General features: G+C 42.3%; 1 protein-coding gene across 1 annotated transcript; it reads right to left on the reverse strand.

The window, feature by feature from the left end:
• Positions 1–851: 851 nt before the first annotated feature.
• On the reverse strand, positions 852–119,145 carry LOC142495752 (kazal-type serine protease inhibitor domain-containing protein 1-like). Its single transcript, XM_075601660.1, has 4 exons — positions 118,697–119,145; positions 58,707–58,867; positions 27,477–27,624; positions 852–1,558 (listed from the first exon to the last, which is right to left on the reverse strand). Exons 1-4 carry the CDS (start codon positions 119,007–119,009, stop codon positions 1,431–1,433), a joined length of 750 nt encoding a protein of 249 aa, XP_075457775.1. The 5' UTR covers positions 119,010–119,145; the 3' UTR covers positions 852–1,430.
• Between the last annotated feature and the right edge of the window lie 25,034 nt (positions 119,146–144,179).

A 144,179-nucleotide genomic window follows, 5' to 3' on the forward strand; every position in this document is an offset into this window, starting at 1 on the left:
AGCGCTCTAACTATAGGCCGTCCAAACGTGTATGAGTAATGTGGTGCAGTTTGAAGAGTAGGGTTGCCGGGATGACCTTTTTCGTTGGAGCACCAGGAAACCGGAAGTGACGTAGAACGCCGGCTGGATCGGCGGTGGATGTCGCGGAGACCGGAGAAGTTTGCTGAATACCACAAACTGGTCTGTCCTTATGTTTTTACACTATCTTGTGTAAATGTAATCCTGATTTTGCACATAAAGCTGAGCTTTTACAAAAGAAGGCTTCTGAATCTTTCCCCATAATTGCGGAGGTGAAGACTGCAGGAAACCTTTACGTGCCTGATTGCAGGCACTGAAATGTAAGCGCATATCTCACCACTTATCTGTGCATGCTGTATGCTGTGAACTTGCTTCACTATTGTGTTTTTTCTTTCTCTTCTCTTATACTCCCTTTCAATGAGGTGCGCTGATCATCTTGAAAATCCAGAATTTTAATTTGTAAAATCCTTAGATCAAGGTCCTCCCTACTTACGGAACCACTATATGTTAATGTTATAATCTTTTTTAATTGGTAATGTCTTCAAATCTAATTTTACTGTGTTGTGGAATGGGTTGGTGTGTTAGAAATAAATTATAATTATAAAAAGAACTATTATTTGAAGACACCACACTAACATTTTAATACCACATTGTTATTTGAGCATCCATTTTGTGAGAATGAATGGATCATATTGGTTCGTTGAAAAGATGGGTAAGCAGAACAGTGGCTATCAGTTCCTCAAAAATATTGCTTCATAAGGACCACAAATCTGCTTATATATAATAGAAGAAACATGCTACAGTTATCTTAACTCTTATTTAATTAGTGCTCAGTTAAAAAGCTCTTTTTACACTTCTGCAAATGTTTGAACCCGACTATGACTACAGTATGTTTATTTATTTTTCATACAGTTGCCATAGAAAAATGGAGTGAATAAAATGGATAAACACCTTATAAATGTAGAGAATACTAATGCATATATTTATACTGTAAAAAGTTAATGTTAAATATTTGTTCTTTTACTATGTGTAAAGCTCTTACAAAGTATATGAGTATGAAGAACTATTTAGGGTTGGAGAATCACAATGTGTTCTGTAAGCAAAGTCCAGTGAAGTTTAGTTACAGATGTAGCCAACCTTACAATACGCGTGGCCGCGGAGGGAATGCCATGGTGCTGGCGGAAGGGGCTGATGCAATGGCTATTCTTTTCAATGTGACCGCCTGCAGCGTTCATCCTTCTGAACCACAATCGCGCCATAGTGAACTGTATGGTTGGCTAAATCTGTGCCAGTAGTCTTATGTAGCATAGCTGAGTAAATGACATTATTAGATATTGCAATATAACAATTGTGATACACTGATTAAGATTAAAAAAAAAAGCATGCTACACAAAATCAAAATTAAACTTGATTTAGTTTTCTGAATCCCCAGATTCAAACTCTTCTCGCTCTTCCTGTTTTGGCTCATAGTAATTTTCATAATCTGTGCTGTAGCTGGTGATTTTACTACTAGTAATAAATGGCAACGTGGATGGTGAACCTGAAAAACAAAAATACTCAGGTAAATAAAGAGTAGACAATGACAACATATTCTATAGTTTAACAATTGTGCTTTTTAAGTCCTGACAACTGAGTTTAAAAGCTACCAAACCAAAATAAAATAATGATATCACTTGTATATTATTGGGCATAGATGGGGTTAACCCCGTCACTGCCAAGGGGCTTGCAAAGGCCAGTGAATAGATTAAAGACACATTCATACTACACGTTATACAGTTATTGAATATAATATGTACCTGTCTGTTTAATATATGAGTTAGTCATTCAAAAACGTATGTATTTTTTGTTATCATATTTTTAGAATGTTGCCTCCCAGCTGGCTATGTATCATGCTTTTTAGAAGTTTGAGCTTGTAAGTCCTTATTGAGCCTGCTACAATTCCTCAAAATGTTAGGCTGAGGAATGGCACATCTAATGTCAAAATAGATGTACACATTGACACTGAGCAACACATGTTGAAAAAGCATTAGCAGCTATTAAAGGTTATTGCACATTTGTAGATCTCCTCCTTAGTTTCAGTTTAACAGTTTGTAATATAGTCTTTCCTTCTCTTTGCTACAAACACCCATAGATTATTATTTATTATTTTATTCGATTTTCCGCATTTTCCTGGTCTACTTGAGCAAAGTTTGTGTGCGACCAATACAAAATGTTTTTCTCTATTGGGAAACAGCATTTTTCATAATATGCATCCTTAACACCACTCCTATTTTGAGCAAATTCAGTGCAAACACTGATACATTATCATCAAAATAGTTATATTACAAGATAATTACATGTGTCAAGTCAAAAGTGAGAAGCATTTAAGAATGAACCCTTTTGCTGCTTGGAGTCTGATGACACTCAAGCGATACCGGACTTCCGGAAGAGCGACCATGCGGTCGTTTGGACTAGCAATCGTGGTCGTGGGCACAAACGTAAATGACACAAACAGAAATGAAGCCCCCTCCACTTCCATTCGATCATGGTTACTGCTCTGGGGGAGCGGTGAATGTGATCTTACGCTAGAAAAAAAAGCAAAAATCACATGGTATACTGTGCCGGCCCTTCACCTGTGTTTAAATATATAGATACAATATGGAGGGGTTCATCATATAGATGTTTAGTGGAACTGCTTGGTGGTATTTTGATGAGGAGTTTGGCCAGGGGGTGACACTGCAGAAACATATCCTTTGGGATGGGAAGAATATGGACCTATGTTTGTCCTTGATGATACCACAGTGCCCATCTCCCTTTCAGGCGGATGCCTAGTCATGTTTAAAAAAGGCATCTGCTGATCTTAAAATGAAACTCAGAGCTGGTGGAGGAATGGGTGCAAGCATTCTGCTTGTTGCCAGTACATAGAGAGAGCTTTCACCTCTTATGCTGCAAAACTGGATGGGGATATATTTTTCGACGTACAGTATGTCTCGCCATGGGATGTTCCAGATGTTGCTAATATTTTGAAGCATTTGGATTTGCATGTGCAAAAGCATTCTAATATGGTTTCTTGTTTGTGTGTCGTGACATTGGATGGGTGTTGGTGACTTTTTCAGAATAGTGTGTTACTGTAGGAGTTTGAGGTGGCTTTTGCAGCAGAGAAGACTGAGGGTGTCATTGAGAGAAATTGAGAGAATTGAGAGAAACACTGTTGCGATGTTGTATCATCTTCCTCCCAAGAATCTGGTGGAGGTTAAGGAGATGGTGGGGAGGCTTAAGGGGCTAAGGAAGGTGACACAGTCTGTCAATCTTTGCTGATTCACTTGTTTATTGTGACTAAAATTATGAACAGGGGCTGGGCCTTTGGTCAGTGCTAGGTAGGTGTGCTGAAAGGTGTGAAAGCTGATGAAAGACTTAGACATATTTTCCTGGACAAATATAGTGGGTGAACTATATGGCAGCAATTGCCATTGGAAAACAGTAATATACAGTATAGTTTTTTACTGACAGGGTGGGTACTGTGGGCCTTGACACTTATTTTGCGGGACAGTGGTGTGTTCACCCCAGGTTAGAATGTTAAGTGGAAAAAGGACTGGGGAAAAAAACTGATTTATTTTTAGTTGTTGATCCCCTTGGTGATCTCAGTGCAGCGATGGGTCGTGAAGTTGGACGACAAGGAGTTACACAGACAACATGAGGGTGGTGTCTGGAGTAAACAGCTTATCAGCTAGTCCGCTATTTGTATAAATATTGCTCATGGTGTGTGTGTTGGCATGCCTAAAGCGAAACATATGGTTCAAGGTGCGTCATGTTCCAGAGTTGCAGACTGCTAATGCTGATGTCTCATTTTAATTCCGCATTGCTTCGGTACCTAGCACAGAGTCTGATTTGTGATCACTCAGGATGGAAGAGTGATCTAACTGTTTCAGAATTTAATGGCTCTAGGTATGTGGTGGGTCTGTTTATGAGCGTGAGAGGAATGGTTGTCCATAGCTCTGATTTTGGGGACTGTTATAAGTACAAAACTTGTTTGGCGGACTTGGTATCCTTAATTCTACAAAACAAGGAGAAGGGACTGTCAGGTGTTTCAATGGAACATAAATTAGTGGCCATATATTTTTTACTTGCAGCTTTCGGGATGCAATAAGGCATTTTTCTATCCGGTTGAATGCTTTTAGGCTGTAAAGAATTATGTTTTCTAAGTGTATCCAACCTTTAGGGCTCTAATGGATGAACTCCCTTAAAACCAATTACAAAATCCACCCAAGTGGGAGTAACATGGGCTGGAGTATAAGAGGGGGTTCCACCTTGGTGTGGTTAGGAATAACCAGGAGGGCAAGCTAGGAGGCCTTAACCTGAAGACCTAGAACCCCCATAAGCGTTAGCCAGGTTGCTGTTTCACCAAGATTTTTCCCTGCATGCATGGCCAGGACAGTAAAGGGTAGGTCTGTCATACAGGGAAAAGACCCCACCACTTCAGCTTCTGACAAATATCCCAGTTCATCTGCATCAAAGGTCAATATTCTGTTATCCCTATGAAGACTGTGCCTTTGTCAGTGGGAACCCAGGAAGTCCGCTGTCAAGTAAAGCTGCTGTTTGCTGGTAATGTACAATGGTCTGATAAAGCCCCTTGTGTAACGCATAGCTTACCACAAATGAAGCGCGACCACAGGGCTGAGGTAGGGATTGGTATAGAACGCCGACCACAACTGTGAGGGCGCATCTAGAGTGTAGGATAGTCTTGCATGCCGGGTCAGAGTTATAGAGGACAGCATAAACGTGGTACTTGCTGGGTCTAGGAGCGGAGAGTAGTTGGGGTACGTAGCCGAGGTCAGGATTGGAGAGAGTAGAGTCGTCGTTGTAAGGATCCGCGCTGCGGGTAGACCTGCTTCCAGCACCTCCTAACTTTCTCTCCGTGCCGCCCAGGCTCCCCGGCGGTGTGCCTCACTCCTCGCGGTCCCCCCCACAGCTGCTCCCGCACTTCCAGGTCACGCGCGGCAATCTTACGGGCGCGCGCGGACCCAGGCTTCCATTTACTGCCGCCGTGCACCCGACTCCGCCTCCTCAGGTGCTGAGCACGCATCACGCGCTTCCCTGCCCCTGCTCCATCAGGTCCGCCCCCCAGGCCCTTCTCCCCTATCTGATCCTTCCCCAGGCTGCTCCTTCGCTCCTCCCCTTGCTCTGATAGGGGAGAAGTGCCTGGGAAGCTGGGGCCTATCAGGTCCTCCCTCGGGCCGCTCCTCCGTTCCTCCCCTTCCTCTGATAGGTCCCAGCCCCCTATTTAGTCTCCCCTCACCATTACCTCCTTGCTCTGCATAGTTTCTGTACCTTGGTGCTGTCTGCTGTTGCCTGGCCCCTTTTGTCTTTTAGTTCCTGTTCCTGTCCCTGGATATTCTGCTGACCTCCCTGGATCTTGACCTTTGGCATTGGACTTCTATTACGCTGCTCTCTGGTACCCCTTGGATTTGGCTTTGGACATTACTACCCTGCAGACTTCTATATCCCCTGGACATGGCTTACGGACACTCAACTACGCTGCTCTCTCCACTCCACGACCCAGGCTTACGGACACTCTACTACGCTGCTCTCACCATCCCACGACCATTGGCTTACGGACTTTACCTTTCTATGCTGGAGTTGTCAAGTATGGTAACCTTTCTATTTTTTGTTACCTGGACCACCTACGCTACTTCCACACTCCGGCCGTGCCCCCGTTTACTGCTAGGTGTGTGGTATTACTCCTTTCCACCTCAGTCCCGGGGTCTCGTCTGGCTTGTGGGCAGGCCGAGCGTTACAGTCGTATAGCCAAAGCCAGAGGCAGCGCAGGAGAGAGCAGGATCATCGTATTCCAAAGCCAGGGTCAGTGCAGTATCTCAAAGTCCAAAGTCCAAGGCAGGGTCAGGCAGCAAGGGTAAGAGCCAGAAAAGGCAGGGTACTGGATCCAGTGAGATGCAGCGTCACAAAATAGAGGTTATGCTCGGCAATGAAGAAGAGCTCAGACAGGGTATAAATAGGACCTCCCTCCAATGGGAGGCAATCAGGAAGTGGAGGTGCCATCACTGATAGGCTGCTGGATCATGCAGGTGCGTCTTATTGTGCAGCCGAATAGGAGTGGGGGTGGGAACTCTAGAGAGCGCATGTGCCCCGCGCGTAAACCGCACATCAGCAAATAGTAGGACACAGGGGTCCAACAATCAATGCTCAGCTGTGGAAAATCAATGTAGAGGTGATAAAGTCTTAAATGGTAAGACAATTCTTGGAAGAACCGCTTTAAATCCAGTCTCTTGAGCATATAAATTCAAGTGTGTCAATTATTGTCTCCTAAAATGTGGGGGACCTGTGGTATGAAGTGCGGGTCAGCTATAAATGCCTGACCCAATAATATGTATCACAGTAATGAACGTCTCCCTGGAGAATGACACAGATATGATATGAACACCCAATCCATAGCTGAAGGAGTGGGGTACTCACAATTGTGGAGTGGTTGGTCCGTCCGCGTGCATCACGTGTACTATGAATAGCAGGAGAATTTCCACAATGGAAAGAAGCGGAGCACAGCAACGAAGTAACGGGGGCTAGACACCGGTAAGTAAGAGGTAAAAAATCCTTTAATCCATTGTAGACATCATGGTATGGGATGTCTACAATGGATTAAAGGATTCTTAACCTCTTACTTACCGGTGTCTAGCCCCCGTTACTTCGTTGCTGTGCTCCGCTTCTTTCCATTGTGGAAATTCTCCTGCTAAACCGCACATCACGCTGGCGACCCACTCGCGCACCACTCCTGCATGCCACGGCACCCGTTTCAGTGCGGGGGCGGAGACCGGAGACGGGACCTGAGGCGAGAAGGGAAGGGCGTGTGTGACCGCTGTGCCACGTACCTCCGTCGTCAGAGCGGGGCATAGTCAGGGGGTGGACACCACAGGACGCCGGGGAGAGTGTGCACCGCGCATGCGTCGTATGTCATTGCCGCTTGGAGGAGAACGTACCCTGGACACGGGAACCGCAGATACAGATGGAGCCTGCGCACTGCCCGCGCACCACACCTGCGAACCACCGCTGAGTGATTCTAGATCCTGACGGACAGGTGAGGGATGGCGAATCCTCACAGTATCCCCCCCCCCCTAGGAGCGAGCTCTGGACCGAATCCCTTCCAGTGAATCAGATAGTGAATCAGAAAAATGGAAAATGTGGAATCCAGGATGGACTGAATCTCGTACTCGGGCTGGCCCTGTACCATAACAGAGGTGGTGGGTAGAACAGGAACTGAGTGTGTGTTCTGGATCACTGGTTTGAGTAACGAAACATGAAAGACCGACGGAATTCTCATGGACGGAGGCAAGGACAACCGATAAGTGACCGGATTCATTTTTTCAGAAATAGTGAATGGACGAGGAATCTAAGTGTGAACTTCATCGATGGGATCTTCAGCCTAATGTTTTTGGAGGATAACAAGACTTTGTCGCCAGGCCTGAATTTAGGAGCTGGTGTGCGATGGCGATCAGCCTGATGTTTTTGCTTCTCGACAGCTGACTTAATATTCCTTTGGATCCTTTTCCAAAGCGTTTGAAGTTCCTTGATCCTATCATCAGCAGCAGGGACCCCAGAGGTAGCAACTACAAGAGGAAGAGTAACGGGATGGAACCCGTAATTAATGAAAAAAGGGGATCCTGTGGTAGATTCGCTACGTACATTATAATGTGCAAATTCCACCCAAGGAAGAATCTCCGACTAATCATCCTGGGAATCAGACATAAGCACTGAAGGAATTGCTCTAAAGATTGGTTGGTCCACTCCGTCTGCCCATTAGTTTGCGGGTGGTACCCAGAAGAAAAATGAAGGGATTGGCCCAACTGAAGACAAAAAGAGCGCCAAAAATTAGATACGAACTGCGATCATCTGTCAGATACGATCACTGCAGGAACTCCGTGAAGGCGGAAGATCTCCTTGATGAATATCTCTTCAAGTTTGGGAGAACTAGGCATACCTTTGAGCGGTACAAAATGTGATTGCTTGGAGAACAGATCTACTACTACAAGAATAGTGTTCATACCCTTAGATACTGGTAGATCCACCACAAAATCCATGGATAAGTGTGTCCATGGCCGAAAAGGAACAGGCAATGGCTGAAGTAAGCCAGCAGGGAGGTTTCTGGAAGTCTTAGTCCTGGCACAAGTTGGGCACGCGAGTACAAAGTCCTTAACATCCTTCTGCATCCCAGGCCACCAAAAGGTCCGGGAGATGAGATCCAATGTTCTTTTTGCCCTGGGATGACCTGCTGACTTAGAAGAATGTCAATATTTATTTCAGGCAAACAGGTCACTCTAGGACCTGTTTGTGCAATGGAAGGGGAGGTAAACAGGTGACCCTTAGGAACCGTGAGATTGTCAGGAATATGATTTTGTTGAAGAACGATATCCTTTACAGCTTCAAAGTTAGTGGAAGAAAGAATACATTTAGATGGACGAATAGATTTGAGTTGGTCCTCCAAATTATCCTCGAGCGAGAACTGACGAGACAGAGCCTCTGCCTTGACGTTTTTGTCCCTGGAAGATAGGAGATAATAAAGTTGAACCTTGAAAAGAAGAGTGACCATCTGGCTTGGCGAGCTCCCAGGCAATGTGCTCCCTCGATGTACAACACATTCTTGTGATCCATAAGAATTGTTATAGGCACTTCAGTTCCCTCTAGAAGGTGTCTCCATTCTTCGAAGGCAAGTTTCATGGCCAGGAGTTCTCGATTACCAATATCATAGTTACGTTCAGCAGAAGAAAAGTTTTTGGAGAAAAAAGCACAGTGATGCAACCTGGCCTGATGATTCTTCTTCTGGGAAAGAACAGCGCCTACTCCGACATCAGATGCTTCCACCTCGAGGATAAAGGGGAGCTTAGGATCAGGATGAACCAGAACCGGGGCGGATACGAACGCTTTTTTTAAAAAGATCAAAAGACTTGACTGCAGCAGAAGACCAAGATGAGGGATCAGCACCTTTTTTAGTAAGAGCCGTCAGAGGAGCTACTCGAGAAGAAAAATTCTGAATAAATCTGCGATAATAAATGGAAAAACCCAGGAAGCGTTGGACAGCCTTGAGAGTAGTGGGTTGAGGCCAGTCCAAGACTGCTGGCAGGATCCATCGTGAGATGTATTCGCAATCCAGGGGGAGTGTAGATGGACGTTCACAGAGGTACACAATTGGAGGCTTTTATAAGGTGAAATTATAATAAGGCTTTATTGTGCCTTTTCCTTTTCATCAGGAAATCATCCAACCACAGGGGGGGGAAACAAAGCTTAATTCACTTGGGAGTATTTCTAGTGAAATCCCATGCAATTCACAACTCCTAGTTAAGCAGGTCTCCCAGCCCCAAACACATAGCATGACATAAGCAGATATAAGAAGTCTCTTTAGAATGAAAGTCTTATCTGTTAGCTGCTGTAGAGTAAGCTTCTCTGCTCTCCTGGAACTGCACCCGTGCGTGCACAGAAAATCAGCCTCCAGGTTTAGAAGTCTTATTTGGTGTCTTGCAATCAGCTCTGCTGTTTCTTCTTGACAGAGCTCAAGACAGGTCAGCTCCAGAGACGGGGTTCTCCAAAGTTCAGCCCACAAGTGAGCTATGGAGTCACTTCCTGTCTCAACAGAAAGGCTTTTGTAAGCAATCTAAATCAGGCAGGTGGTGTTTAATTAATTGACTACCAGCAGTTTAACCACCACACTGCTAGATTAAAGGCACATTACTTGAACAGGGATTACTCCCCTGTTACAGGGAGCATATAAGGGAAATAAAACAAAACAGTCTAAGTGCAGACAGTATAATAAAGTGAATAAGATCTGTAGAATTCTTGGCTCCTATGTGCAGTCTAATCACAGGATTTCAGTAATAAACGGGCAACAAAGAGCAGTTTTGGATAACAGGAAGAACTTCAGGCTCAGGAGTGTGTTTTTCTCCAATCACAGCAAGATGAAGATGCATGTAAAAAGAAATATATCCCTAGTGCAGACCAATAGTAAAACGTCATTTTATAATGGTACTAAAAAATGCACACTTACAATAAAAAACGTTAAAAAACGCATATATCACCATAATGTGATGAAGGAGAATCGATGTGTGTCTGGCTCACCCCCCACCCCCGCTTCCATTCAGCGATCGAGTTGTAGGACGCCTCTGCGGTCAGCTCCCTGCTTCCTGATTTATAAAATCTGTGGAACCTCTACTCTTACTCTTGTGTGTGGGAAGTAAGACATTTTCCAAAATGGAATAAAGTGCTCTGTACTTGTGTTATGATAAAAACATTGATTTATTTGGTGTAAAATTAAAAATTGATCTTAAAAACAAATGGAACAAGTATTTATGATGTCACCACACCAGATATATTAGACGACGAGCAGCAATGTATACGGTCACAGTGAGGAAGCCCTGCTGGTTCGGTAGTCGTTGTCTGACATAATGCCGACAGAAAGTTTGCATTCACTCATCACTTTGTCAAGGCTTCAGGATGTCCTCTAGTGAGGTGACATCATAAATACTTGCTCCATTTATTTTTAAGATAGATTTTTACCTTTATACCGAATAAATCCGTGTTTTTATGATAACACGAGTTCCCCAGCGCTTTTGCTTGCGATGAAACCAGGCTGGATGCACCGGACAAGATCTACTTACAGAGGGGGACTACTGACTCTGTACAAGATTTCTGCAATGAATTGAGACCTAGAAGAAACTACCGTTATGTTATCCCTGTTTAAGTAAAATTGCCTCTAAATACTCTGAGTAATTCAGCAGGGAGCTGGTTAATTGCAGCCAGTCATTTAACCAGTCTCCATCTGGCTAATCAGAGCTGTAAAAAAGCCTCCTGTTGGAAACTTCAAAGAGAGACTCCTTAGCACAAAACTAGCCTGACATGAGGAGAAGATGATGTCTTGAGCAAAAAGGCTGTGCTGTCAACAAGACACACTAAGAACAGACTTATCTTCCTGGGAGCGGCTGGACTGCAACGCCTGCATCTGGAGGAACCGCAGATGTCGCACCAGCACAGCCAGATAAGACTTTCTTATATATTGCTCCCGGATATATATTATATGTTTTTGGACTGGGAACTGGTCTATCTAGCCAGTCAAAGATAGTTAGGGCGTGTATTGTCTACTTAGTCTCCAAAGTGGAGTAGGTGTTTGTTTATTTTGTTTTTGTATGCTGTATAGAGTTTAACGGAACATGCTCAATACTGACATGTTTTAATTTCACCCAAATTGGTCTCTATTAGGGTTCCTCTGCACACACCACTTACAGTTGGGTTTTGTGTATTTTAACCTTTTGAGTGCTGGAGGGACCGTAGCACAGAGTACAACGGCTCCCCTGCCACTCACGATCATGTGCCCGGTTCATCACTGTTGGAAAGGAAGTCCTCCTTCCGTTCCTGATCAGAATAATTTGGTAGCTACTAAATCATGGGGCCCCTGGAGTGCAAGACCCCATGACCCCGTAGCTATTAGTGATGGGAAACTGGTCCAAATGCCCTTACAGGATTTTCCCGGGCTTTCATTCAAAATCCAAGCCATGCGTGAAAATCAGATTTTTGGATTGTATCAATTTTAATCCATGCAGATTATTTAAAAACCCTGTCGACGCATTAATCCACTGCTAAAAATAAAAACCAGGAGGTATAAAATTCCACTCCCACTTCTTGACTACACATCAATTTTGGTGAGGAAAATCGGGGAGAGGGGAGAGAACTGTTGCCTAAAAAAATAAATATATATATATTTTAAATATTATTTTCTTTTTGCTTTTTAATTTGCTACATATTTTGATTTTTTAAAAAAAATTATTATAATGAGTGGTGTCTGGCAGGGCAGCATGGTATCTGCCAATGCCCCTTCTGTGAGACTGGGAAGGTCAACTTTGTCAATCTCATTTTGCAGTGCAGGTGGAAGAGCCTCAGCAGTACATTTTCATGCTGGTACCAGGCGCCGGAGTAGCTATAATACTTTGGATGCTCCAACCCCGGTTGTGAGTGTGTCTAAGGACCCGGCTGCTGCTGTGGCTCCTCAGCCTGTGTCAGAAAAATTACTGTAGGTTGTCTTGCTCAGTAGACCTGTTTTAGAGAAAGCAGGTAGTAGCAAGGCTTTGGGGGATTTTGCCAGTTAGTTTTATGATCAGGTATCATCATTGTTAGAGATGAACTTATCATTTTATCATCAATCATAGACATAGTTAATAGTTACGACTCGTAATTTATTACATTTTAATCATGTTTTTTTTTTTTAAGTTTTTGTTAACGGTCTTTAATAATTGAAATGAATAAGCAATATGCCTAACGGTATATTATTTAATTAATCAATCATAGATATATTTGATAACAGTAAGCACTTCTACTAGTAGTAGTTACTATTTACTAGTACTACCTAGTTATTTATTTATTACAACAAACACATGGTAGTGGTACCATTAGTTGTTGATGAATAATTATGTTAACAACCGAAGAATAAAAAAAACAAAAGAAAAAAAACACAAGTGCAACAATTGTTAAATTTAAAATCATAAACAAAAACAAGATTTGAAGATTTTACCATTAATTACTAAAAAGAATTGTATCAACTGGCTGACTGCTATAAAATAATGACCACACATTCTCCTACTTCTTTTGTGGGGGGCAGCCATATATTTTATTAGAAGGTAATAGAACAATGTTCTGGTAAATAGTGCTCTAATCACTGTGGTAACTAGTCTATTAAAGACAAAATGATATGCATAATCTTGATTGAAGAGCTTCATTAAACAGGAAAATGCAGATAAAGTGAGTGCTGGGGTACACAGGTATGCGCTGAATGATGAGACACATATATATCATGTCCTGGAAAGTGGTATAGATGAAGATTTAATGGCTCCACTAAATCACTACCAATTGGGACTGTATCTCAAGCGCTAACATCCACCATGTGTATACATCCCAGTAACCAATGCAAAATGTAACTCACATGCGTAATCCTGGTTTTCTTCTGTGGACGTGCATCCCCTGGAATCAATAGAGAGTAATCCTCCGAAAAGATAGGTGAAGTGGAGCACAGCCGCGCTAATAAGGGGTATTGCAGGATAACAGCCAATAGAATAAAAAACTTCTTTATTAATACAACATGGTGCAGACAGGAAAAGCTCTTGCGTGTTTCACGCCACGATTGGCGCTTCGTCAGATAGTTTTTTATTCTACTGGCTGTTATCCTGCAATACCCCTTATTAGCACGGCTGTGCATCGCTTCACCTACCTTTTCGGAGGATTACTCTCTATATATTGTATTAGCTTATTGAAATCATAATATGCTACAGTCTGATATCAGACTTAATGATAAGGTTTAGGAAGGATGGACTAAGGATTACTTTGGACTTTGAAGCTACTTTTATTGGTCTCTCTCTGTGACTCTGGGCATTGGGCATAGGAACGGAAGGATCATCATCAGTCTCTGCCTGTCAGTATACAGATGAAATCCCTATAGTGAATGACAGAATAAATACTGTTGCTGTTGATGAAAGTGGCCCTGACTGAACCCCTGATAGAAACCCACTCTGCATCACCAACAATTAGGGAATAGACTCCAAATCCAATGTAATGTTATTATGTTGTAGTATGACATCAGAATCATCAATCATAAAGGATTACACTGGATTTTGATTATCTTAATCTCTCTCTGTCTCTATCTGACCATGTCTGCTCAAATCAGATGGATCTACTCCTGTCTGTGAAAGTGATGCAAAGTGTCTGTGAAAAACTCAACAAGTGACAACTAATTGCGAAGTTTGACAACCTAGATGTCACATCATTAGCTGTTCAAACAGTGAAGGCCACCAAATAGGGGGGACAGCCATTTGTGTTTTGGGGGACCAGCCCCCTGCTGCCGGCCCATTAATTCCCTGCAGCAGGAAACACAGAGGGGAATCCCTGCATCTGAATGACAGGCTGGAGTGGGGAGAGAGAGAGAGGCTGAGTGGGGAGATAGACAGACTGGAGTGAAGAGAGAGGAGAGAGAGATGGGCTGGAGTAAGGGGGAGAGCAGAGCGAGTGACAGGCTGGAGTGGGGAGAGAGCAGAAGAGACAGGTAGGAGTGGGGAGAGAGCAGGAAGAGAGACAGGCTGGAGCACGGATTGAGCAGAGAGGGACAGGCTGGTGTGGGGAGAGAGCAGAGAAAGACAGACTGGATTGGGGAGAGAGCAGAGAGAGAGAGAGAGGCTGGAGTGGGGAGAGAGCAGACAGAGAGACAGGCTGGAGTGGGGAAAGAGCAGAGAGAGATAGGCTGTAGTGGGGAGAGAGCAGAAAGAGACATGCTGGAGTGGGGAGAGAGACAGGCTGGAGTGGGGAGAGAGCGGAGAGAGAGAGTGTTACGCTGGAGTAGCCCGCAGACCAGACCTGTCCCTAGAATTGAGGTGGCAGGTATGAATACACACAGCGACAGAGCGAGGGACATGTCCGGGTTGTGGTATTAGATGGTGCCAGGCCAGATGAGGTGTATTGCGTGAATACTTGCCGGTACCGTTTTCCCAGAAGAATGGTCGTTGCCGTTGCCGAGATCAGGGGTAGGAGACGTATGGAAGGATCGAGATGAGTGCCTTGGTCGAAGGGAGCCAGAAGGTAAGTAAACAGGAACAATCCGAAGTCGAGAGCCAAAGGGGTAGTCTGCCAAGCCGTGTCAAAACCGAGAGAATCAAAGAACAAGCACTGTGAAACACCCATACAAAAACTATGACGAGCGAGGAAGCACAGAACAAAGAGGGTATATAAAGCTGGAACAGCCAACCAGAAGAGGGGGCGTGCCCGGAGGAGCCCAGGGAGATTCAGTGCATTGGATGCTGTTCTTAGAGCTCAGGTGACACTCAGCAAGAGCCAGATTGTAATCGTGTGGTGTTTGGGGGCGGAGCCTGAGTGGGGATAAGTTCAAGGGCTTTTGTGTGTGCACTGTAAGTCCGACGTGCGCATGAGAGGAAGCAACGTGGGGTGCGCACGTGCGCACGGGGCGGCGATTCCGCGCCAACGGCTGCGGCGCAGAGCGTGGGGTGAAGTACCTCGTGGAGCGTCCCACCATGCCGAGGGGTAAGTGCCGAAGCTGAAGGGGGCTTGCGTGGTTGTAGTGGAAGGGTCTGAGCAGTGTAAGGAGAGAGCCGTGAGCTCCGCCTGAGGTGCTGTGTGCTCACATTCCTAACAGTACCCCCCTCTTCAGGATTGGCCTCAGGACGATCCAAAAATGGCTTGTCCGGAAATTTCCTCCTAAAAGTCTTCAGGAGTCTGGGCGCATGGATGTCTTTGAGCGGAACCCAAGACCTCTCCTCGGGTCCAAAACCCCTCCAGTGGACCAAAAACTGAAGCTGCCCCCTGGAGATGCGGGAATCCAGTAAGGCTTGTACCTCGTATTCCTCGTTATTGAGTACCGTGACTGGATCTGGCTTGCTCGTCTGTTTTGAAAAGAAACGATTGGCAATGTGGGGTTTTAATAGCGAGGCATGAAAAACGTCTGGGATCCTCATGGAGGGTGGTAGTTTAAGGCGAAACGCCACTGGGTTAATCTGCTCCACGACGGGAAAGGGTCCCAAAAACCTAGGAGCCAGTTTAGGGGAAGGGACTCTAGAGCGGATGTTTCTTGACGAGAGCCATACTAAATCCCCTGGCTTGTAGTTGGGTGCCGGCCGACGGTGGCGATTGGCCTGAAGTCTAGCAGTATCGGCAGCCTTGTGGAGAGACTTTTGTACCTTGGACCAAATGTCTTGGAGAGTGGAAATCCGTTCGTCTACCGCCTTTACCCCAGAAGCAAGATTGGAAATAGGTAGGCAGGGAGGATGAAACCCATAATTGACAAAAAATGGAGATTCTCGGGTGTATTCACTTCGGGCCGAATTGACCGCGTACTCTGCCCACGGGAGGAGTTGGGACCAATCGTCCTGGGAATCGGAGATGAAACATCTGAGGTATTTCTCCAGTGACTGGTTAGTTCTCTCTGTCTGTCCATTGGACTGGGGGTGGTATGCAGAGGAGAAGGAAGAGACAATTCCCAGTGTTTTAGTGAAGGTCCTCCAGAACTTGGAGACGAACTGGGATCCTCTGTCAGAGACAATGGAAGACGGAATGCCATGGATCCTAAAGATATGCTCGGAGAAAATGTCTACTAGGGCGGGAGAGGAGGGCAGTCCCTTGAGGGGGATGAAGTGGGCCATCTTCGAAAACCTGTCTACGACAACTAAAATGGTGTTGAAGCCCCTAGACCTAGGGAGGTCGACTATGAAATCCATGGAGATCTGAGACCATGGACGAGCAGGCACTGGCAATTGGAGTAGAAGTCCCTGAGGTCTCTGTGGAAGTGTCTTGTTCTGGGCGCATACAGGACAAGCGCGAGTGTATTCCGCAATGTCTTTAGACATACTGGGCCACCAAATGTTCCGACGAATTAAGTCTAACGTCCTTCTGAAGCCCGGGTGACCTGCGGGTTTAGAAGATTGTCCCCAATCTAGGACCTCTGGAATGAATCTGGGCGAGGCGAAGAGCCTGTTAGAGGGAATCGACGTGTTTGAAGGGATCTGTTGCTGGTCCCTTTTGATCTTGTCTAGCGATTTGAAGGTGGAAGTAGCCAAAATTCTTTCGGGAGGTAGGATAGGTTCCAAAGTTGCCTCAGGCCTGTCTTACGAGGAGTATTGTCTGTACAACGCATCTGCCTTCATGTTCTTCGTTCCCGGGATATAGGATAGGTGATAGTTGAAGCGAGAGAAGAAGAGTGCCCAGTGAGCTTGTCGAGGACCGAGGCGACGTGCTCCTTCGATATAAAGTAAATTTTTGTGGTCCGTTAAGATAGAAAATGGCTCCCTTGACCCTTCCAACAGATGTCTCCACTCTTGTAGGGCCCTTTGAACGGCCAATAACTCTCTGTTGCCGACGTCGTAATTCCTCTCGGCGGAGGAGAATTTCTTAGAGAAATACGCACAAGGGTGAAGTTTATCCTGGGGCGAGTACCTCTGTGATAGTACAGCCCCTGCACCGCAGTCCGATGCGTCAACTTCTATTACAAAGGGAAGATCCGTGTTGGGGTGGCGCAGGATCGGTGCCATGACGAATGCCTCTTTAAGGGCCTGTAAGGCGGAGATAGCTTCGGCGGACCAGGCAGAAGGGTCAGCCCCTTTCCTAGTCAACGCCGTGATGGGGGCCACTAGAGTGGAGAAATTGCGAATGAACTTCTGATAGTAGTTCGCAAATCCTAAAAAGCGCTGGATAGCCTTGAAAGTTTCTGGTCTGGGCCATTCCGTAACTGCCTAGAGTTTACCTGGATCCATCAAAAAGCCTTCGTCTGAAATAGTGTAGCCCAGAAATTGGGTAGAGCGTTGATGGAAGGTACACTTCTCTAGTTTGGCGTACAGGTGATATTTAAGTAGACGTGAGAGGACGTACGAGGTGTGACGAATGTGATCCTGGAGATTTCTAGAGAAGATCAAAATGTCATCTAAATAGACAATAACAAAGATGTTGAGCACCTCACGAAATACGTCATTAATAAAGTCCTGAAAGACAGCCGAGGCGTTACATAAACCAAAACGCATGACGAGGTACTCATAATGCCCACAGCGGGTGTTGAAGGCCGTCTTCCACTCGTCGCCCTGCCTGATGCGGACCAAGTTGTAAGCCCCACAGAGATCCAATTTGGAAAATATCTTAGCCCCACGCAGTTTATCGAAGAGTTCCGTGATCAAGGGGAGTGGATAGCGGTTATTGATGGTGATACCGTTCAAGGCCCGGTAATCAATACATGGCCTCAGAGTACAATCCTTTTTCTTCACGAAAAAGAACCCTGCTCCTGCCGGGGAACTGGAGGGCCGTATGAATCCTTTCTCAAGATTCTCCTTTATGTAGTCTTCCATGGCTTGAGACTCAGGTATCGACAATGGGTAAGTCTTGGACTTGGGCAAGGTGTATCCTGGGACCAAATCGATGGGGCAATCGTAAGACCGATGAGGAGGCAATTGTTCTGAGCGGACCTTGTTAGAGACCTTGCGGAAAGGGTGGTACACAGGGGGAAGAATGGAGTCCTGAGTCATTGTGTTAGGCAAGAGTTTGGGAGACTTCCCTGACCTCGGTTTCCAGGTGATAGGGGTAGGTGAGACCCAGTCAATTGGAGGGTTGTTCTTCTGCAACCAAGGTAGGCCGAGGGTTACCGGCGTACCTGGGGCCTGGATGGCGTCAAGGACCAGGGTCTCGCTGTGGGAGTAGGTAGATAGGAGGAGAGGTACGGTCTGTAGCGAGATAAAGGCTGGAGACAGCGAACGTCCGTCAATCCCAACAAAGTCAATAGGTTGGGCCTTCTTCACCAAAGGTATCCGATTCTGTTTGGCGAAATCGAGGTCTACAAAGTTTCCTCCAGCACCGGAGTCGATAAAGGCAGCAGTAGATGTGCGAAACTCAGCGCCTGCAAGAGAAATAGGAATTGTAAGTTTCTTAGGCAGTGCCTCCTTGGGGAGGGACAAGACGAGATAACACCCAGTGAGATCCCCTTCATACTCACTGAGTGTTCCCATTTCCCGGACGCAAAGGGCATGCACGGACCAGATGTTCAGGGGATCCACATTAGAAACAGAGTCCGCCGGCGTAGCGGTGTTGTCGTAGTGGATTCCGGATCTGTTGCACCCCTAATTGCATTGGCTTGGGAGGCTCCAGTGCCAGCTACTGCGAAGGAGGCAGTCTAGGAACCAGAGGAGAGTTGGGGAAGGGTGCTTGGAAGGTTAGTGGCCGGGCATGCTGACGCTCCGAGCGTCGTACCTGGATGCGTTGATCAATGCGTACAGCCAAGTCGATGAGCGCCTCCAATTGGTCTGGCCTGGGTTGCCGAGCAAGCTCACCCTTGATGGACTCCGAGAGACCTTGCCAGAAGACAGAGACGAGCGGCTCTTGTCCCCAGTTCGTCTCGGCGGCGAGCATGCAAAATTCCACCGCATACTGTGTCACCGATCTTCGCCCCTGAGTTATCTGGAGGAGGGAAACAGACGCCATCTACCGGCGTGCAGGGGAATAAAAGACTTGTCGGAACTCACCCTTGAAGGCTAGGTAGTCTTGTGTCAAGTCCAGGCGCAACTCCCAGACTGGCGAGGCCCATGCCAGCGCGCTGCCCGTCAGTAGGTTGTACACGTAGGCTACCTTCTTCCGGCTGGTGTCGTACTGAAGGGGTGCCATTTCAAATTGAACCTCGCACTGGTTAAGGAAACCTCTGCACTCCTGCGGGTTGCCGGCGTACGGCTTGGGAGGCGGTATCTTCACGTCCTGACTGCTGGGTCTGACTGGTTCTGCAGCCTGTGGAGGAGAAAGAGGAACAGGTGCTTACGGTAAAAGAGCCAAAAGTTTGGCCATTTGACGTGTTAGGGCCACCATCTGATCGGCCATGGCCTGGTTTTGCTGTATCAGCGTAGAGATTGCTTGCTTCAGTTCGGCCTGGTCTGCGTCTTGTGGGCTCGTCATAATGTTACGCCGAAGTAGCCTGCAGACCAGACCTGTCCCTAGAACTGAGGTGGCAGGTATGAATACACACACCGACAGAGCAAGGGACGTGTCCGGGTTGTGGTATTAGATGGTGCCAGGCCAGATGGGTGTATTGCGTGAATACTTGCCGGTACCGTTTTCCCAGAAGAATGGTCGTTGCCGTTGCCAAGATCAGGGGTAGGAGACGTATGGAAGGATCGAGAAAAGTGCCGTGGTCGAAGGGAGCCAGAAGGTACGTAAACAGGAACAATCCGAAGTCGAGAGCTAAAGGGGGTAGTCTGCCAAGCCGCGTCAAAACCGAGAGAATCAAAGAACAAGCACTGTGAAACACCCATACACAAACTATGACGAGCGAGGAAGCACAGAACAGAGAGGGTATATAAAGCTGGAACAGCCAACCAGGAGATGGGGCGTGCCCGGAGGAGCCCAGAGAGCTTCAGTGCATTGGATGCTGTTCTTAGAGCTCAGGTGACACTCAGCAAGAGCCAGATTGTAATCGTGCGGTGTTTGGGGGCGGAGCCTGAGTGGGGATAAGTTCAAGGGCTTTTGTGTGTGCACTGTAAGTCCGACGTGCGCATGAGAGGAAGCAACGTGGGGTGCGCACGTGCGCACGGGGCGGCAATTTCACGCCGATAGCTGCGGCGCAGAGCATGGAGGAAGTACCTCATGGAGCGTCCCACCATGCCGAGGGGTAAGTGCTGAAGCTGAAGGGGGCTTGCGTGGTTGTAGTGGAAGGGTCTGAGCAGTGTAAGGAGAGAGCCGTGAGCTCCGCCTGAGGTGCTGTGTGCTCACATTCCTAACAGAGAGAGAGGCTGGCTGGGGTGAGGGGGGAGAGGAAAGAGAGAAGGATGGGGAGGGGAGAGAGAGGAGAACAACATGCTGAGGAGGAGAGAGGGAGACCTAAGGAGGGACTTGAGAGGAGGGGAAAAGATGGAATGACGAACAGATGTGTAAGAGAAAGACACTAGGGGTTAAAATGAGAGACATGAGGGGGCAAAGTAGACTGAATGTGATTATGTCATAACATTTGCAGAGCCCCCATTCTTCAAGTCTGTCCTCGGCCCCAAAAATTCTGTTGGCAGCCCTGCAAACAGTTGATTGTTTTATGAAGGTTTAAGCATTGTTAATGGAATCCCATAATTTTGTAAGAGAACCCCGCACACAAGGAATATAAGAAACTGATAATAAATTGTCAATTGCACTGTAAGTGGAATATACAGTGCACTAAATAATGGACTTAGAGCTACATGATGGACATTAAAAGAAAAATAATACAATGGGGGTCCACCCCACGTATGATTCTCTCTGGAAGAGAGGTAAACTGACTAAACTATCCCAGTGCACTATTGTGGCCGTATGTATACTCTTCCCAGATACGGGAGTTCACTATTGACAGTAAAAGTGCCACAATGTTTATTTGTGACATCCCCTAGTTCTAAACACTACTTCCTGGTCTTACATAGCCATCTTGGCTAATGAAAGGAACAGGAACATCACAGGTGGCCACTGGGCAAAAGTTGTGGTGGGACAGACCTCTGAAATTTGAGTCGCAAGTAACTATGAGTACGCAGGGAATGGGAGGACCCAGTCATGGGGAGGGTATTGGAAGCAACTATGCTATACCTGTTTATGTTCTGGTCTTTCTCTCTGGTGGAGAAGAGCTAACTAAGCACATGTCTTCTCTTAGTCCCATGCCAGACTCGGCGGCATGATTGGATTCCTGGGCTTGTAGTCCTTATTAATAGACTTTGAAGGGGTTCATTCAACGCAAAAATGGAGTGTGTTAAGAGTGCAAAGTCACTGGTTGACAATATAAGCTGCATGATAAGATGAGTGATGACAGACCGGTGCTGCTGGTAGTGGTGTTGGCATTGTGGACACACCCAACAAGCCACTGCAGACACTGGAGAGGACACAATTCAGCTGATGCAATGGCAGTACTATTTATGCCACCATTGAAATTGGCAAGTCTGTCACTCAGCTCACCATTCAAATCAATACTCATCTTATCACTGATTGCAGTAGCAGAAGCTTTACTTGTCTCAGTCTTCATCAGGGGAAGTGATAGATATCTCTAAGTAGACGTGAGTATAATGAGACAGAGCCAGGCAAGAGAGTCATGTGACTGAGGTGACCACCATGAGCATCAACAGAGGTTCTCCTCATAAGACAAATTCCTAAGAGCTTGATTTCTGATCCGACCCAGTCAGTCAGGGTCAAGTTTATGTTGGCAGACCCTGGCTCTGTTACCCATGTATTTCGGTGAACGTATTGTACCTGGTTTTTGGTTTTATGTTATAAGGATAACTTCCTTCTGTTTCTGTTTCTCTATTACTTATTAATTAACAGATCTGATTTTGTAGTAACCTCTCTATCACATAATGTAATTTTAATAACATGTCAGTAGCTGTTTGGGCCTTTTCATCCAAACTATGCATGCATAAAGTTTTATGTCTTTGGAACATGTTGCTGCTGCAGACGCGGCAGTTTTTTTTACATACAACATGGATGTTATTGGTGGCTGGTTGACTGTCCATTGCGAGGTTCCAATTTGCAATTCTGACAGGATTTTTAGGGATGGGTGTAGCACTGCCTGCCTGGCACAGCACAGATGGCACTTTAGGCTCTGACTTGTTTGTGCCACCACTACTATTAGATGTTCCACATACCATATGACTAATATGATGGCATATTTGCTAATTTTGGCAATAAGATAATACTATTGATGATAGTGGGGTGGTGCTGCTGATAGAATCACCCTCGCAGTGGTACAAAGCCATTTCTGAGGTGCAGTCTGAATCGTCGCTGCTGCAGAATGGAGGTCTCTTCACTAGCACTTTAAGTTCTTTCCCAAATTCCCATCATATTCCCAACCAGCACACAGAGGTTCATAATGGACTAAACGTAAATATCATTTAAATAACTGCAGGGTAGCCAAGGAGATAACCCTGCATTGTTTTGGTCTTCTAATGAGGGTCCAGTATTGTCAGTTAAATATTCTGAAAGCCTGTATAACCTGTAAATAAATATTACCCCATTATGTTTGGGGATCAGTGGGCAGTTCTCAGATCACTTTCACATAGTTTGTGACTTTAAGTTTAATTTAGATTTTAATTAATTACATTTAGAACATTTGATTGAAATGTAATTACATTTTTATTGATCAAATAGGCTTCCAGCTAGCATCTCAGGACTGACATTAGATCTGTGTTATTTCCCTCTCCCATGACCATGTTGCAGAATGGCGGTTACTAGCAGTTCTTTCAGGTGTTTCCACCAAAAATTCAAGAGGAGTCTTATCCCTGGTGTAGCTGTAGCCCCCTCCGGGCACTTGTGATGCTAGGGCTTACTGGACTCAGGAATAGGGATTCTTATTTACTCAGATCTTTTATTACACGTGAGAGAGTAATTGGCCCACTTAATATAAATTAAATAAGGAGGACAGCAGAAGTCACTCAGGACGAGTAGTCAGCACAGGCCAAGTAGAGATTTAAAGTAAAAAAGATAAAACAGCCACAATATTTGAGATAGAAAAGAATAGAAAATTAGGGAAATTATTGTTTTTGTTATCTATTATTAATGAATTAATTTTTGGGGCACTTTTTCAGCTAGCTGAGTGTCATTCAGAGGGTGAGAAGGGAAAAGTCTTGATGGATTACAGTGCAGTGAAAAGGAGTTTTGCGACTAGGACTGGTTAAGACTCCAGAATGGAGTAGACCAATATATAGGAGACAATTAAAAGTTAGAAGAAGAACAATATATTTCACCACTTCAATCAGGGTGTGGAACCCTCGGTGGTAACATGGAACCCTAAAACCACCCCGGAAGTAAACCGTACTTGGGGTCTGCACTAGCTAATGTCCACTCAGCGGTGTTCACTCCAGCAGAGAGCTACTTTGTGTCCTAAAAACTCAGTGCAAACCATAACAGTAATAAATAATTACACCTGCTCCTAAAAATCCGGTTCTTATCCAGGTATATATTTTATACTTACTATAAACGAAACACTGTTTATACACTGATGGACTACTAGTCAGTGATACCAGTTATGATCCGGCATAGCCCAAACGAGGTACTGTACTATATATACACCAGCGGATTACTAAAGTAGCGGCACTGAATGTTGGCCCGGCCAGAGATTGGGTCCAACATCCGCCTCCGGGCTTGAGGCCTTTATTACCTGCTTGGCCCCACATCTCCACATCTGCAGCCCGACCTACACTGGAAGCCCCCACACACCCAGCGGCGGATTTGAAGTTCCGCCGACCCATGGCATTCCCTGTGGCGGCTGCCTCTTTTCTGATGCCCTCCTCCTTCTGAATCGCAGCGTCAGGATGTCACCAATGTGACATCACGGCATTGCGTGTCATGAAATGCCGTGTGATGTCACGTTTGTGACGTCCATGGCGTCATTTGATGCTGCGATTCGGGAGAAGGAGGCGGCTGCCACAAGCAAGAGTCTTCTCATCAGGTCCCATAAGTCTAAGAGCGTGGTATCTGTATATGGGGGAGGACATTTTTGCTGCCACCAAATTTAGCAGCCCTAGGCCCGGGCCTATCAGGCCTAATAGGAAATCAGCCACTGCACTCACTAGTAAGCACCGGAAGATGTATGTCTGTACTGGTCACGTCTCAAACTTAAAAGGTAAGTCCATCATTGCTCCCACCTCTGATCGTCCTGGCAAGTAAACACCCACAGCCCGTCAGTTGAGGATCAACTGTGGTTAGGGAATGCACCTGCTCCATGTCCTCTGCATTGAGCTCCATGTATCACCATAGTACGGGTGAAGGGGGAGGGCTGGCTCACTGTCACATAAGTGAAAGAGGGCTGGATCACCGTCACATAGGTGAAAAGTATTTGGCTCACCTGAACTGCCACAGCTGAGCACAGAATCAAGCTCGTCTTCTAAGTGGATTCAATAGTTTGCAAATAAAGATAAAAATAGCTCAAATGGCGATAAAGGGCTAAGTATAGAAAAAGATTGAAATATAGAGAAACAGCAAATCTATTTCCAACGCGTTTCCTATCAACAGATATTTCATTAGGGAGTGATTATTTTTCAGAATGTGTGCTATTTAAAACCAAAAGATAATTAATTCTGGGTATTACCAAATATAAAGAATTTGAATAGATAGCACCTTATTGGTGCATTAACTATACTTAATTAAACATCAGCTGAGTTTACGAAGGGGAGGACTTGACAGTCAAAACATTTTCAAAACAGGAGAGTTACTGGATTTTTCAATTAAATACCATGATCCCCTCAGGATTAAATGAGGACTTGGATATTATTTCTTTATTCTTCGGGACTCTATTAAATAGTGACTGACATTGGTATGTCCCTTCTCTTTGCGCTTTTTGTAAGTTTGTTGTGAGTTTACTCCACCAGTATGACTAGTACTGGTATTTTAACTGTTTGGCATTTTTGGGGTTTACTATTATAAATTTGTTAGTATAGGTTCTATTATGTTTAGATGATTAATCAATACTGTCTTGTTCTCTCCTCTTCCATTATTTCTTTATTATTCTAGGCTCAAAGAATCATTTAATACAGTTAGGATTTTATAGTTATTGCATAATTCTGCTATATGATGTCTTTTTTGGAGAGTAGGATTAAGTCAAGTCCTCCCCCTAGTAAACTCAGATGATGTTTAATTAAGTATAGTTAATGCACCAATAAGGTGCTATCTATTCTAATTATTTACATTTGGTAACACCCAGAATCAATTATCTTTTGGTTTTAAATAGCACACATTCTGAAACATAATTATTCCCTGATGAAGTATCTGTTGATACGAAACGTATTGGAAATAGATTGTGTGCTGTTTCTCTATATTTCACTCTTTTTCTATACTTAGCTCTTTATCTCCATTTGAGCTATTTTTATCTTTATTTGCAAACTATTGAATCCACTTAGAAGACGAGGTTGATTCTGTGCTCAGCTGTGGTGTAGTTCAGGTGATCCAACCACCTTTCACTTATGTGACGTTGAGCCAGCCCTCTTTCACCTATGTGACGGTGAGCCAGCCCTGCCGTTCACCCATACTACAGTGATACGTGGAGCTCAATGCAAAGGACCGGGAGCGGGTGCATTCCCCAGCCGGAGTTGATCCTCAACTGACGTGCTGTGGGTGTTTGCTTGCCGGGATGATTGTAGGTGGGAGCAATGATTGACTTACCTTTCTTCTAAGTTTGAGACGTGACCGTCTATAACATCGGACTGGGAGCAGGTGCCTTCCCTAACGGCGTTATGCTTTATCAGGGTGCTGATCATCACCATTCTGCTTTACAACCTGGCGAATTTCTTCTTGAAAACTAAGATCAGTTTGTGACGTTGAAGTGAAATCTGGTAACACTTTATCAATTTCAATGCAATATATATACAACAGCAGGCACTTCAAAGGCTCCAAGGTAACAGGTGCTTGTTCAAAAAATCAACAGTGAATCAGGTGTCCCACCAAGGAGACAAAAAACGGCACTCAAGATATAATGCAAAAAGTGTATTGAAAACAAAAAGCAGGCACAAATAAATCCAACGTTTCGGTCCTGTATAGGACCTTCCTCAGCACGCCCTTGAGGAAGGTCCTATACAGGACCGAAACGTTGGATTTATTTGTGCCTGCTTTTTGTTTTCAATACACTTTTTGCATTATATCTTGAGTGCTGTTTTTTGTCTCCTTGGTGGGACACCTGATTCACTATATATATATATATATATATATATATATATATATATATATATATATATATATATATATTACTAAAGTTTATTATGTGAACTATTACATTGGTATCTTTCTTTTCACTATTTTCCTATTTATGTTTTGAGTCATCAATTCTTAATAGCTGCATTTAATTCCCATCAAGAGCCTAAGTTTGACTGAATTGTTTATTATAAAACTACACTCTAATTAGAGGTACCACTATTAATTCTGAGCGCACCACTATTCACTTTTTTTTATTGTGTGTATGTATTGGAAAAGGGGGTTATTGTGTGTATTGTGGAGGTTTTTGTTTGTGTGTGTCTGTGTATTCGGGAAAGGGGTTATTGCGTGTGTATGTTTTTGTGCATTGGGGAGGGTTTTTCTTTGAGTGTGTTTATTGGGGAGGTGGGTTGTGTGTTTGTGTATTGGGGAGGGGGGTTATGGTGTGTTTATTGGGAGAGGTGGGTTAATGAGTGTCATCAGGAGGGTTAGTGAGTGTGAAGAGGGGAGGGGGCTTAGTGAATGTGAGGAGGGGGTAATTGGGTATATATTAGGGGAGGGGAAGTTATTGAGTATGTATTGGGAAAGGGGGCTATTAAGTGTGAGGAGGTGGTTATTGAGTGTGAGGAAGGGAGGGGAGTAATACATGAAGGTAGGGAGAGGATGAGAAGGGAGACTGTGAGAAGGCGGAGAGAAATAAAGGGGCAAAATAAATAGTGGGGGTATGTAAAAGGGGAGTGTGAGAAGGGGATGAGAATGAGGTGACGTGGGATATGGGGAGTATTAGAGAAAGAGGGGGGTTTGTAAGGCCGCTGACATGGGTGGGCCCCATGGAAACTAGTCCTGTGCCACGGGAAATATGTTGGCGGCCCTGATTGGGGTCTTTCTGATTTTCAGCCAATTTACCTCCTTGCGGCTGTTATCTTACCACTTCTATATATATACCCTTCCACTAGTGTACCTTCCTTTACCTATTACAGATGTATGTAAGATTTACTACCATTGTGGGGGCAAGGAGGTGCAGCGTGACACATGCGTGAACACTTTGTTCACAAAGGTTGAGCGGGCACCAAACCTTATATTGCCTTCTCCACACAACTCACAAGCAACAGATTGCTTGCTAGATCGTGCAGGCTGCTGCCATCACTAGTTTCTCCAATGCTTTTTGGAACCAAAAAGATGATATATATTAATGTTAACACAATTTCTGTTCACTATAATACATGAAGTTGTGAACTTACAACATGCAATACAACCCCAAGTTTGTATGTTCTGTTACTAAAAACACTTACCATGATCAACAACGTTTAATTTTGCAGATGCATATGTCATACCATGCTTGTTTTTTGTGTGGCATATGTAGATACCTTCATCAGATTTTCGGATTCCTTGAATTTGCAGCCAACCTGTCACACCATTCTTTTGGGGTCCACCTCTTCTCTGATAACAAAATAAACATTGTTGTTGGCATGTTCAATATTAAACCGTGTTGAGGATAAATCTCTAACATTATAACTCAATGTTTTAAAAATCAAATAAATTTTCAGACACTGAAAACACAAGTACATTCTGTTTCACTCACTTAGGTAATATAATTAATATAAAGACTGATTGGGAATATTATATTGTTCCCTAATTTCCTGTAATTTCAATGTTTGTTTTTGTACTACACAGTGTATAATAGTAAATGGTTCTACGGTACTATATTTAAGTAATAATCCCTGAAGAACAGGGCATTACTGGCCAATAATGCCCTGGCTGGAAGAGTTGAAGGGCCGAGGGGAAGCCAAGGGACTTTAACCCAGCCAGGGCATTATTGACCAGTAATTACCTGTTCTTCGGGGATTATTACTATTATTGATTAAATGTAGGCTTATTTTTATTTATTTTTACATTTTTCCTAAAACGGACACTTTTGTAGTCATATTGATTTTTATCAGCATGATCATCTACATTCTTTTGCTTTTACTGCACGGGTTTATTAAAAGGAAATTGTACAGAGCCCCCCTCTATATGCACACACACTCTGCAGCCCCCCACTATACACAGAAACACACAGACTCTGCAACCCCCTCGATATACACAAACACACTCTGCAGCCCGCCCCCCCCTACACTCATAAAACACACTACAGTACCGACACACTTTATTCTCGCTCGGCTAGTCCCGCGAATTCGGGTATACTCGGGTGTATTCAGGTTTCTGATCGTTTTCTGCCGGAGTGCATTGCGTTATTTTCCCAGCAGGGATTTAAGCATTTTATTCCGGCTGGCTGAAATACTGCAATGCCGTGTAAATATACATGGGGGCGCTTGCGAGCTGTTCTCTTTGAAGCCGTCCCCTATAATGAATTGTAATGCAGTATATATACTGTATATATATATATATATACTGTATAACAACAACCCCTATAAGCCCTAACATACAGTACTGTACACATACAGTACTGTATATGCACATACATAAATGATACTACTGTATGGGCGGCGGGGGCGAGATGTGTTTGCAGCAGAGAGAGATCCGCTGCTCTCTCTCTGCGCAAACATCCGCACATTAAAAATTATTTGAAATACATTTTTATTGATAGTGTAGATGTGCAGGGGGTCTACGGAGTTGAACCGCGTTGGTTTCAGGTCTGGGGACCCCCTGCTCTCCGAGATACAGCCCCCTTTAGGGGGTGCAGGTATCCCTCTGCTTGGTTTAAAGGGCCCGACCACGTGATCGCGGCCTGTAAACCAAGCAGAGCAGAGGGATACCGGCACCCCCTAAAGGGGCCTGTATCTCGGGGAGCAGGGGGTCCCCAGACCTGAAACCAGTGCGGTTCTGCTCTGGAGACCCTCTGCACATGTACAGTATCAATAAAACACATACAGTATACAGTATAAATAAACACTCGTTCTTTACCTTAGCGGCTATGCGCTATGGTAAAAAAGCAGCATTTCTGTATTTTAATAATATTGTACAGTGAGCAGGGGGTTCCCTGAGCCAGAAATTAATGCTCAGGGACCCCCCCTGCTCCTGCTCAATATTATTAAAAATACAGAAATGCTGCTTCATTACCATAGCGGATAGCCGCTAAGGCAATGAAGGGGTTAACCCACCGTGCCCGCTTTATTGTGTGTAGTGGGGATGGGTGAGGGGGGTATTTGGCCCTCGGTGTGAGTTTAGGACTTGCGGGGGGGGGGGGGGTTGCGGGTGCACTTAACCCTTTCACGACCGTAGCAGTTAATACCGCTACGGTCATGAAGGGGTTAAGCCCTCCCGCTACCCCCCCGCAAGCCCTAAACAAGCACCGTTGGGGCTAATACCCCATTCACCCACCCCGCTACCCACAATAAAAAAAATACACACACACAGCAGCCGCCAAAAAATAAATAAATAACTCTAAATAAATAAATAAATAAATAAATGACAATAAATACATTTGAAATACATTTTTATTGATAGTGTACATGTGCAGGGGGTCTCCGGAGCTGAACCGCGTTGGTTTCAGGTCTGGGGACCCCCTGCTCCCCGAGATACAGCCCCCTTTAGGGGGTGCCGGTATCCCTCTGCTTGGTTTAAAGGGCCCGACCACGTGATCGCGGCCTGTAAACCAAGCAGAGCAGAGGGATACCTGCACCCCCTAAAGGGGCCTGTATCTCGGGGAGCAGGGGGTCCCCAGACCTGAAACCAGTGCGGTTCTGCTCTGGAGACCCTCTGCACATCTACACTATCAATAAAAATGTATTTTAAATGTATTTATTTATATTCATTTATTTATTTAGATTTATTTATTAATTGTGCTGCTGCTGCAAGTCCTAAACTCACACCAAGGGCCAAACACCCCCCTCACCCGCAATAAAAAAAATTCACGCACAGCAGCCCCACAATTAATAAATAAATCTAAATAAATAAATAAATACATGTAGAGAAATAAATATATACTGTATATATATACTGGATATATATACAGTATATATATAATAACAATCCCTATACATATACAGTATATACTGTGTATATATATACTGTATACATATATATATATATATATATATATATATATATATATATATATATATATATATATATATATACAGTATACAGTATATATACACACAGATGATGAACCAATATACAAATACATATAGAATGGTTATCAAAATCATACAGTCCTACAAATAACGCTTCTCTATACAGACAATAATAATAATCCATTTAATAATCCTAACTGATTTTACAATATAAAACATAACATTCCAATCACACAGTACATTGCATTTACATTGTATAAATGATGCATAAAATCTATGCACCATATACATTCTGCAAATGAATGTTAACAATATAATTGCAAGCTACTCTACCAGTAAATACAAACACTTCCAAACAAGTCAACTATTTTAACCAATCAAGTAAACAAAAATCAATATATACTGTAAGTACCAACCAGAAAACACAATTTAAAACCAAAGCTAACCCTTACAATACCAAGGATTACATCTATCTAATTGTAAAAAACCTTATACTTTATACACAGCATTGCAATAAACAAAATACATGATGAACAATACAGTACATTCCCTGTATCTCCCTGCCTTCAGTGTAATCTGTTTAAAGCCCCCTCCCCCTAATATTTCTGTTAAACAGATTACACTGAAGGCAGAGAGATGTAAAGGCCTAAAGCCCCCTCCCCCCTAATGTTTCTGTAAAACAGATTACACTGAAGGGAGAGAGATGTAAAGGCCTAAAGCCCCCTCCCCCCTAATGTTTCTGTTAAACAGATTACACTGAAGGGAGAGAGATTTTACAGAAACACACATTAGGGGGGAGGGGGCTTTAAACAGATTACACTGAAGGCAGAGAGATGTTTCTGTTACCAGTAAATCTCCCTCCCTGCTGTCAGTGCAGTGTATGTAAATGTGGGGAGGGGGGGGGGGGAACCAATGTGCATACTGTGAGGTCTAACCACCCTCTCCCCCTACCCACATACCATTACCCCAACCCCATCCTGGCCATGGCCCCTCCGCTTCTGCAAAACAGACACACAAAATTAAAACATTCAAAGTAATGTCCCCTAACCCCTTAATCACCATAGCGGTTATTAACCGCTACAGTCATGAAGGGGTTAACCCACCCTCACCCACCACTCGGGATGCCTACATACCCTCCCACACTAACCGCCCCCGTGAGGCCTAACCACCCAGTCAGTACCCACAAGGGAGGCCTACCCACATACCGTTGGGGAAAAACCCCACCCCCAGTAACCACAATAAAAACAGTACAATGACCCACAATAAACAGCATTATATTTATTAAATACATTACCCACCCCCTGTGCCCCCCCATAAATACAAGATTTATCCTTTTACATACAGGGTTCATAACGCAGTCCCACGCTAGTCCCCGGTGGGCTGGCAGGGCACCTGGACAGACCTACAGTTTACCAGCAGCCCTTTTTACACAGATTCTGGAGGCCTGCTGGTGGATCCTGCCAGCACCATGGCACCCAGGTGGTCTCCTTGGGTCACCGTGGGCCACAATTGGGTCTCCACGGTAGGCCCAAGGATGTCTGGGAGCCCCGGGTCAAACCCACAGGTGTCTGCGGGGCCTCGGGTGGTTCCCTCGGGGGTCTGGGGAACTCACGGGTGCTCACTATGGGTCCACGGTGCCCCCACAGAAGTGGGAGCACACATCATCATCCCCGCACCTACGGGTCAGCGGTGCCCCCACAGAAGTGGGACCACACATCGTCATCCCCGCAGACTACGGGTCCGCGGTGTCCCTACAGAAGTGGGACCACACATCATCATCCCCGCATGTGTCACCCGTGGAACCACCAGCCTGATACCCTTGGGATACCCGAGGATACCCACAGGTGGTCTCCAGAGGCCCCACGCAAAACCACGGAATCAAACCCTGAATGTAAAAAAAATAAACCTGGCCTATACATTCAATACATACACCCTCCCCCCCAACACCTACAGTACAATAATGTGCAAAATAACTATTATCCAGATATGGATAATAGATTAATTGCCCATTATTAAAAATATTAACTAGCATATACAAATAAATAAAGTACTACTAACCTCATCAATACGAAGTGTCCGTTGCCAGCAAAATCCTTGTTTTGTCCACAACATACATAGCAAATACAAAGCCAATACATTGCAATTACATTCAGATATCAATTAACCCCTTAAACACCTTATCAGATAATAACCGCAAATGTGATTAAGGGGTTAAGCCACACAGGCCCGATACCCACCCTTCACCCATGAATTTGTACTGTGGCTTCATCATGCAACTATATATATATATATATACTGTATATATATATACAGAGAGACAGAGAGAAAGAGAGAGAGATATATACAGTATATATATATATATATATATATATATATATATATATATATATATATATATATATATATATACACGTTATATACACACCCATGATAAACCAATATACAGTACAAATAAATGTAGAAGGGTTATCAAAAGCATACTGCCCTACAACCAAGTAAACAAAAATCAAAAGCCAATACATTGCAATTACATTCAGATATCAATTAACCCCTTAAACACCTTATCAGATAATAACCGCAAAGGTGATTAAGGGGTTAAGCCACACAGGCCCGATACCCACCCTCCCCCATGAATTTGTACTGTGGCTTCATCATGCAACTATATATATATATATACTGTATATATATACAGAGAGACAGAGAGAAAGAGAGAGAGATATATACAGTATATATATATATATATATATATATATATATATATATATATATATATATATATATATATATATATATATATATATATATATACATACACACACGTTATATACACACCCATGATAAACTAATATACAGTACAAATAAATGTAGAAGGGTTATCAAAAGCACTGTCCTACAACCAAACACTTCTCCATACATACACACTAAATTAAAATCAATTTCCTTTAATATTCATAACTGATCTCTCAATCTAAATCATCACTAAACCTCTGAAAAGCCATTAAACAACTTACATTCCAATATAAATGATGCCTAAATATCTATGCACCATATACATTCTGCAAGTAAACAAAACTCAATTAGCAATCATTATTTACATCCCTAAACAAATCACACTAGATCCCGAACAATAAAACCATTAACAAATTCACGTCTAGAGCAGAACAATTAAGCCTTTGAAAAAATATAAGTACCGACAAAAATACAACCTTTACAAATCAAGCCTATCCCTGACCTTCCTCAAACACACAATACAATACCAAGGAATAAATCTATCTAATTTTAAAATACTTTAAACTCACAATAAAGCATACTGTAGCAGCATACACAAAATAATTTAAAACACATCTAATCCAGCTTTTAAAACAACATCATTTCTTACCCTGTACTGTACTGTATGTATATATCTCTCTAGACATATATACATACATACATACATACAGTGGCAAGAAATGATATACCACAAAAAAAAAAAAATACACATATTTGTTAAAAAACCTTTTGAAAAAATTAACAAGTTAAATAAAATACATTTCTTTACTGTAGTTCACTTACCATTACTTGCCCCCACCGACTCCCGTTGCACAGCTTACTCACGAACCAATCCACGATCAGGAACCCATAAAATAATAAACCAGAAAATAATAAACATTAAACTAAAAATCCAAACCAATCCACGGGTCTTCTATCTGTAATCCATCTTCATCTGTGTTCTTCTTTCTTCTATCTCCTTCCAGCGGGGCGGGGCGGGGTCTTCTCCCCGTCTGCGGCCACGCCCTGGTCTTCTTTCTTTCCCGGAGTTCCTTCCTCCGCGGCGTCTGGCTTCAAAATGAGACGACATAGGCTTTTAAAGGCCTATGATGTCACATTTTGCGTCATGGTTCCCACGGTCCTGATTGGACCGTGAAAACCATGTGTTTTGGCCGACAAAAAAAAAATGATGACGTCACTTAAAGGGAATGAAAGCACAGCCAATCAGAATGGCTTTGCTTCAATTGCCTTTAAGATGACATCATGAAAAGGCACATGGCCGCCCTCACATGGTATGGTAGCCAATCAGAGCGTGGGAACTCCATCCCTACTCTGATTGGCTACCATACCATGTGAGGGCGGCCATGTGCCTTTTCATGACGTCATCTTAAAGGCAATTGAAGCAAAGCCATTCTGATTGGCTGTGCTTTCATTCCCTTTAAGTGACGTCATCATTTTTTTTTGTCGGCCAAAACACATGGTTTTCACGGTCCAATCAGGACAGTAGGAACCATGACGCAAAATGTGACGTCATAGGCCTTTAAAAGCCTATGTCGTCTCATTTTGAAGCCAGGAGAAGACCCCGCCCCGCCCCGCTGGAAGGAGATAGAAGAAAGAAGAACACAGATGAAGATGGATTACAGATAGAAGACCCGTGGATTGGTTTGGATTTTTAGTTTAATGTTTATTATTTTCTGGTTTATTATTTTATGGGTTCCTGATCGTGGATTGGTTCGTGAGTAAGCTGCGCAACGGGAGTCGGTGGGGGCAAGTAATGGTAAGTGAACTACAGTAAAGAAATGTATTTTATTTAACTTGTTAATTTTTTCAAAAGGTTTTTTAACAAATATGTGTATTTTTTTTTTTTTGTGGTATATCATTTCTTGCCACTGTATGTATGTATGTATATATGTCTAGAGAGATATATACATACAGTACAGTACAGGGTAAGAAATTATGTTGTTTTAAAAGCTGGATTAGATGTGTTTTAAATTATTTTGTGTATGCTGCTACAGTATGCTTTATTGTGAGTTTAAAGTATTTTAAAATTAGATAGATGTATTCCTTGGTATTGTATTGTGTGTTTGAGGAAGGTCAGGGATAGGCATGGTTTGTAAAGGTTGTATTTTTGTCGGTACTTATATTTTTTCAAAGGCTTAATTGTTCTGCTCTAGGCGTGAATTTGTTAATGGTTTTATTGTTCGGGATCTAGTGTGAATTGTTTAGGGATGTAAATAATGATTGCTAATTGAGTTTTGTTTACTTGCAGAATGTATACAGTATGGTGCATAGATATTTAGGCATCATTTATATTGGAATGTAAGTTGTTTAATGGCTTTTCAGAGGTTTAGTGATGATTTAGATTGAGAGATCAGTTATGAATATTAAAGGAAATTGATTTTAATTTAGTGTGTATGTATGGAGAAGTGTTTGGTTGTAGGACAGTGCTTTTGATAACCCTTCTACATTTATTTGTACTGTATATTGGTTTATCATGGGTGTGTATATAATGTGTGTGTATATATATATATATATATATATATATGTATATATCTCTCTCTCTTTCTCTCTGTCTCTCTGTATATATATACAATATATATATATATAGTTGCATGATGAAGCCACAGTACAAATTCATGGGTGAGGGTGGGTATCGGGCCTGTGTGGCTTAACTCCTTAATCACCTTTGCGGTTATTATCTGATAAGGTGTTTAAGGGGTTAATTGATATCTGAGTGTAATTGCAATGTATTGGCTTTTGATTTTTGTTTACTTGGTTGTAGGGCAGTATGCTTTTGATAACCCTTCTACATTTATTTGTACTGTATATTGGTTTATCATGGATGTGTATATAACGTGTGTGTATATATATATATATATATATATATACTGTATATATCTCTCTCTCTTTCTCTCTGTCTCTCTGTATATATATATACAGTATATATATATATATATAGTTGCATGATGAAGCCACAGTACAAATTCATGCGTGAGGGTGGGTATCGGGCCTGTGTGGCTTAACCCCTTAATCACCTTTGCGGTTATTATCTGATAAGGTGTTTAAGGGGTTAATTGATATCTGAGTGTAATTGCAATGTATTGGCTTTTGATTTTTTGTTTACTTGGTTGTAGGGCAGTATGCTTTTGATAACCCTTCTACATTTATTTGTACTGTATATTGGTTTATCATGGGTGTGTATATAACGTGTGTATATATATATATATATATATATATATATATATATATATATATATATATATATATATATATATATATATACTGTATATATCTCTCTCTCTTTCTCTCTGTCTCTCTGTATATATATACAGTATATATATATATATAGTTGCATGATGAAGCCACAGTAAAAATTCATGGGTGAAGGGTGGGTATCGGGCCTGTGTGGCTTAACCCCTTAATCACCTTTGCGGTTATTATCTGATAAGGTGTTTAAGGGGTTAATTGATATCTGAATGTAATTGCAATGTATTGGCTTTGTATTTGCTATGTATGTTGTGGACAAGACAAGGATTTTGCTGGCAACGGACACTTCGTATTGATGAGGTCAGTAGTACTTTATTTATTTGTATATGCTAGTTAATGTTTTTAATAATGGGCAATTAATCTATTATCCATATCTGGATAATAGTTATTTTGCACATTATTGTACTGTAGGTGTTGGGGGGGAGGGTGTATGTATTGAATGTATAGGCCAGGTTTATTTTTTTTACATTCAGGGTTTGATTCCGTGGTTTTGCGTGGGGCCTCTGGAGACCACCTGTGGGTATCCTCGGGTATCCCAAGGGTATCAGGCTGGTGGTTCCACGGGTGACACATGCGGGGATGATGATGTGTGGTCCCACTTCTGTAGGGGGCACCGCGGACCCGTAGTCTGCGGGGATGACGATGTGTGGTCCCACTTCTGTGGGGGCACCGCGGACCCGTAGTGAGCACCCGTGAGTTCCCCAGACCCCCGAGGGAACCACCCGAGGCCCCGCAGACACCTGTGGGTTTGACCCGGGGCTCCCAGACATCCTTGGGCCTACCGTGGAGACCCAATTGTGGCCCACGGTGACCCAAGGAGACCACCTGGGTGCCATGGTGCTGGCAGGATCCACCAGCAGGCCTCCAGAACCTGTGTAAAAAGGGCTGCTGGTAAACTGTAGGTCTGTCCAGGTGCCCTGCCAGCCCACCGGGGACTAGCGTGGGACTGCGTTATGAACCCTGTATGTAAAAGGATAAATCTTGTATTTATGGGGGGGCACAGGGGGTGGGTAATGTATTTAATAAATATAATGCTGTTTATTGTGGGTCATTGTACTGTTTTTATTGTGGGTACTGGGGGTGGGGTGTTTCCCCAACGGTATGTGGGTAGGCCTCCCTTGTGGGTACTGACTGGGTGGTTAGGCCTCACGGGGGTGGGTTAGTGTGGGAGGGTATGTAGGCATCCCGAGTGGTGGGTGAGGGTGGGTTAACCCCTTCATGACTGTAGCGGTTAATAACCGCTATGGTGATTAAGGGGTTAGGGGACATTACTTTGTATGTTTTAATTTTTGTGTCTGTTTTGCAGAAGCGGAGGGGCCATGGCCAGGATGGGGGGGGGGGTAACGGTATGTGGGTAGGGGGTGAGGGTGGTTAGACCTCACAGTATGCACATTGGGTCCCCCTCCCCCTCCCCACATTTACATACACTGCACTGACAGCAGGGAGGGAGATTTACTGGTAACAGAAACATCTCTCTGCCTTCAGTGTAATCTGTTTAAAGCCCCCTCCCCCCTAATGTGTGTTTCTGTAAAATCTCTCTCCCTTCAGTGTAATCTGTTTAACAGAAACATTAGGGGGGAGGGGGCTTTAGGCCTTTACATCTCTCTCCCTTCAGTGTAATCTGTTTAACAGAAACATTAGGGGGGAGGGGGCTTTAGGCCTTTAGGCCTTTACATCTTTCTCCCTTCAGTGTAATCTGTTTAACAGAAACATTAGGGGGGAGGGGGCTTTAGGCCTTTAGGCCTTTACATCTCTCTGCCTTCAGTGTAATCTGTTTAACAGAAATATTAGGGGGGAGGGGGCTTTAAACAGATTACACTGAAGGCAGGGAGATACAGGGAATGTACTGTATTGTTCATCATGTATTTTGTTTATTGCAATGCTGTGTATAAAGTATAAGGTTTTTTACAATTAGATAGGTGTAATCCTTGGTATTGTAAGGGTTACAGTAGCTTTGGTTTTAAATTGTGTGTTTCTGGTTGGTACTTACAGTATATATTGATTTTTGTTTACTTGATTGGTTAAAATAGTTGACTTGTTTGGAAGTGTTTGTATTTACTGGTAGAGTAGCTTGCAATTATATTGTTAACATTCATTTGCAGAATGTATATGGTGCATAGATTTTATGCATCATTTATACAATGTAAATGCAATGTACTGTGTGATTGGAATGTTATGTTTTATATTGTAAAATCAGTTAGGATTATTAAATGGATTATTATTATTGTCTGTATAGAAAAGCGTTATTTGTAGGACAGTATGATTTTGATAACCATTCTACATGTATTTGTATATTGGTTCATCATCTGTGTGTATATATACTGTATATATCTATATATATATATATATATATATATATATATATATATATATATATATATATAGATATATATATATATATATATATATATATATATAGATATATATATATATATATCTATATATATATATATATATATATATATATATGTGCACAGTATATATATACACAGTATATACTGTATATGTATAGGGATTGTTATTATATATATACAGTACTGTATATATATCCAGTATATATGTACAGTATATATTTATTTCTCTTCATGTATTTATTTATTTAGATTTATTTATTAATTGTGGGGCTGCTGTGCGTGAATTTTTTTTATTGGGGGTGAGGGGGGTGTTTGGCCCTTGGTGTGAGTTTAGGACTTGCAGCAGCAGCACAATTAATAAATAAATCTAAATAAATAAATAAATAAATGAATATAAATAAATACATTTAAAATACATTTTTATTGATAGTGTAGATGTGCAGAGGGTCTCCAGAGCAGAACCGCACTGGTTTCAGGTCTGGGGACCCCCTGGTCCCCGAGATACAGGCCCCTTTAGGGGGTGCCGGTATCCCTCTGCTCTGCTTGGTTTACAGGCCGCGATCACGTGGTCGGGCCCTTTAAACCAAGCAGAGGGATACCGGCACCCCCTAAAGGGGGCTGTATCTCGGGGAGCAGGGGGTCCCCAGACCTGAAACCAACGCGGTTCAGCTCCGGAGACCCCCTGCACATGTACACTATCAATAAAAATGTATTTCAAATGTATTTATTGTCATTTATTTATTTATTTATTTAGAGTTATTTATTTATTTTTTGGCGGCTGCTGTGTGTGTGTATTTTTTTTATTGTGGGTAGCGGGGGTGGGTGAATGGGGTATTAGCCAAAACGGTGCTTGTTTAGGGCTTGCGGGGGGGTAGCGGGAGTGCTTAACCCCTTCATGACCGTAGCGGTATTAACTGCTACGGTCGTGAAGGAGTTAAGTGCACCCGCAACCCCCCCGCAAGTCCTAAACTCACACCAAGGGCCAAATACCCCCCTCACCCATCCCCACTACACACAATAAAGCGGGCACGGTGGGTTAACCCCTTCATTGCCTTAGCGGCTATCCGCTATGGTAATGAAGCAGCATTTCTGTATTTTTAATAATATTGAGCAGGAGCAGGGGGGGTCCCTGAGCATTAATTTCTGGCTCAGGGAACCCCCTGCTCCCTGTACAATATTATTAAAATACAGAAATGCTGCTTCTTTTCCATAGCGCATAGCCGCTAAGGTAAAGAACAAGTGTTTATTTATACTGTATACTGTATGTGTTTTATTGATACTGTACATGTGCAGAGGGTCTCCAGAGCAGAACCGCACTGGTTTCAGGTCTGGGGACCCCCTGGTCCCCGAGATACAGGCCCCTTTAGGGGGTGCCGGTATCCCTCTGCTCTGCTTGGTTTACAGGCCGCGATCACGTGGTCGGGCCCTTTAAACCAAGCAGAGGGATACCGGCACCCCCTAAAGGGGGCTGTATCTCGGAGAGCAGGGGGTCCCCAGACCTGAAACCAATGCGGTTCAGCTCCGGAGACCCCCTGCACATGTACACTATCAATAAAAATGTATTTCAAATGTATTTATTGTCATTTATTTATTTATTTATTTATTTATTTAGAGTTATTTATTCATTTTTTGGCGGCTGCTGTGTGTGTGTATTTTTTTTATTGTGGGTAGCGGGGGTGGGTGAATGGGGTATTAGCCCCAACGGTGCTTGTTTAGGGCTTGCGGGGGGGTAGCGGGAGGGCTTAACCCCTTCATGACCGTAGCGGTATTAACTGCTACGGTCGTGAAGGGGTTAAGTGCACCCGCAACCCCCACCGCAAGTCCTAAACTCACACCAAGGGCCAAATACCCCCCTCACCCATCCCCACTACACACAATAAAGCGGGCATGGTGGGTTAACACCTTCATTGCCTTAGCGGCTATCCGCTATGGTAATGAAGCAGCATTTCTGTATTTTTAATAATATTGAGCAGGAGCAGGGGGGGTCCCTGAGCATTAATTTCTGGCTCAGGGAACCCCCTGCTCACTGTACAATATTATTAAAATACAGAAATGATGCTTCTTTACCATAGCGCATAGCCGCTAAGGTAAAGAACGAGTGTTTATTTATACTGTATACTGTATGTGTTTTATTGATAGTGTACATGTGCAGAGGGTCTCCAGAGCAGAACCGCACTGGTTTCAGGTCTGGGGACCCCCTGCTCCCCGAGATACAGGCCCCTTTAGGGGGTGCCGGTATCCCTCTGCTCTGCTTGGTTTACAGGCCGCGATCACGTGGTCGGGCCCTTTAAACCAAGCAGAGGGATACCGGCACCCCCTAAAGGGGGCTGTATCTCGGGGAGCAGGGGGTCCCCAGACCTGAAACCAACGCGGTTCAGCTCCGGAGACCCCCTGCACATCTACACTATCAATAAAAATGTATTTAAAATAATTTTTAATGTGCCGATGTTTGCGCAGAGAGAGAGCAGCGGATCTCTCTCTGCTGCAAACACATCTCGCCCCCGCCGCCCATACAGTAGTATCATTTATGTATGTGCATATACAGTACTGTACAGTATGTGTACAGTACTGTATGTTAGGGCTTATAGGGGTAGTTGTTATACAGTATATACAGTACTGTATATATATATACTGCATTACAATTCATGAATTTATGCCATCTGGTGGACACGCGAAGCATTGCAGCCTATTAAATCCTGATCATTATCATTTATCAGATCAGGCCCCCGTCAGCCAGGCATGAACCGTGGCTGGGAAGGCAAACGCAACAGGGCTTGTCAGAGGTGAGGAGCTGCGCATTGCAGGTATCTGCCAGGTACAAACTGGGCATTTGCTCGAATAAAGTGTGTCGATGCTGTATGCTGCCGTCCTCCACCCTCTACAGTTACAAAACACACACTGAAGTCACACACACAAAACACACAGCAGCCCCATGTAAACCCACAAACTACAGACACACACATATCACAATACACTCTGCAGCCCTCCTCCACCCTCTATAGGGTTGGCAGGTGTCCGTTATTGAACCGGACAGACCGGTAATTAGCCCCTCTGTCCGGTAACAAATGAGAGGTAATACCGGACATGTATATGTCCGGTATTCTCCCTCTCTGAAAGGGCAGCGCAAGTGCTAAGAGTGGCCGGGTGCAGGGTCCCTGCTCCTACCTCTGATTCAGAAGCATAAGCGGCAGCATGAGTCTCCTGCAGGCAGCAACGTCTTGTAACCAGGACAACAGGCAGCATCATCTCACCCCCCCTTCCTAAGCCAAGGAGAAGACTGACCAATGGGAGGGTTCCACGTCATTAAGGAGTATGCACAGCTTCCCCCTGGGAAATGTAGTTTCCTTACACCTTTACATGTGGGAGAGGACAGAAGAGCTCCACTGTGTCCCTGTCTAACAGGAGGTCCACAGGTAAGATAACAGCAGAGGATGAGGGAGGAAGAGGAGGAAGAAGAAGAGAGGTGGTGAGGAGGAAGAAGAGGGTGAGGAGGAGGAGGGGGATGGTGGTAAGGAAGGAGGGGGTGGTGAGAAGTTAGAAGGGTGTGGTGATGGTGGGGAGGTCGAAGAAGGAGGGTGGTGGTGGTGAAGAAGGAGGAGGGTGGTGGTGGCGAGGAAGGAGGAGGGTGGTGGTGGTGTGAGAGGAGGATAAGGAGGGGTGAGAGGAGGATGAGGGGGGGTGAGAGGAGGATGAGGGGGTTGAGAGGAGGATGAGTAGGGGGTGAGAGAGAGGGTGAGGAGGGGGTGAGGATGAGGGGGGTGAGTGATTGAGGGGGGTGATAGGATGAGGATTAGGGGGAGTGAGGATGAGGGGGGTTGTAACAATCTTGGAAGTAGTAGGAGAGAAGCATTAAGATCTGTATAGCTCGCCATGTATATCTGCAGGTATGTTATTTATAAATTATCTGACCGTTATGTCATTTTTGTTCCTAAATTCCACGTATGCACCAATTTGCACTATTCATATTCTTTTTCGTAAAAAATGCTATGAGGGCGTTGAATCCCCAAACCGCACCCAGATTTTTTTACGAAATAGAATAGGAAATAGTGCAAATTAGTTCGTACGTGGAGTGAAATTTAGAAACAATTACGTAATGGTCTAGGAATTTATAAATAATACCGACCGACTTTTCGAGCGCGCTACATTTTTCACAACATTAATTAATTTAAACAGTAAAATAGAAAGAAAGAAATTCTAACAATATCTGAAATAACCATAAAACACATTAGCTAACGTCATCTTAAAGGCAAATTAAGCACAGCCATTCTGATTGGCTGGCATCATTCCCTTTAAGATGACATCACTAAATCCAAGATGGCCGGTGTCACAAGGTATTTTAGCCAATCAGAGTGTTCCCACGATCTGATTGGCTGAAATACCATGTGACGCCGGCTTCGTGACGTCATCTTAAAGGCAAATGAAGCACAGCCATTCTGATTGGCTGGCATCATTCCCTTTAAGTGACGTCATGTCAAAAAAATATTTTTTAAGTCGGAACATGGTTTTAACAGCCAATCAGGTGGCTGTTAACCATTTGGAGGCTAAATGTGACGTCACAAGCCCTATTTAAGGCCGTGGCGCCTCATTTGAGCCCAAGAAGACGACAAGACAACATCGGTTGGGATCTACCATGGGGCTTTTTGGATTACACCAAGAAGATAGAAGATTAAGAAGATCAAGAAATGGTGACAGATGAAGATAGAAGAAGGTGATTAAAGAAAGAAAAAAGAAGATTTGGGGTACCTGATCCGGATCTTCATGGCGGATGGCATCGGATGCTGTTGGAGGCCTTCAAGGTACGTGAGCTTCCTGTTTCCCCGGGAGTCGAAGGGCCACCGCTTCTAATGGTAAGTAATATATTGAATGTTTGTAAATGTCTCTTTTTACGGGTTTATTCATTGGATGTGTTTTTTGATTTTTTGGGGGAGGCACATTGACTGATAATATATTAATCTGTACCACTTTAGGGTACAGATTAATACATTATTATGACAATATTTGGGGGGCATTTCTGACTTGGTATTGCTGTTGCTTTTTTCCATTTCAGTTTATTATGTGGATGTGATTGTTTGTTTTTTCATGCTTAATGCTAATAAAAGGTTTGCGATTGGTGTTCGTTTGTAGTTAATGTTCTATTATGTTAGCTAATGCGTTTTATGGTTATTTCAGATATTGTTAGAATTTCTTTCTATTTTACTGTTTAAATTATTTAATGTTGTAGCAATTCATTGTTTTGATTGGTTAGTGTTACTATTCATTTTGAGTTGGTTTAGGAATTAATTGTTTTGATTGGTTAATGGTTTAATTAATTCATTGTTGATGTTGTTATTGCTTGTATTGATTGGATTAGCTGGCTACTGTATTTATTTAGTGAAGTGTGTTTTTTTGGAGTTTAGTTATGTTTTATTATTGTGTGTCTTGTGTATTAATGTATTGTAATTAGGGTGCCCATTGAGTGCTATAGAGGCTTATTATGCCCATATTATTATTATATGGGTATGATGTACCACTATACTACTCAATGGGTACAGTGTGGGTATAGTCAGTCAGGGGTGGGTGCTTAGGCCTCCTGGGTTTGTATCGGGTGAGGGTGGGTTAACCCCTTAATGACTTTAGCGGTTAGTAACCACTAAGGTGATTAAGGGGTTAGGGGCCATTAGAATGTCTTTATTATGTACTGTATACTGTATATGCTTTCTTGCTACGGAGGACAGAGGGACCAGCTGTTGTGGTAAGTATAACTGTATTTATTTACTTTATTTTTGTATGCTAATGCAGTGTTTAATAATGGGAAAATAATCTATTATCCATATCTGGATAATATTTATTTTGCCCATTACTGTACTGTATGGGTTTGGGCGGAGGGGGGGGGGTGTGTATTGATATTTATTACAATATTTATTAATATACATTTATTTCATAGTGTAGATGTGCAGGGGGCCTCCGGAGCTGAACCGCATTGGTTTTATGTCCGGGGACCCCCTGCTTCCCGAGATACAGGCACCTTTATGGGGTGATGGTATTCCTCTGCATTGAAATGTCCCACGTCACGTGATCGGGACATTTCCTTGCATAGGAGATACCGGCACCACATAAAAGTGCCTGTATCTTGGGAAGCAGGGGGTCCCTGGACCTGAAACCAATGCGGTTCAGATCCGGAGACCCCCTGCACATATACATTATGAAAGAAATGTATATTTAAAAAAATAATTTTCGGGTGACATTTCAGCTTGGAGAGGCGGCTCTCTGAGAGCCGCGCTCTCTGCAGCAGAAATGAATCGCCGGTTTAGGCCTTTTCAGAGGCTCGATGCTCTCGCTGGCAGCAACTCGCCCGTTTTGGGAATTTTTCTATCACAGGAAATCGAGCCTTTCTGAATACCCTGATAGCAACACCCAAAAAAACGGCATTTTAAATGCCCTGGCGATAATTTTTATCAACCCTCTCTGAATGAGGCCCTTAGTGTCAGGTCTGTACTCCAATATGGTTACCAAAATTATCTTAGAGGGCTTGCAATTTTATTTCAACATAGTTACTAGTAGGTTACTAGGACAAATAGTGACTGTTGCAGGGTACTGCACCGACACACTTTATTCGAGCAAATACCCGGTATGTACCTGGCAGATACCTGGAATGCGCCACTCCTCACCTCTGACAAGCCCCGTTGCATTTGCCTTCCAAGCCTGGGTTCATGCCTGGCTGATGGGCGGCTGATCTGTTAAATGATAATGATTAGGATTTAATAGGCTGCAATGCTTTGCGTGTCTACCAGATGGCATAAATTCATGAATTGTAATGCAGTATATATATATATACTGTGCAGTATTGCAGCCAGCGGGAATAAAATGCTTCAATCCCTGCTTGGAAAATAACTCAATGCACTCGGGCAGAAAACAGTCACAAACCTCAATACACCCGGGTATACCCGAATTCGTGGGACTAGCCAAGCTCGAATAAAGTATGCCGCCAGTGTACATGCAACCACACACGCGGGTTCTCTTGATAAGGCTTATTTATTGAGCCTTAAAAACACACAGCACACAAAAACAAAATAGCTTCTCTTCAGCATACAAAACAAAATAGCTTCTCTTCAGCATACAAAAACAGAATAGCTTCTCTTCAGCAGACGAAAACAAAATAGCTTCTCTTTAGCATAGAAAAAAAGGCAGCTTCTCTTCAGCATGCAGGACACAGACAGTTTATCCCACATGTATTTTGAAAACAGACCTTATAGCAGTAATCTCTTCAGTATTTCTGTCCTGTCTCCTGACCAGCTAGCTTGCATGTGTGTACAGCCTGGGGGTTTTAAAACACCTTGATTATGCAGCTGGGGTCAGACTAATTAAGCAGCCCTTCTCAACTAAAACTTAACCTCGTCACTGCTGCACTGCAAGCCTAAACATAGATTTGCCAGGTATATGGCTGGTGACGTTCATTCACCCTGTCACAGTGACACATATAAGGGAGCACTAAATATACTCTAATGTGTTGAAAGACTCAATCGTGACGTGTCAAATTGTGTAGCATTGATGACGGCAAAATCAAGCCGTGCAAGTGATGAATATGAGTTGTCGAGACTAAAGCACTACAAACAGTATATGAAGACATGCGAATAGATATAGAGAAGGAGACCGTATGATGGGTATATGGATGTGGACTCTCCTGTTCCCAGGTTACTAGGACAACCTTAAGGCAATCGTAGGACATTGTAGATAATAACATACAATCTCAGACTTTGATGAAGCATTATGGTAGCAGGGGGCATGCTGATGCCCATTGGTAAGGAAAACAATTTAAAAGTGAACACAATAGCAAAATATCAAACTAGAGAAACATGTGCTAAACATTTGGTGAAAAGTGGCTGTTAAGACATTTAACGCAAAAGCTTCCACTTAACAAAATTGCTTCTCAATATATGTAGAAAAGGTTAGGTCAAGAATATATAAATGTTTATTTTATTTTATATCAACTGTTGTCAATTGATACATAGGGAGTCATGCAGTAAGTGGCGAAAAGTCACTTTTCGCCCGTTTTGCACCAAAAATGCCTACTACGATTCAGTAAGCCCTGAGAAGTTGTCGAAAAGCGAAAAAAGCGCTGTGTTTTTCGGCGCATTTATTTTATCGGCAGAGGCGCGGCGAAAGGCACTTTTTGCTGCTACTAGCCAGGTTTTCAAACCCGCTCAATTCTAGTAGCCCCAAGCAGCGTTTCACCACTACTCGCCGCTCTAGAATGGAGATTTTCACGCAAACCCGTCATAGCAACCAAAGTTGGCAAATTGGTAGGGGAGAAGCATCGGCAAGGGCGACACTTAGAAAAAATCAGGCCTTTTTCCTGCCTGGGATTGATGCCGGGGGTCTCCGGAGCTGATACCCATTAATACCAGCACCGGACAACCCCGGCATGCATCCGAGGCAGGAAAAATGCATTTACAGCTCACTTAATTACTTTAGCTGCTAAACGCTAAGGCAATGAAGGGGTTAACCACCCGTGCCAGGTTTATTGTGGGAAGCGGGGTTGGGTGATGTATATATATGTATATATATATGTATATATATATATATATGATTAACCAATATACAAAGAAATGTTTAAGGATTAACAAAAAAGGAGAGAGGTTCAGGGCACTACGGATTTCAAGAAAATTTATTAGATAAGCACAACGTTTCAACCAACAAGCGTGGTATTTCTCAAGTGAAGATAGAAAATAAGTCACATAATGTCCACTATTTATAGCCCCCTACCCAGGTGAAATTACTTAAAATCTTCCGGTTTCTCCCACAGGTGTCTCTCAGTCTATAGCGCATGCACGCGCATATCCGGATCCTCGTCGCTTCCGAGCAATGTCGTCATTTTGTCCACCCTGTCTTCCGATTGGTCCTGTCATCCCTCTGTGTTTCTGCAGTAGGAGATCTCAGTACCTCATCCAAGCGCATGCGCGAGCGCACGTCAGGGTCCCTCTTCCTTCATAGTGACGTCATCCCGTAATAGCGTAGTCTCCGGTTAACCCATCTGTCCCACGATGTTCTATCATTCAATCTTCATGCCTGTTGTCAAGGGGATCCATATACCAAGTGTATCCATACAGTATACACAATGTGCAGTAGAGTCCCAATAAAGTCCTTCTTATAATTTATTTTTGAGGGTAGTGGGCAGTGAAGATGTCGTGGTACATAAGGGAGGAGAGAAAGAGCCAAAATGAGAGCCCGGTATTAAAAACACTAAGTGATACTAATACAATCCCCCAGTGTGAGGGAAGTGCAGGTGAGGGGAACAGAGACAAAAATAATTAGTTAATTTGAGAGACATAAATGAGGAGAAGTCAGCAGCAACAGCAGCGTCACAAAAACATAAATGGTAGGGAGCACGAAACTTCCACACATCCTATACCTACTATGATTAAATCAGAAATCTGCATACTGATCTCATCTAATATTAAGGAAGCTGTTTAGGGAGATATAGTCATTAAGACGCCTAGGATGTACAGTGTCAAGCGTAAAAGTCCAAAATGCTTCCCTTTGTAATAGGGCAGTATCTTTCTCTGAACCTGAAAAGGTCTTTTGCACCCGATCAATCCCCATCAATTTCAGTGATGACACTATATGGTGAAATTCTGTGCAGTGTCTGATAAGAGCAGTCTCCTCTTTCTTGGCGTTAATTTTTCTACGGTGTTCGATAAAACGTGTTTTCAACATTCTATTAGTTTTACCAACGTACACCAGTCCACAGGGGCATTTTATAGTATAAATTACATTGGTAGTGGTACATGTGATTCTCTGGTTGATCTTATATTTTTGCCCACTTCTGGGGTGACGAAACTCATCCCCAGTGTTAAGACTATTGCATATTGTACACCCATTGCATTTATAACATCCTGGTTTCGACTGAAGAAAATGTGATGTCTTATAATGTTTGTCATCATCAGCAGAGATCAGCATATCTTTGATATTACGACCCCTTTGGTATGTAAACCTTGGTTTCTCTTTACAAACTGTATGTAGTAATTCATCCTGTTGCATCAACCCCCAATGCCTATTGATACTGTCTTTTATGTATCTGCTGACTGTAGTGAATTTACTCACTATATTGATTCTTTCATCACCAACCCTGTGCGGATTGGTCGTAGGCTCTTTTTGAAAGGCCCTTTCTATGTTAGATTTTTTATATCCACGTTGAAGGAATCTAGTCTTAATTTCATCCAGTGTTTCATTCAACTTTTCAGGTCTATCAACCACCCGTGTTGCCCTTATCTTTTGGGAATAGGGCAGCATATTCTTTAGGGACACTGGATGAAAGCTAGAACCCCACAGAGTAGAGTTCCTATCTGTGGATTTCCTGTACAGGTCAGTGTGTAGTGCCTGTCCATCAAAGGATATAAGGACATCCAAAAAGGATATTTGCTTATCGCTCCACTTTTTGGTAAAACGCACAGGAGTGGGAATTTGTTCCAAATAGTTAAAGAAATCAATAAGTTCATCATCGGTACCTTCCCAAATGATGAACAAATCGTTGATGTACCGACAATAGAAGAGTATCTTTTGGTCATAAATAGTATTATAAATATACCTATTCTCGAAATCAGCCATATATAGATTGGCATATGAGGGTGCCACATTGCTCCCCATAGCTGTTCCATTAATTTGCAAGTAATAATTGTTTTCATACTTGAAATAATTTTTGTGAAGCACAAAGTGCAGTAACAAAATGATAAAATCAATAGGGGGTTGTGTGGTATGTTATCGTTCAAGGAAGTCCCTGACTACCTCAATACCCTCCGTGTGAGGGATAATGGTATATAAGCTGGTGACATCCATGGTCACCAGTAAGATTTTTTTGTCCTGCAAAGATAGGGCTCTTATCTTGTCAAGGAAGTCAAATGTGTCTTTGATATAAGCTCGACCCTCCATAATAATGGGTTGCTAAAACTGGTCAACATAGACAGCTAAGGGCTGGTATATGGAATTCATGGCTGATATGATCGGCCTACCGGGTGGGTTATGGAGACTCTTATGTATTTTTGGTAATAAATACAGTACCGGACGCCGTGGATTACTCATTGTCAAGAAGTCCAGTTCTGACTCAGAGATCCATGAGTTCCCCAAACCTAATGATAATATATTGGTAATCTCTTGCTGATATATCTTAGTGGGGTCACGCTGGAGAATAGTATAACACCCAGCGTCTCCCAGCTGTCTTAAGGCTTCAGTTCTATATTGTTCATAATTCTGCAGAACCAAGGCTCCCCCTTTATCCGCCTTTATAATTATTATCTTGGGGTTAACCTTCAGCATTTTTAAACAGCTTTCCTCTCTCTTCGTGAGATTGTGATGTGTCTTATCGTGTGTTTTAAAAAAATTAATTAACATCATTTTTCACCATGTTCATAAATACCTGGACAGAGGGATTTTTAATTGGTGGTGTGAACTTAGAGTTCAACTTACATATCACCCTAGTCGTGTCAGGTACCTGGATATCAGTTTGTGGTAGCTGCTGCTGCTGTTGATTCCGCAGACCATCCGCTCTGTTGAGAAAAAAGGATTTAAGGTTAAGCTTCCTTTCCAATTTGAACAGCTCAACCTCTACCTCAAACCTCTTATGGATGGTAGTGGGAACAAAAGATGGGCCTTTAGAGAGAACATGTAATTCCAATTCTGAAATAGAATAATCAGACAGATTAATTACTATCATGCGCTTGGATGAGGTACTGAGATCTCCTACTGCAGAAACACAGAGGGACAGGACCAATCGAAAGCGATGAGGATCCGGATATGCGCGCGTATGCACTATGGACTGAGAGACGCCTGTGGGAGAAACCAGAAGATTTTAAGTAATTTCACCTGGGTTGGGGGCTATAAATAGTGGACATTATGTGACTTATTTTCTATCTTCACTTGAGAAAGACCACGCTTGTTGGTTGAAACGTTGTGCTTATCTAATACATTTTGAAGATGTGTAATTGTAAATGTAAGTGTAAATGTAATTTTTTTTTAGATAGATGTAATTTTTGGTGCTGCTTGCAGTACTTAATTTCAGGGTGTGGCTTGCTTTTTAATAGTGTTATATTTTGACTGATGGTTACTTTTTTTTATGAATGGTTTGGCTTAACGATTTGAATAGTTAATTGTGTAATTGATTTGGATTGGATTGTAATAGATTGTAATAGATTGTAATAGATTTGGGATTTGATTAATTGATGGTAATTTATTTCTGTTTGATGGAATTGTATCTGGTTTACAATAGTTTATTTTATTTTTAACATTGATTGGCATAGTGTAAATGATGCACAGATTATTTGCATCATTTATACACTGTACAATTCAATGTTTTGATTGCCATTTGTTAGATATTGATGGTGAGATGAGAATTATTTTCTTTTGAAAGGTTCTTTTGTTTTAATGTGGCTATATAATATTTAAAGTTTGATATGCAATGTGATGTATTGATTTGGATCGTTGGTATTTTTTTGGTGCATGTTTTTGTTAATCCTTAAACATTTCTTTGTATATTGGTTAATCATGTCTATATACAGTGGCAACACACTTTATCCTTACCTGGCTGGAGCCGCAAGCCGGGAGGTGTCCCGGCTTGCTCGTTTATTTTCCTCGGCGTGCCGCGCGTCATCGATGCGTGGTCACGCTTCATCGGGGGTGTGCGCGCATGGCGCGCGTGCCCAGGGCTCCCCGAGGGAGCCCTGGTGTCCCACGATGTGGGGGATTGCGGTGGGGGGCTCCGGGGGACCTGGCGGACCCGGAGAGGGGAGGGGGAAGCCCTGATCGGAGGGCCGATCCTCCGAGGCTCCGGCGCGCGCCCGGGACACCTCGGCGCGCGCCCGGTTTCTGTTGCCGATACCGGGCAAAGGTAAGAATAAACTCAGCCGCAACAGTATATATATATATATATATATATATATATATATAGGCTTCATCATGCCTATATATATATATATATATATATATATATATATATATATATATATATATATATAGGCATGATGAAGCCACTGTACAAATGAATGGGTGAAGGATGGGTATCGGGGTAGGGTAGCTTAACCCCTTATTAACTTTGCGGTTATTAACCGATAAGGTGATTAAGGGGTTAACTGATATCAGAATGTATTTGCTCTTGGTGGCGAAGGGGCTTCATATTGATGAGGTAAGTAGAACTATATTTCTTTTATTATCCTAGTTAATGTATTTAATAATGGACAAAAAAGCTATTATCCATATCTGGATAATAGTTATTTTGTTAAAACCAGAGACAGAACATAAAACACAGACAAAGCTCAGTTTTTAGCACATCCAGTGAGACTCATACACGGACCGTGTATGAGTCTCACTGGATGTGCTAAAAACTGAGCTTTGTCTGTGTTTTATGTTCTGTCTCTGGTTTTAAGTATATATTGCCATGTAGCACTCCTCTGTGACACTCATATGCTTATATATATGTTGTGGTCATTTTGGGGGTTCAATAGGAGCTTGTTAGGTGTCCAGTATGTTTAATAGTTATTTTGCACATTACTGTATGTGGTTGGGGGTGGGGGGGGGGGTGGTATTTCTTTCTTTAATTGTATAGGACAGGTTTATTTTTTTTACATACAGGGTTTGTTCCTTAGGTCTGCCGGGACCTCTGGAGACCACCTGAGGACTCCCCGGATGCCCACGGGTACCAGGCTGCGGACTCACGGGGGACACCTGTGGGGAAGAACCAGGTCCCCATATCTGTGGGGGCCCCGCAGACCTGTATGGACCACCCGAGGACCTTCAGACACCTGTGGGGCTGACCCGGGCCCCCCAAGACACCCGTGGGCCCACCCGTAGAGACCCCATTTTGGGCCCATGTTGACCTGCAGAGACCACCTGAAGGACCACGGCACCTGGTGGGGACCACCCGTAGGCCTCCAGACCCTGTGTGCACCCCTTCTCTGGGCCACTGTGGGGCCTGCAGACACCTGTCAGGACCACCGGGGACTCCCGTGGGCCTGGGGTATTAACCCTGTATGTAAAAGAATAAACCATGTATTTATGGGGGAGGGGGGCACAGGGGTTGGGTTATGTATTTTGGCTTTTTTTTAGCAGCATCAGAGGGGGGCATGGACGGTGATGAAAATGAGGATGGCCTTCATCGTGGCAGCCGGACATGGGTGCGTGCAATATGTATTTATTGTATTTATTGTGCTTTATGTATTTTAAATGGGCAAGTGCACTATTATCCATATGTGGATAATAGTAATTTTGCCCATTACTATAAAGTATGTATTAGGGGGGATGTATTTATTTAAAAGTATTTATGTGTTGGTAAATTATTTTTTTGGGGGAACAGAATTGGTACTGCAGGCCCACGGGGACACCTGCGTGGAACACCCGAGGGCCACCGCTGGCCTATATTATCATTTCTGTGCATCCCAAAAATTTAATATATGTATTGTATGTTAGGAGGTATAGCGGTTGTTGGGGGCACAGGGGGTGTGTGTTGTTTATTGCAATGTTTATTGGGGGCAATTGTCCCCAATAAACATGCTATTATGCCTTAACCCCTTCATTGCCTTAGCGGGTAGCCGCTACGGTAATGAAGCGACTTTAATGTATTCTTAATAATATTGTGCGGGAGTGCCTGGTGTTTTACATATGTATGCAAACACTTTTTCAAATACATATCTTTAGTTATATGACATTCTCCTCCGGATCCGCCAGGTCTATGTTATAAGTATACTTCCCTGATGGTTCATTGCCGTGTCCAGATTGCATGGATTTTTTTTGCCTTTTTGTTTTTTTGTTTAATAAAGTTTTCCTATTCAATGTAATGTTATTTGAGCCGATCTCATTGCCCTATACGAGTGACGCTTCGCTGATGTCACTCACTTCTGGGTCGCGCAGCGATGACGTGACTACGGGACTATTTTGGCGCAAAATTCTCTTGTTAAAGGTATGCTTGTAACCCTACACCGTGAGAAAGTCCTACGGAATTAAACGCATTGGTGCGTTTTCCTACTCTGTTGCTTTGCTGATCTAATAATTCTAAATCTATTTTTTCATTTGGAGTTGCCCATATTTATTCCTTACATCTTGGATGTTGTGGCTGTGCTCCTCCACTCTTCTACAGGCTCTTGCCTTATAATAACACTTTTATATGTTAAAGTGAAATGGAAGACAAACTGGTCACCTGTGTTTCAGTTGCAATTAAATCAGTATATCAAATAATAATAAAGCAAATGTAATTACTGTTATATATGCCTATAACATATATTATCTCTTACTGAGCATTTATTTATTTATAAAATATTTTTCCAGGAAGTAATACATTGAGAGGTACTTCTCGTTTTCAAGTATGTCCTGGGCATATGTGCATGCAATGTCTTGTATATAATACTGTATATACCTGTGGACGGACGTTCACAGAGGTACACAATTAGGAGGCTTTATAATGTGAAATTATAATAGGCTTTATTGTGCCTGTTCCTTTTCATCAGGAAAATTATCCAAACACAGGGGGGGGAACAAAGCTTCCATTCACTTGGGAGTATTTCTAGTTAAACACTATGCAATAATTCACATCTCCCTTAGTCAAGCAGTTCTCGCAGCCCCAAAACATATAACATGAAATAAGGAGATATAAGCAGTCTCGTAAGAATAAAAGTCTTATCTGTTTCTTGGAGGGAAAATCTCACTTCCTGGTTCAGCTTCAGGTGTAGTAGTTTTCCCTGTGTCTTGAATTCAGCTCTGCGGTGCAGAGCTCAAGACCGGTCAGCTCCAGAGATCTGGGTTTCTTTTGGTCAATCTCTCCTGGGACTCAAGAACCTCTGCTCTGTCTCTCCAAAGGTCAGCTCTTAGTCAGAGCTAGGGAGGAGTTACTTCCTGTCTGAACAGACAGGTTTTTGTAAAGAAATCTAATCAGGCAGGTGGTGTTTAGTAATTAACTACCACACTGCTAGATTAAAGGCACATTACTGAACAGGGATAAGTCCCCTGTTACATACCTCCCCTGTTTGTGGGAAGCTCGGGCTTACCACGGCCAAAGCCCATCCTTCTACTCTCATTCTAGATATCTCTGTGACTTGAATGAGAGTGGATGGAGGAAAAGAACCCTCTGTCCCGCTGGGATTGGAGCCCTTTCTCCAGTTTATTTTTGTCTCCTCCCGAAGATGCTTGAGATCAGCACTCCTCAATCGCTCGAGGAGGACTTTTTCCACGTAAAGTCTTTTTATCGCGTGCGCGGTCTTGAGATTTCTGTTGCGTCGGGCACTCCTCTTTTTGTAGACAAAGTGTATGGCAACAGTTGTAGGGCAGTTGTAGGTTTGGCTAGTGCTTTCTTTGGTGGCTCAAACTTCGTAATTTTTTTTGAAGTTGCGTGGAGTCCCCAACTCTCACTGTACCCTTGTCCTTACGGGCATTAGTTACTGTGGGATACTGGTGCTTGGGCAGAGCCAATACCTTTTTCCGTATTGGAGGAATCTGTATCAGAGTCTCCTTCATATTCTGGAGCTCTGTAATTTTTGTCGTCAAGGTTGCCGCTGCGTCTGTTTTCTCCTTGGTGTACTGACTCAAGGGAATGGAACAGTCTCTCTGTCTCTCCAGCTCTTGCTCCAGTTTCTGAGCCTTCTCACGCTCCCTCTCATACAGAGTCACCTGGTATCGAAGCTCCGCTTCCAACGATGCTCTGAAGACATGCAGCGTGGCCTTTAGCTCCTCATACTGCTCTGTGGGGACGTACTGGGTATTCAGACGTTCCTGCAGCGCTTGTACCTCTTTAGCAGCCTGCAGTTTTTCTTCCTGTAGCGTTTGCTGCTTCTCCTCAGCATACTGGAGGTGTGTACACAGACCTTGCAGTTGGTTCTGCAGTCGGTGCTCTGCGTCAAACTTTTCCTTGACTTCTTCTGTCAACTGAAAATTTTCCTCTTTCAGTTCCAAGTTCTCTCTTTCTAATCTTGAACTTTCTCCTTTTTCAGTCTCTGTATTCTTCAGGGCTTCTTTGCAGTCCTCCTTCCATTTACGCACATCTGCTTTGAGAATGATAATCTCCTGGCGTGAGACTTCCTTCTCTACTGTAGGTTGAGGGTCTGAAGCTCCTTCTGAGAGACTTTGAGAACTGTACCAAGATTACCAATAGTTTCTTTAGCAATATCCAGCTCCTCAGTGAGACTGTGTAGTTCCTTTCTGGAAACTTCCAGGTCTGTGCGGCAGCTGTTGGTCTCATGATGTGAGGCATCAAGCTCTATACGAAGAGTGTGAACCTCTTGCTGGAAGACTGTCATCTGATTCAGTGCCTCCTCATACTTCCGCTTTAGCGTAGCCACCATTTTAACAGATTGGCTCTGCTTTTCATCCATGGCGGAGATAGTAGCCTTTGCAGTATCTAGCTCAGTCTTGAGATCCTCCAAATCGGTTTTGGCCGCAGAATAAATTGCGAGCACAGTCTTCTGTAGCTCAGCATTATTTTTTCTCTCTCTTCCTAATTCTTCACAGAGCAGATCACAGTCATGCCTGGCAATTTTCAGGGCGTCTTCAGGGCTGGTCAAGGGATCGTCACTCACTGGTTCTGGCTCCGCTTCCCTGGGATGACTAGTTGAGGGTTCCTCACTGTTGGCACCGGACAGACACTTCTTTGGGGTACACGACTTCTGCCTTGGGCCCTCTGGATATTCGGTTAACCTTGGGATGAATTCTTCATTTTCTCTAGGCTGCAGGGCAACTCGGTCCCCCTTTTCCTCCACAGGATCTGCGGACGTGTCTGTTACTTCCACGGTAAGTGAAGAACCGCTTTTCTTTTTCTTCCTTTTTGATTTGGATGACACCGTCCCTTCAGGGATATTGGGGTCTCCATCTTCGTTTGAAATTTTAGCAGCTTTATTATATACGCTAGGCTTTTCTTGCAGCTGCTTTAGCTGACAGAAATATTCGGTGATCCACTGCTCCCGCTCTGTCTCCTGCTGATCATATTCGTCATCAAAGGGAGCGGTCTTTTCTGTTCGTGCCGAGTTCAGGCACCCCCACCATTCTTGGGATGTTTTGTAGGTGTGACTCGGTTCGGGTTCCCTGTAAGAGATGTCTTCCTCTTTATTGGACTGGAAGGGCCACTCTTCTGTGGGGTAGGGTTCATTACAGGAACGCGGCATCTTGTCCTCCATTTTTAGGCTATCAGGTGTAATTTTCTTCCTGACCTCAGGAGGCGCTGTTGCAGCTGTTGCCACTGTATTTGCTAGAATTGTGGTAGTCCTACAGATGGGCATATTTTGCTTGTAGAGGTCGTAGCTCTCACAGGCATCTCTGTAGACTTTTCTTTCTTGGATAATTTTTTTCAATATCAGCAGTACTGTGCATGCATTTTCTTTTATCAGGTATACAAGTTGTGCAGTTGATAGGTAAAAAAGTCTATTTGCTTTACACCATTTTCTGGCAGGTGCAATCTCCCCGCTTCAGCAACAGAATTTGGTTTTCTGCCTGAGTTCAGTAATTCATCTTTGGGTATTATGGCATTCACAATTCACACTTTGGGTGTCTGTTTTTACTCCCAAGATAATAGGCATACTTTTTTACTTGCAGAAAAAAAAAAAACATTCTTTGCAGTGGACTATTTCTTTCATTCCCGGCAGGGTGACTCAACACTCAGCAATTGGCTTTGAAAAAACCTTTTTCCTTTATAGGGCAATTTTACACTCAGCATTTGTTTGCTAAAAATTCCCCTGCTTCAGCACAGTCTTTGTATCAATTTTCACACTTTTCTGCATATACTCCATTCACAGCTGGTAGCCCTATGCGGTGTGGCAACCTTTATTTGCAAAATCAGTACCCCTCATGGGTCACCATCTGTATTCACTGCTTCAGCGAAACTTTTGAAAACAACAAACACCTATCCCTTTTTAAGGGCTGACTGACTTCTTGAACCCTGACTATGGCTGGAAGGCAAAACCCCTATTTCAATGACCGTATTAGACTTAGTGATAGGCATTTAAAGGTTTACCTGCTTCAGCAGTCTCTTGGGATTGGGGAAAAGAGTCCATCCGTGGTTTTTGTAAGTTTCAGTGCAGTGTAAGTTTCAGTGGTGTGTATCACTTTAACTCTGCCTCTGCTGTATGAGAGGTTTTATTTTTTTATTTTTTTCAAGTTCAAAAAAATTTCACATAAAAATCTCCGGTCCTTTTTAACTTCAAAGACACCTCTTGTCCTACTTCGGACACCATATGTGGACGGACGTTCACAGAGGTACACAATTAGGAGGCTTTATAATGTGAAATTATAATAGGCTTTATTGTGCCTGTTCCTTTTTATCAGGAAAATTATCCAAACACAGGGGGGGGGGGGGAACAAAGCTTCCATTCACTTGGGAGTATTTCTAGTGAAACACTATGCAATAATTCACATCTCCCTTAGTCAAGCAGTTCTCGCAGCCCCAAAACATATAACATGAAATAAGCAGATATAAGCAGTCTCTTAAGAATAAAAGTCTTATCTGTCTCTTGGAGGGAAAATCTCACTTCCTGGTTCAGCTTCAGGTGTAGTAGTTTTCCCTGTGTCTTGAATTCAGCTCTGCTGTGCAGAGCTCAAGACCGGTCAGCTCCAGAGATCTGGGTTTCTTTTGGTCAGTCTCTCCTGGGACTCAAGAACCTCTGCTCTGTCTCTCCAAAGGTCAGATTTTAGTCAGAGCTATGGAGGAGTTACTTCCTGTCTGAACAGACAGGTTTTTGTAAGCAATCTAATCAGGCAGGTGATGTTTAATAATTAACTACCACACTGCTAGATTAAAGGCACATTACGGAACAGGGATATGTCCCCTATTACAATATCCTGTTAACTTAATGTAAGCATGTTTTTGTCATCATAACTCTGTTCCCAGGACGTACTTAAAAATGTGAGGTAGCTCAATGTATTACTTCCTGGTAAAACATTTTTATAAATAAAATAAATAAATAAATGATAGCTGGTCCTCGCTATATGACGGTTTGTTATCCGTCGAACGGCTTATCCGATGCCATATAATGCATTCCGCTGAACTCATTATCCAACGTCAGCAAGTATTATCCCACGCTCACCGCCATGGATTAACATAGGATCCGCAATCCAATGGTCTGCTATCTGACAGTGGTTTGAAGGACGGATACCGGCGGATAATCGAGGACTGCTTGTACTTGAAAAAAAAACAAATTACCTGAACCGAGATATGAACATCATCTCCAGGCAGGAATATATTGTTTCCTTTTTTCTTCCATTCAAGGTGTGGCATTGGATAAGCAGACACCTCACAGCCAAATATGATGTCATTCCCTGTGGAATTTTGAGCATCTCTAGGCGGCAATGAAATAACTGGAGCTGCAACATATCAGTGTAATACATCACAGAATAGTCTGATTGACAAAAATAATAAACATATTGGAATTTTAAATGAAACACATTGGCCCCTATTCTTTAAAGTATGATAGAACAGATCCTACTCAGTTGCCTAGATGGCCCCATTAAAGTCATCCTATCGGATCGACGCTGTCGCACTTTATAGAATCATTCTTTATAGAATAAGGGCAACTGTCTCCAAAAGGTCTAAATTGATATAGTGTCATACATTTTTTTTTATAAATGTAACACCCTAAGGCGTATACTAAAAGTATTTTTAGTGATTCCTGGTCCCTACAGGGAGTTAAGGGGTTAAATCCCGTACAGGTCCTAGTTGTAGCTAATTCCATGTAACTTATTTAAAATAACCAATTTTATGTTGCAAATCCCTCACCACAGTGATTGGTCAGTTATTTCCTTCTAGAAGGTACTGGAAAGATCAACCCTTTGGGGGATGATTTAGTTTAGTTGTTTTGCCTTTTCTGCCCAGCAACAGGGGTGGGAACCAAGTTTATAAATGTTTGGGGACTTGGAAATTTTCCTCAGATCCCAGGAGGAACAAGAGGAGGGGGTCTCCGGGGCTCTCCTAGCCCTGAAAAAAGTGTGGCAACTTTATTTGTTTTCAGAGTTAGGGCAAGTTTCCCAGTGTCAGGGGCCCATAGAGACACAGCACAAAAGGGAATCCTGCTATACTGTAGTAGGGAGTAGGTTCTCACCTCAGGGCTAATGAAGGAGACCTGGGTGGAATTGCTGGGAATTATAGGAAGAAAGATTCCAGTTCTATCCTTGGCAGTGGAGAAAGGCTTATAAAAGAGCTATCCATTTACAAACCCCATGATGGAGGAAACCTGAGTTCAGTTGTCTCATAACATTCTGAAAACCAGTCCTGTTGTTAACCTGAAAGTAACTGTTAATAAAGTTCACAAAAGTTCCTGGCACCCTCTCATCATACCAGCCTGCCGGATTTCGAGCACCCTGAGAACAAGGTAACGCCGATCATCTCTTACACACACTCGGGACTGTTTTGGTGGGACCCCTCTTCTTTGGCTAAGGGTAGACGTGTTACATAAATATAGAGCCTCTATCCCTCAAATCCTTATCTCACTGCCCCAAAGTGAGATAAAGGTGGCAGCAGGGGTTCAGGTAGCTTTATAGTGGCAATTGTGCTGGTAGGCTTAACGATACTATGAAAGCTTCAACAAAATACCCGGCTTATGTGGGAAAGGCACTTTCCAACATTCAAATGAGGCCGGCTGTGACGATTCACAGGAATTCCTTCCCCTCCATGTGTCCCTGGCGCTGCGCTCCCTCCTGCCTCTCATGTCCTTTCCTTGCCTCCCTGTTCTGTTCTTCCTTCCTCCTCCCGCATCCGTCCCTCTGCGGTAGCCCCTGACGCTCTCCCAGCGTCTGCGCGCGTTCCCCGCAGGGCACGCGCGTCTTCTCACTCTCCCGTTCCCTCTACAGCAATCCCCGCTCACGATCTCCCTCTGCTCCCGCTCCGGTCCTCTTATCTACTGCAGACTCTCCTCTGGTTCTCCTTGCGCCCTCGGCGGGTGCCCCTGCGGCGCGGTGCCCCTGCGGCGCGGTGCTCCGCGCAACTCTTGACACACCCTGTGCACGCGCACTCTAACCTTACAGAGGGCGCGCGCACATGCTCCTCTTGTAGGCATTCCCAGACCCCTGGCTCCTCCTCTCATGCTGTACAGGCTATATCCCTCTCTGACTCACCTGTCTCCTCCCTCTCTCCTTCTCACCTATCCCTGCTGCCTCTCACTTCACTTTCTGCTCCTCTCTCCCATTGGTGTTCCCTCCTTTATAACCCCTGTCTGTCCTCTAACTCATTGCTCTGCATAGTTCTTTGTAACCTCTGTGTGTGCAGTCCTATGCTTGACTCTCCTGTGTTTTCCAGCTTCTGTTCCTGGATCTCCCTGGCTTGACCTCTGCTTGTACTGGATTACCCTGCTCTCTTGTGCCCTTGAACCCTGCTTACGGACACGAATTTGCTGACTTCTGTAATCCCTGGACTCTGGTTTACGGACATCACTATCCTGCTCTCTATTGCCCTAGACTCTGGCACACAGACATCACTAACCGAACTCTATATCCCGAGGCATTGCAAGTATACTCTAACCATCTTTCTACAGGCCCGGCAACACACTACCACACTCCGGGCACGCCCTCACTGCTGTGGGTGCGTGTGTTAACCCTACCCATCCCAGTACTGGGGACTGGCCTGGTTTGTGGGCATACAGGCGTTACACCGGCATGGCATGGCAAGTAAGGCCTCAACCCCCAAATATGGAATACACTGAAAATCAATGGTCCTTATTCTCTGGAGAATGGATTGTCCCTGGGCTTGACATCATTCAGGAAGAATGCAATAAAGACAGATGATGTTAAGAATCCAAAGAAGTTAAACAAAAAACTATCATTCAAACCTAAATCTGCCATCTACAACTGCCAAACTTCTCGTGAAGCAGAGCTGCAAGATGAACTTAAAAAAAATAAATGGGATATTGTTGGCCTGAGTGAAGTAAGAAGAAAAGATGAAAACCTAATTAAGCTCAAAAGCAGAAACCTATTATATTACAGAAGTACAAAAAATTGAAGAATCAGTGGAGTAAGCTTCATCGTTAACAAGAGATGGAAAAACAACAGAGTATGAAAGCTTAGCAAAAGAGCAGCCAGAATCGTCATTCAGTTGACAGAGATATAGGGGTCGATACACAAAGCAGTAATAAGGGGTTTTAAGTGTGATAAATGCCTTTATAGCGCAATACTGTCTGCTGCCCGATTCACAAAGCAGTGATAACAGTGCAGTATCGCGCTATAAAGGCTTTTTATCACCAAAAAACTCAGTGATAAAAAAGTCGTACGATAGGCTAAAAGATGGCAAACCCGCCGTTTTTTGTCAGTCTGTGCTATTCACAAAGCAGCGATAACTGATTCTTACTATAAAAGCTCACCACATTTTATCACCAGCTAAATGCGCAAAAGAGATGAAGACATGCATAAAACATTTTTTTTGACCAGCATTAATACAAGAGGCCGACAGGAGTTTCTGGTTGGTCCCCACAGGTGTCCATGGGCCTCCAGGTGGTCCCTGTGGGTGTCTGGAGGTCCTCGGGTTGTCCCCACGGGTGTTTGGTTGGTTCCTGTGGGTTTCCAGAGGTCCTCCTGTGGTTCCCGCAGGTGTTCGGGGGCCTTCGGGTGTTCCCTGCCCCAATCGCTTAATCACCTTAGCGGTTAGTAACGCTATAGTAATTAAGGGGTTAATACACCATGTCCCACTACCCACCCAGGAGGCCTAACCACCCTCCCCATGCAACTACCCCCACCCTCCACCCATTCATTGGTACAGTGGGTACATACTGTAATGCTCATATAATATGGGCATGATTTGCCACTATAGCAATACATGGTGAAGGTAAAACAAAACAGGCCCAAAATAATACACATTACATAGAAAACTAAACACATTACAAATGCCAATAAAACAATTGACTGGCATAGTGGGTACATCATGCCCATATAATATGGGCATGATTTTAATATGGGCATATAATATGGGCATGATTTAAAACTATGGCAGTCAATGGTCAACCTACAAAATAAACAACGACCAACAGTATCCAATGCAATCAAAACAATCATCAAGTAAACACAACAAAATTACCACCAATCAATTAAGCAAATACCAAATAAACCCAAGAATTAACAATTAAAACACCAAAACAAAACGATCAATAAATAAAAGAAATGTAATGCTGCTGGGGGTCCCATTGAGAAACATTGATCCCCCGCAGTGAGATCATGGCAGACACTGTCCACACCACCTCAGATGTTTTCTGGTTAATCTTTGGTACTGGGAACAGTAAGTCTTGCTACATATGTACATTATCTTCTTATCCATTCAGTAGAGTACGACTCTCTCTGGATCAGTGTTTTCCATGACTTTCGATCTCTCATTGCTTCTTTTAATTCTGCTAGGTTCATTCCAGTATCTTTCTTGATCGTATCTAGCCAGCGAGTTCTTGGGTGGCCTCTTCCTCTTTTGCCACCGATCATTCCAAGCATGACGTCCTTATCAAGCGACTTGCTTCGCATGATGTGACCAAAATAGGAGAGCTTTTGCCTTGTTATCTTGGCCTCCAGTGAGATTTTCGGTTTGATCCGTTCTAGAATAGCTTGGTTTGTTATTCTGACTGTCCACAGAATGCATAGCAGATGTCTCCAACACCACAGTTCAAATGCATTGATCTTTCACCTGTCTGCCTTTCTCAGAGTCCAGGTTTCGCAGCCATATGTTGCTATTGGGAAAACGATCGCACTGACCAGCCTGGCAACCACATGCAGATTGATGTCTTTACTCTTCCAGATGTTGTTCATACTGACCATCGCATTTCTTCCAGGTGTCAGCCATCTCTTGATCTGAGGGGTGCAGTCGCCATTGCGATCAATTTTGGAGCCAAGAAAGATGAAATCTTTAACCACTTCAATTTCTTCATTGTTGATCTTGATATTAACATTCTGATTTTTTGCTGTTGTCATGATCTATGTCTTCTTAATGTTCAGGCACAGTCCAACCTTCTCACTTTCTTCTATGATTTTCATGATCAGATGTTCGAGATCCTCCTTGTTTTCAGCCAGCAGGGGTGGTATCGTCGGCATATCAGAGGTTGTTGATGTTTCTGCCGCCTATTTTCACGCCAATATTGGACACATCCAGGCCTGCTCGCTGCATGACAGCTTCTGCATACATGTTGAAAGCTGCTGGTGATAGGATGCATCCTTGGCATGTGCTCTTTCCGATCTTGAACCAATCCGTGTCTTCGTATGACGTTCGGACTATTGCTTCTTGATCTTGATAGAGTGATCTTATGAGTTCGGTCAGGTGTGGTGGTGTGCTCATTTCCTTCAGGCAGTTCCAGAGCTTGTTGTGCTCAATTACTTTTGGGAATTTAACAAGTGCAACATCATTGGAGAGGTGGTGATAGGTTATTGCAACTATCACAGAGGGAGTCCTTTGGATCCATACACTTAGAACTCTTCATCCCAAAGGATTAAATGTATATTTTGATTTTAATGCCTTTTTGGTATGATTGGTGTCATGTGTAAATCTCTCAGTCTTTGATTAATTGTATTAGAAAAGAGGCGTCTAAGAGGGGATATGATAACTATAAACAAATATATTCGGGGACAGTACAAGGAGCTTTCAAAAGAACTATTCATCCCACGTGCAGTACAAAGGACTCTGGGCCACCCCTTAAGGTTGGAGGAAAGGAGATTTCACCAGCCACAAAGGAAAGGGTTCTTTACAGTAAGGGTAGTTAAAATGTGGAATTCATTACCCATTGAGACTGTGAGGCAGATACAATAGATTTGTTCAAAAAAAGGTTGGACATCTTTTTAGATGGGAAAGGTATACAGGGATATACCAAATAAGTATACATAGGAAGGATGTTGATCCAGGGATTAATCCGATTGCCAATTCTTGGAGTCAGAAAGGAATTTATTTTTCCCCTTATGAGATATCATTGGATGATATGACACTGGGGTTTTTTGTTTGCCTTCCTCTGGATCAATAAGTAAGTATAGATATAGAATAAAGTATCTGTTGTCTAAATTTAACATAGGTTGAACTTGATGGGCCTACGTCTTTTTTCAACCTCATCTACTATGTAACTATATGTAACTATGGGCTCTATGCAGTAAGCGCCGAAAAAGTACAATCGCCAAGGGTACCTTATCGGCATGATTCTGCTGATTTTCCCTCTCCGTATGCTATAAGTGCCGAATCCCTTCCGAATCAAGCCGAAAACATTTGCTCCCACTGTGCCGATTATTTGCCGATCACACACAGGTGTATCAGCGTGCATGGCGAGGTGGTGTTAGGTTCCCCAATTAAACTTCTTGCTGAATCTGCCGAAGGAAGCATGTTTTAGATTGAGCGGCCCATTTAAAGGCAGCGTGTATATTTATTCATTCTCTGTGTTGTTGGGAGAGAGAGAGAGACACACAGAGCTGGCCGATTTACATATTTCATATTGACTGAGACAGTTGTGGTGTATTGTGAGAGGTTTGTCCTGTGTTGTTTTGTTTACATCTTTGTCTTGTTTTCACTTTGTAAGTGTTCAGTGCGATTGTCTTTAAATTTCTTTTCTGTTCTTTGTGAGTGCTAGAGGTATGGCCGCAAGCCGTGGGAAGATTGATGCTGGTGTGAGTGGTACTGGTAGTCGTGTGAGTACGCGTCTGAGTGAACGTAGTTTTCAGGGGAGTGCTGTTGCTGCGAGTGCAAATGGTGTTGCTGGGAGTGCGAGTGGTGTTGCTGTGAGTGCGAGTGCTGCTGATGGCTCTGTTGCTGGTGCTGCTGGGGTGTCTGATGGTGGGGTGGTTGCTGGTGGCCCGCTTTTGGAGTCTCTTCCATTGGAAGAAGGAGAGTCCAGTCAGCAGCAGCCAAGCTCTGGGCCTGAACGTATTCGGAAGAAACGTGTGGAGCGGCCACGTAATCCTCAGTTCAATGAAGAGGAAAACACAGTTCTTGTTACAGGGATTCTGGAGCACTATGACTGTCTGTATGGGCATTTACTAGGTAAGTCTATCTTTGCATTGATTCTTCAAAGACATGTTATCCTAGGTCATGTGAGATGTCTTAATATCAAAATATTATTCTATAATATCTATCAATTAAACTTAATTGTTACACACATTTTCCTTCATGCTTTAGAACGACCATAACAATCAGTCTAAAAATGTTGCCAAAGTTCATACAATATTCATGCAAGCTTCCTTACATTTGTATGTTTACACGTAAATGCTCATGTGGTACACATATTACACTTAAAACAGCATGTTTGGTATCTCTTGGAACAGCTAGCAGTTTAGGAAACTGATCGTTTTTATAATAATAATTAACGTCATATATTTTGTATGTATTTCAAGGGCGGACAAGTTCAGCATCAAAAAAAGAAATGTGGGATCAAATAACCTTGGCTGTGTCTGTGTCTGGGAATCATGTCAGGGACCGGGCGAATTTTCGGAAGAGATTCGATGATATCAGGGCAAACTTAAAGAAAAAAATACAAGCACAACGGATGCATGCTTCTGGTACTGGAGGTGGGCCGCCAGCACAATCTCTAATCTTAACACCATTGGAGGAGCAGATGCAGGAAAAATTTCTTCCTGTCGTCGTGGAGGGTTTGCCCGGGGACAGAGATATCGGAATTTATTCTGCTCCATTTCCACCAGGTGACAAATGTTACTGTACTATGAGTGTCGTAGGTTACAGTTCTTATCTATATTTCCACTGCAACTTATACATTCTTCCCAATATAAGCATACCTACATATATATCTGTATATATGTCTCTCTCTTTCTATATCTATATATCTATATATCTATCTATCTATATATATTTATATCTAGTTGTCCTACAAAAAGTAAAAAGTAATATATATGGTGGCAAAAGGTGGCACTGAGTGCTCATTTGCATGTCATTTCTCAGAATTCCTTGCTGCAGTGGAAGCGCTGTATGCTGGCCGATAATGGGGAAAGACAGGGTTGCAGACCTGTCTAAGACATGCAAATGAGCATACAGTAATATTTACAGTTGCTATATATATATACATAAATTCGTGATAATCTATGTTACACCTATAAACAGGCCATTACTGCCTCATCAAGTCTTGCATGGAAGATAGTGCATTCAAAGGCGAACATTTATAATTTGCACAAACACATTTCGTTATGTTTAATTAAAGCTCGTTTTTTGCTTCATGTAGTATACTGAGAGCATAAATAGGAACATGTACCATATGATATTTAATTGTGTTCATATGTAGCTCACTTCAGATTTGTCTTTCGCTCATGTACTGGTGTGTGAAACCAGCTGCAATTAATATGTAATCACAGCCTAGAGGAGAACACAGGTCAGGGTGCTGTCACATCTTGGGGGAGGGACTACAGTTGTTAGAAGCTAACAAGGTGAACAGAAGTTCATCACATTCATTTGAAATGGTAATTCTATGAAGACTTTCACCCACCAGGCCACTATATATAAAAACGTACATTTGTCATTCGTTCACTCATATCTTCTTTTAAGCTTATAGATACGCCACATTATCACACCAGTAGCATCTGTGAGTGACACACTGCATGTGTTGATGAGTGTCAGCCACATTGAGCTCTACACCTGCTTCTCTTAAATGTTCACAAAGATCACTAAAAACATTCCTTCACATTTCCACAATTAGGTACTGAATGATAAGCAGAGTCAACTTTGCTGTCATGGTAGTGATGTATATTATTATTGTTATAACAATTAAACAAAAGACACCCTATGGGCAGCACTCGTTGTAAGCAAATATGAATTGGTGATAAATTTAAAATTAAAATGCTTTAATCGTATAATTTAAAATAGATGTCAAAATTGTTGAAAAAATGGTCAACTGACTGTGGTGACAAAATACAAAGAAAACAGACAAAAATATATAAAATACTATAACTGAGGTCTAGGGGGGAGGTGGAGAGCCCACCTAGCTGCTAACTAGCAGAAATCAACAATCAAGGACTTTAATAGTCAACCCCCTAGTTCAGCAATAACAAGGTTAAAAGGCCTGTAAAGTGGATACAGGTGACGGAGAACTACCCATGCAAAGGTATATACCTATGTGCTATGCACAATAGATTGAGAGCTCACTAATTGCTATTTGATAGTCCACAATGAAGATGGTGAGGAATACCCTAAATTAAGGGTTAAAGCAAGCCTAACTATAGGAGGGTTAATATGGTGGGCAATGTGTTATATTATAGTGTGCACAAGAGCTCACAAAGTGTGGTTCTTAGCTCTGGGGCACGGTTCTAGTCCGTATCCAGTTATAGCCCCCTAACATAAATGTGCCACTTAAACATGCTTAATAATACCTCACAATATACACATAGTTAGGCTTGCTTTAACCCTTAATTTAGGGTATTCCTCACCATCTTCTGTTACTGTGACACATTTGAATTAGGGGGCCATAACTGGATACGGACTAGATCCGTGCCCCAGAGCTGTAAAATACATTTTTTGTAAGCTCTTGTATATTTAGCTATTGATAGTCACTGACTGACCTATGTGTATATTGTGAGGTATTATTAAGCATGTTTAAGTGGCACATTTATGTTAGGGGGCTATAACTGGATACGGACTAGAACCGTGCCCCAGAGCTAAGTACCACACTTTGTGAGCTCTTGTGCACACTATAATATAACACATTGCCCACCATATTAATCCTCCTATAGTTAGGCTTGCTTTAACCCTTAATTTAGGGTATTCCTCACCATCTTCTGTTACTGTGACACATTTGAATTAGGGGGCCATAACTGGATACGGACTAGATCCGTGCCCCAGAGCTGTAAAATACATTTTTTGTAAGCTCTTGTACATTTAGCTATTGAAAGTCACTGACTGACCTATGTGTATATTGTGAGGTATTATTAAGCATGTTTAAGTGGCACATTTATGTTAGGGGGCTATAACTGGATACGGACTAGAACCGTGCCCCAGAGCTAAGTACCACACTTTGTGAGCTCTTGTGCACACTATAATATAACACATTGCCCACCATATTAACCCTCCTATAGTTAGGCTTGCTTTAACCCTTAATTTAGGGTATTCCTCACCATCTTCATTGTGGACTATCAAATAGCAATTAGTGAGCTCTCAATCTATTGGGCATAGCACATAGGTATATACCTTTGCATGGGTAGTTCTCCGTCACCTGTATCCACTTTACAGGCCTTTTAACCTTGTTATTGCTGAACTAGGGGGTTGACTATTAAAGTCCTTGATTGTTGATTTCTGCTAGTTAGCAGCTAGGTGGGCTCTCCACCTCCCCCCCTAGACCTCAGTTATAGTATTTTATATATTTTTGTCTGTTTTCTTTGTATTTTGTCACCACAGTCAGTTGACCATTTTTTCAACAATTTTGACATCTATTTTAAATTATACGATTAAAGCATTTTAATTTTAAATTTATCACCAATTCATATTTGCTTACAACGAGTGCTGCCCATAGGGTGTCTTTTGTTTAATTGTTATAATTCTGCTCCTTCCCCTTATTGCACCGTTGTTAACTCTTTCTTGATTAGAGGCTGATGCGAGGGTTTCCACCCCTTTCCCCCTTTCCCATTGTTGTATTATTATTGTTAGATTACTACACAACATATGCAATGTATGTCCAACAGAACACTTAATTTTACAACGCATTCCTGCATGAACATTGTATGTTGTATGGTTTTTACAATAAATGTGTCAATTAGGTTCACATGTACATTGATGTTAAGATGGATAATGTACAGCTTGCCAGAAATATATTGTCATTTACTTATGTGATGCTGATATTTAGCCATAAATACTCCCACTACACAAACTTTATGTTAATTATGTACACATGTCAATAAAATTCTTGTTATTCTTCTATATAGTTGCTCCTGAAGCTCATGTGTCACCTGACACTGAACATGTCTCATCACCTGGCTCATCCAGCTCATCATCAAGCATGGAAGGTGAGTGTATGAGGTGCAGAACATCTAATGTGTACATTTCTAGATGTTAATTTGCCATGCTAAATAAATGCCTTTCACATGTAATTAACTTCACATCAGTTATTGTCACAGAAGATGTAGTTTTAAATGACAACATGTATTGTGTGTTTTGTAAACTATCAGCTAGAAGTTGTGAGGTTACAACAACCTTTCATTCATTCTTCTTTCACACTGAGTTGAAACATCATTGTTACTTCAAGCATAAACTTTTAATTTGACAAATTAAAAATTATGGAAACCTGTTATGTGTTACACTGTGAGAACAACTCTCATTATATTGATAAACAAGTGAAAGTTCCATGGCAGTTCATAATGTCTTTCTTTATTTGTAGAAGCAGATGTTGCCACTCAAGGACAAATTCACTCAAGTGACCATGAAGATGTTCCCACTCCTGGATTAACCCAGCATTCAAGTCCTCCTGCTCGTGACACCTACTCAGCTGTTGCAGCTTCTGAAGAAAGAATCTTGGGTGAAGAAAATCGTCGCCATTCAGAAATGATGTCAGTGCTTGAAAGGATGATATCACTGAATGAAAGGATGCATGAAAGGTCAATATCACAAATGTCACAAATTGAAAGAGTCATCATCCAAGTTCCTAAAGAAATCCAAAATATAAACAGGACATTACAAGCAATAGTTGTGAATCTAAGCCAAGCTAATCAGTTGAGAATTACTGCAAGAGAGCAACAATTTCACTTTACCCCATCTGAGGATGGATCTTTACATGCTGTTACTTTTTCTCCAGAGTCATCAGTTCTTCATTCCCCAGTTCTGGATGATACCGATACAGTAGGTGCAAGTTCTGTGCAGGTCCCTGTCAACATCCAACCGCTTACATCTGTTCAAAATCAGGAATGGACACCTACAAATGAGACACGAAAAAGAAAGTTAGGTCAACAATTACTACTAACCAGCTTTTGGAAAAAGATTAAAACACCAAAACAAGAAACTGCTCCAACCTCAGTCGTGCAATGTTTAGCAACTGGTTCACAACTGCCACAGGCCACACCCAGTGCCCCAGAAGTGCAACAGCCCACACCCAGTGCTACTGAAGTGCCACAGACTACACCCAGTTCCGCTGAAGTGCCACAGCCCACACCCAGTTCCCCTGAAGTGCCACAGCCCACACCCAGTTCCCATGAAGTGCAACAGCCCACACCCAGTGCCACAGAACTGCCACAGGCCAGTACAAGTCATACAGTTAAGGCCAAAGTACTTGGCAAAGGGAAAGGCAAACACAACAGCCAAAAAGCAGGCCTGTGACTCGCTCTCAAAAGGATAAACAAAAATAAATAATCACATTCACTAAATGTGTTGGTGTTTTGGTGGTGTTTACTGCAGAATATTTCATGCATAGTGTATGTATGATCATGTACAGATGCTTGCTAACATTCAAGTATGTCCTTGTACACATGAATGTTTAGAAATGCTCACTGACTGAATAAGGCATATTTAATAACATATGAATATGTATTAATCATCAGTTGATTAATGGTACAACATTACACACTTGCCATGTTTATAGAAGCTGACATTCAATGACATACAAATGGCTACCTTAGCCAATGCCAGGAGCAGGTTAACTAGGAGATCCCTAGGCTTATTGTCTCGGGACACTGGGCACCCAAAAATAAAAAGATGAGGGGAAAAATGCAGCCAGAACTGCAGGAGAAGGCTCCTCAAGGTGGATAAGAGGGGCTGCAGTCTGGCGCAGTTCAAATAAATGTGATACACGGGCTCCCGGTCGCCATAGAAGGGACAGGCGGCGGGGGAGTCCGTGAAATTGCCAAATACTCTCCTGTGCTCAGTGCACCGTGGAGGACCCTCCAACTCAAATCCCCGGCGGGACGGGGAACCAAACCTGAATAGAGTTCCTTCCACCGGGGTCTCTCGCTCTCGTTCGCAGGGAATACCCGCCTCCAGATAGTATCGGGATGGGTGACAAGGGCGAGGTAGTGCACTATATGGAGCACTAGAGAATACAGAACTTTCCTCGGCATGCCGCGGAAACATGCCGGGGACATATCCCCCAACCTGCTGAGGTTGGGGGAGAGAGGAGCCGAGGGGGTTGCCGTGGCTTTGGTTCCAAGCAAAGATTCGGAGAGCCAAAGTTGATAGGTTGACAAGGCTCTCCAGTCTGCAATACCCCCTCAATGAAGGTGCGTGAGTCGGGGTGAATGGCATCTTTAATCTCCCGGATCAAATGATGAGGGACGCGGGCAGTACGCAGACCCATACGGGGCGCGAACACCTCTGCCTTTACCCAGTCTTGCTGCTCATAGTCCACGAGATCCCCGACTCTGGTCACCTGCGCCAGGATTAGCCGGCGGCAAATAGAGGGTGAATCCAACATCCGAGCCCCCACTGCCAGATTATACAGCAGGGGCTCGGTGAGGAAATCAACCCCCACCGCCTGTTCCTTCCTGGTCGCGGAGACCAGTTTCCAGGCCTTAAGTAAGTCCCGGTAGTATGCCGGCAGCTCCGAGAGGTCTCTACCTAAACCCTCGGGCCTGATGATAAACAGTTGCCGGTCATACCTCATATTGCGCAGCTGGTTAAAGAAACTGGTTGCCAGCTGGCACCACTGCGGAGACGGATCTGCGAATAGGTATCTCTGCAGGTATTGGAGGCGGAAAGTGTGTAACTGGGAGTGGACACACACCACTCCCTGTCCACCCTCCTCCAAAGGAAGGCACGCAACTCCCGCAGAGACCCAATGCTTCCCCATCCAGAGAAAATCCATCAACCTCCTCTGGATCTTGTTGATAAATTCAGGGGTCGGACCCATGGCTTTCAGCCGGTGCCATAGCTGACTGGCCACCAGCTGGTTGATCATCAGGGTTCTTCCCCTGAGGGAAAGCATTCTTGACAGATACACCCAAGACCCCAGACGAGCAATGACTCGTTCCTCAAGATCACTGAAGTTTTCTGGGGCTGGGTTCTCCGCAGCAGACAGGTAGACTCCCAGATATTTGAGAGTATCGCTCCCCCACGAGAGATTACGAAACGTGGGGGGCAAAGAGTCCACCTGTAAGGGACCCACCAAAATGCCGGAGCACTTGGACCAGTTGATCCGAGCAGAAGAGCCCGCGGTGTAGACCTCTTGGCATGCTTGCGCCCGCTCTAGATCATCTAGGTCCTGGGCCATGAGGAGCACGTCATCGGCATAAGCCGACAGGATTACCCGCATGTCGGGCTCCTGCAGCACCAGCCCAGTGAGACTCCTCCTCAGTAGGCAGAGAAAGGGCTCAATGGCCAGCGCGTACAGTTGCCCAGACAGGGGGCACCCTTGATGTAATCCCCGACCAAACACAAAAGGTGCCGTCAGGGACCAATTGATCTTCACCAGACACTCTGCAGAGGCGTACAGCATCTGGAGAAAGCCCACAAATTGTGGGCCAAAGCCAAACTCCCGCAGGGTCTGCATGAGGTAACGGTGATCCACCCTGTCAAACGTCTGTCTGATCTAGGGACAGGAGGGCGAGTGACAGACCAGTCCTCTGAGTGTGATGTAGCAGGTCCCGAACCAGAAAAAAGTTGTCATGAATACTCCGGCCCGGGACAGTATAGGACTGGTCGGGGTGAATCACCTCTGCCAGCACTGACTTGAGCCTCAGCGAGAGCGCTTTGGCTATGATCTTATAGTCCGTGCTTAGCAGTGAGACCGGTCGCCAGTTAGAGATCTGGCGGAGATCCCTTTCTTCGGCAGCAAAGACAGTATTGCCCGCCGACATGAAAGGTGCATCTCACCGGTCTCCAGGGCTTCGGCCAGGACCTCGGTGAAATCAGGTCCCAGCATCTCCCAGAAAAACCGGAAGAACTCCACAGTCAGCCCGTCTAGCCCCGGCGTTTTTCCGCGGGACATGAGACTGAGGGCTTCAGAGAGCTCAGCCAGAGTCAAAGGTAACTCAAGCCGTTCCCTTCCACCCTCGTCGACCGTGGGAATCCCCTCCCATAAGACCCTGCATGCGTCTGGCTGGATGGACTCCGGAGAGAAAAGGTCTACGTAGAATCTCCGGGTTCTGTCCCGGATGCTCTCCGGGTCAGTCAGAGGGGTACCGTCTTCTGCTAGCAAGCAGGTGATATGTTTACGGTTTCCCCTCTTTTTCTCCAGTGCATAGAAGAGGCGCGACCCGCGACCCATCTCCCGAAGGAAGTGGATGCGGGATCGCACATACACCCCCCGAGCTTTCCGATCCTCCAAGTCCCGGAGAGCGCACTTCCTCTCCACGTACGAACACTGAAGGTATTGGTCTCCTGCCACAGACAGCCGCTTCTCGAGATCGAGCACCTCTTCCCTAAGGGCCTCGATCTCAGCATCGCGCCGCCTGCTGGCACCTTTGGTGTACTCCTGACAAACGAGGCACAGATGAACCTTGCCCACGTCCCACCGCTGCTCAAACGTGGCAAAATTTGATCTGCAACCTCTCCAGGCCATCCAAAAGTCTCGGACCTATGTCGTAAACCCCTTGTCTTCCAACAACGTATTGTTGAAGTGCCAATAGGCGGCCGAGGGTGCTGCTGGTAGTAGCGCCACCGTCATGGACGCACAATTGTGGTCCGAAAATGACGCCAGCCTAATGGTACTTGACTGGGCTCGCGACAGGCTGTGGCTGGATATATACAGCCTGTCGATCCGGGACCAGGTCATCTGTTCACCCCTGAACACCCTAACATGGGTGAACTCAGTGGATGCCTCGGGATGTTGTTCTCGCCAGACGTCTACCAAGGAGTAGCAGGGGATGACCTCCCGCAAGGCCGACGCAGAACACGAGTGTGGCTCCAGGGCATTCCGGTCTTTCAGAGCCTCGAGGGTGCAGTTGAAATCACCTCCGAGCACCACGTGTTCGTCCGCGTCAACTGTCTCCAGGTATTCAGCTATTCTGACGAAGAACTGCCTTCACAGGGGTCCGGTGGCAGGAGCATACACGTTCAAGAAATTAAACGTGTAGTCCTCGTGCCGGACCCTGAGATGCAACAGGCGACCTGGAACAACAGTTTTGGCAAGCAGTAGCTCTGGTTGAAAGGACTCAGAGAACAGGGTCACCACCCCACTAGATGACGAAGTGAGGTGGCTGAAAAAGACCTTGCCTCGCCACTCCAAATGTCAGCTGGCTTCAGCCTCTGGAGTGGTATGGGTTTCCTGCAGGAAGCTCACAGAATACTTTCCCTTTAGTAAAAAGGACAGTACCTGTAACCTGCGAAACCCGTCCTTACAGCCATTCACGTTAAGCGTACCGATGCTCAAAGCCATTGGTAGTCAAGAGTTTTGCTTTCCACAGGTACACCCCGAGAAGCCTTTATGTGGTCTCGCATCAATTTATGAAATTTCAGGACACGAAGATGGATAGGCCCAGAGATTTTGGCCTTGTGGTTAGCCCTAATGTATATTAAGAGAGAGTGGAGAATGACCGAGGCATCCTTCCACCTTCCAAGGGCCAACTGCACCTTTGTGGTTCCGTGTTTGCAGAGGGTATCCTCCAGGAAACCATCTAGCTCCTGGGCAGGGATAACAGGGGTCAAAGAGTCCACCGCCTCTGCGGGACCAGAGGACTCCTCACTGAGCCCCAACTCCCCGAGCTCCTCTTGACTGAAAAACTCAAGACCCACGCCCTTCCCTGCAGGGGCCTTTCTCAGCTTTAGAGTGGGTCCCATCCTCGGTGTTTCCACGAGGGGTCCACTATATCCTCCACATCCAACCCCGGGGTAGGATGTTCAGGGGTAGCTAGTGGCGGTATGGCGGAGGTAGCGGTCTCCCTAGTGTCCTCAGGGGCCAACGAGGCACACAGTGCCCTCCTGGTCTCCTCTACCGCCATGCGAACAAACGGGATGCCACGGGTGTTCGCATTAATCGCGGGAGGGCACTTTTTAGCAAATACCCCATAGGGAGGGTCCAGCTCAGCAGTCGCCTCCAACAAAGTGCCCGACCAAAACTCCTCACCAGGAGAGCTCACATCTGGCATCTCCCAGATGCAAAGTGAAGTGCTCGCTAAAACACCCTCACCCACACCTACCTTTCCCGCTCCATCCTCCAAACCCCCAACCACGGGGGTCAGCCCTAGCCCATCCCCTTCTTCTGGTGACACAAACCGAGGCTCAGCCTCAGGTGTGCCACCCAAAGGCGGCACAGCCGGAGGGGGATCCTGGCCGACCTCCGAGTCCCCAAAGACAACTGCATCCGGCGCGGCAGATTCACCGAAACACAGGTCCCCGGGGGATGTTCTCCAACTGGGAGGGTTGTTGGAAGGCTCTCCAACGTCCATTTCTAGGGGCATAGCCTCATGTTGTTGAGCACTTTGATCTTCCGCCCCAGGGACGCCGGGTACCTCCTCCTGCATTCCCTCCAGATCTTCGAGGGGGGGGGGGGGCTGCATATTTATGGGGCCCGGCTCACACTGGCTAATCCTAACCTGTGGGCCGGACAGGGCCACCCTGTGCGGAATTGATGTTGTATTCCGCTTCGGAGACTTCTGAGGGTGAACGTAATACGGTTCACCCTCCTCGCCTTCCTCAATCACCCTCTTGTTATTAGTTTTTGATTTCCTCTTCCTGGGGATTGATTCCCCAAAAAAGGGTACCGCTACCTCCCCAGCAGGAGCTTCCCACCGCTTCCCCGCACCCTGTACGATGCTTACATTGGGGGTAGGGTGCTCCTGGGGGGAGACAGCGACAACAGAGGGTGACTTCTTCAGGGTGACTTTTTTCTTCTCCCTCTTTTTTTTGGGGAGAAGTGCAGACGTCACCGCCCGAGATGGGGCAGCGACATCTCCTGCGGTCCCAGGGGGGGCCTGGGCCCCCGAGGGCCCCTCTGTGGTGGGCGCAGATGTCACTGTTCGAGATGGGACAGCAACTTCTCCTGCGGTCCCAGGGGGGGCCTGGGCCCCCAAGGGTCCCGCTGTGGTGGGCGCAGACGTCAATGTTCGAGATGGGACAGCGACACCTCCTGCGGTCCCAGAGGGGACCTGGGATCTCGAGGGTTTTTCCTTCTCCCTCTGTTCTTTGGGGAGAGGTACAGATGCCACTGTTCGGGATGGGACAGCGACATCTCTTGTGGTCCCAGGAGGGACCTGGGCCCTCGAGGGCCCCGCTGTGGTGGGCACAGCGGCACCTGGTGTCTTGGCAGAGGGAGGGGTGGGTGCAGGAGCTGGGATGGGTCCTTTGTTCCCTTTTGGGCAACTCCTCCGAGTGTGCCCCAGCTCCTTGCACAGATAACACCTAACCCCCTCCGTGCCATAGAACACAGTGTATTGAATGCCCTCGTAGGGCACCCTAAAGGACCCATCCAGAGATTCTGTGCTCCCCGGCAGCAGCAGCTGTACCTGCCGCCTAAATGAGAGCACATGCCTCAGTGCCCTATCCCTGCAGCCCAAAGATAATTTTGTTATAGGAGACTTAATGTCTCCCAGGGTTTGCAGGTGCAGCTGCAAGAGGCTGTCTGGGATGAAGGGGGGCACATTAGAAAGTATGTCCTTTGTGCCTAACCCCTCCATGGGTTCTATAGGGATGTAGGTCCCCCCTACATTGATGCCTTTCTGCACCAGGGTGTGGGTAGCAGCCAGCGTACGGAGGAAGAAAATGCCCCTCCCATACATCTTGCTGGCCGCCACCACAGCAGAGGGACCCACAACGTCCGCCACAGCCCTTACATAAATTTCCATGCTAAGGCCAGGTGACATTGGGCACCTCACCCCAAGCTTCCTGCTCAAACCTGGCGTGGCCCCAGCATTGTTGTTGCTGGGGTCAACGCCTGCAGCTGTTACCTGCGCCCAAGTTTGAGCTGGGGCCGCAGGGGCCATGCTGCTAACAGGTGCTGGGGGAGGCGTGACCAGGGCACTGGATGTACCAGGCCTAGGGCTGTGACTATGGATGTTGCTCCTAGGGGCCCCAGTTTTTGGGGTCCGATGTCCTGGTGTGGCCCCCATTGCCGCACTAGTCCTATTCCCCCCAGGCATGATAATATAAGCCTCTAAGTAAGGGGAGGAAGTAGTGCTTAAGGCGAGAGGTGCAGAGAGGAACTGTCCCTTTAAGAACCAATTAACTATCTCTCTGCAAAGGGAGGGAATGAAAACAGCTTTTAAAGACCTGCTGTAATCTTCCCCTTTCTTCCCTTATTATTTAACTCTCTCTCTTACAAGAAACCACACCACAATATTGAAGGTTTTAAAGTAAGACACAGAGCTCCCAAAAGCAAATGAAAAAGAAACAAATCAGGCTTAAATTAAAGAAAATAGAAGTAAATAAACAGCCAGGGGTGGGGGAAGTGAGAGGGGTTTGAGACTGCAGTTTTCAGCCAGCCAAACTGCAGCTTATGCTGGGTTAAAACACTGCAGCCTCTGGGTGAAAACCAAAAACGGTTTTTAAACCTGAAAATGCACCCAAAACCCTCTACAAAACTCACAGTATACTCACAGTATACTCCCCCACAGTTCCCCACAAAATTATAACAAATAAAGAAAGATACAACCTGATTCCACAGCAAATGCCCGGGAGCTCTGCACACTCGCTTCTGAGTGAGAAGCTGGAGATAGGTCAGGGGAAGAAGAGGAAGAGACAGAAGGGGCAGACAGGGGAATGGCTTGTACAGCTTGGGAGGCGGAGACAGGGGAAAGCTGATAAGAGGAGTCTGTGCGCGCGCCCCCTGCAAGCTGGGGATGCATGCGCACAGGTTGCAATACAAACACGGCCCGCACGGAGCAGGGGAAGACCGCAGGAAGAGGACGGAGCCAAGAGGAGGGGAACGCACGCGAGGCCTGTGCCCGCGCGATGGCCAGCAAGGGCAGGGAGGAGCATGCATGCGCGTCCTCCGTGGGCTGAGGGGAAGCACGCACCGGAGACGTCACCAGGCGCGTGGAACGCCGCACCGCGGGCACCACACGAGGAGGAGGCAATGGGACGGATGGCACCACAGGGGAAGGTAACGGAGCTATCGCGGGGGAGATAGAACGGGGAGGATCAAGGCAAGGGTTAATGGAGTGCGTGGGTATGCGGGACCTGCGGGGGACGCGCTGTGGTAAGGGGAGAGAGGTAGAAGGTGAAGGATAGGAGTGAGGAGGAATAGAAAGGGTGACAGGAGATGGGAGAGAGGGACAAGGAGAGGAAGGAAACTCCTGAGTCGTCACACATTGCTCTCTTCAAATTGTTGGGAATACCTTCTTACCCTTGGAACTATCAAAGTTCACTTGTTTAGACCACTATGATTATTGCTGAAACAACACACAGTGTTGGAAGATTAACTGCGTGTATCGATTTGGCTGTCCACCGCTGTTTGCAAGATATCTTTCGAAAGCTTCTGTTGGCATTACCAAAAGTGGAATGTCACCTATTGCATTCCCATGGATCATCTCGGGTCTTTGCTTCCATGCTGTCACAGGTGTGCTTTGAAAAGCAGGTGCAGTTAAACTGCTCTGGGATGCCAATTTCCTGCAGGTCTGTCCCTGTATCACAAGCCCTTAGCCATAATTTCCTAATCATATGGGCTGTTGGGTAACATCTGGTTATGTCATAGAGACACAGGGGTTTGGGAGGGTTCCTCCAGATTTATTGCTCTCTTCCTTCTGCTGTTGGCCTAGAATAGAATAGAGGCCCGCAATGTCTCTTGCCATTTGATCCATCATCTCCAAAATCAGGTCTATTTTCCCTTCTATTGTGTTCCATCTGGCAGGTTTGGTCACATGTGTACTGTACATGCGTCTTGGACAGGGGGATCATAATCGAACATTGCAATTTCACTTGACACTGCCAAGCTATATCTGACAAAGTCGCCAGTTGCAGCTAGGCTAGAGCAGGGTCCAAGTTGGCCTGTAGTGGGTCCAGGACAAGTTGAGCAGGGTCCAAGTTTGGCTTTACTGTGTCTAGGGCAAGCTGAGCAGGCTCCGGGTTGAACATACCCATCCATGACATGTATAGTGACCAGTACCTGCCTGTCTTGCCAGGTAATGCTACCCTTATAAAGAAATAATTAATGCTTAAGTTGTGGCAAATAGAATTCTTCCAACCTTGTTTTTTTTCATAGAATGGGTACTTTTTAGCGATATACTCAGAGATGTCAGAATTGACGTGTTATCTGTACTGTCTTGAATGGCAGAATATATCATATAAGCATAACTGCAGGCAGGCTTTGTCTCGCATATAGTAAATGCCATGTTTCAAATTTTCTTAATACATAGTGTAGAGTAGTACTTCGGATGAATAATACAAGGTCATTAAGCAAAGAAAGGCAGTGTTTTAAGTGAGACATTTCTACATTGTATTGTGTATTGCAATACATGTGAAGTTGGCATGCAAGGACACAGATTCAGTAATGTACTGTGTGCAATGCCCCATATGCTGTATACAGTAAATGAACAAAATGATCAAGTGCTGTACAGATATAGCAAGACGGACTATTCTCAGTACAGTAAAACACCAACTGTAAATCCCTGGCATTTACCGTATTTGCAATCTGTGCTACCCCCGCAGCCACCTTATGGCTGTCGAGTATAGTGTGTGGCCACCACCTGCTGGCCACACACTGAACTGCACTAACATAATTATAATTATTCTTGCTTACCACAGCCAATCTGCAGACGACCTCGAACGCGGACGAAGTTCGGACAACAAAGTGCTCAAGCAGTTGTCGTCTCTCATTTTCTCGCGGTCACGGGAAGTGTAAGTCTTGCTACATCTGTATATGTTTTTCGTGATACTCTTGTTAAAGCAGACAAATATGATGAATACGGAACCACACATTTTCTGATTTGAAAAAAACCAACCTGTGTTAACTGAAAGGGGTGCAAGGCTCTGTGTGTAATGCATTCATACTGTGTGAGTTTTGTTTTACCAACCTTTTCATGGTACCAAGGCCCATATCCACAAAAGGGTGTTAAGCTTTAGCACACGTTAATGACTCTTGGCTTAAATATCATGTTAAGCAACACATTACATATGAAACAAGCAAAGTTATTTAAATTTGGAAATGCCCGTGTGGCCTTATATTTGTAGGGATGAATACCCATCAGCTTAAGAACCGTTTTCTTGGACACCACTGTCACATTAAAAAAGGTGGTTATTCCACTACACTTTTCAAACATTTGCCAGAAATTTAAGCATCACATCTCTACCATCAGAATTATGAGAAGTGAACATATATCACCTGTAGGTGGGGGAGGGATATGTCAATATTTGACTTTTGTATTTATACTATAAATTCCCATAAACTTTGTGGCTTCAATAATGAGGCAAATAGAATTGTATTGTATTGTATGTCTTTATTTATATAGCGCCATAAATGTACATAGCGCTTCACAGTAGTGATACATGTTGTAATCATATAAATAACAAATAATATAAATAACAGGTCATGGGAATAAGTGCTTCAGACATAAAAGTAATATTAAGGAAGAGGAGCCCCTGCTCCGAGGAGCTTACAATCTAATTGGTAGGTAAGGGAACGTATAGAGACAGTAGGAGGGAATTCTAGTGCGTCTGCAGGGGGCCAAGCTTTATGTATAATGTGTCCAGGATTATCCACAGTGCTATTCATATGCTTCTTTAAGCAAATGTGTCTTAAGGTGGGTCTTAAAGGTGGATAGAGAGGGTGCTAGACAGGTATTGAGGGGAAGGGCATTCCAGAGGTGCGGGGCAATCAGTGAGAAAGGTTTAAGGTGGGAGAGGGCTTTAGATACAAAGGGGGTTCAAAGAAGACATCCTGAGAAGAACGCAAGAGTCGGGATGGTGCATAGGGAGAAATTAGGGCTGAGATGTAAGGAGGGGCAGAAGATTGTAAAGCTTTAAAAGTGAGGAGGAGAATTGAGTGGGAGATGCGAGATTTGATCAGAAGCCAGGAGAGGGATTTCAGGAGGGGAGACGCAGAGACAGATTTAGGAAAGAGTATAGTGATTCTGGCAGCAACGTTTAGGATAGATTGTAGGGGAGACAGGTGAGAGGCCTGAGTTTTAGCAGTCGAGTAACAGAGGAAAGGGCGTATCTTTGTGATATTGCGAAGGAAAAAGCGACAAGTTTTAGAAACGTTTTGAATGTGAGAGGAGAATGTGAGAGGAATCGAGTGTGACCCCTAGGCAGCGTGCTTGGGCTACTGGATGAATGATCATATTTCCAACAGTAATGTGGAAGGAGGAAGTAGGGCCAGGTTTGGGAGGAAGTATAAGGAGCTCTGTTTTTGCCATGTTAAGTTTCAGTCGGCGGATGGCCATCCAGGATAATATTCCAGAGAGACATTCAGAAACTTTGGTCTGTATAGCAGGTGTAAGGTCAGGGGTTGAAAGGTAAATTGGTGTGTCGTCAGCATAGAGCTGATATTTAAACCCGAAAGGTGTTATTATGTCACCTAGAGAGAGTGTGTAAAGAGAAACGAGAAGGGGTCCCAGGACAGAGCCGTGTGGAACCCCCACAGAGAGATCAATAGAGGAGGAGGAGGTGTTAGCAAAAGAGACACTGAAAGTACGATGGGAGTGGTAAGAGGAGATCCAGGATAGAGCTTTGATATGAATACCAAGAGTTTGGAGAATGGAGAATGATTTGCTTTATTGATATACATTTGTTCCTGGCCAGCTATTCCATCTGGCTGTTGATGTTCCATTTGTACAATTTGTTTTCATTTGTGTGTGTATCTGTATATTATTGTTCTCTTATCCCTTTATTTCAGACTTGTTGGTTTATAGTCTGGTGTCTGTATACGTGTATTTCTCCCTGTGTCTTTGTCTTCATGGGACCATTACATCACCTCCTGGATTACTACTGAAAGTGAGGAATCACCACTGCGGACTGGAAGTGCCATGCACCGGCTTGCCTTTTACTTCTACTAGCGTTGGCACTTGTGGTGTGGGGTTCAGGGTATTTATATTGTTTGTTTTTTGCTTTCTTGAAAATGCAGTTCTTGAGAAAGGTACCAGATGGCACTGAAACGTCAGGCTCACATATGCTTTAAGTAAACTTGTTATCTCTTAATGTGTCTATCCTTTTTTGCTGATAGTTTCATGCTTACCATTAAAGCGAGGGGTTGCCAATTGTTGCCACCCTTCCCATAATGCTTTATTATGCTTTATACTGCGTTGTGTTTTTTGTGTGTGCTTGTTTGTATACTCCAAGATCATGCTTCCTAGAAGGCAAAGTCATGCCGCACTAGAATTTGACATTTATTATTAATGGACATCTTCAGTGAACACTGATTCATTATGGAGACTCACATTTCAGGGACATATCATGTCATTTATATGAACTCCAGCTTTACTCTACAGCTTGTTGCAATATATGTCGCCCATGAGAAAATAGGTAACAGAAGAGTTATGTGGCTGGTCAATACTTTTTCCCCATATGTGCTGTCTCTGTGTAATTATGTTTTTCTGTCTCTCTTTAATTCTGCCTGTGTGATTTAGGTTGTTTGTCTCTCTAGCTCACTCACTCACTCGCTCACTCACTCATTCACTGACTCACTCACTCACTCACTCACTGCATTTAGATTACCAATGCTCCTTTACACTGCATACTTAATGTGTGTTTACATTTTCGTTTAGCATCCAAGTAATATCGTTTTAATTAAATATATCACTGTGCACAAAAGTATTAGCATGTTTTCACTGGTTGATATTATACAAAATGTGTGTGACAAGACAAGAAGTATGCTGAATGTAGTATATAGGGAAACAATACACTATTATATTTTATGTATGCATACAGATAAAACTTTTTTCGCCTACTTTATTTATCTATTTTGTAATGTGTATATATTAAATAATATAACAACAATAGGAAGTCTATGCATAGATTGTAATGCTCTAATAACAGATAATGGCTTACACCAATAGAATAAACGAAAACAACAATAATATTGAACCATAATAACGAACATTTATTTGTTGTGTCTTGTTCTTTTTTTCAGCATTAGGGTCTGGGAGCCTGTCCCATATCCGATGCTACAAAAACTGTCAGGGGAAAATAGTATACAATCTATATGTTATGACAAAGTCTTTATATATCCATGGGAATCATAAAGTATGAAGGAAATTCTGAGTTCTATATGTAAGAAAAAGCTGAGCATTGAATTTTCTCTTTCGTATTACACATAATGGCCATGCCTTCCTTACCACGGAGGACCACATAGACAAGCTGGTGCTGATGTGGCACATAAGCTGCAGTATCTATAAAGGTTAGGGGATGTGTTGGGGGATACAAAAATAAAAAGAGTCAGTTACAGTAAATGAAAATAGTGGGGAGAGTTCGGGTTCAGGATACATTTCTTCCATATCATGTAGTTCAGATATACAATTTGTCAAAAATTCCATACTGTATATTAATTAGAGTTTATACCACCATGTTATCATTTCCACATTATTAGACATTGTTAGAACTTGGTTGTTACACTTTGTTTAAATTACATGCAGTCCCAGACCTATATTCTATATCTAAGCTTCAAATCTCAGGGGAGCGAAGAAGTCATGTGAAAAAGAGAAATAAATATATAGTGCAATATGCTATAAACGAGTAGTGATAAGTGTGGAAGGCTCCCAAATTCCTACTCACAATAAAGTGGAATAAGAAGAGCAGTGTACCAGTCAGTGCTGGTGGTATCTCTGGATATCCAGATGTGGTGTAGCCAGGGTGGGTGAAGTATCAAACAAGTGCTGGACGTGGCACTTGTAGATGAGGGTAGAAAGTCTCAACAATCTCGAAAAAAGCTAGGGCAGACCATAGTGCAGGTCAAATAAAATTTATCCCAGTGAAACAAACTCACAAATGGAGGCTTACATTAAAGAGATGAACAACAGGCACGAAAGCAGTATGCAAGGGGTACAGGTGAGTAGCGATCTCACTGCTCCGTTGCTCCATCTCGCGTGCCGACACTGTCCTCCACATCCATCTGCGTCCTCTCCGTCCCTTCCGGTCAAAGTTCAGGCCTCAAACCACCCTCTAAGTTCTACCCATTTTGACGTCACCACCGCCTAGCCAAAGAGCAGTAGTATATCGACGTTCTAGCAAGATTCCCGAGGCATTAGTGCAAGACCGTGACCGACTGATAGACGGCACTAATGCCTCGGGAATCTCTAAAAATGAACTTCACCGTCTCGCCGAGGAGATAGGACAGCTTTTTGAGAAATGCTCATGTCTGTATGGATCTTAAAGTCTCTCAGAAAGTGCTTCACACCTTCAACCTAGAGATAGAAGTCTCACGCCAGTAGACCGGGAGTCTCTAATCAGAAGTGCATAAGTGGAGAAGGACTAGGAGGCCATGAATATTATTGAAACTGTAAAAAGACAAAATACAAGGCTGAAAGAAGAAAATACTGATTTGACTGAACACGTCAATGAAAAGAATGAAAAGCTGCACGAGTTAGAAAAAATAAAGAGACTATTGGAAGATGAAAAGTTAGAAGCGTTGGCGCAACTCACACAAGCAGAGCGCATACTGCGGGGCCAACGGCAAGGTCTGGGTATGCACCTACAGAATGCCGAGGAGAAGCAGCGATCTCTGCAGGAAGAAAATTTGCAGGTGGTTAATGAAGTACAAGTGCTGCAGGAATGTCTGAGTATCCAGTGTGTACTTGCAGAGTAGCATGAGGAACTGAAGGCTACCCTGAGCATCACTAGAGCATCGTTGGGGGCCAAGTTTAGAGGCCAGGTGACATAGTATGAGTGGGAGCACGACAAGGTTCAGAAACTGAAGCAAGAGCTTGTTAAAACAGGAAAAAGCAGCAGAGTAATTCAGAAATACTATAAAGCTTTTGTCCAAGCAAGGTTGGAGAGAAAAAGGTATCTGCGCAAAGGCTCTGCAGCGCTCACCATACAGGCTGCCTACAGCCGAACGAAAACTCGTCAGCTAAATCGCCAGAATAAATATATCGATAAAGAGAGAACTTATGAACACTTGAATCAATGTGCCATTTTACTCCAGTCAAATGTTAGGAAGTATCTGCAGAAAATAAGCTACAAAAAAATGAAGGAAGCTGCTGGTGTGATTCAATCCAGATATAGGTCCTACATCACAATTAAGCAAGCTGTGCGTTGCTATTAGTGCACCCACAATGCCATCTCAGTAATACAATCGGCTTCCCACACAAGTCAGAAAAGAAGAACCAAATTATAACTGAGAAGCACAATAACAATACAGTCATGCTACTGTGGCCCTATGGCCCAAGCCATATTCCTCACAATGAAAATAGCCTCTAGAAAGTTAGTCTTTGGTTAGATTGAGGCAGAACTGTTTTGGTGTTCACATCTCTACAGGTACAACACTAGGTAACTACCAAACTGAGATGCCACAGGAGTCAATCGGTATGGATAAAAACTCTGCACAGCTTGAACCACCCATGATTATAGCTACAGAACCTGATGCGTGTGGTCACCCTAAACTTAGAGAAGAATGGATTGCCCGATGCAGGGGAAAACTACTGACCAAGCAGTCAGAAGAAAGACTGTGCTTGGAAAAAGTCCTCCTCTAGCGACTGAAGAGTGTTGATCTCAAGCTCCTTCCTGAGGAGACACTACTAACCTGGAGAAAGGGCTTCAATCTCAGCGATACTGAGGGTTCTCTTCCACGAGCCACTCTCATTTGAGTCGCAGAGATATCTCGAGTGAGAGTGGAGGGATGGGCTTTAGCCGTGGTAAGCCTGAGCTTCCCACAAACAGGGGAGGTATGTAACAGGAACATATCCCTGTTTAAAAAAAGCTGCCTCAGAGCTCTGAATCCATCAGGGAACTGATTAATTGCAACCACTAAATTAGCCAGGCTCCACCTGGCTAATCAGAGCTCTGAAAAAAGCCTCATGGGAGAAACAGAGGGAGATTTCCTTAGCACACAAGGGTGCTGACACATGTGAGAGACAATGTCTTGAGCACAAAGGCTGTGCTGAGATCAAGACACCTGGACACCAATAACTTAAAGGATCACCTGCTTAAGGTTCCACTTGAGGCTTTTTGATGGTAGACTGGTAAGGGCTTTTCCTCCCAGTCTTGTAGAGAGGGACTGGGAAGTGAGTTAGCCCTTACACAGGGGATAGGATGTTTGTTTATTTGGTTTAGTTTGTTGTTGTATTCTATGCATCGTTTAAAGGGACAGGCTCAATAAAGCCATGTTTTAATTTCCCCAAAATTAAAGGTAAGGAACAATGGTGACAGCTCTAATTATATTATTTCTAGCCAAATTATTGGATTCTTCAGTGGAAAAGGTAGTTCTGTTAAAAGGCAGTAATTGTTGCAGCAGACATTTGTGATGAAACTAAGACCACCAGAAACCATTTCAAGTTATATTTACAACTATCAGGAAGTTCCTGCCTTGAAATTGCTGTACAAAGTAAATATGAAGTCTGAACTAAGGATTCTCAGTAACTTCCCTTAGAAATGTCTGGGCTTTTGATGTGTGGTTTTAAGTAGCTTGACATGTGCTGCACTCATTTTCAACTCATTCCATATCTGCATTAATTCTAGGCAACCAGACATTCCTTCTGCTGAATGCTTTCATATGCTAAATCTCTGGGTGTGCTGCATGTAACATGGAGATGTATTTAATGTTACTTTACCCACGAGAAATGTAACAATCCCAGGAATGCTTGAAGTTCCTGTTTGAATTTTTGACATTTGAATCAGTAGCATCACGTGTTACATTTACATTATTTACTACTGAATGGACACCAGATGCCTGTAACAGGGAATTTATCCCTGTTCAGAATATGCCGCTAATCCAGCAGTGTGTTTGTTAATTGGATCCAGCAGTTAACCAACTTCACCTGGCTGATTAGAGTTTTGTTAGAAAAGCCTGCCTTTGAGACAGGAAGGGAGATTCTTCCTGAGCTCACAAATGAGCTGACCCAGGAAACAAACAGGTTGTCACAGGATCAGGAACGGGGAGCAAGTGTCCAACTACAGCATTTCAATATTCATGAATCTCCTGGGTAAAGAAACCCGAAGCAAGATAAAGAATCAGAAATTAAGTTTCCAAAATCGTAACAATGATGAGAGACATGCAATTAAGACCTTGAGACAGAATAAAAACATCATCATCAGAACCGCCGATAAGGGCGGAGGAATTGTTGTGTTGGACTATCTCTATTACAAGGAAGAGGTCGAGCGCCTACTGGCGGATGAAGAAACATACATGCGGTTGTCCAGAGACCTAACATTGACGCATAAAGCTGAGATTGATTCAATCATACAATTGGGAGAGACCAATGGGTGGATTTCAGAAGACACCAGCAAATTCCTCACCCAGCAGCACCCGAAAATGAATGTCCTGTACATCATCCCGAAAATACATAAGTCTGTCACTCATCCCTCGGGCAGACCGATCATCTCTGCCCGATCCTCATTATGCCATCCATTATCGCAATATGTGGATTTCTATTTGCAGCCATTAGTTGCATGCATGGCGTCATATGTGAAGGACACGACTGACTTCATGGCACATATCAACAACCTGATTTTTGATCCTTCCAAGTGTATATTAGTTACACTTGATGTAACAAGCCTGTACACGAACATCCCGCATAGGGAGGGTTTGGATGCAATTCGGAGTAAATTGTCGAACAGAACTACAACCACCGGTCCACCATCGGAGTTCTTACTACTTCTCATGGAAGTAATTCTGAACAAAAACTTTTTCAGATTGGAAAGGACGTGTTATCTACAACTGAGCGGGACGGCCATGGGCTCAAACATGGCACCCTCATATGCCAATTTATATATGGACATATACGAACAAACCCATATCTTATACGATGCCCCATATGCACAGCACATTCAAAAGTACTTACGCTATATCGATGACATTTTCATCATATGGAGTGGAGACATTACGGAATTGAATATCTTTGTGGAACATTTAAATAGCATTCCATCTAAAATAAGATTCACATTGTGCTATAGTGAACTGGAAATACCATTCCTCGACACAATGGTGTACAAAAAAGGTGGCACACTGGCTACGAGGCTTTATCACAAAGAAACGGATAAGAACACGTTACTCCATGCGTCCAGCCATCACCCAGTTCCACTCAAAAAAGGTTTACCTTATTCACAACTACTGAGAGTAAAACGAATTACCAGTGATCCAGAGAAGGTAGACGCAGCTCTAATGACTATGGCGACCTGGTTCCTTGAGAGGGGATACAGCCCAGCAGATGTCAAGTACGCATTAGAGCGTGTTACAGTACTGGACAGAAAAGCCCTTGAGAGCGGCCGATCAAAGGCGGAACAAAACAAAAGATTTAATGTGATCAGCACGTTCAGCACTGCATCAACATTCATTCAACGTAGTGTGAAACAAAACTGGCACGTTCTAGCGAATGACAACAAGATAGGACAACATTTTCATGAACCACCCCTATTTTGCTTCCGGCGTGGACCGTCAATTGGTGACATGATCACACAAGCAGATCCAGTGGACAAATACGCCAAAAACAAAACCTGGCTGACCCAAAAGCCCAGCTCTTACAAATGTAAGGGGTGCACGAACTGCCAACACATGCAGGTTGGATTCTCATACTGCCACCCACATAGTGGGATAAAGATCAAAATTCGACAATTTCTCAATTGTGAATCCAGATTTGTAATATATTTGATCAAATGCCCATGTGGCTTGTTTTACATTGGAAAAACAGTGAGAATGTTAAAAGAACATATCGCCATACACCGGTCCACAATACGTAAAGCGTTACAATCTGATGTCAATGATCAGGAGTTTAAATGCCTTCCGGTAGCCAAACACTTTAGAGACTTAAAACATTCATTGGCAACGTTCAGGTGTATGCCTATCCTGCAGGTCCCAGCGCCCGCACGAGGGGGGGGACAGAAATAGACTCTTGCTGCAGAGTGAAGCAAGGCTTATTTTTGAACTCAGGACTGTGGCACCGTTTGGTCTCAATGAGGATCTAAAATTGGGGTGTTTTTTGTGATTTTTAGGGATATTTTTGTACCAGCCTTCTTCATGTTGTCTCATTTATTGTTCACTGTTATGTTTCCCTCACGTGGTTTTCCCTAGTAGATGGTGTATGCACAAAAGTTTGTTTTGTTAGCACATTAACAAGTTATGGATGCGGTATCATTTTGTCGCACACTGCAATGTATTTTGGAGGAGATGTGAGCATTACGATGATCATGTGGAGTTAGTTAATAACAGTAGTTTATATCATGAGATTAGCTTTAATACATTGTGCTATCACATGCATGCATATGTTTTTTACGCGTACATATGCCTCCTATACGCCCCATGGCCTGGATGCCCATATTTTCATGGGTATACATGTATGTTCACCGCACAATATACCTTATAGGTATAGTTTATGTATCTTCCTAATGTGACATTTATAGTATCTTCATGACTTGGTGCCATCATATGTATGTAAGTGTTTCTTTATCACACATGTGCCTCCTCTGTGCCCCGTGGCCCTGATGTTACAGCATGTCACTTTTTAACACTCAGTACACCTTATTAATACACTTGAAGGTGTCTGTAATATGCCTTGTATGGATCTGGTTCACAGGGTGCCGTCACGCGTTGTGCACATGCGCAGTACCTATTTGGCAGCCGTTCCGTCCTATCTACCAGGACATTAATGGCTCTCTAAGTCTTAACGAGCATGCGCAGTGGTACCAATCTGCCAGGGCTGTCTTTTGCCTAGTCAGTGCAGGCGCGCCTGAACTTGACGGCGTGCGCTGTGCTAACTGGCTTGGTCAGGGACTGGTGGATGTTTGAAACATGCACAATGTAGAGCATAAGGTGAGCCAAGGCATTACACGCAGGGCGAATGCGCGCCGTATCCCAGTGGTATACACTGATCCATGCAGGCATCCATACTTCTTAGCAAGGAAGTATATGCTAATTAGCAAGATGGCGGTGCGTTCCAGCACGGGGCTGCGGTCCACAGTAAGCACATCATCATGGTTTTCGCAGGCTTTGGGTCCCTACACGGGTGAGTATGATTGTTTATTGATTCAAGGTGGTTCACTGACACTCATACACTGCACGTCCCTGAGGAAGGTCACACTTTGATGATCGAAACGTTGGATGCAGTTCCATGTATTTTTATTGAATACAATATTTCTGGATTTCCCTGGCTGTGTGCTGTCTCGTTTTTCCTGGACCTCCATCTGGTAAAATGTATCTATTGATGTGTGCATATGGGACAAGCATCAGTGGATTATCAGTTTACAGTGTGCCAACTGCTCTTCATTCTCTCTCTCTCTCTCTCTCTCTCTCTCTCTCTCTCTCTCTCTCTCTCTCTCTCTCTCTCTCTCTCTCTCTCTCTCTCTCTATATATATATATATATACACATACATATCTATCTATCTATCTATCTATCTATCTATCTATCTATCTATCTATCTATCTATCTATCTATCTATCTATCTATCTATATATATATATACATATATATATATATATATATATATATATATAAATGATTTGGGCTGGTGAATCGCTGGGCTAATCACGCAGTTAAAGAGGGCTGGACTACAAGTGTAAATATACTCCAAAGTGGAGCAGATTTTGTTTGCGGATTTTCACATGTTTGCTGTGTTTAAAGCGACAGGCGCAATAAAGCTTCATTTAAGTTTCACTTTAAAAGGTCTCCATTGCGTGCCTCTGAAAACGTCTCTTACATATGGTGTCAGAAGTTGGGATGGTCATAGGTTGGCAAGAGGTCTATCCTCCAAGCCCTGCAGATAGGGACTGGGAGAGTGAGTTAGCCCTTACAAAGGGATAGGCTGTTTGTTTATGTGGTTGCTCTCTTAGGCCTCGGACATGGTCAAAAAGACCGTGCTGAGCCGCGCTGAGCCGCGCTGAGCCGCGCTGAGCCGCGCTGAGCCGCGCTGAGGGGAAACATTATCCCTATCAGCACGGGTTTAGACAGCGCTTCCGCACGCTTCCACAGGCGTGCGGAGGCGTGTGGAATTTCAGCCGACAACCCAATTTTAGTTTTCCCGCTGAGGGAAGCGCAGGGCCGGTCACGTGACTGCCAGAAGCCAATGTCAGTCTGTGACGTCGGCGCCGTGACGTGGCACGCTAGCCCCGCCTCCAGGCCCGCCTCCCGCCCGCCTCCCATTCGGCACACAAGCGCACTCGTTGACGCTCATGCAGGGACACGAAAAAGCTCCTGCTCGAGCAGGGGAGCATGAGCGTCAGCGCTGCTCAGCGCTCTTCCCTGCACCATGTCCATGGCCTAAAATATGTATTGTTTGAAACTACAGGCTGAATAAAAGCCATGGTTTATTTTCCCCACATATGTCTCCCTGGTTGAACCTCTGCACATGTCTCCTACAGTGCTCATGGCATACATTTTGTCCCAAGGATTGCCCAACATATGGGGCTACCCCTGCCTTGCTTGCCACTGAACAGTTAATATGATTATTATTTGTATCAATGTTTATTTATTTTACTGTTTTCGTTACTAGTCCAAGCTATTTTTATGCCAGTTTAGATACATACAGTATATTCCGACAGTAATTATAAATAGCCGATCTAGCAGTATTTCAACCCTGTAGTAGGAGATACAAATCTGCAATATTGTTTTCTGACATGCTTATAATACAGGACATTGTAGTTACTATAATTTCATGAGGATATAGAGAGAAAAGGGGGAGCACAGGTTGAAGAATTTGGGGTATGTATAGTATCTAAATAGATATTGGTGGGTGTGCTTGAAAGATATATCAAATCACTTACACGGCCTTGTGTAAATGCTCTCACAGCAAGGTTTCGTTGCGGTTTTCTTGTCTTTATGTTCCCTTGGTTGGTTTCTTTCTTCTTTTCAGGGCTTGGTTTTCTTCCTGGATTTCTTCAACAGTCCTCAACTTCCAGTGAGGATGTCCCCCTCGGAGTGAACAGATTTAAAGACAATTGTTAGAGGAGAATACAGACGATATATTATAATGTCCAATGCTTTCAACTCTAAAAATATACAAAAGCAGTAAATGCTGCAAGCACTCACACGGGCAAGTGTGAGTGCAATCCTAGGGGAAGGTATCTTTTTATCCAATGAGGTCTTCACACGTGGTGACCTATAGGTGTAATCAAGGTCTGGTATGTAATAATAGATACAGATCAAATGATACTCACACGGCCTTGTGTGAGTAAATGCACATCAAGGTGTCTTTAACTTGGATATTTACTTTCTTCTTTTCAGGTCTTAATCTTCTTCCTGGTTTTCTTCAGCGGTCCTCAGCTCCCAGTGAGGATGTCCCCCTCGGAGTGAACAGATTTAAAAACAATTGTTAGTGGAAAAATATAAACGGGATTCTGTGATACCCCACTAGAAAAACCCAAACAGATATGCAAAAGCAGCAAATGCTGCAGGCACTCACACGGGCAAGTGTGAGTGCAATCCTAGGGGAAGGTATCTTTTTCTCTGATGGTGTCTTTGCACCTGGTGACTCGTAAGGGTAATGATTGTTTGATATATAGTAATCTGTATAAATTAAAATAATACTCACACGGCCTTGTGTGAGTGAATGCACATCAAGGTGTCTTTAACTCCTTTGTAGTACTGGTAGTGCTGGATTCCAAGTGGGGAAGTGTAAGCAGATGGCCCCTCCTTGGTGTGAATATGAATTGGAACAATGTCACGGTTCTGGTGGACTACAATAATTTTTTTATTGTTAAAAACTCTAAAAACGAAACAAATATATAAAACAATGAAAATGCATAAAAAGAAATAGAAAAAGCAGCCCGTCGGTAGGATGTAGCTCGTGGATCTCGTGTCACGCAGCTAACTTGCTCCGCGTCCGGATATAGTGCTGCCTCCTCTCTGATCCACTCCTTGACGGTGGCTGTGTTGGATCAAAATTGCTTAGTGGTGAGAACAACGCGTTTCGACCCTTTCTGGTCTTCCTCAGGCTCCGTAGTTTGGGGTTAAGGTTCGTGGCAAGTATTTATGTAAATGTTAGCCAATCCCCATTCTACTTTAAGCAATGTCCTCGGTTAATGTCTTTTCTTCAATTAAAGCTAATGAGTGCTGTGTACTGCACTCCATTATCTGCTGTGATATAACGCAGTAAATAAATATATAATTAAACGCATATACTGTTTAAAACCATGTACATAAATACATTTACAGTAGACGTAATCTAGAATAGAAATATAGTTTATAACTAACTTAAAAGACAATTAATAACGTGACCTACCTATAGTGAGTGATTATGTGTGATATTTCATAATAAAACAAATAAATGTGTATAATTTATTAAGATGCATGAATGATTGTTAAATGCTAATTATGCCTAGTGTAAAACTTGGATTAAATTCCGTGGGTGATTAATGTGCATGTAATGTTTCAAAGGTGATTTTGTAAATGATTAAATAAACAAATATTGTTATACATTGTGATTAATAAACATATATATAAGACAGTGCAATTTAGTGTCTGTGTTCCCTATTATACATATTCTAAAGTGTTGAATAAGGTTTAGTGAGTAAATATGCGCTTATTTGCACACTGATTTTTGATTAATATTAATAATAGTAAAAATCAAAATATATTTTCACATATAGTAGGTAATAATTTATATTAATATTGTAGCCTTTTGATATACAAAGTTTAGTACCATGGGTGTACAAACTTTAAACAAATGTCTTAAAATGGTATCTTATATAAGTATAAATACATTTCTATATATACTTCCGTATAGATTCGTGCTGTACAATAGCCTGAAGCACCAAATGTTATATTAAACTAGATAGTGCAGTTTTTATTGCTATATGAAGCCTTTAGAATGTATTGTATCATATATTTTAAAAATATAGTCATAAAATAATTTATTTCACATATGCTAGAAGGTAATATCGCATGAACTATTTATGCAAATGGTAACCTTATTATATACAAAGTTTAATATAGTGTACAAACTTTAAACAAATATATTAAAAGAGTGTCTAATACAAAATAAAAAAATAAAAATATATATTCTTATATACTTCTGTATAATACATTCGTGCTGTAAACTAAAGCACCAAATGTTGTGTTAAAATAGCTATTGCAGTCTTTTATACTGCTACATGAAGCCTTACGCATGTATTATGTCATGTCATTTCACAGCAAGATAGTGCATAAACTTAAAACATACAATTTTACAGTGCAGTTTCAACTTATATATTAAAAAATGAAGTATTTTGGTTTGGTATCATAAGTGGGTCATATCTGTAAAAAAGATCAGAAATGATAATGGTGAATTCACATGTGTGATATTCCATATTGACATTACTTTCAAGAAATTGTCAAATTAGTGCGAAAAACACCATATTGTGATTTTTGTTGTGCACTATGCATATAGTATTAATTGTGATGTATAAGGAGACAAGGGGGGGGGGGGTGAGTGGGAAAGATTTGAGAAAAAGATCGAGGAGAGACGGAGGATACTGGAACTTATATAAACGACCCCAGGTCTATGTCTATATTCAGACCTTTTGGGGTCAAAGTTTTTAGTTTATATATCCAGTATGTTTCTCTTTGACAGAGTTTCTTTAGTCTGTCTCCGCCTCTCCAATGGAGGTCCACCCTTTCTATTCTCTTGAATGTTAGGCCTTCTGGGTTTCCTTCATGGTGTAAACTGAAGTGTCTAGAGACGCTGTGTGTTAACACCTGCTTTCGAATGTTGCCCATGTGCTCCAAGATGCGTACCCTCAGTGGTCTTGAGGTACGTCCTACATATTGGAGACCACATGGGCAGGTAAGCAGGTAAACAACATAATCTGTTCGGCAACTGATTGCTTGTTTAATTTTAAATTCTTCTTTTGTTATATGTGAATTAAAAGCTACCTTGTCGCCCTTCATTACCTGTTTACAGGCCTTACAACTAATGCAGTTAAAAAACCTATCGGGGGGGTAGCCAATTTTGACTATTTTCTTTTATTTCTTTTCGGAATGTGCTTGGCGCTAATTGTGCTTTAATGCAAGGGGCCTTTCTGAAAATTACTTTTGGGATTGGTGGGATATGTCCCTTTAAAATTGGGTCCATTTCTACGACGTGCCAGTGTTTTTGTACAATCTTTTTGACTTTGGCAGCATCAGAACTGTAGGTGGTAATGAATGCTGTAGAGAAGGGGGTGTCAGTTCGTTTAATGGTTGGTTTTAGCAAAGTCTCCCTTGGGATCAAGTTGATTTGATCAACTGCTTTATTTAACAACTGGTGTTCATAACCTCTTTCCAGAAATCTATCTTGTAGTGTATTTGACTGTTCTTTGAAAACCTCTATGTCAGAGCAATTCCTCTTAATCCTCCTAAATTGGCCGTGGGGGATGTTGCTAAGCCATCTTGGGTGATGGCAACTTGCAGTTAGTAGAAAATTGTTTGCATCTGTTTTCTTAAAATAGGTTTTTGTTTTGATTTCGCTATTTTCCACATAAATAGTGAGGTCTAAAAAGTTGATAGTGTTAAAACTGTATTCTGAGGTGAATTCCAAATGTACTGTATTGCCATTTATGTATCTAATGAACTCTTTCAGGTCCTCTTCACTCCCTTTCCATATGAACAAGACGTCGTCTATGTAGCGATGCCATGAGACCAAGTTTGCACTGAAGGGGTGGGTGGACCAAATTGTCGTTTCTTCCCAATCTGCCATAAAAATGTTTGCAAAACTGGGTGCAAACTTGGTCCCCATCGCAGTGCCACATAGCTGGAGGAATATTTCATCATTGAACCAGAATACATTGTGTTTCAAAATGAAGTTAATGCTATCTAGTATAAAGGTTCGTTGTTCATCCCTGATAGTGGTGTCTTTTGAGATAATATTGTCGATCGCCCTGATACCATCCGAGTGATGGATGCACGTATATAGAGATTTAACATCACACGTGGCCAGCATAAAGCCATTCTGCCATTTTATCTCCCCCAATATGTTCAGATCTTGCATTGTGTCTTTAAGGTATGATCTGCCCTTAATAGCATACTTCTGGAGGAAGAAATCTAGATATTCGGATAGATTCTGTGTAAGGGAGCCGATACCCGATATAATCGGTCTTCCTGGGGGTGCCTCCAAACATTTGTGTATCTTGGGTAAAAAATAAAAAATGGGTAAGATGGGTTTGTCTCTGTGAATATATCCCCATTCTTTCTTGGTCAATATACCAATAGTTTTCCCCCTGTTGAGTATTTCATCTAATTCTCGTTTATGGTTTGGGGTTGGGTCTCTGTTTAATTTTTGATATGTTTTATCGTCCCCCAAAATTTGTCCTGCTTCATGTAGATAATAATCCGTGTCCATCACTACCACGCCTCCACCTTTATCGGCTGGCTTGATAGTGATGGATCTATCCTCTGTTAATATCTTAAGAGCTTCTTTTTCTTCCTTACTGAGGTTGTCCCTAGAGTGTTTCTTTTGCTCTGTTAGTTTCTCTAGATCCTCCAAAATAAGTTGATGATAAACCTCTAAAAAATGTCCCTTGCTGTTGCTTGGGTTAAAATTGGATTTCTCTCTCAATTCTGAGTGTACGAAATTGGTCTCTGGATTTTCTGTTGGTGATGTAGTTTGGCATGCCCCTAATACTTCCCTACTCTGGGCATCTTTATTGAGAAAGAATCTTTCATAGTCAATTGTCTGAGGAATTTATTAGCGTCTAAAAATGTATTGAAACCGCTTGCTTTGGTAGTGGGCGCAAAATTCAGGCCCCAACTATTACACTTAGTTGATTTTTAGTGAGTATTTTTTTACTGATATTAAAGACTCCCTTTACTTCATTAGTTTCTTTTTGTTTCCTCCTTCTGCCTCTTTTTCCTCTCTTTCTCTTTTCCCTAGGTGTCTCTCCTCTGTGTTTATGTCTATCAGTGGGTCGTACCGGTTCTTTGTTACTGTGGGGTGTGGAGGGCTTTGTTCTAAAAAAGCTACACCAGTGTTTTGTTTTATTCTTTCCCATACCGGGCTTCTGATTGGGGATCTACTAGCGTATCTCCTGCTCTCTCTTTCTCTATCTTTAGGTCTTGATCTTTCTCGCCTACAGTATCTCTGTATCCCTCTCTTTCATCTCTCCTCTCTGGTGGATCTATTCTATCTTCTCTTTCCCGTCTATAATCCCTCTCATGATAATTTCTCCATTCCCAGTCCCTATGCCTTTCTTGACTGCGATTATCCCTTCTTTGATGGTAACTCCTATCTCCATATTCGAATCTTCTATCTCCCCCTCTTGGGTGATTTTACCTCCCTGGGTGATAGGGTCTATGGTGATAGGATGTTGTTCTGTCTTGCTCTTTCTTCTCCCTATCCCCTTTACTGATTTCTTCTTTATCTTTTTTGGTTTGAGGGAGGGGGAGTGGTGGTGGTGGAATAGGGATCGTTGGTGAGTTCATATCTTTATTGGCTTTCTTTTTATAGGCATCTCTAGAGTGTGTCCTGTATCTCCCTGGTGTGTGGGTACTTTCATCTCTAGATCTATCATAATTCTTATACCCACTTTTATCCCATTTTTTATTGAGGCCCTCTTCATAATCTGCCTTATCTCTCTGGAATTTAATGTTTTTGTTAATTTCCAGGTTTTTCTCCAAGGCATCAATTTCGTCCGACAGTTTCTTATTTCTGTCAAGGAACGTTTGATGTCCCATATGGGGTTCTAGTTTAATTTTTATGGCATTTACTTCTTCGTCTATCTTCTCTAAAGATTGTTTGTGATGTTCTATTAGGAGTTTCATCAGGTCTCTCCCACATGTGTCAAGGATATTTTCCCAAGCGACCGTATATTCTATCTCCTCGAGATCGAAAGATGGTTTTTTACTTGTTCTAAGGCCCCTTGGGATCCTATTTACCCCTAGGTACTCCTCCAGATATTCTTTATCTAGAATCTTTCTAGTCTCCTTCTTAAGCAATTTATCTAATAGATCAAACTCCTCATCTATGATATCTTATTCTTCTTTTACTTCTGTGTTTTTCATCCTACTCTCCATGTCCTTTCCTCTTAGGAGTCTTTTTTCAAATACACTGATAATCGTATCAGTGGCCTCCATTTCCATGTTCAATGTTTATAGAGGAGATGTGGTGGAGTGTTTGGGATAGATATACAAGTGAATATGTGTAGACTACGTATTATACGGTCTATCACATATATAGATGGGTGCGGCCTCAGGTGGTGTGGATAAAATGAGACTATGGAACAAGGAAAAACCCAGGCGCTCCCTGGTGAAATTCTAGAACAGGGGAAATATAGCAATGAGTGTTACAACCTTATAAACAAAGGTCCCTTCAGGTTCGTCTTCTCGTCCTATGGCTCTGACCCCAATAGGATCCTTATCCAGGATCCTTATTTGTATAGGGATATAGAGAGAAAAGGGGGAGCACAGGTTGAAGAATTTGGGGTATGTATAGTATCTAAATAGATATTGGTGGGTGTGCTTGAAAGATATATCAAATCACTTACACGGCCTTGTGTAAATGCTCTCACAGCAAGGTTTCGTTGCGGTTTTCTTTTCTTTATGTTCCCTTGGTTGATTTCTTTCTTCTTTTCAGGGCTTGGTTTTCTTCCTGGATTTCTTCAACACTCCTCAACTTCCAGTGAGGATGTCCCCCTCGGAGTGAACAGATTTAAAGACAATTGTTAGAGGAGAATACAGACAATATATTATAATGTCCAATGCTTTCAACTCTAAAAATATACAAAAGCAGTAAATGCTGCAAGCACTCACACGGGCAAGTGTGAGTGCAATCCTAGGGGAAGGTATCTTTTTATCCAATGAGGTCTTCACACGTGGTGACCTATAGGTGTAATCAAGGTCTGGTATGTAATAATAGATACAGATCAAATGATACTCACACGGCCTTGTGTGAGTAAATGCACATCAAGGTGTCTTTAACTTGGATATTTTCTTTCTTCTTTTCAGGTCTTAATCTTCTTCCTGGTTTTCTTCAGCGGTCCTCAGCTCCCAGTGAGGATGTCCCCCTCGGAGTGAACAGATTTAAAAACAATTGTTAGTGGAAAAATATAAACGGGATTCTGTGATACTCCACTAGAAAAACCCAAACAGATATGCAAAAGCAGCAAATGCTGCAGGCACTCACAGTGGCAAGTGTGAGTGCAATCCTAGGGGAAGGTATCTTTTTCTCTGATGGTGTCTTTGCACCTGGTGACTCGTAAGGGTAATGGTGGTTTGGTATATAGTAATCTGTATAAATTAAAATAATACTCACACGGCCTTGTGTGAGTGAATGCAAGTGCTGGATTCCAAGTGGGGAAGTGTAAGCAGATGGCCCCTCCTTGGTGTGAATATGAATTGGAACAATGTCACGGTTCTGGTGGACTACAATAAATTTTTTATTGTTAAAAACTCTAAAAACTAAACAAATATATAAAACAATGAAAATGCATAAAAAGAAATAGAAAAAGCAGCCCGTCGGTAGGATGTAGCTCGTGGATCTCGTGGCACGCAGCTAACTTGCTCCGCGTCCGGATATAGTGCTGCCTCCTCTCTGATCCACTCCTTGACGGTGGCTGTGTTGGATCAAAATTGCTTAGTGGTGAGAGCAACGCAATTCGACCCTTTCTGCTCTTCCTCAGGATTAGTAGTTTGGGGTTCATTAGATACATAAATGACAATACAGTAAATTTGGAATTCACGTCAGAATACAGTTTTAACACTATCAACTTTTTAGACCTCACTATTTATGTGGAAAATAGCGAAATCAAAACAAAAACCTATTTTAAGAAAACAGATGCAAACAATTTTCTACTAACTTCAAGTTGCCATCACCCAAGATGGCTTAGCAACATCCCCCACGGCCAATTTAGGAGGATTAAGAGGAATTGCTCTGACATAGAGGTTTTCAAAGAACAGTCAAATACACTACAAGATAGATTTCTGGAAAGAGGTTATGAACACCAGTTGTTAAATAAAGCAGTTGATCAAATCAACTTGATCACAAGGGAGACTTTGCTAAAACCAACCATTAAACGAACTGACACCCCCTTCTCTACAGCATTCATTACCACCTACAGTTCTGATGCTGCCAAAGTCAAAAAGATTGTACAAAAACACTGGCACGTCGTAGAAATGAACCCCATTTTAAAGGGACATATCCCACCAATCTCAAAAGTAATTTTCAGAAAGGCCCCTTGCATTAAAGCACAATTAGCGCCAAGCACATTCCGAAAAGAAATAAAAGAAAATAGTCAAAATTGGCTACCCCCCCGATAGGTTTCTTTAACTGCATTAGTTGTAAGGCATGTAAACAGGTAATGAAGGGCGACAAGGTAGCTTTTAATTCACATATAACAAAAGAAGAATTTAAAATTAAACAAGCAATCAGTTGCCGAACAGATTATGTTGTTTACCTGCTTACCTATAGCAAACAAACAGTAGATGGCGCTCTAATACTAAAATTATTAAAGTGAATAGTATATATATATGATATACAAAAGTGCAATGTGATAATAAGCTAAAAATCAACAAGTGCAAGTATGGGTACAATAAATCACTCAAACCCTTAGATGGACTGTTTCAAGGTCCAGAAACAGTATGCACAGGAAAAACCAGGGGAGCGGTTGCACCTTAAAATAAAAACAAAATCTACATAGTGTGATATTGTTAGCACAATGAAGTGGTTTCTAAGAAACTTAGAAAACTAAAAGAGGAGGCTATAACACATATAACCAACCAAACAATGTGGTAAAACCACAGGAGGAGCTAGGATCTCAAGTAGAGACAAAACACAGGGATAAAACAAACACTTTTATCCACAAACGAATGAATTGGAGGCTTACAGGATCCAAAAGGATAAACAGCATAGGGAGTATATGATCTTCCGATCACTTCACATCACCGATCACTGCTGCTGCTGCGCGCCACCCGACTGTGTCTCGAACAGCCGTCACGGCACTTCCGGAATTCCGGCCGGTTGGAGATGACGTCACGGGCTCAACGTTCTCTCTCTCTCAGTCTCAGGGTCACACTCAACGCGTTTCGACGCTCTAAAATGACGTCTTCATCAGGAGTGCTTGTGACCTGCTCTAGGGGTCTTTTTATACCCACTGGAACTTTACTATTAACCCCTCCTCCAAAAGGTTAACTGTTTAAAACACCCTAGCTTTTGGGCAGCTATCATATCTATCCCATATATCTAGGTGCGGTTTTAAGTGCAAGAAATTTTATATAATTCATAAAATATTCTAATAAAAAGATTCTCTCTTTAAATACATAAGAGAGGAATCATAGTAGGATTATACATGCAATTTTATTATTATACACAAAAATCAATAATCAATAAAACATTATAGTATTAAAATTAATTTTAACTAATTTCTATCTTTAAGGAACGACGATTGATGTATCTTGAAAGACATGAAACAAAGAGTATTTAGGTGAAGAAACTTAAGGAAACAGGAATCACATAACTCATATGTCAAAATACCCAAAAGACTGTACACATATACAGAGCAGATAGTAACGAAATCAATATAAAATATATAAAAATTATTAGTAAAAATATATATAGTTATTAACATATTTTAAAACATTTTTACAATTTTATAGAGAAAGAAAAACTTTAATTAAAACATTAAAATTATCTTATAAAAAGGCACCCAATTCAAAATCGACATTTAAGCCCTGAGGAATTAAAGTTTTCAATGAAAAAATCCAAAAGCTTTCTCGTTTTTTAAGTGCTGTGTTCCTATCCCCACCTCTCCAATGGGGCAGTACATGCTCAAGGACAGTAAACCTCAGGCCAGATGGGTCGCCATTGTGTTTTAAAATAAAATGATGGGATAAAAAGTGGGTCGTTACCCCCCTTCTAATATTACCCACATGTTCTAAAACACGTGTCCTTATGGGCCGAGTGGTTTGACCCACATATTGTAGCCCACAAGGACATTGTATTAGATAAATAACATGGTCAGATTTGCATGTGGTATGTTGCTTAATTTGGAATTGTTGTTTTGAAATATTAGACATAAAACCAAATTTATCATCTGCTCTGTATTTACATGCTGTGCATGTTGTGCATCCAAAAAAGCCCTTAATTTGTGGCAACCACCTGTTATTATTATTTTTAATCTTAGGTAATGCACTCGGTGCTAGTCTATTTTTCAAGGTATTGGCTTTCTTAAAAATTACCATCGGTTGGACGGGGACTATGTCACCCAATATTGAGTCATTTTTAATAATATGCCAATATTTCCGAACTATTTTTGTTATCCTCTCTGACTGCCTATTGTAGTTCGTTATAAACGTAAAATCAAAGTTCTTTTTAGGCTTCATTTTCACATTTTCAAGCAGAAGATTCTTTCTTTCCAGAACCTCCACCTTTTCTACTGCATCTTTGATGATCTTATTTTCATACTTTTTTTCTTTAAATCTGTCCTGCAGGAAAAGAGACTGTTCATGGAAAGTTTTGTCATCCGAACAGTTTCTTCTAATGCGCCTTAGTTGTCCATATGGCACATTTTTTAACCAATTGGGATGGTGACAACTATGGGGAGATATATAATTATTTATATCCACCTCCTTAAAGAAGGTCTGAGTACTGATTAATCCACCATCAATGATGACAGTTATATCAAGGAAATTAACCCTTTCCCGACTATATTCGCAGGTGAATTTTAAGTTCAGGGTATTATCATTTAGATAGTGGATAAATCTAATCAGACTCTCCTCATCTCCTCTCCATATAAAGAAAATATCGTCAATGTAGCGCCGCCACAGGCACAGGTCATCACCCAGCTCTGCAATGGACCAAATATAGTCCTCTTCCCATGCTCCCATGAGAAGGTTTGCATAGCTGGGTGCAAATTTCGTGCCCATGGCGGTGCCACATTTCTGAAGATAATAAGTTCCCTCAAATGAAAAATAATTGTGTTCAAGAATGTACTTGATCCCATCCAAGATGAAATTGACCTGTTCATGGGGCATAGTGGAATCTCTCGACAGGGCTCTATCTATAGCCTCATGCCCATCTCTGTGGCTGACCCCTCCTCGGAAAGGGAAAAAAGAGGAAGGAACGAAGAAAACGGGGAAGAGGGACAAAAGAAACACCTCAAAAAGAGCAAAAGGTGAATAATATCTTTAACCTAAGCTCTAAAGTATTATCCCAATCTGAACAATCAGTCATCTCAAGGGGTTTGAAGTTCACCCCTACTGCAGGACCAAGCAGTTTCGGCCTCTTTATAGACGCCCAGAGATTTCTAAGGAAACTCACGATCAAAAGATTCTTTAGACAAAAGGATGTAGAATTAAGAACTATGGAAAATTCTAAAATAAAACAAAATGAATCACAATCTGAGGATACACCCAAATTGATACATTCAGGTTTAAAATTGCCATCCACCTTCTACCCCAAACACATGAAAGGGAAGAATTTAGATGTATTCACTCAACTTGTACAGAGAGATTTTGAAAAATTAGTATTATCAGAGGACAAATTTGCTAATAATCTAAATAAAAGTGAGAGAGAAGCTTTAAAAAATTTCCAAGATGACACAAGTGTGGTAATAAAACAGGCTGATAAAGGGGGAGGAGTTGCCATTATTAATAGAGAAGACTACATCAGGGAATCCAACAGGATTTTGGGTGATGTGAATACATACATTCCTCTAAAAAAAGATCCCACAGTGGAATTCCAAAAAGAAATAAAAGTACTGTTGGATAAAGGCAAGGCTGAGGAAATAATTAATGATAGTGAATATAAGTTCCTATATAAAGAACACCCTATCAGACCAATTTTCTACTACCTCCCCAAATTGCATAAAAGCCTTACTAAACCCCCTGGGAGACCCATCATAGCTGGGATTGACTCTCTGACCTCTAACCTATCTGCTTACATAGATACATACTTGCAGACATATGTAAAGAAACTGCCGTCGTATCTGAAAGATACGACGGATATCTTGAGTTTTCTGGGAGGTCAGACATGGGAAGATGGGTGGTTTCTGGCTACGTGTGATGTAACCTCTCTATACACGTGCATCAGCCACAGAGATGGGCATGAGGCTATAGATAGAGCCCTGTCGAGAGATTCCACTATGCCCCATGAACAGGCCAATTTCATCTTGGATGGGATCAAGTACATTCTTGAACACAATTATTTTTCATTTGAGGGAACTTATTATCTTCAGAAATGTGGCACCGCCATGGGCACGAAATTTGCACCCAGCTATGCAAACCTTCTCATGGGAGCATGGGAAGAGGACTATATTTGGTCCATTGCAGAGCTGGGTGATGACCTGTGCCTGTGGCGGCGCTACATTGACGATATTTTCTTTATATGGAGAGGAGATGAGGAGAGTCTGATTAGATTTATCCACTATCTAAATGATAATACCCTGAACTTAAAATTCACCTGCGAATATAGTCGGGAAAGGGTTAATTTCCTTGATATAACTGTCATCATTGATGGTGGATTAATCAGTACTCAGACCTTCTTTAAGGAGGTGGATATAAATAATTATATATCTCCCCATAGTTGTCACCATCCCAACTGGTTAAAAAATGTGCCATATGGACAACTAAGGCGCATTAGAAGAAACTGTTCGGATGACAAAACTTTCCATGAACAGTCTCTTTTCCTGCAGGACAGATTTAAAGAAAAAAGTATGAAAATAAGATCATCAAAGATGCAGTAGAAAAGGTGGAGGTTCTGGAAAGAAAGAATCTTCTGCTTGAAAATGTGAAAATGAAGCCTAAAAAGAACTTTGATTTTACGTTTATAACGAACTACAATAGGCAGTCAGAGAGGATAACAAAAATAGTTCGGAAATATTGGCATATTATTAAAAATGACTCAATATTGGGTGACATAGTTCCAGACCAACCGATGGTAATTTTTAAGAAAGCCAATACCTTGAAAAATAGACTAGCACCGAGTGCATTACCTAAGATTAAAAATAATAATAACAGGTGGTTGCCACAAATTAAGGGCTTTTTTGGATGCACAACATGCACAGCATGTAAATACAGAGCAGATGATAAATTTGGTTTTATGTCTAATATTTCAAAACAACAATTCCAAATTAAGCAACATACCACATGCAAATCTGACCATGTTATTTATCTAATACAATGTCCTTGTGGGCTACAATATGTGGGTCAAACCACTCGGCCCATAAGGACACGTGTTTTAGAACATGTGGGTAATATTAGAAGGGGGGTAACGACCCACTTTTTATCCCATCATTTTATTTTAAAACACAATGGCGACCCATCTGGCCTGAGGTTTACTGTCCTTGAGCATGTACTGCCCCATTGGAGAGGTGGGGATAGGAACACAGCACTTAAAAAACGAGAAAGCTTTTGGATTTTTTCATTGAAAACTTTAATTCCTCAGGGCATAAATGTCGATTTTGAATTGGGTGCCTTTTTATAAGATAATTTTAATGTTTTAATTAAAGTTTTTCTTTCTCTATAAAATTGTAAAAATGTTTTAAAATATGTTAATAACTATATATATTTTTACTAATAATTTTTATATATTTTATATTGATTTCGTTACTATCTGCTCTGTATATGTGTACAGTCTTTTGGGTATTTTGACATATGAGTTATGTGATTCCTGTTTCCTTAAGTTTCTTCACCTAAATACTCTTTGTTTCATGTCTTTCAAGATACATCAATCGTCGTTCCTTAAAGATAGAAATTAGTTAAAATTAATTTTAATACTATAATGTTTTATTGATTATTGATTTTTGTGTATAATAATAAAATTGTATGTATAATCCTACTATGATTCCTCTCTTATGTATTTAAAGAGAGAATCTTTTTATTAGAATATTTTATGAATTATATAAAATTTCTTGCACTTAAAACCGCACCTAGATATATGGGATAGATATGATAGCTGCCCAAAAGCTAGGGTGTTTTAAACAGTTAACCTTTTGGAGGAGGGGTTAATAGTAAAGTTCCAGTGGGTATAAAAAGACCCCTAGAGCAGGTCACAAGCACTCCTGATGAAGACGTCATTTTAGAGCGTCGAAACGCGTTGAGTGTGACCCTGAGACTGAGAGAGAGAGAACGTTGAGCCCGTGACGTCATCTCCAACCGGCCGGAATTCCGGAAGTGACGTGACGGCTGTTCGAGACACAGTCGGGTGGCGCGCAGCAGCAGCAGTGATCGGTGATGTGAAGCGATCGGAAGATCATATACTCCCTATGCTGTTTATCCTTTTGGATCCTGTAAGCCTCCAATTCATTCGTTTGTGGATAAAAGTGTTTGTTTTATCCCTGTGTTTTGTCTCTACTTGAGATCCTAGCTCCTCCTGTGGTTTTACCACATTGTTTGGTTGGTTATATGTGTTATAGCCTCCTCTTTTAGTTACCTGCTTACCTGCCCATGTGGTCTCCAATATGTAGGACGTACCTCAAGACCACTGAGGGTACGCATCTTGGAGCACATGGGCAACATTCGAAAGCAGGTGTTAACACACAGCGTCTCTAGACACTTCAGTTTACACCATGAAGGAAACCCAGAAGGCCTAACATTCAAGGGAATAGAAAGGGTGGACCTCCATTGGAGAGGCGGAGACAGACTAAAGAAACTCTGTCAAAGAGAAACTTACTGGATATATAAACTAAAAACTTTGACCCCAAAAGGTCTGAATATAGACATAGACCTGGGGTCGTTTATATAAGTTCCAGTATCCTCCGTCTCTCCTCGATCTTTTTCTCAAATCTTTCCCACTCACCCCCCCCCCTTGTCTCCTTATACATCACAATTAATACTATATGCATAGTGCACAACAAAAATCACAATATGGTGTTTTTCGCACTAATTTGACAATTTCTTGAAAGTAATGTCAATATGGAATATCACACATGTGAATTCACCATTATCATTTCTGATCTTTTTTTACAGATATGACCCACTTATGATACCAAACCAAAATACTTCATTTTTTAATATATAAGTTGAAACTGCACTGTAAAATTGTATGTTTTAAGTTTATGCACTATCTTGCTGTGAAATGACATGACATAATACATGCGTAAGGCTTCATGTAGCAGTATAAAAGACTGCAATAGCTATTTTAACACAACATTTGGTGCTTTAGTTTACAGCACGAATGTATTATACAGAAGTATATAAGAATATATATTTTTATTTTTTTATTTTGTATTAGACACTCTTTTAATATATTTGTTTAAAGTTTGTACACTATATTAAACTTTGTATATAATAAGGTTACCACATTTGCATAAATAGTTCATGCGATATTACCTTCTAGCATATGTGAAATAAATTATTTTATGACTATATTTTAAAATATATGATACAATACATTCTAAAGGCTTCATATAGCAATAAAAACTGCACTATCTAGTTTAATATAACATTTGGTGCTTCAGGCTATTGTACAGCACGAATCTATACGGAAGTATATATAGAAATGTATTTATACTTATATAAGATACCATTTTAAGACATTTGTTTAAAGTTTGTACACCCATGGTACTAAACTTTGTATATCAAAAGGCTACAATATTAATATAAATTATTACCTACTATATGTGAAAATATATTTTGATTTTTACTATTCTTATTATTAATATTAATCAAAAATCAGTGTGCAAATAAGCGCATATTTACTCACTAAACCTTATTCAACACTTTAGAATATGTATAATAGGGAACACAGACACTAAATTGCACTGTCTTATATATATGTTTATTAATCACAATGTATAACAATATTTGTTTATTTAATCATTTACAAAATCACCTTTGAAACATTACATGCACATTAATCACCCACGGAATTTAATCCAAGTTTTACACTAGGCATAATTAGCATTTAACAATCATTCATGCATCTTAATAAATTATACACATTTATTTGTTTTATTATGAAATATCACACATAATCACTCACTATAGGTAGGTCACGTTATTAATTGTCTTTTAAGTTAGTTATAAACTATATTTCTATTCTAGATTACGTCTAAATGTATTTATGTACGTGGTTTTAAACAGTATATGCGTTTAATTATATATTTATTTACTGCGTTATATCATAGCAGATAATGGAGTGCAGTACACAGCACTCATTAGCTTTAATTGAAGAAAAGACATTAACCGAGGACATTGCTTAAAGTAGAATGGGGATTGGCTAACATTTACATAAATACTTGCCACAAACCTTAACCCCAAACTACGGAGCCTGAGGAAGACCAGAAAGGGTCGAAACGCGTTGCTCTCACCACTAAGCAATTTTGATCCAACACAGCCACCGTCAAGGAGTGGATCAGAGAGGAGGCAGCACTATATCCGGACGCGGAGCAAGTTAGCTGCGTGCCACGAGATCCACGAGCTACATCCTACCGACGGGCTGCTTTTTCTATTTCTTTTTATGCATTTTCATTGTTTTATATATTTGTTTAGTTTTTAGAGTTTTTAACAATAAAAAATTTATTGTAGTCCACCAGAACCGTGACATTGTTCCAATTCATATTCACACCAAGGAGGGGCCATCTGCTTACACTTCCCCACTTGGAATCCAGCACTACCAGTACTACAAAGGAGTTAAAGACACCTTGATGTGCATTCACTCACACAAGGCCGTGTGAGTATTATTTTAATTTATACAGATTACTATATACCAAACCACCATTACCCTTACGAGTCACCAGGTGCAAAGACACCATCAGAGAAAAAGATACCTTCCCCTAGGATTGCACTCACACTTGCCACTGTGAGTGCCTGCAGCATTTGCTGCTTTTGCATATCTGTTTGGGTTTTTCTAGTGGAGTATCACAGAATCCCGTTTATATTTTTCCACTAACAATTGTTTTTAAATCTGTTCACTCCGAGGGGGACATCCTCACTGGGAGCTGAGGACCGCTGAAGAAAACCAGGAAGAAGATTAAGACCTGAAAAGAAGAAAGTAAATATCCAAGTTAAAGACACCTTGATGTGCATTTACTCACACAAGGCCGTGTGAGTATCATTTGATCTGTATCTATTATTACATACCAGACCTTGATTACACCTATAGGTCACCACGTGTGAAGACCTCATTGGATAAAAAGATACCTTCCCCTAGGATTGCACTCACACTTGCCTGTGTGAGTGCTTGCAGCATTTACTGCTTTTGTATATTTTTAGAGTTGAAAGCATTGGACATTATAATATATCGTCTGTATTCTCCTCTAACAATTGTCTTTAAATCTGTTCACTCCGAGGGGGACATCCTCACTGGAAGTTGAGGACTGTTGAAGAAATCCAGGAAGAAAACCAAGCCCTGAAAAGAAGAAAGAAACCAACCAAGGGAACATAAAGAAAAGAAAACCGCAACGAAACCTTGCTGTGAGAGCATTTACACAAGGCCGTGTAAGTGATTTGATATATCTTTCAAGCACACCCACCAATATCTATTTAGATACTATACATACCCCAAATTCTTCAACCTGTGCTCCCCCTTTTCTCTCTATATCCCTATACAAATAAGGATCCTGGATAAGGATCCTATTGGGGTCAGAGCCATAGGACGAGAAGACGAACCTGAGGGGACCTTTGTTTATAAGGTTGTAACACTCATTGCTATATTTCCCCTGTTCTAGAATTTCACCAGGGAGCGCCCAGGTTTTTCCTTGTTCTATAATTACATGAGTAAGCTAAAGCAAAAATACAAAAAGGGATTTTTGAACAAAAAGATACATTTCTTAAAAAAAAAATCCCATTGCAGTTAAATAATTATGAATTTATATAAATTATATGCACAGAGAAGTCCTTATTAAACATCATAAAAGCTTTAATGGCAGCAGGGCCCATAAACTGGATTGATCAGGAAGCTGCACATCAGTCAATATATAGCAATGTGTACAGCATTCATAATACTCTGGCACCACCTTGTGGATATATATTTTTTATTCTCCTGAAATGTGTTTGTAGGCATGCTTACAATCTTCTTCAACTTGTCTAATTTAAAAATTTGCAAGATGCATACAAAACTTTGTTCCAGAAGCAACTCAGCAGGAATGACTAGTAGTTGAGCATGCAGTGACAAGGTGGACATTTGGCAAGCCTTGTCAACCAATCTCCCTCACTAATTCCTCTTAAATTAGCTTTGGTCATCTGTACCATCTGTTTAGCCTGTTCGTTTTCCTGAAATATACTCTACAGATATATAGAGTGTGTGTATGCATGTATATATATATATATATAGAGGGAGCGTCATCACGTCGGACGCATTGACACTGACGTCATCACCTGGAGCAGACTGATCCATGCGCGAGTGCTACAGAGGCTTTAACAATACGGAGCCACTTTCCAGGACTCTTACACAGCATTACCTGCCCTGGATACCTGCTGGGACGTCGATCCTTTATACTTGAAGACTGGGATTGCCCCTAGATGATGCAGTACTAACCGGATGGTGGTGATTATATCAGGCAATGCTTGATTTTATTGTACTTTTGTAAGTGCATTTTTAACCCCCTCCTCCCCTTCCCCTCATTAAATATACAATTTTACGCTATGGGCGTGTGCTCTCTCCTCCTTTTTTCCTTTTAGATTCCCTGTGGACGTGGTTTGTCCATATTGAGAGCAGCCGGAGACCCTCTACACCAGCACCCACATTTTCATTGGAACTATTCTGAGGACTGGTTTATCACTTTTTTTTTTCCTTTTCCTATATATGTTGTCATTTAGTTATATGTATTATTCTTTATATGGTTTACAGTTTTTTTTATATATATTTGTGCTAGATTTAAATATTTAAGGTATTCACTATTATTAGTTAACACTGTGTTGATATAATATTATTATTTATAGTAAGTTTATACACAAATACTGGATTAACCATAATTAGAGGCGCTGCTTTCTTTTTCTGTTTGTCATATATATATATATATATATATATATATATATATATATATATATATATGAAGAAAAGAAGAGAGAGCACACGCCCCATCGCGTAAAAAGTACATTTAATGGTGGAAGGAAGGGGAAGGTGGGGGGTTGGGGGGGGGGGAGAATTGCACTCACAAGGATAGATTAAAACAAGCATTTGTGAATATAATCACCGCCCAGCTGGTAGTTCTGCATCTGGAATCCACAACCTGAATGGCAATCAGTGGTGTAGGCAGACAGCAGCACGTGGATGAACTCCAGGGCATATGATGTCATCACAAAAGTCCCGTAGAAACTGATGTGCTGTTGCTGGTAGTCGCAAAATGTCCCGCACTCGATAGTGTATCCGTGCGCATGCGCGGCGACGTCCTGGCGTGATGTCACTGCGTACAGCGTAACAGCGCTCCCTTACGCGTTTCGTTTCTCCAAGGCGACTTTCTCCTTTTTCTGAAGGACTGGGTTCTATAAACCTTCTTTAATATTTTTTTATATATATATATAATTTTTTCCCCTTGTTTGCATATACACCTTATAGTTTGTGTAATTATTCACTGTTATCACTTTGGCGCTACTATATATGTTCTTTAATATATATATATATATATATATATATATATATATATATATATATATATATATATATATAATCAAAAAATAAATAGATGATACCGTTCTGTGGCTAACGAAATGCTTTTATTTGTGCGAGCTTTCGAGATACACTGATCTCTTCTTCCGGCGATGTTACAATGAATGAAGCAAGCAAAAGCTATACTATAAACAGTGTCTATTGGAATGTTATCTGTGCTGGTCCTTCCCCCGGTGTGGATGTGTTTTATGGCTGGAGGTGTCAAAAGGTTCCGGAAAGCACCTATTGGTGTATAGGGATGGAAAAATAGGGACCACATAGTATCCACACACACTTTTAGTTATGCTACTAACTCTCACATTTCCACACCCACCCACACCATTTATATCCGCTCCCACTCCACACACACCTTTTGTAAAGCACTGTATATACTGTGGGCTCTCCATTCATGTTAATTCACACTGATACACATACACACTCTTTCATCACTTGCTTTCAGGAACCTTTTGACACCTCCAGCCATAAAACACATCCACACCGGGGGAAGGACCAGCACAGATAACATTCCAATAGACACTGTTTATAGTATAGCTTTTGCTTGCTTCATTCATTGTAACTTCGCCGGAAGAAGAGATCAGTGTATCTCGAAAGCTCGCACAAATAAAAGCATTTCGTTAGCCACAGACTGGTATCATCTATTTATTTTTTGATTATTGAAGCTCGGCTAACACGGTACTGATACCTCTACATGAATATATATATATATATATATATATATATAAAACCAAAATCAAAACGAAATCAGCAGGCAGCACTCCAGAATTGAACAAACAAGTGTATTGCGTACCACCTTGACAAAGGTCGCATTCGTGGACCGAAACGTTGGTTTTGTGTTTATTTTTTCAATACACTTGTTTGTTCAATTCTGGAGTGCTGCCTGCTGATTTCGTTTCCAAACGGTATCATATTGATTATTCTTCATTATAGGATCTGCACCCACACCAGTGACTATTATTACGGAGTGCTTTTTGTTCTTTTTCTATGATATATATATATATACAAAAAATAAAATAAAATATATATATATATATATATATTTTATTTTATTTTTTGTTATAATTTCCATGCTTACCAAACCTTTGCCTACCATGTATGGCCAATTTACTTGTATATCTCCAAATAGACACCTGAGACCTGTGAAATAAGCATACATGCATATTTAAACTAGCTGATTTACTCAGGTGTGTTCATACCGTAGGAATGTCTCAACATGCATTACAGGCGGCTCTATCGCTCTTCTGCCTTAAAGTATTTCAGGGTATAGATTAAAGCATCAAATTTTGATTTGCGAAACCAACACTCCACACAATTGTGATTACATTTTTGCTCATTTTTAATCCTTACTAAATTTTACGGACCACTTTATGAGACATTCAAACATTTTTAATAGTTCCTGGCAAAAAGAATCTTTATTTTTCCTTTACTATTCCTTAAATGAAAATGTTAAGTACTGTATAAAAAAAACATGCTTTATTGTCCAGATCCATTCTTGTTCTTAATTTATCCTCTTTTTCTCTTTATTGTGCCTTTCACTTAATCACACATGATTACCTCTGGGCCAAACTCTTAAATCCATTTTTTTTATTTCATAACTGCTTCAAGTTTATGATCCTGTATTGCATTATTTCAAGCTGTAATTCAATTTATTACACCAGCATACATGAATAGATGAATGTATAGTTTAGAGGACTATATAGGTTTCGTCTTTAGATATGTGAATCTGGGACTAATCAAGACTACATACACTACCGACACACTTTATTGAAGTGTGGTCGGTACCGCAAGCCGGGAAATCTCCCGGCTTGCTAGTGGCCGCCCCTCGGCGTGCCGCGCGTCATAGACGCGCGGTCACGCGTCATCGGGAGCGTGCGCCCCCTGCACGCGTGTCCAGGGGCTCCCCGAGGGAGCCCTGGTGTCCCGCGATCGCGGGACAGCGGCAGGGGTTTCCGGGGGACCCGGCGGACCCGGCAGCGGTAGGGAGAGCGCCCCGATCGGAGGGCGCTCTTCCGCTGCTTCGGCGTGCGCCCGTCACACTCGGGCGCGCGCCAGGCTACTGCTGCGGCACAGAACGGGCAAATGCTCGAATAAACTGTGCCGCAGCAGTAATATTTTATGATATCTGGCAAAAGGTATCCCATCTTAGATCTATGGTTTCTAACCCTTTTTAAGTTACGGAACCATGTAATTATATTGTGAAATTCTGCAAAACCCCAGCCCTTTTTAATAGCGCGTCTGAGATCAGATGCATTGTAAGGAACCCCAACCCTCTCTAATAACGTCAGAGATCAGATTAATTGTAAGGAACCCCAAACCTCTCTAATGGCACGTCTGAGATCAGATGCATTTTAAGGAACCCCAACCCTCTCTAATAGCACGTCTGAGATCAGGTACATTGTAAATTAATCTGTATGTGGTATAATTTTTAAATGACCTCAAAATTGCATGGTCCACTTTATGGATGCAACCCAAGGATTCATAGGAGCCATGGTTGAAAAACACTGACTTAGATATACCAACCACTAAATGTAACTATTTTCTCATCTTGCATAATGATATAGTAGTTCTAATGAGAAGAATTTCAGTTAGTTATTTAAGTTTTCTAATAACAGAAAATATACAGTATCAAGTTCCCTTGATTCTATTTTCTCCTTTCAGTATATTGATCAGAAACCTTATCACCATAATATTGGCTAGATTGAGCTATGCAGTATATCAAGCACTACAAGCTTGATTGTGCAGTATTGCAAACTACATCCTTTTTACTCCACTAAGTGTCATCATATTAAGGTGCTTGGCTCCAATGAGTATTTTGGAATGCCTCTATGAATCCCCCATACAGCATTATAACAGGGATTATCTGCATTATTTGATAACATTTTCCTTCTCCACTAAATAGGTAAAGGGGTGAAAGGTCTTGCTTAGCCTTTATAGTGCTGGTTGTCCAGCGACACAACAGTGCAACTGGACCTCTGGCTCTTCTGTATCCTGCCATTGCTCCTGGAGCAATCACTTGACATGCTCAGGTTCCAGATGGTTAAAAAATATGAGAACGTACCTATGACGCACCTGGTACGTTATAAGGGCCTCTGTCATGCCCAAGCCCATGATGTGCCAGGTATGTCATTAGGGCTTTATTTTTTATTTTATTTAAATTACAAGGGTCAATACAGTACAATGATCTTGCACTGGAGTTTTTCACCCCAATGGTTGTACAATTAACATGGGTTCTTTTGTGGGTAAACAATGTTTCTCAGCTACTGTATGAAAGGAAGAACTATTTTATACAGTAAGGGCAATGACAATTTGGAACTTAGTAACTTTAGAGACTTTGATGACAGATACATTTAATAAAGGATTCCTCTTAGATTAAACTGGTATACAGCAATTTACTAAACAAATAAAACATAGGTAGAATATTGATCCAGTGAGAAGTCTGGGATGATTTTATTCAATAGACACATGCTTTTTAACCCTATCTGCTATGTTACATATCAGAAACAAATTAAGTACCCATCATTTTATGTTGCATAACTTTTAAGTATATAAAAATAAGTGGCATAATAGAAATGGTCTGGTCTTGGAAATCAGAGAATCAAGTGTTAGAACCAGTGCCAGATGTCTAAACCTGGGAAAGATCCTTTTTTCTCTTGTGCCTCAGGCACATCAAAAAGATTGTAAACTCTTTAGACCATTCATAGTGACTGTATAATTATGTCAATTACACTGTTTCCAGTCAGCCCTATTTAAAAGTATTGAATTGTGAGGTAATTTAATGTTAACCATCTATAATCAAGTATGGAATAAAGAGTAACATATTAATATAAAGTGATATTTTCAATAATGTCTTGTATTCTCTTGCTTGCTCCATTTTCTCAACACCTATTCTCTCCTAGACCCGCTACAATCTGTCTTCCACACTGCTCACTACACTGAAACAGCCCTCAATTAAATAACTAATGACCTCCATACTACCAAAGACAGAGGTCATTACACTTTGCTCATATTACTCGACCTCTCTGCAGCCTTTGATACTGTGGACCACATTCTCTATACTCTTGGTATTCATAACAAAGCTCTATCCTGGATCTCCTCTTACCTCTCCTATCGTACTTTCAGTGTCTCTTTTGACAACACCTTCTCCTCCATCGATCTCTCTGTAGGGTTACCCCAGGGCTCTGTCCTGGGACCTCTTCTCTTTTCATACTCTCTCTAGGTGACATTAATCACATCTCGTGGATTCCAATATCACCTCTATGCTGATGAAACACAAATTTCATTTTCAACCACTGACCTTACACCTGCTGTACCGACCAAAGTTTCTGAATGTCTCTCCACTACATCATCCTGGATGGCCGTCTGCCAACTTAAACTTAACATGTCAAAAATGGAGCTCCTCATATTTCCTCCCAAACCTGGCCCTACTACCTCTTTCCACATTACTGTTGGAAGTACTATCATACACCCAGTAGCACAAGCACACTGCCTAGGGGTCACACTCGTCTCCTCTCTCAAATTTTCCTATCACATTCAAAAGCTAGCTAAAACCTGTCATTTTTTCCTCCACAATATTACAAAGATACGCCCTTTCATCTGTTGCTCGACTGCTAAAACTCTGACACAGGTCCTCATTCTTTCCCATCTCAATTACTGTAACCACCTGTTGTCAGGCATTCCTGCCTCTCACCTGTCTCCCCTATCCTATATGCTGCTGCCAGAATCACTCTACTCTTTCCTAAATCTGTCTCAGCATCTCCCATGCTGAAATCCCTCTCCTGGATTCCTATCAAATCCTGTATCACACACTCAATTCTCCTCTGCACTTTTAAAGCTTTACACTCTGCTGCTTCTCCTTACATCTCAGCCCTAATTTTTCGCTACACACCATCCCGACTCTTGTGTTCTGCTCAAGGATGTCTTCTCTCTACCCCTTTTGTAACTAAAGTGCTCTCCCGCCTTAACCATTTCTCACTGACTGCCCCACACCTCTGGAATGCCCTTCCCCTCAATATTCGAATAGCACCCTCTCTATCCACCTTTAAGACCCACCTTGGGTAGCTCCGTGGCTGATTCTTTACACCTCATACATAAACCTTGGCCCTTTGCAGACACACTTACCAGAACACCCTCCTACTGTCTTTGCATGTTCTTTCTACCTACCAATTCGATTGTAAACTCTTCGGAGCAGGGACTCCTTTTCCTAAATGTTACTTTTATGCCTGAAGCACTTCTTCCCATTTTGTGTTATTTGTATTATTTGTTATTTATATAATTGTCACGTGTATTACTGCTGTGATGCGCTATGTACATAATGGCGCTACATAAATAAAGACATACTTACATAAATAGTAATATTAATTATAAAATGTTCTTATGCAGCACTGGCTGTGTACAGAGTGCTGTACATAGAAATTTGCAGCCACAATAAGTCCCTGTGACATACAGCTTACAATCTAATTATGTGTGCCTTGTCTATTTTCTCACAGTACTATTTCATTACAGAGATTAAATTTGAAAGAATTGGAACATGAACAACTTCACTATATTTAGACATTCTAAGACTAAAGTACTGTCCACTTGGAGATCTTTTATATACACATACATACTTCAAAATGTAAACTTGATGATTATAATAACTAAATATGGCAATATCCGCAAGAGACAACAACATGTGAAATTAAAGTAATTATTCACCTGTCTGCATTAAAAAATGTGTTGCAAGCAACAAATACAGATGTACTGTAGCCAGATTCCAATTTGCCGCAGCCTCGGCTTCAGTGCAACTGACAGCCACAACTTCCCCTGCATCGCTACAGGTGTTTCATTACTTCCAAACGGTACCACCCACAGCGAGGATTCCCACTGCCTGAATCTTCAGCTTCCCCTGGCAGAATCAAAGATGTCTGGCTACACGCAAAAATTATTTTAATATTCTCAGCCCTTGCAACTAGCAAGTGTTAAATTTCCAGTAAGATGTTTGCTAAGCAAACATTAAAAATAAATATGCCCTAGATCGACAATCATTTCTTCTATTGTTTACAAATAAACATAAATACTGTGATTATGAAAAAAATAATAAAATATAAAAAATAAATATGTATGGTTGTTTGTATAATTGCTAATTTCACCACAATCTTATTAGGGTTATATTTTTGTATACTACCATATATTATATTCCTATTTTTTATTTCAGGGTTATAAATTGATTAATGGACAACCAATAATGATTTCATATCAAACAAAACATATATATTGAAAGAAAGGGACATGAATATGAACCAAATGTTTGAACCCCTTTACTGACTCAGAGATATTAATTGCATTGCTCTGTTTAGTAGTAATATATAGAATATACCTAGAACATTGATATTGCAGTTAGAGAGAGAAGATACACATCATAGTTTTAGACCAATCAGATTTCTGTATTTTAGTCCTGTCTTAATTTAAACTTGATTCCCTTTTGTGTCATTAATAAGGTGTCTACACATTACAGGTAAATGCAGTTTCATAAATCAAGCAATTTTAAATTTGGCTGATCTCTAAGTCTGCATACTGTTGCACAGGAATTCACGCTTTTTATTTAAAATTGTCCCTTTCAAAAGTAAATTTAGCCATTAATAGTAATAAAATAAACTTTAAACCAATCGTACATGCTCACAACAAGAGCAAATTATGTTTTGGTTCCGTATTTACACATGTATTACCTAACATGCTCTTTTTTGTAAGAGAAAAAATATTCTTGACAGGTGATACTGCCGCGTGACATGAATATCTTTGCTGTTTTAAAGTGACTGTTAAGTTTAGCTAAAGCTCTACCAATGGCAGCGAAGAGGTTGAAATGTACCTGCTTCACATGGTCCTTTGTGCTTCAGAGTAAGGTTGTTTTGTTTTCTTGAACATATCTCGTTGAACTGGCAGATATTTTCAAATGTCATCCCATCGGAGCCACATATGCTTTCCTGATATTTACAAATGCATTGGGGTTCAGGGATCTCCCCAAATTTGTTATTATGAACTTCTAATCTGCATTCCAGATTTTCTCCACACTTGCCATAAAAACGATTGCTATGGTCCAAATCACAGATCTGTCCTTCCACATTACCACACTCTGGGCAGCAGCCACACATATCCAACACTGTCCTAGCAGGACACTTCATAGTTTTGGAGCAAAGGTTTAAGTCACATTTTCCACAGCTGTCACCTTCTCTTAATAATCTTAGCCACCCTCTGTAGTAAAAGGTTGGGGAGCTCTGCACATTTTCTAACAGAACTCCCAGTATTGCTATAACCACCAGAGGCTTCATCTTCATATAACAGTGTTTTTTTGCTCAAAGATTAAAGCCAGAGGGGAAAAAAAAAAAGAACATCCCACATCTTTCATTTTGGCAACAAAAACCTATGGCACATTTAGACGGATTTCTCAGCAGGAACTGATACACTGTACAGTATGTGTGGATCATTGTACATCTGTTACAGAAACAAGATAAAGAGAACATTTTAATAAAATACCAGTGTTACCGCAAAATTGCAGTATGTGAAACTTTTGCACACAGTTCATCCCTGAACTAAATTGGCAGACACTGGTTGTATGGAAACAAAAAACATAGCAGCAGTAAAAATGTCTAAAAAAATTGCTGAAATAGGAGATATGTGACATAAGCTATCTAAAAACTATGGCAATAGGCCAATGTATGATGCTTTACCCTTTCCCTTATAACCTTAACTTGTTTGAAATAACTCACAACAACACAAATATACTGTAAGGTGGTGGTAAGGTAGCAGCACAATTAATAAACCATTCTAATTTACATAACATTAAACCCTTACATTATAAATTAATCTATTGCTTCCCTGTCACAGAAACATAATACATAAATAACAATGATTCCACCCCCCAGCCAGGAACGTAACATTAACCTAACAACCGAACCAACCAAATAAACCATTCTTGAACAACCACACTCAAAATGAACTCCCTTGTACCAACTGATGTACACCGTTTAAAACCTTAAATTGGGCTTGGCCCTTCCACCAAAAACAATGCTTTCTGTATACCTTATTGAATCCAAAATTGAAGATCTTAAGGCTAATATCTGATAAATGTACCAAATCCTGTCTAAGCCGTCACCATCAATATCTAAATCAAAGGAATGGGATAATTAGCTGCGGCTGTATAACCCGGTCGCTTTGCCGCTGTATGACCCGGTCGCTTTGCCGCTGTGGGAGAATTCGCCACAGGTCTTTCACTGTCGGACATTTCACAGCAGAGTTTAGTTTTGTTAGGGTCTATCGTTAAGGTTAAGGTGAGGATTAGGGGTTAAGGGTAGGAATATTATGGTTAGGGATTAGAATTTTTAGGGCTAGGGGTTAAGGTTAGGATTTGGGGTTAGGTTTTAGGGGTTAGGGTTTTGAGGGTTAAGGGTTAAGGCTAGGATTAGGGCTGTTAATGTTTTGGTTTTAAGGTTAGGATTAGTGTTATGGGTTAAAGTTAGAAATATTAGGGTTTATAAATGTAGGGGTTACGGTTAGGGAAAAGGGTTGGGGTTTAGGGGTTAATGTTATAGGTTGCAGTTATCACCATTACCCAAAAGGGCCCAGAATCCCCTCGACTCCCTGGATCATCCTTGGTGGCGGACTGTCCTGGTGGCCAAATGGCCACAACTAACTATCCTAGACCCTTACATTAAATAACATGCCTGACTACCATGCCCCAATAGATTTAAAAAAAAACTCCACTGCTTTGTCTGCACTTAGCACTCCTCACAGAATCAGTAGAGAGTTGAACTCGGCTCTCACAGCAACAAAGACTGAAGCAATTCTTTCTTCCCAGGAGCAAAATAGCTAATTGGACATAACCTACTGGACCTGGCTACTTCATCAGAGCCTGTATTCTGTAGGGTTATGTCAAATGAGCTGTTTTGCTCCTAATTTTGAAGTAAACATTGCTGCAGTCTGTGTTGCTGTGAGAGCGGAGTTCAATTCCTTATTGATTCTGTGAGAAGGATTGTTGATTGCGGATTTCTAACTTGCCACATCCAACGATTGGAGTGGTACGCCTAGTTGTCAGGCAGTGTGTGACGTCTGATTCTACATTCTACACAGCAGACAAAGCGCTTCGGCGAGAAACACGTTAGAGGATCCCCCAGGACTCTACTGTGATGCTGTTTTATCAATAAACATTTCTAATGGTTCATTGTACAGCTCTTGCTTTTTGGCGGTGCACCGGTTTTCCATTTTCTGGATATTTGCTGTTCATGATTTACCTGGGAGCATGCCGGTATGCTGATAGTGCCACTTGGGATACAGTTCCATCAGACATACAGCTGCGGCCTCTTTTATCCTAATGCGACCGGATCCGCGGCGCTCTGCTAACCGCGGCCAGATGCGGTATATTTTCTTTTTTTCCGTAGCGCTTTCCGGTATGTTAGCGCTCAGATATTTAGCGCTGTCCGCTATATTGCAATACCGTCTAAAAACACAGGTGGGCGTTCGCGAGCTGTTGTCTTAAAAGTCTAATAAATCTAATGCATGTCTAATGCATTATGTCTGTGTGTGCGCACGCAGTATTTGTAAAATGGAGGATTTACAGTATACAGTATTATAAAAATATAGCATCACGTCTTCTTCGAATATAAAATTATCACATTTCTATACAGTACTGTATGTACTGTATTACAGTATTTTGTAATCAGTACTTTTACTTTTACTTGTTTTCATACTCTTTTTATATTATGCGTGTACCGTACAGTACTGTATGTCTCATTTGAACATTGTTGAAACGCATAGACGTGTTATAGTATCACATTTCGGCGCATACAGCGTTCTCCCTCTCGCCCCCGCACACACACGGCTAAAGTACTATTTCAACTTCTTATCTACAGTTCAGTACACCTCTCTCAGCCAGATGGCTTTCTGGCTTCAATCATCCCGAACCTGTCATCACATTCCTGCATGTATAACGTACAAAACCTGGTGTCACATTTCAGAGACTGCGGGTAATCCTCTTTGGGAAGGGACATAGTTGATGATTAATGCACATGCATGTATAACTTCACAATCATGTGGAAATTCAAGTCTGGAAAAAAAATATATATGTTTTTTTTTTATGTTTCGTTTCCAGACGTGTGCCTGCATAAAAATTATTGTTATTCTGATATTCTATCGGTACTGTAGCTTTTTAATGGGATACTGGTCATTCACATGCTTTATGTAATTTTTATTGATTTGGGGGTGTGGGGATCAAAACATTATGATGATCTGTTGAAAATATGTCTTTGAACTACAGTACAGTACTGCTAATCCTTCATGCAGCTTTACCCCCTCCCCCCTGCAGACACACACAAGGCTCAAGGATTTCAACTTCTTATCAACACCTCTCGAAAACCATTCATTTTCAAAAGCTTGGCTTTGTGCTTTTATTCGTCCCGAGCCGAGCATCACATCTCTGCACCTGCGTGTAATCCTCTTTGGGAAGGGACCTAGTTGATGATTAATGCGCATGTGTATATAGCTTCACATTCATTTTCAAATGCTTGGCTAATCCCTTATGCTAATCCATAATGTAAGCCTTCTTAAAGAATCCCTTTCCTCACACATTCACAGTGAATTTAATGTTCAAAGAAAAAAATGTGAATGTAATGAAATATTTATTTTATTTTATCAGTAATAAAAAATACAAATAATCATTTTCAGTGTTTATCTTCTTTGTACACGTACAGTAGTGTACAGTATTGTACTGTAGTTCTTCTGTCAGTTGAAATTTGAGGGCCGGTGCATAATCATGGAAGAATGAAAAATACAAATAATCATGAATAATGCCCATTTATAATAATAAAAACAGTAATACAATTTTTTTGTCTTTCTGTTATTCGTCATGGCCACATTGCATCCCGTAGTTCATTGAGAGAGGGTTTTTGTTTGTGTAAATCATGACTGTAGATATCGTACACTATACACACAGTTCCCACAATTTACACGATACCCCCCTCCTCCACCCGTCCTTTTGTAGTGCAGCCAGCTGTCTCTGAAAAGGAAAGAAAAAATTAGTGCAGTTAAGTGCATATAATTGCATTGTCTACAATAAAACTACTCCATATTGGACTACTGTATGCAATTACTACTGTCAAACTACTGTATACTGGAACTATGTACTATACTGTAAAATACTTTGTAACAAGATTGGTAGTGCAGCTCTCTCTAAAAATTAAAAATGAGTGCAGTAAAGTGCATGCTGTATACTATAAAACAATCTGTGACATATTTACCTGTATCATGCTGTACTTGGTGGGCCAGTACAGTACTATAGTACCTTTCTGATGCTTGCCCATTACGCTCTATCACAATGGGCAACACAGTCGCAATATGGTCGATATATTTATTACATCGTTCCACGGTGAGCACATCGTTCCAAAAACTCAGTATGCCATTCGCCAACTCATCCTTTTTTGAGGGTTTCACCACTTTTCGGATATGGTCCTTCAGCTGATGCCAGACCATTTCGATAGGATTGAAGTCTGGCGATCTGTCATTGGAGGGGGAAAAAAGGAGAATTAGTTAAAGAGATACACAGTAAACAGTGTGAAAAAACGAGACACGGTTACCGCACTTACTCCGCTGGCGTCTTCACCCAGTTGATATCGCAGGCAAGAATATGCGCAGTTGATGCGGTGTGCTTCGGATCGTTGTCCTGGTAGAAATGGTGACCATCTGGGAATTCACGTGTGATGTATTCCACAATCTCAGGCACTATTTGCTCTTGGAAAAAAGCTTTATTCATGATTCCTGTAACAAGAAAAGAAAAGTGCTCAAAATAATGCACACTACAGTAGTACAGTACAGTGCTTAAGGCTACAGCATGTGACTTTGTGCATTATTATACTGTACCATCAAAGATGACAATGCATCCTGGTCCATGCCTAGAGATGGCACCCCACACATGCATCTTCACTGGGTGTTTTGGATGCGGCTTCATAGATATGCGTCCTTTTATGTGGAATGCAAAGGTGGCAAATCTCTCCAGAGATACAGTAGACTCGTCAGTAAAGATGCAATCATGAAAAGTTTCGCCACTGTCGATCCATGCCTGTGGCTGGACCACTCTCTTTATCTTGTTGACGTCCCTTATCATAGGGTACGCTCTGTAATGACAAGGAATAATTTTATAGGTACAGTACAGTTTATTAAACCACACTTTTCACCTCCTGTACTGTCCAGTACTAACCTCACACATCTATATTTCCATCCAATTCTTTGTCTCATCTTCTTAATGCTGGTCTCTGATACGGTTAGCTTGTGATTTTTCTGCAGAGTGTCTTTGACCCTTAAGGCACTCTTCTCATCATTCTCTTCACTTATTCTGTCAACCAGAACAGTTGTCTCCCTACAGTTTAAAGAAAAAACAACAATACGTTACAGTAGGCCACAAGTACAGGTACATTTATGCTCAGGCTTACAGTATGGCCAAATATAGATATTACTTTAATAGAATAGATATACAGTGGCGGCCGCCTTTAGCCTCGTGTGGCCGTAGCGGCTCAACTCTGATAACCGCGGACAGATGCATTTTGTTTTTTTTTTGTCCGTAGTGTATTGCGGTATTTTAGCGCTCGTAATATTAGCATTTTATTATCGCTGTCTGCAATACTGCAATACCGTCTAAAAACTCAGGGGGGCGTTCGCGAGCTGTTGTCTTCGAAGTCTAATACTTTAGCAGATCAACCTATGTCAGTACACAGTCTGCGTGTGCACGCAGTAATTGTAAATTTGCATATTTATACATGCATTTGCAGTGCTATATGTCTCATTTGAAAATTGTTGAAACGCATAGGCGTGTACAGTACTTTAACAGTATCACATTTCGGCATATACAGCGCTCTCCCCTCACTCGCTCCCGCACACACACAGGATAATTTACTGCACTGAAGGGTATTTTAACTTCTTATCTTCTCTACAGTGCAGTACACCTCTCCCACACCATTCCTTTGAATGTGTGTCTTTCTGGTTTCAATCACATTCCTGCTTGCTTGCGAAGTTCAAGTGATTTTTTATTTTCTCCACAAGCATGCGTCTGTAAATTCACCACTGCTTGCTTGCGAAGTTCATGAGTGAGTGACCAAAAAAAAGAAATATTTTTTTTCCTCATTTTTTATTTTTATTTTTTTCCACAAGCCTGCCTAAACCATCTTGATATTACGATATTCAATCTGTGCTGTAGCTTTTGACTGCGACACTATGCGATTGACTGCACATGGTTGATTTGTGTGCTTTTTATGTACTGTATTTGGGTGTGTAGGGATCAAATTATTATGATGACCTGCCTTTTGAAAATATGCCATTTCTTTGAACTGCAGTACAGCTAATCCTTCATGCAGCTGTACCCTATACCCCCCTCCCCCACGCACACACACAAGGCTCTCTCACGGATTTGAAACTCTCATCAACAGACACCTCTAAAGAGTCATTCAGTTTCTGAAGCTTGCCATTGTGTTTTTAATCCATCCCTAGCCGAGCAACGCCTCTCTGTGCCTGCGTGCCTAATTTTCCTATTGTTGTCTTAGAGTCACCTCTCTGTAATCCTCTTTGGGAAGGGAGCTAGCTGATGATTACTGTGCCTGACTCACACATCCTCCACCCCAACCCTTTGAGGCTTTGTTTACGGTAATGCTTTTGAAAATCCCTTCTCGAATTTGATATGTAAATCTGATTTGCACAGCACTGTGAAATTGAGAGTTAAATAAAACTTTTTCTGATTAATGTTGTTGATGCAGTAAATTACCACTTTTTGTCATTCTTTCTTTTTTTTGGTGTAGGTGTGGGTGGGGGGTTGTCAATGATTATGATTATCATGAATGTAAATAAATATTTTTTTTTTTTTATCAGGAACAAAAAAAACAAATATAAAAATAATCATGAATAATACAAAATGCAGTCTTTATTAAGTTCTTCTGTCAGATGGAAATTGAGGGCCGGTGGATAATCATGAATAATGCACATTGACAATAATATTAATTAATAATATATAATATATAATAATATATATAATAATATACATTTTTCCATCTTTATCTTCTTCCTCATTCTGTGTACAGTACAGTAGTTCATTGAGAGAGGGGAGGTTTTGTGTACATTATGGCTGCAGTTTAGATACACTTAACTGTACAAACAGTTCACAGACTTTACACGATACCCCCCCTCTCCCCCCGGCCATCCTTTTTTTCTGAAGAGACAAGAAAACAAAATATTAGTGCAGTTATGTGCATACTGTATTATGGCATTGTGTGCTGTATAGTACTGTCAAACTAGTCTATACTGGAACTACTGTATACTGTGACTACTGTTAAATACTTTGTAACCAGATGGCTGGTGCTGCTCTCTCTGGAAAGAAAAAAATTGAGCAGTTAGGTGCATACTGTATTATGGCATTATGTACTGTATAGCTACTCCATATTGGACTACAGTATGCAGTTAGTACTGTCAAACTAGTCTATACTGGAACTACTGTATACTCTGACTACTAGGAAAGAAAAAATCTGTGCCATACTTACCTGTATCATACTGTACTTACAATACTACAGTATAGTACATACTACCTTCCTGATGCTTGCCCATTACGCGCGATCACAATGGGCAACACATTCGCAATACGGTCAATATATTTATTGCATCGTTCCACGGTGAGTACATCGTTCCAAAAACTCAGTATGCCTTGCGCCAACTCATCCTTTTTGGAGGGTTTCACGACTTTTTGGATATGGTCCTTCAGCTCATGCCAGACAATTTCGATAGGATTGAAGTCTGGCGATCTGTCATTGGAGGGGAAAAAAAGGACAATTAGTTTAAGAGATACAGTACAAACAGTGGGAAAAAATGAGACACGGTTACCGCACTTACTCCGCTGGCATCTTCACCCCATTGATACCGCGATCAAGGATATGCGCTGTTGACGCGGTGTGCTTCGGATCGTTGTCCTGGTAGAAACGGTGACCATCCGGGAACTCACGTGTGATGTATTCCACAATCTCAGGCACAATGTTGTCTTGGAAGAAAGCTTTATTCATGATTCCTATAACAAGAAAAGAAAAGTGCTCAAAAAACTGCACACTAGTACAGTACAGTGCGTAAGGCAAAAGCGTGTAACATACATTTTACTGTACCTTCAAAGTATGAGGATGCATCCTGGTCCACGCCCAGAGATGGCATCCTACACATGCATCTTTACTGGGTGTTTTGGACGCGGCATCATAGTTATGCGACCTTTTTTGTTTAATGCAAAGGTGGCAAATCTCTCCAGCCAAACAGTTGAATCGTCAGTGAAGATGCAATCCTGGAAAGTTTCTCCACTGTCGATGCATGCCTGGGCCTGGACCACTCTCTTGATTTTGTTAACGTCCCTTATCATAGGGTACGCTCTGTAATGACAAGGAATAAATAATTTTAGAGGTACAGTTTCTTAAACAACACTTTTACCTCCTGTACTCTCCAGTACTAACCTCACACGTCCATATTTCCATCCAATTCTGCGTCTCATCTTCTTTATGCTGGTCTCGGATACAGTGAGATTGTGATTTTGCTGCAGAGTATATTTGACCCTTAATGCACTCCTCTCATCATTCTCTTCACTTATTTTGTCGACCAGAAGAGTTGTCTCCCTACAATGTACAGAAAAACAACAATCCGGTAAGTTACAGTGCAGTAGGTCACAAGCACAGCACATCATTTGCAGTAAAAATAGTATACAATGAGATCGATCTACACAATATATAGTTCTATTAATATGCAGCAATAAAACCAGAGACATAACATAAAACACAGACAAAGCTCAGTTTTTAGCACATCTAGTGAGACTCATACACGGTACAGTGCCTAAATATATATGGATAAATATCTAATAAGTAAATGGTCTTTTAGTTTGACATTTTTGGCCAAAATTGTTGTAAGCCCCTGAGCCAACGCCAAGGCAGACCACATATCAGGGGTCCCTAACGCTAATATAAATTCTTAATAACCTGTTTAATAACAGGAAGAATGATTTATAGTAAATCTGTCAATATTAGCTGCAAAGTTCTGTCTGACTGAAGCTTTTATTAACCTGTACATTACCAGGAAAAGCACTCTGTATTAGAGATGTCACAGCCAAACTGCAAGCAGGCAAGTTCCCCTGAGTGGAAGATGCTATGGAGTGAGCCCATAACCATTTAAATGTGGGAGGGGGTGAGCTTAAATTAAGTAGGAGGTTGCCAACCTCCAATCAGCCATGACTAGCTGGACAAGAATTGTAAAACATACTGGACACCTAACAAGCTCCTATTAAACCCCCAAAATACCCACAACATATATATATTCTTGTCCAGCTAGTCATGGCTGATTGGAGGTTGGCAACCTCCTACTTAATTTAAGCTCACCCCCTCCCACATTTAAATGGTTATGGGCTCACTCCATAGCATCTTCCACTCAGGGGAACTTGCCTGCTTGCAGTTTGGCTGTGACATCTCTAATACAGAGTGCTTTTCCTGGTAATGTACAGGTTAATAAAAGCTTCAGTCAGACAGAACTTTGCAGCTAATATTGACAGATTTACTATAAATCATTCTTCCTGTTATTAAACAGGTTATTAAGAATTTATATTAGCGTTAGGGACCCCTGATATGTGGTCTGCCTTGGCGTTGGCTCAGGGGCTTACAACAATTTTGGCCAAAAATGTCAAACTAAAAGACCATTTACTTATTAGATATTTATCCATATATATTTAGGCACTGTACCGTGTATGAGTCTCACTAGATGTGCTAAAAACTGAGCTTTGTCTGTGTTTTATGTTATGTCTCTGGTTTTAATGCATATTGCCATGCTCAGTAGCACTCCTCTGACACTCATATGCTTATATATATGTTGTGGGTATTTTGGGGGTTTAATAGGAGCTTGTTAGGTGTCCAGTATGTTTTACAATATGCAGCAATATACACAATAGATATACTGTAGTTATACAGTGGCGGCCGCCTTTATCCTCCTGCGGCCGCCCCCACGGGATTTTTAAAAACGCGGCGGCGCGCGGCTTTTTTTCGTCATGGTTTCCCGCGCCGTGGGCGCTTTCGATGATAAGCGCCATTAGCACTTATCTGATGATGCGGCCGCCGCGCGGGAAACTCTGAGAAAAACGGAGAAAATTCCCGCATTTATCCGGGTAAGTAGGAGAATAAAGGTGGCCACAACAGTATAAATATACCGAAATAACTATAAAATTAGATAGATCTACACAATATATAGTTCTATTAATATGCAGCAATATACACAATATATATACTGTAGTTATATAAATATACCGAAATAACTATAAAATTAGATAGATCTACACAATATATAGTTCTATTAATATGCAGCAATATACACAATAGATATACTGTAGTTATATAAATATACCGAAATAACTATAAAATTAGATAGATCTACACAATATATAGTTCTATTAATATGCAGCAATATAAACATTATATATACTGTAGTTATATAAATATACCGAAATAACTATAAAATTAGATAGATCTACACAATATATAGTTCTATTAATATGCAGCAATATAAACAATAGATATACTGTAGTTATATAAATATACCGAAATAACTATAAAATTAGATAGATCTACACAATATATAGTTCTATTAATATGCAGCAATATAAACAATAATAGATAACTGTATTATATAGTTATATAAATAAACTTACGTGTTAGTTACCGTTGGTGTCCTCGTGAGTTGTCTGGATTTTCCGTGTGCATGATAACACACGGTGGTTGATGGCACAACGAGGCCAGAAGCAGCTAACCAGCGTTGGATATCTGCAATTCGTTGTCCGCTCGTGTACATCTCCTTAATTCTCATGCTGAGATCCTTTGAAATCTTTTTAACAGGCATTGCTGCGAGTAGAAAGAAATACAAACACAAGAATGTATATTCGATGTTTAGTCGATGTGTATTCAATGTGCAGTGAATCCACAAAATGGATGGTGTATTTATACGTTAATGACTCACATTGGAGTACGCCCACTTTCACCACCTGTACCTCGTCGCCATGCATAAAAGGTTACACACTTTGCATAGCCCACCACTCGATGATCTTTATCTGAACTTGCCCTTGTCCAGATACTGCATTTTGCCATCTGCTTCCATGGATCAACCCCGATTCTACGGACACAGAAACCCACTCGCCTCTGCCATGCCTGTCATGCAGAAAAAGCGAAAGGCGGCGGCGGCAGCCGTTTCCAAGCCAAGGCCAAAGCGACAGGCTAATAAAGAAAACCTTCTGCTGACCCCAAAGGCTAAGGGTTTTAAAACAAGTAAGCCTTATTATGTCAAGAAGAAATTCGGTGATGTACACACAACGCAAAACAAATGGCAGCCAACCCATCGAACCCGCAGGCCACTTCCTCGTTTATGCTTCGACGACTCTTCCGCCGCTCTCCTGGAAATCTACAGCCCATCTTCTCCACTACTCATCCACGCCGCTGCCGCTGCTCTCCCGGAAACCCACAGGCCATCTTCGCCACTGCTCTTCTACGACGCTGCCGCTGGTGCCCCTGAAATCCACGGGTCACTTTCTCCATTACGCTTAGACGACGCTGCCGCTTCTCCTCTCCCGGAAATCCACAGGTCACCTCATCCATCCTTCTTCGACGATGCTGCCGCTTCTCTCCATGGAACCCCCATCTCATCCTCCATAGCACCCTTCCACCCAGATGTCCACAGCACCCCATGCACAAGAACCAGCTCGTTAGACCGCATGCTGAATGGGTGAAGTGTGGATATCCCCGGGAACTCTACTATGCTGGTAAAGATAGATCTGCTTCTGGAGACCATGCTAAATATGGATCAACGGATGCAGAAAATGGATCAACGGATGGAGAAGATAGAGACTGACATAGCGGGGATACATAATTTGCTCGGTGTTCATGCCACTGTATCCCCGACGCCAGAGCAAGAGGGTGGCATGGATGTGATTAATGGGACCTTCGACCGCCTTCCAACACCAAGCGCACCCCCTCCACCAGAAGAATTTGTGTACATGTATGCCGTTGAGGAGGAGGATAACATGACAACCCCATCAAGACACGCCAGGAGACAACACGGCGACCAAGACAGGAGGAAAGTTTCCTCCCAGACAACCTACCCTCACCTGCCGCCACAAGTACACCCGCTCACAGAAGAACACCCGCTCCCAGAACGCAACCTACATACGCTTGCATCGATACGGTGCCCGACATCATCCTGCGCGAGCTGACACCGGCACTCAGGGAGAAGTATAGGGTGATGAGTGCTGGTTTACCCCAGAAGTATGCCATGTTAATTTTTAAGCACCACGTGTCCTACTTGGTGTACTGCGGGTGGGTCTACAAAGTGAACTACGAAGGAAATCACGAAAAAAGGGCGCTTCCTGAAAATTTAAGAAGGACTATTGTGGAGGAATTGCGGCGCTATTTTTGCATTAATGGCATTTTGCGCCATGCAAGGCATCGGCCCTGGAAGGACAATCTGGTGGTTATCGCATTTGCGTGACTATTCAACTGTTGTTTATTTTTTGTAAATGTTTTTGTAAATGTTTTGACTTTCTGTACTTTAATAACGGAGATGTTTCATTTTTTAAATTTTCTGAATAACATGTTTTAACTTGTATTAATAAAGAAATGTTTTTACTTACTGTACACAGGACCCACACAATTCCAGTCCCCGAGGGCCGCAAACAGGCCCGATTTTCAAGGTTATCCTGAAAACCGGGCCTGTTTGCGGCCCTCGAGGACTGGAGTTGTGCAGGCCTGACTGACTGTTCTGTACACCATCCTACTGTAAATGTTTTGACTTTCTGTACTTTAATAAAGGGGATTTTGCGTTTTTTAAATTATCTGAATAAAGCATTTTTTTAATAACACCATACTGTTGTGCTGACTGTAAACCATACTAACATAATACTTGTAGAATTAATGCATACTTTTTATTTTTTCGGGTTTATTATACAGTATATATAAAAAAGTATTGTATACGGTCTGAAAACATCAGCATACTGTTCAGGTATTCTATCCTACTCAATAACAACGGCCACTAAACTGTATACTCCGGTATGTGTTTTTTTTTACTCAGGTTCAGCAATGTGCAGGCATTGTAACACAAAGCGATATTATCCATCGAAATCCCCCCATTTGCCGTTTTCCGCATGAGATGAGAAAGTTTTCTTTTCTGAGGAACAAAAAAAAGTAAAAGTTTTACTGTAATGGTCAGTCAGTCAGTCCCCTAAAGAAGGTCCCACAGTCAGTCCCACCAATAATTTTCTCGGGGGGCGTTTCCTGTTCACATGCGCATACCGTCGATGTGATGATACGCATACAGTATGCGTTTCAAGAAGGTTCCAATGCGCATGCGCCTAGCTTTTCACCAATTGTGCAGTATCTACTGTAGAAGCCGCTCAGCCAATGATATTGCTTACAGGAGAATCGCTTGACTTTTGAATCGCACTGATATTGATATTTTCAAAATAAAAAAAACAGAATAAAATACGGCAACATTACTCACAATAGACTTTCCCAATCAGCAGGCACTGAGCCACTGCCAGTACCGTATTCTTGATCATACACATCGTTGACAGGTGACAGCGGGACTACTACACCTGTAGTCAGCTGATGAGGCTGGAAATCGCTTAGGTACATGCAAGCTTGCTCGAAACTGTACGCGAAATCTGGCTCAGGCTGCAGGTATCCGGGAGGGGACAGACAGCAAGGGTTGCAGGTCACCAGGTTTTCACTGACGGTCGGACTGTTATTGGAAGCTGTTGCTGTCGCATTGCTTGCCAGCGACTGACGTTTCTTAGTTTGTTTTAACATGACTTTTTGCCTTTTGCCGTCTCCATGATCATAGATAAAGGGAAAAACCCAGTGATACACACCAATACCCTCCAATAAAATCGGGATCAACACGAAAAAATCATGGATCGCTACATAACTTTTTCCTTATTGCACGCTTCGACACATGAGCATCTGGTGAAAATTTGTAAAAGTCATAGTTTTCGATAAAATACTGATAAATTTGAACAACTGTTGCCATCTTACCATCTGTTGCATTAATCGCGGCCCATATTAAATAAGCGTACGTTCTGTCGGGTTTTTGGAACACGGACTGCAGTTGTGCACTCATGGCGGGACTCTCAGGACAATAACCAGACCAGAAACTGTGCTTGTCTTTTTTTAATATGAAAAGCCTAAATTGATACATTATTGTAACTTCTTCCTTCAGTCCCAAGGCCAATTTACAATGGACCACTGTGGTATTTTTTTTAAACACCTGCAAGTCGACACATTACTGAAGCGCATGCGCATTACAATTCATGAATATCTGCCATCTGGCAGATACGCGAAGAATTGCAACCAATTAAATCCGAACCATTATCAATAAACACATCAACCGCGGGTGTGAATGCAACATGAAAGCGGTATAAATGCGGTCAGAATGCGGCATGAACGTGGTGAAGTGCGGTGAAGTGCGTGGCATTCGGAAAAAAATCCCGGAAAAATTCTGAGATGTTGGAGAATAAAAGGGGCCGCGGCTGTACTGTATAAATATACAGTGATAACAATAATAATAGATAGATACAGTATAGAAGAGAGTTATATAAATATAAAGCGATAACAATAATAATAGATAGATACTGTGTAGAATAGTTATATAAATATACAGCGATAACAATAAAAATAGATAGATACTGTATAGAATAGAGTTATATAAATATACAGCGATAACAATAATAATAGATACGTAGATACTGTATAGAATAGAGTTATATACAGGTATACAGTATATATACAGTATAACAGATATATACAGTACAGTATACTGTACAGTATAACATATATACTGTATAACAGATATAATATTAACGGTACTTTATGTGTATGTGTGTGTGTGTGTCATACAGTAATGTGTGTAAACTGTGTACTGAAATGGGGGGTTGTGAGTGCATGAGGCTTAATGAGTAATAATGAAGTGAGTGACAATTACTTTACAGTATACAGTAGTACAGTACTTACGCGGTAGTTACCGTTGGTGTCCTCTTTACTTTTTTGGTCTTACCGCGGGCATGATTGCTCACGGTTGCTGCTGGCACAACGAGGCCAGAAGTACTTAGCCAGCGTTGAATATCCGCAATTCGTTGTCCTCTCGTGTACATATCCTTTATTCTCATGCTGAGATCCTTAGAAATCTTTTTAACAGGCATCTCTGCGTGTAGAAAGAAATACAAGCACAAGAATGTATATTCGATGTTTAGTCGATGTGTATACAACAGACTACAGAGAAGCCCAATGCTACATCCAACATGACAGAAATACACAGTAAAATACTTATACTGCTGCGGCACAGTTTATTCGAGCATTTGCCCGTTCTGTGCCGCAGCAGTAGCCTGGCGCGCGCCCGAGTGTGACGGGCGCGCGCCGAAGCAGCGGAAGAGCGCCCTCCGATCGGGGCGCTCTCCCTACCGCTGCCGGGTCCGCCGGGTCCCCCGGAACCCCCTGCCGCTATCCCGCGATCGCGGGATACCAGGGCTCCCTCGGGGAGCCCCTGGACACGCGTGCAGGGGGCGCACGCTCCCGATGACGCGTGACCACGCGTCTATGACGCGCGGCATGCCGAGGGGCGGCCACTAGCAAGCCGGGAGATTTCCCGGCTTGCGGTACCGACCACACTTCAATAAAGTGTGTCGGTAGTGTATATTCTCTTGAAATAGGGTCATTTAGTTTAACCCTTTGGCCAAAGCGTGTAAGCTTGCGAGTCACGACAAGGCAGACACCTGTTCGCAAGGCCTAACATTACCAGATAAAATACTAATATACCTCTATTAGGATTACAATTCTCATTTACCTCTATTAGGAGGGAGAAAGACCACAGTGGGCCTATATCCAGCAGAATGAGGGACTTGCAAACTAGGGAAGTGGGGAGGGGTGAGCTTAAAACCTGGGAAGGAGGAGCCACTAACCTCCAATAGCTGAAAGGGTTAAACTAAATGACCCTATTTCAAGAGAATATATAAGTATTTTACTGTGTATTTCTGTTATGTTGGATGTAGCATTGGGCTTCTCTGTCGTCTGTTGTATACATATGCAACGCTTAATAGCACTCCATTTTGACACATATACATATATATATTTTGTGGGGGCTCAGAGGTTCCCAAAAAGAGCTTGCTGGGGTTCTGTGTTTTGCTAGTCGATGCGTATTCAATGTGCAGTGAATCCACAAAATGGATGGTGTATTTATACTTTAATGACTCACATTAGAGTACGCACACTTTTAACACCTGCACCTCGTCACCATGCATAAAAGGTGACACACATAGCATAGCCTCCCACTCAATGATCTGTATCTGAACTTGCCCTTGTCCAGATACTGCATTGTGCCATCTGCTTCAAAGGATCAACCCCGATTCTACGGACGCAGGAACAAACTTGCCTCTGCCGTGCCTGTCATGCAGAAAAAGCGAAAGGCGGCAGCCGTTTCCAAGCCAAGGCCAAAACGAAAGGCTAAGGATAATAAAGAAAACCTTCTGACGACTCCAAAGGCTACAGATAAGGCTTTAAAGAAGCCTTATTATGTCAAGAAGAAATTCGGTGATGTACACTCAAAGCAAAACAAATGGTCACCTTCTGCATCAGTCCTCGCCGCCGCTGCCGCTTCTCTCCTGGAAACCCAGAGGATATCTTCTCCATCACCCCTCGCCGCCGCTGCCACTTCTCTCCTGGAAACCCAGAGGCCACCTTCTCCATCACTCCTCGACGACGCTGCCGCTAATTTCCCAGAAATCCACAGGACACCTCCTCCATCACTCCTTGACGATGCTCCCGCTTATCTCCAGGGAACCCCCATCTCATCCTCTTATGCACCTATCCACCCAGATATCCACAGCACCCCATGCACAAGATCCAGCTCGTTAGACCGCATGCTGAATGGGTTAAGTGTCAATATCCCTGGGAACTCTATGCTGGGAAAGATTGACCTTCTTTTAGAGACCATGCTAAATATGGATCAACGGATGGAGAAGATGGATCAACGGATGGAGAAGATGGATCAACGAATGGAGAAGATGGATCAACGGATGGAGAAGATAGAGACTGACATAGCGCGGATACATAATTTGCTTGGAGTTCATGCCCCTGTATCTTGGACGCCGGAGCAGGAGGTGGCATGGATGGGATGAATGTGAACTTCAACCTTCCATCACCAAGCGCACCCCCTCCATCAGAAGAATATGTGTTCATGTATGCTGTTGACGACGATGACATGACAACCCCGTCAAGACCACGCCAGGAGGCAACACTGACAAGGAGACCAAGACAGGAGGAAAGCATCCTCCCAGACAACCTACCCTCGCCCGCCGCCACAAGCAAACCCGCTCCCAGAAGAACACCCGCTCCCAGAATCCAACCCACATACGCTTGCATTGAGACTGTGCCCGTCATCATCCTGCATGAGCTGCCCCAGCCACTCAGGGAGAAGTATAGGTTTGCAAGTGCTCGTATACCCCAGAGACATGCCTTGTTAATTTTCAAGCACCACGTGCCATACCCGTTGTACTTAGGGTGGGCCCACAATGTAAACTACGAAGGGAATCCTGAGAAAAAGGCTCTTCCTGAAAATTTAAGAAAGACTATTGTGGAGGAATTGCGGCGCTATTTTTCAATTACCGATCCTTTAATGAAAATCGTGCGAGACTCCATTAATGGCATTTTGCGGCATACAAGGCATCGGCCCTGGAAGGACTATCTGCTGGGGATCGAATTTGCTTGGTGATTGGTCGTCTGTTAAAATGTTGATTCATTTCTGACTTGTTCATTGTTTTAAATTGTATTCTAATATGTTTTTTTAAATATACTGTATGTTTTTAATTATAGTACACCATTAATGTTTTTTTACTTACTGCACCCACCAATAAAATAAATTGTTGCTTTATTTAAATATACCTGTATGTTTTTAATTACAGTACACATTAATGTTTTTTTTACTTACAGTATTCCACCAATAAAATATATTGCTGCTTTTTTTTAAATATACCTGTATGTTTTTAATTACAGTACACCATTAATGTTTTTTTTACTTACAGTACTCCACCAATAAAAATAATGTTGATTGTTGTAGATTGTATTCATACTGTCAATGTTTTTACTGTATTTGACACCATTAATGTTTTTTTACTTACTGCACCCACCAATAAAATAAATTGCTGCTTTATTTAAATATACCTATATGTTTTTAATTACAGTACACCATTAATGTTTTTTTAATTACTGCGCATTACAGTACATCAAAACAGTATTAAAACGCATTATCGGTATTTGTATTATTATTACAGTAGAACACACATACTGTACTGTAATACATGTACAGAATAAATGCATACTTTTTATTTTTGGGGTTTATTATACAGTACAGTATGTAAAAAAGTATGTAATAAAGCTCAGTTATTCTATCCTAATCAATAAAAATGGCACTGATTCAGATTCAGCAGTGTGCAAGCATCGTTAAAAAAAGCGATATTATCCATCGAAATCCCTCCATTTGCCGTTCTCAGCCTGATGACAAAGTTTCTTTTCTGAGGAAGAAAAATAAATACTGTAAATATTGTAATGGTTAGTTCAAACTAGTCAGTCCCCTAAAGAAGTTCCCACAGTCAGTTCCCACAGTCAGTCCCCTCAGTCCCCTCGGTCAGTCCCAACAATTATTTTCTCGGGGGGCGTCTCTTGTTCACATACTGTACTGTACAGTACATGCGCCTAGATGTGATGAGACGCATACTGTTTGCATTTCAACAAGGTTCCAATGCGCATGCGCCTAACTGTAGAAGGTGCGCAGCCAATGATATTGCTGGACTACATTTTGGTGAATTGTGACTACAAGAATTAAATAACCATAAGCAAAGCGATTGATTACAGGAGAATCGCTTTACTGTGCATTGATATTGATATGGTAAAAAAATAATTACATACGGCAGCTGTACTCACCATAGACTTTGCCATTCGGTTGGCGCCGAGCCACTGCCAGTCCCAAAGTCTTGATTATACACGTAGTTGACAGGTGACAGCGGGCCTGCTACACCTGTAGTTGACAGCTGATGAAGCTGGAAATCGCTTTGGTACATGCAAGCTTGCTGGTATCTGTACGTGAAATCCTGCTCAGGCTGTAGGTATCCAGGCGGGGGCTGATAGCAAGGGTTGCCGGTCAGCAGGTTTTCACAGATGGTCGGACCGTTATTGGAAGCCGGTGCTGGCGCTGGCGCATTGCTTGCCTGGGACTGACGATTCTTATTGGTTTTACCATGATCTTTCACCCTTTGAACTCTCCATGATCAAAGATACTGGAAAATTCATGGGCAACACACCAATACCCTCCTCCTGTAACTCCGGGTGCAGAAGCAATACGAAAAAAATGTCGATTGATACATAACTTTTTCCTTATCGCACGCTTCCACCCCAGAGCTTGTAAAAGTCATAATTTTCGATAAAATATTGATAAATTTGACCAACTGTGGCCATCTTATCATCTGCTGAAATAATTGCTGACCATATTAAATAAGCGTACGTTATGTTAGGCTTTTTGAACATGGACTGCAGTGGTGTACTCTGGACCTCTCTGGACAATGGAATAGAACACCAGACACGTTGCATTTAATTTTTAATATGAAACGCCTAAATAGATACAATGTTGTACAACTTCTTCAGTACCAAGGTCAATTCCCAATGGACCACTGTGGTATTTTTTAAACACCTGCAAGTCGACACATTACTGAAGCGCATGCGCATTACGCATGCGCATTACAATGCATGAATATCTGCCACCTGGCGGATACGCGAAGAATTGCAACCAATTAAAACCGAAACATTCTCATTAAACAGATCAAGCGCGGGTGACGCCGGCATGATTGCGACATGAATACGGCACGAACGCGGCACGAACGCCGCACGAACGCGGCAAAGCGCGTGGCATTCGGAAAAAGTCACCGGAAAATATCAGTGAAGTGTTAAAATAAAAGGGGCCGCGGCTGTACTACACATGTCAGTGTTGCGGAGCCAATTACGGATCACCGCTTGTCCGTCAAGGGAGGAAGAGTGCCTTTTCATTCAGAGGACTACTGAAGTATGATCCTGTTGGCCGTACACTGCTGCTATTGCTGCGGAGTCACACACGGATCACCACCTTCAGTCCAGGAGGAGTTCCCTTTCATTCAGAGGACTGCTGAACCGTGAGTTTATATACAACGTAATTGTGCTTATTGCTGAGCCAGTTGTTTAGATTTCTACACGGGCTGCCCGCGCTGCATTTACCCCTTCCCCCCTACAGTCGGGACGTCAGGGAGGCTATATATGTTCTTATTGAACTTCATAGCTACATTTCAGCATTCCATTTTAGTCTGAGCACCGGAATAGGTAACAGGGTTACCATACCAATTTACAGTACAGTAATGGACTAAATGTGCATTTGCCCATTAAAAATAAAACCAGCCAGCATAAAGTAAATAAAAGTTCTACTTACCCATGCCAGGATGAAGGCTGTCCTCGTGTTCCTCCCTATCCTGTCTGTCCTCTGTGGGCCGCAACAGTACAATTAAAATAAAAAACTAATGGCCACTAACCCCTTAATCACTTTAGCAATTAGTAATCGCTGTAGTAATTAAGTGGTTAACCCCCCTCCCACGCTACCCACCTGGTAGGCCCAACCACCTCCTTGGGCCAAGTATCCCCTTCACTCACCCCTTCAGCCCCAATAAACCAGCTACTGTGTCTCATCCCCTTCATTGCCTTAGCGGCTAGCTGCTACTGTATGGTAATGATTGTTATGTTTGTTTTAATACTAGTGTGCGGGAGCAGGGGGTCTCTTGAGCTGAACTGCATTGATTTCAACCTCGGGGACCACCTACATCCTGAGTTACAGGCCTCAGTATGAGGTGCCGGTATCTCCTGCAGTTTTTAAATCCCCCGGTGACGTGACGCGTAGGATTTAAAAATGGCGGGTATACTGGCACTCCATAATGGGGCCTGTAACTTGGATCCACGAGGCTGAAATCAATGCGTTTCTGCTCAGGAGACACCCTGCTCCCTCACACTAGAAATACAATTAATAATTAAACTGCACGATTGCTGTAAGGGCCGTGCATGAAGATGCAGCGTCTCTGTGCAGCTCTTCCAGGCTGCAGTTTAAGCAAACAGTTTCAGTGTTTAGACTGAAAAAGGCGTTCAATCTTGCATTTTTTTACCAAACTAAATGCACTGCAGTGAACTGATTTTTACGAGGTTTAGTGAAGATGAACCTTTTTGTTATCCTTACAGTATGTAAGCAGATAAGCAGAGATAGCCACTCAGCTCAAGGAAATGCACAATAATACTGGAACAAACAAAGTCCTGTAGTGTAGTATATATTTGTACAGGAGGGCCCCAGTCATGCGGTGGGTTCCGTTTTAAGGACCTGCCTAAAACAAAAATTGCCGGAAAGCAGAAGTGGCGATTTTAATTACGTGCGCATGCGCAGACAGGCAAAGAGCCATTCTACGCATGCGCAACATCGGCAAAAAAAACATTCTGCGCATGCGCGACCCCGGACCGGCTCATTCTGCGCATGCGCAACCCCGGACCGGACTGTTCTGCGCAAGCGCGACCCCGGACTGACCTGTTCTCGGTACATGGTAGACACGGCTCCCTTCTCAGTACCGCCGTATCGGCAGATTGCCGAAAAGCGGAGCCTTGCTGTATATACTGGGTGCTATCAGCAGCAATGGAAAGGCAGGTGTATAAAAAAATAGGAATAGGCCAAACGGTTGGTACAGTACTTGGAGATCAAGACTAATAATAATAATAATATCATGTTCTTGTATGGCGATGCTAGTTTTATGTAGCGCTTTACAAAGATATTTTACAGGCACAGGTCCCAGCCCCGTGGAGCTTATAATCTATATTTTTGTGCCTGCGGCACACGGAGATAAAGTGACTTGCCCAAGGTCACAAGGAGTCGACACTGGGAATTGAACCAGACACCCTGCTTCAAACTCAGTGCCAGTCAATGTCTTTACTCACTGAGCCACTCCTTCTCCCTAGACTAACAATAATAAGGAATGGGCCTTGAGGCTCGAGTAGAACAACCTGTGGGGGTATGCTCTTCATAGGAAAAATGAATTACCTCTGAATCCCCGCTCCGTATGGAAGTTCCTCCTCAGTATCTGAAGTCATGGTGAGGAGTATGGCGGCTCCGTGTTAGACACCGTCTCTGTACAATCTGACTATGTAGATCCGGTGTAGAGATGCCCGCACAACTTCTGCGTGTCAACTGAAAACAACGATACAATATAGCAACAGAGGATTGGTGGGACAGCGGACCCAGAAAAAAAGCATCAAAAGCTCACCGGAGAAGAGAAAAAAAAGCTTTATAAAACTACATGTTAAAAAACATAGAACATACTGGGGACAAAATGAAAATCTCCTCCCACGCATTTCGCGCTAAGAGCGCTTTCTCAAGGAGTTTTTTTCTGGGTCCGCTGTCCCACCAATCCTCCGTTGCTATAATGTATCCTTATAGTATACACCTGAAGAAGTTTTGAATGTTGTTCAACAATTTAGAAACTGTTGGGTTAAAAATATTATGAAACAATATATCACCGACCTTGGTCATACCCTACTCACCTCTAGATAAGCTGGTAAAAATCTGGCATATTGGCCGTACTAGTCACAAGGCCGTGTAGAGATGTAGATATTGATGGATCAAAATGAGTGCACTTTGTAGAAGTATATAACAAAAAACAAAAAACGAAAATGCCCAAAGCTACTTCCATTGTGACAAAAATACACAGTGCAATACCTATATATCTCTTGTAAAAAGGGTCATTTAGTTTAACCCTTTGGCCAAAGCGTCTTACGCCTGCTGCCACTTACAAGGCATGACCGAAAGCAAGTCCTAACACTCACCTGGGTTAAAATTCTTATTTACCTGTATAATTACAGGAAGAATGATCACATTGGATCTGTCATAGCCTGGCAAAAATGAAACTGACTTGCCAACTTGGAAAGTGGGGTGGGGCAAGCTTAAACCTTGGGGGGGAGGGGCCACTACCCTCCCATAAGCAACTGAGACCAGCTGCACACAGTTAGCAAAATACACAGACTCCCAACAAGCTCTGAGAAACCCCAACCATTACCACATAATATATATATGCATATGTGTCAAAAGGAGTGCTAGTGGGTGTGGCTAAATGTATACAACAAAAAACAAAAATGCCCAAAGCTACTTCCACTGTGACAAAAATACACAGTGTAATACCTATATCTCTTGTAAAAAAGGTCATTTAGTTTAACCCTTTGGCCAAAGCGTCTTAAGCCTGCTGCCACTTACAAGGCATGACCGAAAGCAGGTCCTAACACTCATATGGGTTAAAATTCTTATTTACCTGTATAATTACAGGAAGAATGATCACATTGGATCTGTAATAACCTGGCAAAAATGAAACTGACCTGCCAACTTGGAAAGTGCGGTGGGGCCAGCTTAAACCTTGGGGGGGAGGGGCCACTACCCTCCCATAAGCAACTGAGACCAGCTGCACACAGTTAGCAAAATAAACAGATTCCCAACAAGCTCTGAGAAACCCCAACCATAATCACATAATATATATATATATATATGCATAAAAGTGTCAAAAGGAGTGCTAGTGGGCGTGGCTAAATGTATACAACAAAAAAACAAAAATGCCCAAAGCTACTTCCATTGTGACAAAAATACACAGTGCAATACCTATATATGTCTTGTAAAAAGCACAATAGTGGGCGTGAAACATGTGGGAGGAGGAGTTTTGTCATTTTATGTAGTTTTCATTAAATACTTTTTTAACCTTCAATTCTGGTGAGCTCCCCAACTTCTTTTTATAGCAAGCGGTAGTCCACTCGATCATCTTTTGTTTCAATACCTATATATCTCTTTTAAAAAAGGTCATTTAGTTTAACCCTTTGGTCATATATATATATACAGTTGTGTGAAAAAGAAAGTACACCCTCTTTGAATTCTATGGTTTTACATATCAGGATAAATAACAATCATCTGTTCCTTAGCAGGTCTTAAAATTAGGTAAATACAACCTCAGATGAATAACAACACATGACATATTACACCGTCATGATTTATTTAACAAAAATAAAGCCAAAATGGAGAAGCAATGTGTGAAAAACTAAGTACACCCTTACTGATTCCATAGGAATTAAGATGCTAAGTAGCAGACAGGTGCTGCTAATCAAATGCTCTTGATTAATTGATCATCAGCAGTGTGATCACCTCTATAAAAGCCGAAGTTTTAGCAGTTTGCAGGTTTGGAGCATTTAGGTGTGTGTTAACACAATGCCAAGTAGGAAAGACATCAGCAATGATCTTAGAGAAGCAATTGTTGCTGCCCATCAATCTGGGAAGGGTTAAAAGTCCATTTCCAAACAATTTAAAGTTCATCATTCTACAGTGAGAAAGATTATTCAAATGTGGAAATCACCCCAAGGTCAGACCGTGCAATGCTCTGAGAAATTGCAAAAAAAACAAGAGTTACATCTCAGACTCTACAGGTCTCAGTTTCAAGTAAAATGTTAAAGTTCATGACAGTACAATTAGAAAAAGACTGAACAAGTATGGTTTGTTTGGAAGGGTTGCCAGGAGAAAGCCTCTTCTCTCTAAAAAGAACATGGCAGCATGGCTTAGGTTTGCAAAGTTAACCTGAACAATCTGAATAAACCACAAGACTTCTGGAACAATGTCTTTTGGACAGACGAGACCAAAGTGGAGATGTTTGGCCATTATGCACAGTGCCACGTTTGGCGAAAACCAAACACAGCATATCAGCACAAACACATCATACCAACTGTCAAGCACGGTGGTGGAGGGGTGATGATTTGGTCTTGTTTAGCAGCCACAGGACCTGGGAACCTTGCAGTATTGAGTCGACCATGAACTCCTCTGTATACCAAAGTATTCTAGAGTCAAATGTGAGGCCATCTGTCCGACAGCTAAAGCTTGGCCGAAATTGGGTCATGCAACAGGACAATGATCCCAAGCACACCAGCAAATCTACAACAGAATGCTGAAAAAGAAAAGAATCAAGGTGTTGCAATGGCCCAGTCAAAGTCCAGACTTCAACCTGATTGAAATGCTTTGGTGGGACCTTAAGAGAGCTGTGCATAAATAAATACCCGCAAACTTCAATGAACTGAAGCAATGTTGTAAAGTAGAGTGGGACAAAATTCCTCCACAACGATGTGAGAGACTGATAAAGTCATACAGAAAACTATTACTTCAAG

Source organism: Ascaphus truei, chromosome 5 (genome assembly GCF_040206685.1).
Source record: "Ascaphus truei isolate aAscTru1 chromosome 5, aAscTru1.hap1, whole genome shotgun sequence".
NCBI lineage: Eukaryota > Metazoa > Chordata > Amphibia > Anura > Ascaphidae > Ascaphus > Ascaphus truei.

Bases quoted from the DNA above. Each gene is read 5' to 3' on its own strand.
- LOC142495752 (XM_075601660.1), bottom strand. From the start codon at position 119,009: ATGAAGTGTCCTGCTAGGACAGTGTTGGATATGTGTGGCTGCTGCCCA. The intron at 27,625-58,706 runs GTAATTTGTTTT...TTTTGTTATCAG, and splicing joins ATGTTCATATCTCGGTTCAG to AGAAGAGGTGGACCCCAAAA. The intron at 1,559-27,476 runs GTAAGTGTTTTT...TTTGTTTTTCAG, and splicing joins ATTAAACGTTGTTGATCATG to GTTCACCATCCACGTTGCCA.